At 32.5% G+C, this 112,639-nt stretch overlaps 7 protein-coding genes across 9 annotated transcripts; 3 read left to right on the top strand and 4 right to left on the bottom strand.

Moving 5' to 3' along the window:
• Positions 1-6,872: 6,872 nt before the first annotated feature.
• Positions 6,873-7,310, bottom strand: LOC138338061 (uncharacterized). Its single transcript, XM_069288529.1, has one exon. It carries the CDS (start codon positions 7,308-7,310, stop codon positions 6,873-6,875), a length of 438 nt encoding a protein of 145 aa, XP_069144630.1.
• Positions 7,311-16,829: 9,519 nt separating this feature from the next.
• On the top strand, positions 16,830-18,947 carry LOC101259178 (aquaporin TIP4-1). Its single transcript, NM_001302912.2, has 3 exons — positions 16,830-17,076; positions 18,001-18,242; positions 18,354-18,947. The coding sequence occupies exons 1-3, from the start codon at positions 16,950-16,952 to the stop codon at positions 18,726-18,728; spliced, it is 744 nt and encodes a 247-aa protein (NP_001289841.2). The 5' UTR covers positions 16,830-16,949; the 3' UTR covers positions 18,729-18,947.
• Positions 18,948-30,053: 11,106 nt separating this feature from the next.
• LOC101258882 (protein JINGUBANG-like) lies at positions 30,054-31,808 on the bottom strand. The gene has a single exon (XM_010326800.4). It carries the CDS (start codon positions 31,772-31,774, stop codon positions 30,332-30,334), a length of 1,443 nt encoding a protein of 480 aa, XP_010325102.1. The 5' UTR covers positions 31,775-31,808; the 3' UTR covers positions 30,054-30,331.
• Positions 31,809-47,289: 15,481 nt separating this feature from the next.
• Positions 47,290-59,583, top strand: LOC101258577 (probable ethanolamine kinase). Its single transcript, XM_004245131.5, has 11 exons — positions 47,290-47,556; positions 48,881-48,972; positions 49,184-49,290; positions 50,407-50,512; positions 56,003-56,125; positions 56,427-56,518; positions 57,444-57,528; positions 58,179-58,284; positions 58,407-58,473; positions 58,965-59,057; positions 59,148-59,583. The coding sequence occupies exons 1-11, from the start codon at positions 47,450-47,452 to the stop codon at positions 59,286-59,288; spliced, it is 1,119 nt and encodes a 372-aa protein (XP_004245179.1). The 5' UTR covers positions 47,290-47,449; the 3' UTR covers positions 59,289-59,583.
• A 2,906-nt stretch (positions 59,584-62,489) lies between these two features.
• LOC101258288 (glycosyl hydrolase 5 family protein) lies at positions 62,490-66,168 on the top strand. The gene is made up of 4 exons (XM_004245130.5): positions 62,490-63,073; positions 64,463-64,710; positions 64,871-65,391; positions 65,535-66,168. Exons 1-4 carry the CDS (start codon positions 62,627-62,629, stop codon positions 66,029-66,031), a joined length of 1,713 nt encoding a protein of 570 aa, XP_004245178.2. The 5' UTR covers positions 62,490-62,626; the 3' UTR covers positions 66,032-66,168.
• Positions 66,073-72,110, bottom strand: TPLD (phospholipase D alpha). Of its 2 annotated transcripts, none has more exons than XM_010326798.4 (4): positions 71,901-72,110; positions 71,610-71,725; positions 67,076-68,972; positions 66,073-67,007 (listed from the first exon to the last, which is right to left on the bottom strand). In XM_010326798.4, exons 2-4 carry the CDS (start codon positions 71,700-71,702, stop codon positions 66,574-66,576), a joined length of 2,424 nt encoding a protein of 807 aa, XP_010325100.1. In that variant the 5' UTR covers positions 71,703-71,725; positions 71,901-72,110; the 3' UTR covers positions 66,073-66,573. The 2 variants fall into 2 exon arrangements, with proteins under 2 accessions (XP_010325100.1, NP_001289824.2); NM_001302895.2 differs by having other exon boundaries at positions 66,295-67,007; positions 71,610-71,730; positions 71,901-72,017.
• Positions 72,111-85,288: 13,178 nt separating this feature from the next.
• PLDa2 (phospholipase PLDa2) lies at positions 85,289-88,949 on the bottom strand. 2 transcript variants are annotated; one of them, XM_026032279.2, is made up of 4 exons: positions 88,864-88,949; positions 88,003-88,747; positions 85,943-87,839; positions 85,289-85,850 (listed from the first exon to the last, which is right to left on the bottom strand). In XM_026032279.2, exons 3-4 carry the CDS (start codon positions 87,678-87,680, stop codon positions 85,417-85,419), a joined length of 2,172 nt encoding a protein of 723 aa, XP_025888064.1. In that variant the 5' UTR covers positions 87,681-87,839; positions 88,003-88,747; positions 88,864-88,949; the 3' UTR covers positions 85,289-85,416. The 2 variants fall into 2 exon arrangements, with proteins under 2 accessions (XP_025888064.1, NP_001234863.2); NM_001247934.2 differs by having other exon boundaries at positions 85,361-85,850; positions 88,653-88,747; positions 88,864-88,947.
• Between the last annotated feature and the right edge of the window lie 23,690 nt (positions 88,950-112,639).

The following is a 112,639-nucleotide window of genomic DNA, read 5'->3' as shown; positions in this document are numbered from 1 at the left end:
TCTCCAGGGCTTGTACAACTGAGGAACCAGGTCCCTCACTCTGTGCAGTAAGCAGCTCTGCTTTGAGTACAGCAATTTCAGCCTCTTTACTACTCAACCGCACAGTGAGTCTTCAATCTCGTGTTTAAGTTGATCCAGGTCCTCAAGAAGTTGAGCCATCTTGCTTTTTGGTAAACCTCTGCCTTCAATACACTCACATTCAAACAAGGTGTGCTCAGAGATGGTTTGTTTAACTGTCCCCACCTTTCCAATATCAAGAGGAATCTGAAAGTGCTTGAATACTTTAGTGAGAAAGTATCCATACCCCATTCCATGTACTCCTTTCCTCTCGATAACTGTTTTGTGAATGTGTTCAATCATAAGACCAGGAAGGCTCAGAGCCGCAAAGCTGCACAACATCTCCATGACGTACAAGTCAGCAGCAGTAACAAGTGTTCTCTTTTCAGTGCAAGGGAGAACCACTTTGTTGACGAACTCGAAGACCAGCTGATACTCACTCTTCATAATTTTCTTATAGATCCCAGCAACCTTGGTTGTGGGAGTCTTTGAAATCAGAGATGCAAATTCTGAAGAGCAAGTTTTTCCCTGCACGGACCGGGTCCACCTATGTAGGTACTCTGAGGATTTTGCCCAACACCTCCTCATTCAAAGAAATGGCAACATTGTTCACGCGTGTGAGGAGACTCCCATCTTCCAGAAATTGAACATTGTAATAGAATTCACGAACCTCTTCTTCATGGAGGATGGGGGATTTCTTGTTGAACAGGTGTAGCCAAGACTGGATCTCCACCATGTCATGCAGAGAGTCCATGCCCGGAAGAGTAATAATCCCCATATCAAACACTCTTCCAGCGAGAACTGCTTGGTTCCTCAGACTGTCAACTACTTCCTGCAAGTTGACATTCTCAACTTTCCTGGCTTGAGGACCAGGTTCCTGTGTCCGCTTCCTCTTCCTTTCAGATTTCTTCCCTTTTGACTGTGACTTTTCAACCTTCTTTGTAACCCTTTCCCTTTTCTTTTCTGACTTCTTCTTGTTATTTTTCTTTTCAACCTCTTCTCCAGACAACTCAACCAATTTTTCTTTAGGTATCTTAAAATTTTATACCTTGAAAGTTCGTGCACTTCTGACTGCAGCAGCAGATCGTGCACTTGCCTTCAAGGCATCCACCATCAATTTTTGTGCAGCAGACCTTGTATTAGGTCTTCTCTTAGGAGCCTCCTCCACAACCTTTTCCTTCCCCTTTCTACTCTCCACCTTCCATTTTAATGGTTCTTCCTCACTTGCAGATTCAGATGACGAGGAAGAAGAGTACCGCCCTAAATCTGGGGTTTTATCAAAAATGGGTTGAGAAGGCCTTACCTCTTCTCTTTCCAGGGCATCAGTGTGTTCTGTTGTGGCCTCTTCTCTCATCATTGCCAGGCTCTCAATCACGAGTTCCTCACTCGCTGCTAGGATATTTGACTCTGAAGCCCTGTGTTTTGGTAGATCTCCCTCAAACATGTTGTCAGGCAACATGTCTTCACATGTACCAGGTACTGTAGAAGTGTTTAGATCGATGGAGAAGAAAGGGTTATCTGGAGTATTTTGTGGAGGACTGGGTGGGGAAGGAATGCTGGCTTGAGCAGGGGTTGGAGAATAGAATGCAAGGGGTGCAATTTCACTAAGTACGTCCAGCATTTGCTTAGAAGAAGATGAAGAAGAAGACATATTTGTGATACTGGAAGGGGTCGTTGAAGAACAAAAAGAAGATGAAGACAAATTTGCCTTTGAATGTGAGAGGCCTTTGTGATAAATGAGAGAGATAAAGTTAAGAGACGGATGAGAGTTTCAAGAAGAAAAGACCCTTTTTAAAAGACGTGAAAAGGTGCCAGGTCCTTGATTAGATGCGTCGTTTGAGAGAGAAACGATTAGACTGATCGGTCAGAGTAACCGATGACTGACACGTGGCATTTTCAACGGTCAAATTTTTTAGTTTAAATTTAATGTAAAAATGCTAACCTGGACAGGTACCAGGTATCATGATAGAGCTTAACTTCATTCCTTAATTGTTCTAGCCTCTTCTTTTTCTGAGCACGTCCCTATTGAGAGTATACCTACGAAAGGTACAAAAAGTGATCTTGTACAAATATTTAAAATTCACACAAAGGATACCTGCACAGCAATTCTAACCATCAAGGGAGTTCTACTGTTGGAGGCTAAAAACATCACTTGGAGATCAACATCCCCAACTTTAGTCGATTTCTCTCAAATTGATCCTTGCTGAGAGCCTTGGTGAAGATGTCTGCAATCTGTTCCTCCGTTGGACAGTATGTGAGCACATATTTCCCTTCTCAACATGATCTCTCAAAAAATGATGTTTAACATCAATGTGCTTTGTTCTCTTATGATGAACTGGGTTTTTTTTCCATACTCACAGCACTAGTGTTGTCACACATTAGAGGAATTGCTTTGATGAGGATCCCAAAATCTTCTAAGTGTTGCCTGATCCACAACTATTGAGAACAACAAGCTGCAGCAGCTACGTATTCAGCTTCAACAGTTGAGAGAGCCACAAAGTTCTGCTTCCTAGTGCCCCAAGAGACAAGTGATGATCCAAGGAAATGAGCCATTCCAGAGGTGCTCTTCCTGTCAACTTGATAACCTACAAAATCAGCATCTGCAAAACCAACCAGATCAAAAGTATCACCTGCAGGATAAAAGAGAACCAGGTCCCCTATTTTCTTCAGGTATCTGAGAATGTGTTTTGCAGCCTTCAGATGTGAATCACGAGGACATGCTTGAAACCTGGCACACATTCCAACACTGTAAACAATATCAGGCCTGCTAGCAGTCAGATATAGCAAGGAGCCAATGATTCCTCTGTACATTGTCTGATTCACAAGGGGATCAGATTCTTCTACTATCATCTTGGAATTTGTTCCCACAGGAGTGTCAATAGGTTTGGAATCAAACATATTGAATTTCTTCAGCAGCTCTTTGATGTACTTCTCCTGGCATATTGAAATTCCATTTGATGATTGCTTGATTTGCAGCCCCAGGAAGAAAGTCAACTCACCCATCATGCTCATTTCAAACTCCCTTCCCATCAGTGATGAGAATTCTTCACAGAGGTGTTCTGAAGTAGCTCCAAAAATTATGTCATCCACATAAACTTGAATGATAAGCAATTCTTGTTCTCTTTTTAATAAGAACAAGCTATTGTCTATCTTGCCTCTTTTGAAACCGTTCTTCAGCAGAAACTTTGACAACCTTTCATACCATGCTCTTGGAGCTTGTTTCAGACCATATAGTGCCTTATTCAATCTGAACACATGATTTGGTAGCTCTGCATCTTCAAAACTAGGAGGTTGCTTGACATATACCTCCTCTTTGAGATCTCCGTTCATAAATGCACTCTTCACATCCATTTGATACAGCTTGAATCCCATAAAGGCAGCAAAAGCTATTAAGTTTCTAATAGCTTCCATTCTGGCAACAGGTGCAAAAGTCTCATCATAGTCAATTCCTTCTTCTTAATTGTATCCTTGCACCACCAGCCTGGATTTATTTCTAGTAATAGCTCCATTTTCATCAAGTTTGTTTCTGAATACCCACCTGGTTCCTATTATTGTTCTGCCTTCAGGTCGAGGAACCAGGTACCATACCTTACTTCTTTCAAACTGATGAAGTTCTTCTTGCATAGAATTGATCCAGTCCGCATCACCTAATGCTTCTTTAACATTCTTAGGCTCAATGGATGATATGAATGCTGAGAATGCAACTAGATTTCTTGTTTTTGATCTAGTTTGAATTCCAGAATTCAAGGGAGAAATGAGATTATCAAGAGGGTGTGATGAACTATGCTTCCATCTGACCTTGCAGCAGACTGATTTGGCAGATTATCATGATCTTCTTCATCAGGAGTGACGTCATAATTTGGGGAGTCTGATGTACTCTGGCTGGAGTTTTGAGTAGTACCAGGTACCCTATCATCCTGTTCAACCTCAGCATCCTCTTCAGGTAGACTGTGATTCTGATCATCACAATCATTTTTGAGTTGTTGATCTGCATCAGTTTCAGCACCTTCAATCTTCTTGGATTTTAGCATTTTGAGCACATCATCATCATTATTTGATCCATCATTCTTCAAGCTTCCATTTTCATCAAAAACAACATGAATGCTTTCTTCAATGCATTATGTTCGTTTGTTGAATATTCTGTAGGCTTTGCTGGATGAAGAATATCCAACAAATACTCCTTCATCACTTCTAGGATCAAATTTTCCCAGATCATCCTTCCCATTATTCAGCACAAAACATCTGCATCCAAAAGCTCTAAGATAGTTCAGCATTGGCTTCCTGTTGTTGAGAAGTTCGTATGGAGTCTTGTTCAACACAGCTCTTATTAGACACCTGTTGGTAACATGACATGTTGTGTTAACAGCTTCAGCCCAGAAACTTTGGGGAAGATTTGATTCAATAATCATAGTTCTGGCAATGTTCACCAAGGTTCTGTTCTTTCTCTCCACCACTCCATTTTGTTGAGGAGTTCTTGGAGCAGAGAAGTTGTGGCTTGTACCATTTTCCATACAGAATCTATCCAATGTTGAGTTTTCAAATTCTGTCCCATGATCAGATCTAATGCTGCAAACAACTTGATTCAATTTGGTTTGAATCATTTTGAAGAACACCACCAGTTCATCAGCTGTCTCTGCCTTTGATCTCAAAAATCTCGTCCAGGTGTATCTTGAATAGTCATCAACAATCACCAAGATGTACTTCTTTTCATTTCTGCTTTGAACCTTCAAGGGTCCACAAAGGTCCATGTGAAGCAGCTCTAAGGTTCTTGATGATGTAACCTGATTCTTGGGCTTGTATGATGATCTGATTTGCTTTCCTTTAACACAAGCTTCACATATTTTATTTTCAACAAACTTCATTTTGAGCAACCCTCGGACCAGGTCCTTTGAAATCAACTTATTCAATAAAGATAAACTCACATGTCCCAGCCTACAATGTCAGAGATCAGCATTTTCATTTTGAGCACTGAGACATGTTAAGTCATCTCCATGAGAGATTTCCAAGTTTGCCACATACATATTTTTACTTCTGTGTGCAGTGAGAATTACCTTGTTTGTAGTTAAACTCACCACAGTGCATTTTTCAGAAGTAAATTTGACCTCATTTCCTTTGTCACAGATTTGTGACACACTTAGCAAGTTGTACTTCAACCCATCCACATGGTAAACACTGTCAATTGAATCTTCAAGAGATCTTCCTACTTTGCCAACTCCCAAAATGTACCCCTTCTTGCCATCACCAAATGAGACACCTCCACCTTGGAGGGTCTTGAGTGAGAGAAAGTTCTTTACATCACCAGTCATATGTTTAGAACAGCCACTATCCATATACCAACATTGACTGCTGCCCCTCTCACTCACCTGCACCAAAAATCACTTGTTAAGCTTGGGAACCCATTTCAGCTTGAGTTCCCAGTAGGCAGACAAAGGAGTGATCAGATTGTACTTGGCCCAATATGGTAGACTTTGAATCTTTCTAACAAAGGACCTAGGAGCAGGAACAGATTTTTTCTTTGAAAATCTGTGAGTTGAGACAGGTTCTTTAGGACCAGGTTTCTCATTTGGTACATTCTGTCTTTCAGCATAATTAGAGTATCTTTCACATGAGTTTTTCCAGCTAACACACTCATTCTTCAAATGTCCATTCTTACCACAATGCAGACACAACAGATTGTCAGACACAAACACATACTTACTGTGAGGATTATAAGGAGGACTTATGTTTAGACTTCCTAGTCCTTTCTTATTGAAATTACTCTGATTTGTCACATTTGACAGCAGTTTTGAGGATTTGGTCCACTTAAGAGATTTTTCAAGTTCCTCCTTAAGTTTCACAACATCCTGTTCTAATTTGTTATTCTTTTCAAGTGACAATCTGAGATTTGTCTCGGGGTTTTTCAATTTTTCTTGAATTTCAGCTTGCAAACTGTTTGGCTTTCCATTCAGCTTTTCAGCTTCTTCAGTAAACTGACACAACTGATGCTTAAGTTCAGAATTATTTAACTCTAGAGACACCATTCTTGCCATTGTCTCTTCAAATTGAACTTTGTTTTCAGTTAAAATTTCAAGTTCAGCATTCATGGCATCTCTTTCAGATGTTAAATCTATCACATAATCTAGCATGACTTTTGCCAAGGTTCTTAATTTCTTAAGAGAATATTTATCCAAGTCAATTTTCATGTCAAGAAGAGTTACCTGATTGTCCTATTCTTCATTTTCTGTGTGTGCCATGAGAGCAAATATTTCATTGAAGACAATTTCCTCCTCATGCAGAGCAACCATAGACACATCTTTTGGCTCATCAGGATCTTCTGAATCACTTGAAGAATCCCCCCATGCAGCAAGAGCCCTTTTGACAACCATATCAGCAGCAGCTTTACGATCTCTGTTTCCAAGTACCAGGTCCCTTCTGTTTTCTTTGTCACCCCTGTGTTTTTGATGTTCCTTGTTTTCAGTCTTGAGCAAAGGACACTCTCTGATGAAGTGTCCAGATTTTCCACACTTGTAGCAAGTTTCTCCTTAAGCAGCATTTCGAGTCCCATTTATTCCTCTTTTATACATTTTGTTTTTTCTCACAATCTTTTGAAATTTACTGATGAGATATGCCATATCATCATCATCACTTGAATCTTCATCTGATTTATACTTCAACATCAATGATTTGTCCTTCTTGATTTCCTTTTTTGACAAATCATAGTTTCGATTCATCTCATGTGTTTTAAGATTGCCAATCAAGGCATCCATGGTCAGCACCTTCAAGTCTTTAGCTTCAGTAATGGCATCAACTTTGCTCTCCCAAGACTTTGGAAGAATTCAAAGCACTTTCCTGACTTGTTTGGTCATGCTTATAGGTTCACCCAAACTTCGCAGCTCATTTGTAATAGAAGACAACTTGGTGAACATGTCATGTATAGTTTCTCCTTCCTTCATTTTGAAGTTCTCATATCGTGAGGTGAGCATGTCAATCTTGGATTCTTTGACTTGTTCAGTTCCTTCATGTGCAGTCAACAAGCAATCCCAAATTTCTTTAGCAGACTCACAGGCTGACACTCTGTTGTACTCATCAGGTCCTATCCGACAGACCAGAAGAGTTTTAGCTTTGAAACCCTTTTCAATCTTTTTCTTGTCAGCGTTATCATATTTCTGCCTGGGCTTTGGAACAGTAATGGTCTTTTCTCCATCCTTTACTTCCATCATTGGAACAAAAGGTCCATCTAGTATAATATCCCATAACTCACTATCTTCAGCCATGAGATAGTCGTGCATTCTAACTTTCCACCAACTGTAGAAATGTCCATTGAAACGAGGAGGTCTGTGTGATGACTGACCTTCTTCGAGGTTAAGTGGAGCTGCCATTCTTAGAACAAAATTACTTCCTTGGTGTTAACCAAATAGGTAGTGCCTGCTCTGATACCACTTGATAGAATGTATGCCTTCACTTAACAAGTAATGGACCAGGTCTCTTACTTTACTTCAGAAAATTACCAGAAAGTTAAATGCAGTAAAATCAACATAATGATTTTACGTGGAAACCTCCTTGCTTAAGGGAGTAAAACCACGACCTGTCTCACAGGATTTTCAATCGTTTTCACTAATCTTCAAAAGCAAAAGCGAAACACGATTACACCAAACGTAAGAAAGAGTTATCAATCTTACCGTTAAGCAATAGACCTCTATTGCTCAACAAGTCAAAGTAGAAAAACAATCTACCCACTAAGCTATCCCACCTGGACAACCTAGACTTTTAACACAACACACCAATTCCTTTATAGATTTAGGAGTGGTTTACAATTTAAGAACAAGAGAATAAATTCCTAAACAACTAGACGAAAAGCTCCAGATGTTGTTGTTGTCCTAGGAATGATTCTGCCTTTGCTTTGTATTAGCCTTTGCAAGAGTTCTTGAAAAGTGTTTATCAAGTTGCAAAAACTAGAGAAAAGTGTTTAGGAAAGTGCCTTTTATATGGACAAGTCACTTTCCTAAACTTCTTTGCCATTGGCTGGAAGGGTCACACTTTCTGACGCCATCGGGAAGTGTGCACCTACTTTCTGCACCATCTCCAGCTGGCAGTTGACTGGCTCGTCATCATGAGAGCCTGGTACTTCTACTAGGTCCCTGAGTTTTGTTTCATCTGCAATACTTTGAACAATACACCTGCAATACTCAAGTAGAAAACCCGGTACCTTTATGAGGTCCCTAAGTTTGTCAAATCATCAAAACTACAAATAACAAGTATATTCTCACTTCATTTAAACAACCAAAAGTACTAATTTTGATATTTATTTAGGAAAAAAATAAAGCGTTTGATTTAGTGGCGGAGTGACGAGACTGTTTAACATTTAATTAGAGACCTCATATTCGTATTTAGAATGCTAAAAATAAAATCTTTGTGGAGGCTTCCCCTTCAATATGGACCCTGCAACATTCTCTATTAAACTCATTTCCATCTCTTTTTTTTCCTCAAATTTGAATGGCTCTAGGTTATTAATTATTTTATGTATTTATTTAATTAATAATATATATATATAAAGCTCGGGCTTTATTAATTTAGTTATTTTTTTAAAAGATAATGTATAAGTATCTCCTTAACTTATATTCGAAATTTCAAAGACACACTTATACTATATCATATTACCCCTGAATTTATTTTATTAATAATTTTCTATCCCGTTTCGGCCTACGTGGCACTATCTTATGGATCCAATGTCGGTTGACTTTTTTTTCAACCTAGTGCCACATATACCGAAAAGGATAAAAAAAATCATTATAAAATAAGTTCAGAGTTAATAGAAACTTAGTATAGTATAAGAGCATGTTTGGATGGGCTTAAGAGCCTGTTTGGCTCAGCTTAAAAGCTGGTCAAACTGACTTAAAAGCTGGTTTTTGACTTATTTAGCTGTTTGGCAATACTCAAAATAATTTATTTTAAGTTAAAAAAAACTTATTTTAAGCCAAAAGTTAAAAGTTGGGGTATGAGTGCTTTTTTTTTTCAGCTTATAAGCTGTTTTAAGTTGACCACATTTTTACCTTTTTGCCCCTAACATCTCTTTCTTCTATTTTTCCCTTTTCACGTGTGGATGATAGACAATTACTATTATTAATGAATGAAAATAAAATAAATCTTAAATCTTTCAAGTGATCTATTCAAATTATATATTATTAAAATGTAAAATAAGTTGCACATATAACTTAAATAAAAATTTGTATTCCTCTTATAAATAATTTGTGATAATAAAGAAATATGTGAATGATAGACAATTATTATTACCTATGGATAAAACTAAAATAAAATCTTAAATCGTTCTTTCTATTCAAATTATATATCTTTAAAATCTATAATAAGTTTATATTCCTCTTATAAATAATTTGTGATGAGAAAGAAATATGTGAATGATAGCAAAATATAATTATTTATGGCTGTAAAATATAAATTAATTAACTTTTATCATGTTAACAACTTTTAAGGGTATTTCAGACATGTTGATTTAAAAAGTTGTTTATCAGCACTTATTTGCCAAACACATCAACATTTTTTTTTAACTTCAGCACTTTTATCAAACGCATAACTGCTTATTTTAAAAATAAGTTTCAGCACTTTCAAAAGTACTTTTTAAAAGCTGCTTTTATTAAGCTCATCCAAACGGGCCCTAAAAGCTGGTCAAACTGACTTAAAAGTTAATTTTTGACTTATTATAGTGTTTGACAAATATCAAAATGACTTATTTTAAGCCAAAAACTAAAAGCTAGGTGAGGGGTGTTTTTTTTTTAAACTTAAAAGTCATTTTATGTTTGATCATATATATTACCTTTTTACCCTTAAATTTTTTTTCTTTTTTTTTATTATTATCATTAATATTTTATTATTCTTTTATTATTTATTTTATCATTCTTTATTATTATTATATATTATTATTATTGTTAATATTTATTTTTTATTATACTTTATTATTATTAATATTTTATTTATTATTATTATTATCATTTATTTAATTATTCTTTATTATTATTATATAATATTATTATTATAATTACTGTTATTATTATTATTATTTAGATATTTTTATTATTAATATTTTATTTACTAATTTTATTATTATTATTATTATAATTGTTATTATATTATTATTATTATTTTCATATTATTATATTATTATATTATTATTGTTATTTATTATTATATATTATATTATACCTATTATTATTATTATTTATAAACAATTTATGATGATAAAGAAATATGTGAATGATAGCAAAATATAATTACTTATGGATGTAAAATATAAATTAATTTTGTTTTATTTTTTAAGTAAAAAAATCTTAAATTAATCAACTTTTATTATGTTAACAATTTTTACGGGTATTTCAGACCTTTTGATAAAAAAAAAAGTTTTTACCAACAATTATTTGCGAAACACAAACAATTTTTTTTTTAATTTCATCACTTTTTAAAAGCTACTTTTTTTAAGCCCATCCAAACGGGCTCTAAGTGTGTCTCTGGAGTTTCGGGCATAGGTTGAGGGGGTATTTGTACATTTTCCCTTTCTTTTATTTGATACAAATAAAATTAGAAGAGCCAGTTAAATTTTTAAATATTTATTATCTATTATTTTTATTATATTTTAACGTACTTTTCAAATAATATCTTTGTCATATGTGATATTTTGAGAGTGTATTAATTTTTAAATATTTTTAAAAATATTTTAAATTATTAATTATTATGATTTAAGTGGCACATGTGAAATTTTTGAGAATTAATTATTTTTCTAATATATTTTAATAAAAGTATTTCATTACGTAGTTTTTAAATAATATATGTTATTTCTCTTGTCCTATTTAATATGGCACATGTTAAATTTTGAGATTTAATCAAATTTTTAATATGTTCATATTTTAAGTTGTGATTAATAATACTCTTAACGTAATTTTCAAATAATATATATTACCACCTTCGTGCCAATTTATGTGGCTATGTGAAATTTTGAAAATTAATTACATTTTAATATGATTTTCACTATATTAAGTTGTTAATTATTGTGATTTATAGAATTTTTAATGTGATTTTCAAATATTATATAATACTCTCCCAGTCCTAATTATGTAGTACACATATGAAATTTAAAGAGATAATCAAATTTATAATATTTTAATTAATTGTTAATACAAATTTTTTAAATACATAGTATATAAAAAAGAAAATATTAAAATAAAAATAAATTAAAACATAAAATACGAAATATAAATAGAAGTTGAGGAGAAGGGCAAACCGATCAATTGACCGCTGACCCTAAGCTCCTCCAATTCACTTCTATAATATGTTTAAGTGTGTATATATATAATGGTAAACAAATTCTAATAAAATAGAAAATATTTTTTTTCTGGACAAAAGTAGGATAAATAATAAAATCGCATTATTAGGAATATAATGTGTTTACCTCTATTTAATTTAGTTGTTACCATTTAGGTTTTACGCCTCTTTAGAAGCTAGTTATGTTTATCATTGTATACTTATTTAGTATATTTTTGAAATTAAGTTTTTAATAAATGAACATTAATTATTTTATTTTGATTAATAATTTAACTAATGAATATGACTTATTACTTAATTTTTCTATGTTGGTCAAATAGATATTTTCAAGGCACTAATATTCTCATAAGGGTAAAATAAGAAGAATATTATCATTTATGTATTAATTTTGTGAAATGACAAATATTAAAAAACATCTAAAGACGACATGTAAATAGTCGTCATTTATCCATTCATTTTGTGATATGACAAATATTAAGGAACTTCGTAAAGACTACATGTAAATACATTTATTTGTAAAATGATATTCTTGATCCTCTAAATTTACAAAATGATAAATATCAAAAAACGTAATAAAAATGACATAAATAAAAATCAAGAAAATAATATATTTATTTAAAAACTGATAAGATATTTTTAGGATCAAATAGATCAATCTGTTAACTGAAGGTATCTTTAACCCTTTGCAAAGGACTACAAAATCAAATTCCTGATTACTGCTTCTTTCTAAATAACATAATAATAACTAAACATTTGAAAAAAATATGCAAAACTTATTTATATTGAGTGTTTATAACAAATTAATATATATATATATTATATTTTAAATATTTTAAATATTTTATTTAATCATAATTAATTAATTTATATTTTACTTTATTAAATTTCATGATAATTAAAATTATATCTCTAGACTCTAACCGCTGAAGATAAGTTTTTTTCCATACCACTACCCTCTAGGCCTCTAATGGTACTAATTTTATATTAATGCTGACTCAGCCATGTCTTGTTAGAGTACAACATTTCTTAGCCTATATATATAAAAATGGAAAAAATGAATTAACATCCATGTGGGAAGTAGTTGGGCACTATTGGCATATTTTTGATAAAATTTATCCGTATCATGTGTTTATATAAATTTAATATATGTATATTGTGTTTGAATTAATAATTTATTTTATTTTTATGTTAATTAATAACATAATTTTATTTTATTAAATTATATAATAATAAAAAATAAATTAATTTAGTGTAAACATCTGATACTAATAAATTTTCCCCCCATATTTTTTTATTTCTCTCCGAGAGGCTTGGCATTATTAATTTAGTAAGTTCACTTGAGGATAGTTTTATTCACATATTTATAACATTCAATAAACTTCTATACATAAATTATTTACTTTCAAAAAAATAGTTTTTTCTTCGATTAGTTCTTATTATTTTTATATTTAGTTGAAACTAATTATCTTTTACCATTAATTATCTTTTACCATCAACCAAATTAAACGACCCCACAACTAAAGTACCGTAGAATTGGAATTATATGAATTTTGATAAATTTAATAGCTTTTTTATAGATTTTTTATTTAAAAAATAACTAAATATATATTAAATATATTATTTGTGAATTTTTAAAAAATTAATTAACAGTTATAAAAGAAATATAGAACCCCCAAATTTAATCTTGACTTCGCTATCTCGTCACATAGTTCTTGACTTTTTTCATGTTGGTTCAAAAATAATCAGGGTGTAACTATAAGAAGCTACAATATATCATATTGGCGGATAGATGAACAGAATTTCTACATCTTCAATCTAAAATTTTATGTTTGAGTTTTTAATATGAAAAAAAAAATTATTAGGAAATATTTTTTCCTTAAATGGACCTTTATGTGATGTGTATTTGAATTAGCCTCGAAGCATCAAAATCAATATTAAATATTGAGTGAAAAAAAAAGAAACTATTTAGTATACCAATCTTTTCTTCTGTCATTATTTACTCAAGAAGAAGCAAAGAAAGATACCAGGAAAGTATAATAAGTGTCATATAATAGTCCAATTCCATGATATTTTTTTTTCTTACTAGCATCTAACTTATATACGCGTATGTTAATTATGTTCGCTTTATTCGTAAATCAAATTAAATCTTTAAAAGAAATCAATACTTTTTTTTTTATAGACTGGCAAAGGTTTTTTTTTTTGCTTGAACTTCTTAGTAAATAAAAATATAAATTCTTGTTCTCATCATGTGTCTAACATCAAATCATTAAAACGTATCATGGTTTGATTTAATAAAGTAAAAATATATATTACTGTAGTTAATTATGATTAGTTGATCATAATTGTGTATGTTCAAATACATATCATGCATTCATTAATTTGTCATTAACATCTAATAGAATTAAGTTGTTATCGAAAATTAAAGAACTTTATTTTTCTAAATTAAACCCTGTGATCGAGAGATAGTTGATCATATCTTATTTGTGATAGAGAGATATATAATGTATGAATTCTCGAGAATAGTCACGTCAGTAATTTCCCCGATTGCCCGATAAATTTATCAAACAAATTAAAGAAGTCGCAATTATAATAACATCAACCCAAACTTGACCTCCCAATTATCGCGTGGAAACTTAAAAAAATAAACTTGGCATTATAAATTTTATCGAATTAGATTGTGATGTAGTGTTGAAATTGTTTCAACCTAAACTATACCTCCTAATTATCAGGTGGAAAATTAAAAAAAAAAAATCAAACTTGGCCTTCTAATTTTTATCACCATGGGTTGGATGCAGTTTTGAAATTGTTTCACGCTTATACAGATGTCTCAAGTTCAAGTCCTATGTATGTAAAATATCTTGTTGGAAGCGTCATCCTCAAAATGAGTCCTACAATGCACATCTCGGAGTAGCTCCCCTGAACTGCCGATATATTTATCAAACAAATTAAAGAAGTTGCAAATATAATAACATCAAACCAAACTTGACCTCCTAATTATCGGGTGGGAAATAAAAAAAAAAATCAAACTTGACCTTCTAATTTTCAATATGGATTGTGATGCAGAGCTGAAACTGATTTCTCTCTTAATCATAGGTCTCAAGTTCAAGTTTTGGGTATGAAAAAAAACTTGTTTGGAGCATCATTCTCAAAATGAGTCTTGTAATTGCCCCTTTCCAAAATTTAATTGGAGCTCCAATGCTTTAAAAAATAAAAAATTGGCCTCCTAATTTTTAATTATTTTTTGCAGGAAAAAAGGTAACTAAGTGGAGATGATTTATAGTTTGGACAAAACCATACAATTATTGTATTCTAGTAATAATTTATATGTCCCTCCCTAATAGATTCATGGAATCAACTTTTTTTAAAAAGGAGAGGTAGCTATTGGCATTGCAAAGTCAATGGAAGCATATGGTTTCAATTGATAACTAAGGTAGGCCTATTTAAATGTCATAATGAATAGTAACAAGAAAGTAGTGATAAAGAATAGAAAATAATTAAATGAAGAAGACAACACCAAATGACAAATTCACCAAACATACTCATTATCATTATGGTGTATGCCAATTTTGTTGAACAACTTTTGCTATGGTGGGATAAAAAGAGCATAGGGCATCTATGATTGAACTAAAGTTTCATCACGCATGCTTCATAAAATTCTCTTGTTGTTTAATTTTGATTTGTTGGTTGAGTCAAACTCACATGTGAGCGATCTGTAAATCAATTAGCTTTATATATAATCTTTTACATATTTGTTTTACAGCTTTAAACTTTTCTCTCACAGTGATATTAATTTATAATTTTAGGATTGAAGATAGAAGATACTTACCATCCAAATAAATTAGTAACCTTTTTTATATGAGATTTAAAATTAGCATACAAATGATCAATCTAAGGTTTATTCAGAATTGTAAATGGACAAAGGAAACGTACCATTTCCTCTTTGATATTATTGAAAACCAAAATGGAAATTACTCATATAAATAGCCAAATGATTAACTTGCACTAATATTTTGATATTTGAGAGAAAATATATTTTTAATTTACCAAATTATTTTTAACACGCTCGAAGTTCATGTAGCTCAGTATTAAATGAATGTAATAAAATTGAATAAATTTTCATTATTATGTTTTACTGTCACGTGTCTAATTGATGAAATTCTCATATGAGCCTAATTTTTTATTTTTTTTTTAACAATCTAACACTTTAATTATTTAAATAATGAGTGATAACAAGATTCAACAAAGTCAATATTTCTTAATTCTTACCCGTTCTGATGTTATACATTGAATTGTATATCAATCTATTTAAAACGTTAAACTATATATATTCAAAATAATATATATATATATATATAATTTATGTACTTAATTATTCTTGAAAATTATAATGTCACCCATTTGCCCCAAGAATAATTGAGACTATTTTGTCTCTTGTTAGCATATAAAATGTTTTTTTAAAATGAAGTGGTGCCCCAAGTGGACCTCACATTTTCCCAATCAAATAATGTAGCACGTCGGTAGAACGTTTTGACTTATGCCTTCTTTTTTTAAAAATTTTTTATTTAGAAGTGAGTTTAAAGAAATTATAGTATCAGAAGTTCATTATGTTAGCAGGCTGACCTTGCTAAATTTAAATATAATATATAAAAAAAGAAATTATTTTTTTAAATGTCTAAATTATGTGTAGTAAAATATTTTACATCCAGTTTCCAAAACGGGTTTGAGACAAATCAGTATGAAAAATATGGGTAATTTTAGGGTGTATTTGGTACAAAAAGAAAATATTTTTTTATTTTTTTATGAGAAAAAATTGAAAAAAAATATTCTTTTTTTAAGAAAAAAATTCTTAAAACGAAGGACAATGACTCCCTCCCTCCCCAATACCTACCCTTTTATACATAAATTTTTTAAAGATAATTAATAGTATTATTTTATTTATTTATCAAATGTCATAAATTAAAATAAATTTAAAAATCAACTTATTTTTTGAAAAATATTCTCCTTTCATGCCAAATGTACTCTTGGATCATGGTGTGTAAACCTTTATTATTGAAGGAATAAAAAGAGTAGCTTCAAATTATATTTTTCTCCTTTTCATTTAACATAAATTAAGATAAATATGTTTATTACGTACCGTGTTCATGTATGTTGATCTTCTAGTCGTCGTAATCATTCAACAATTTATTAAGAAGAAATCACACACTATATACAAAATAATAGAACAATATATATTTCTAGTTAATACAAAAAAAATAAATTAAATCAACTCTCCTTTTTAAATTTGTCAATTATTATTAGAATATCGTTTTCACCATTACTACTTTGCCACCGATATTCTTGTCTTACGAGCAACACTTGACGTGACTTTTTTTTCTCTCTAAACATATCAACTATTTATTATCGATCTAAATTTTTTTATTCAAATATGTAATTATTTATTCGTAAAATCAGTTTCATCACTGTCTGCCACCCTAGCTAAATTAAATATTATTCTACGAGTGTGTATAAATATATAGCTGTACATGGTCCTCCTCCGTTTTAAAAGCAAAAATAAAACCATTTCATTAATTTGACGAGAAATTAAAATGGCGAAAATTGCTGTTGGAAGTAGCCGTGAGGCTATTCAGCCTGATTGCATCCAAGCCCTCATTGTTGAATTTATTTGCACTTTTCTCTTTGTTTTTGCTGGTGTTGGATCTGCCATGGCTGCAAGTAAGTTACGTTTGCACCCATCAATTATGCCTCTTTTGCTTTTTATGGTTCGGTTCTTCTCTGAATCCCGCGCATATATAGCGTGCACTTAATGCATAAGATTGTCGTCTTTTTGTTCGTTTTTGAGTTGTCTTGATATAGAGTGTTGTTTGATCAATAGTATATACACTTAAATTAATTCTTTAATTTTTATCTATATATGTGTCTTTTAATTTTAGAATAATTAATGTTAAGGGCAAAGTTGAAAAAAGATAATTAATTCTCTATTGATTAATACACGACAATTGACTAATTTTTCATTACAATTTGTTTGACCTATTTTCTTTGTAAGTCTGTTTAAAATAAGAATGAATTTCTCCAAACCTTTCAACAAAACCACAAAATTAAAGTGTATTTGATATATTAAAAAGTTTTTTACTCTCTTAAATTGTATCAAAATCAAATAAATTGAGAGGGTATAACTTGTGTACATTTGGCTATATAATTAAAAGGGATGCATAATCAAATTAGAGTATTTTTGAATGAAAACAGATAAGCTAAATGGAGATCCTCTTTCGCTTTTTATGGTCTGGTTATTTTCTGAATCCCGCACATATATAGCGGACACTTAATGTATAAGACTGTCTTTTTATTTATTTTTTAGTTGTCTTGATAAAGAGAGTTGTTTGATCAATAGTATATACACTTATATTAATTCTTATAATTAATGTTAAGGGCAAAGTTGAAAAAAGATAATTAATTCTCTCTTGATTATTATTATACATGACAATTCACTAATTTTTTGCATTTTAATTTGTTTGACTTATTTTCTTTTGAAGTCTGTTTAAAACACGGATGAATTTCTCGAAACCTTTCAACTTTCCACTTACATATTTAAAATCACAAAATTAAAGAGTGTTCGAACATATTTTTGATTGAAAACAGATAAGCTAAATGGAGATCCACTAGTGAGTTTATTTTTTGTGGCAATGGCACATGCATTGGTGGTGGCTGTGACAATCTCTGCTGGTTTTCGTATTTCTGGTGGGCACCTTAACCCTGCTGTCACACTTGGCCTTTGTATGGGTGGTCATATCACTGTCTTTAGATCAATCCTTTACTGGATTGACCAATTACTTGCTTCTGTTGCTGCTTGTGCTTTGCTCAATTACCTCACCGATGGAATGGTAAGTACTCATTTCACACCGTTTTAATCAACGATGAAATTTAAGATCTAATGACACAGTTAATGATAAAAGTTTTGAAATTCTTTGTTAATATGTACATTTTTTTTTTAGATAACACCAGTTCACACCTTAGCAAATGGAATGAGCTATGGGCAGGGGTTAATTATGGAGGTGATTTTGACCTTTTCTTTGTTGTTCACTGTGTATACAACACTTGTGGACCCCAAGAAAGGAATTCTTGAAGGAATGGGCCCACTTCTAACTGGGCTTGTTGTTGGGGCCAATATTATGGCTGGTGGGCCTTTTTCAGGAGCTTCAATGAACCCAGCAAGGTCATTTGGGCCAGCTTTTGTAAGTGGAATCTGGACTGACCATTGGGTCTACTGGATTGGGCCTTTCATTGGTGGTGGGCTTGCTGGTTTTATTTGTGAAAACTTTTTCATTGTTAGGTCTCATGTTCCTCTTCCAAATGAAGAGACTTTCTAGGGTTTTGTAACAAAAGGCTCTTTATCTATTCTTGTAGTTTTGGAAGTCTACCTTATCTATGCATGTATTTTTTATGTTATCCTTTTTGTAACTTTATATTTTAATAATACTTTCGCTAGACTTGCTACGATTATTTCATTACGAAACTAAAGTACTAAACTACCCCGTTTGGTCATGTGATATTGGTATCATGATATGAAATCAGAAGATGAAATTGAAGTTTTGTCTGGACATGAGATGTGGATTTTTTCTGTTGTATATTTTCTCATAAACATAAAAATCTCATGAGTTGTAAAATTATTAAAATAACCCCAATTGTTTATTCAATCTTATCAAATTAAAAAATTATAAAATCGTATAATAAATTATTACAAATATATTTGTTCTCCATTTAAGTAATTGTTTCATTTAGCTTTAATTTAATAAAAAAAAATTGAACATAAATTGTAGTGTACTAGTTTTTAATATAATCCTCTTACATAGTACGGACAATTTCCTCAAGTTAAATTTGCATCCGATCATATGACTGAGAAGACGAACCAAGTAACATAATTTGAGCCATTTGTTGGTCAATACCATTCGCAACTATATTTTCATGTTTATAGACCATAAATATGTCATCACTTTAACAATCGGTTGGTGTGAGTTAAAATGACTATATGTTGATGAGAATAATAAATTTTAAAAAGTAATGATGTGATTAAAATTTTTATTTACATATGTAATAAATGGCCAGTAAATAAAAATGTGGGGTTGTTTTAATAAAATACAAACTTGTGGATCAATTTTGGTATTAAAATAACTCAAACCATGATATGAAATCACCATGTAATTCTATATCATGCTTTTTGGAGAATATGGAATCATGAGATAAAATCAGCATGAAATTGCATATCGAGACGTTGATTCTATCTCACGATACCATATCGTGATATGATATCGCATGATCAAACGCTAAGATGTAAAATATAGTGCTACATTTTGTTATGGTGAAGAGAGAGAAGCAAAAGGACATGTAACATATCCTATTTAAAGTACTCCACATCCATATTTGTCTTTGAGCGTATGAATGATCTAAATTCACCCTTTAAATAATCACATAACAAATAAAAAAAAAATTGAGCTAATCTAATAGTAATGAGTAAAAGGTGAGATTTTTTTTAAGGGAAAGTAAATTTGTTCTGAATCATATAGTATATTTAGGAGCAAATTTGAACATTTCATATTGTTTAATTATCTATGCTCTGTGATCCTTTATGGATTTTAGATTTTAAAGAAAATGATAGAGGGCGATGAGGGAAATAATATTTGGGCTATAGCATGTAATTCATGTGCTATATGGGTCTAGGCGTTAGTCAAATCTCATACAGATTTTTAAGTTCATGTACTAAAGCTAGTAATTGTTTATTATACATTAGTTTGGAAAGAGGACTCTAAACCTAAAATTAATAATGTAATTTAAAAGAAAATGGTGAAATTGATCAATTTTTTTCGTTTTTTCTTCATAAACACAAAATCCAGTTAATGACTCATAATTTAGTGAGAATCCTAGCTAACAACGCTTAGGTGGACGAATTTATCCACATAGCTTGCCAATTGTCACATCATTAAAAATAAGGATTGTTAACTCTTAAGAATATTTGTGATCTCTTGATAACAATGGAACATTTTTTATCTCAAAACTACGACGGGGTATATTTCACATAATTTAGAAGCAATTTTGATCTGTTTTGTATAATTGTTGTTGTATCTACTCGGAAAGAAAGCAAGCGGAAGTCAATCCCAAATAAAGCATTTGCAACTCTACCAACATGAATTGTGTTGTAATAGTGAGATTGCTTCACTCTGAATCAGAAATCTCAAGTTCAAGCTCTGAATATGAAATTTTTTTATTGGAAGCACAACCGTCGAATAAGCATTTGTAATGTGTAATTCAAATTAAGTTAGGATTTCTATGCAGGCTATGGACACCAAATTTTAAAAAAAAGACAAATTACAGAAATACACATATTTTGTTTCACTTATTTCTATTATCTCCTATTACTTTTAAAAATCTCCAAAATTCCTTATTTTTTTAATATATTCGAGTCAATATTTAATGCATTCGAGCTAACTTTTAATGTATCTAAGTTTTAATTATTATATATATTTTTTAATTTTTAATAAATTAATATAATCAAAAACTTATTGTAAATAAATTATAATTTTATATTAAAACTATAAGATTGATGTAATTTTTTTAAAAAAAAAACATTTGAAAGTTAGAAACTCCAATAAATAAACGATTGATATTCTACAGTAGTGAGTATTTGTTATGAAGTCCTCAAGGCTCAACATTATGTCAACCGGACAAAATCATAAAGATCCACTTTAAATTACTACAATAAATACTTCGGACAGATATTAATTGCTAAATAATTATATACTATGTATACATAATTCAAAACTACCTACATTATAAATTTTCACTTCATTTGTTACTGACATATTGTCACGACCCAAATCCGGGCCATGACTGGCACCCACACTTACCCCCCTATGTGAGCGAACCAACCAATCTAAACCTTAACATTTCAATATAATATCAACAGAAAGTAATGCGGAAGACTTAAACTCATTAATAAAATCAATAACTATTATTATCCCCAAAATCTGGAAGTCATCACCACAAGAACATCTATGATCGAATTACTAAACTAAGAGTATTCTAAAAGCTAAAACAAGTAAAAGCTAGTCCATGCCGGAACTTCAAGGCATCAAGACATGAAGAGGAAGATCCAGTCCAAGCTAGAAGCATTAGCTCACCCTGATATCCGGAGTAATGAAGACTGGCTAGAGTTACTGTTGAGTCGAAGATGACGGCACGTTTGCTGCACTCCACAAATAAACAAGAAGAAAACATAAACGTAGGAGTCAGTACAAAACACGGGTACTGAGTAGATATCATCGGCCAACTCAAAATAGAAAACAATATATACCAAGTAATATCATAAAATCAACTATGATACTCAACATGTAGCAACAGCAAGTACTATATCATTAACAATTACCGTCAAGTTCACACATGAGGACTCAAGCCTCAATACCATACTCATTTGGGAATTATGTTCATTCGATTGAGTATATTAACATCTTTCAAGATTCATTATCTTTATTTCTCTTGTGTTGGTACGTGACACTCCGCTCCCTCATATTCGTTAATCCTCTTGTGTTGGTACGTGACACTCTGATCCCCTAAATCTACGTGTCGGTTTGTGACACCCGATCCCCTAAATCTACGTGTCGGTTCGTGACACCCGATCCCCTAAATCTACGTGTCGGTTTGTGACACCCGATTCCCTAAATCTACGTGTCGGTTCATGACACCCGATCCCCTAAATTTACGTGTCGATTCGTGACACCCGATCCCCTAAATCTACATGTCGGTTCGTGACACCCGATCCCCTAAATCTACGTGTCGGTTCGTGACACCCGATCCCCTAAATCTACGTTTCGGTTCGTGACACCCGATCCCCTAAATCTACATTTCGGTTCGTGACACCCGATCCCCTAATCTCATTCTATCAACTCATCAAGCCTTCTCCCTTACCAAGGCATCATCAATCTCATTACTTTAGTTCATCAAGCCTTCTCCCTTACCAAGGCATCATTATTAAAAAGAGATTAGATTTTTATCAAGATTTGGGATTCAATAACTTCATCATGCTTAATATAATCACAATTATATAATCACGTTCATGCATGCATACAATTAAGCACATAGCAGGGTTTACAATACTATCAATACATATCATTCTCCATTAAGAGTTTACTATGAAAGCATGAAAACCATAACCTACCTCACCGAAGACTAGTGATCAAGCAAGCAAATTCCCAAAGTTTTGTTCTTCTTTCTTCCTCGTTCGATTCTCCCTCTCTCTCTTGTTCTTTCTATTTTCTTTATTCAAACCCTCTTTCTTTTACCCTAAATGGTATATAATTAAGAATAAAAGATGACAATAATAACCCACTAATTAACTTAAGGTTACCTCTTTTAACCCCCAAGTAATTAGACTTATTAACATTAACCCTCTAACTTTATAATTAAAGTAGGAATAGTCCAAAACGTCCCTTAAAACGTGTAAAAAAATCCGACCCAGACTGGGATTTCGCAGTCTGTGACGGCCCGTCGCACGACGGGCCGTCCTGCTGCCCGTCACAGAGTTCAGAGACTCAATTTCTCTGAAGAGTCTGTGACGGTCCGTCACACCTGTGACGGTTCGTCCTGCCATTCCGTCACGAAGTTCAGAGAGTCGATTTTCAGTACCCAATTTCAGATTTTCTAAGTGTTTTAAAATGAGACCCTGCGACGGTCCGTCGTGGGGTCCGTCGCTTCAGCCTGTTTTCCAGAAATAAAATCTGCTGCTCAAAACGACTAAACAGGTCGTTACAATAGATACCAATTTACCCATCGTTCGTCCCCGAACGATCACAAGAAGGAAAATAAGGGTGAAAAGGAGTACCTGAATCTGTAAACAGATATGGGTATCTTTCTCGCATATCTGCCTCCTTCTCCCAAGTGGCTTCTTCAACGGTCGATTCTTCCATTGAACTTTGATGGATGCAATCTCCCTTGATCTCAACTTGCGAATTACTCTATCTAGAATGGCAACAAGCTCCTCCTCATAAGTCAAATTTTCATCAAGCAAGACTGAATCCCAACGAATAATATAGTTTCCATCCCCATGGTATCTTTTCAACATCGACACATGAAATACCGGATGTACTCCGGACAGCCCTGGAGGCAAGGCTAACTCATAAGCCACCTCCCCTACTCGCTTAAGTACTTCAAAGGGACCAATGTACCTTGGGCTTAGCTTGCCTCTTTTACCAAACCGCATCACCCCTTTCATTGGCGAAACTTTCAACAAGACTTGTTCACCCTCCATGAACTCTAAGTCTCTAACCTTCCGATCTGCATACTCTTTTTGCCTACTTTGCGCCGCTAGAAGCTTTTCTTGAATAGATTTCACTTTCTCTATCGAATCCCGCAAAAGATCAGTACCCCAAGGTCTAACCTCGAATGCATCAAACCAACCAATGGGGGACTTACATATCCTACCATACAATGCTTCAAATGGAGCCATATCAATGCTTGAGTGATAGCTATTATTGTATGAAAACTCCGCTAAGGGTAAGAAGCTATCCCAATGGCCACCAAACTCTATCACACATGCGCGAAGCATATCCTCCAACACTTGAATCGTTCTTTCAGACTGACCATCGGTCTGAGGATGGAACGCAGTACTAAGGTCCAACCTAGTACCTAATTCCTCATGCAATGTTTTCCAAAATTTAGAAGTAAACTGCGTACCTCTATCTGATATGATGGATAGTGGAACCCCATGCAACCGAACGATTTCTGAGATATAGATCTTGGCTAACTTCTCGGCATTGTAAGTCACCTTAACCGGAATAAAATGAGCAGACTTAGTTAACCTATCAACAATCACCCAAATAGAGTCGTACTTACCCATCGTCTTTGGAAGACCAACCACGAAGTCCATTGCGATTCTCTCCCATTTCCATTTCGAAATGGGCATCCTCTGAAGTGTTCCTCCGGGCCTTTGGTGTTCATACTTTACTTGTTGACAGTTTGGACATTTGGCAATAAAATCCACAATATCACGCTTCATTCTACTCCACCAAAAGTGTTGCTTTAGGTCACGGTACATCTTGGTTGCACCAGGATGTATAGAATATCCGAAACTATGAGTCTCTGTAAGAATGGTGTTGATCAAATCATCGACACGGGGTACACACACCCTTCCCTTGATCCTCAAAACACCTTCCTCATCGATTTGTGCTTCCTTAGCCTCTCCTCGCAATACCTTATCTTTGATTCTGCGCAGTTTCTCATCATCAAACTGTCTCCCCTTAATCTTGTCAAGAAAGGAAGATCTTGCCTCCACACAAGCCAACAATCCTCCCTTCTCATTTACTTCTAATCTCATCAAGTCGTTAGCCAGAGTCTGAACCTCTCTAACCAATGGACGTCTAGAAGCTTGCAAGTGAGCTAGACTTCCCATGCTTCCCGCCTTTCTACTTAAAGCATCCGCTACAACATTCGCCTTCCCCGGATGATACAAAATAGTGATGTCGTAGTCCTTCAGTAGTTCCATCCATCTCCTCTGTCTCAAGTTCAAATCTTTCTGAGTAAAGACATACTGTGGGCTACGATGATCCGTATAGACCTCACACTTAACCCCATATATATAGTGTCTCCATTGTTTTAATGCAAACACTACCGCAACGAATTCCAAATCATGAGTTGGATAGTTACGTTCATGCACCTTTAATTGCCTTGAAGCATAAGCAATCACACTCTTCTCTTGCATTAGTACTGCACCCAAACCAGAATAGGATACATCACAATAAACAATAAAGTTCTTACCCTCTACTGGCAAGGTAAGGATAGGTGCGGTAGTCAACAAAGTCTTGAGCTTCTGAAAGCTTTCTTCATTAATAAAATCAATAACTATTATTATCCCCAAAATCTGGAAGTCATCACCACAAGAACATCTATGATCGAATTACTAAACTAAGAGTATTCTAAAAGCTAAAACAAGTAAAAGCTAGTCCATGCCGGAACTTCAAGGCATCAAGACATGAAGAGGAAGATCCAGTCCAAGCTAGAAGCATTAGCTCACCCTGATATCCGGAGCAATGAAGACTGGCTAGAGTTACTGTTGAGTCGAAGATGACGGCACGTTTGCTGCACTCCACAAATAAACAAGAAGAAAACATAAACGTAGGAGTCAGTACAAAATACGGGTACTGAGTAGATATCATTGGCCAACTCAAAATACAAAACAATATATACCAAGTAATATCATAAAATCAACTATGATACTCAACATGTAGCAACAGCAAGTACTATATCATTAACAATTACCGTCAAGTTCACACATGAGGACTCAAGCCTCAATACCATACTCATTTGGGAATTATGTTCATTCGATTGAGTATATTAACATCTTTCAAGATTCATTATCTTTATTTCTCTTGTGTCGGTACGTGACACTCCGCTTCCTCATATTCGTTAATCCTCTTGTGTCGGTACGTGACACTCCGATCCCCTAAATCTACGTGTCGGTTCGTGACACCCGATCCCCTAAATCTACGTGTCGGTTCGTGACACCCGATCCCCTAAATCTATGTATCGGTTCGTGACACCCGATCTCCTAAATCTACGTGTCGGTTTGTGACACCCGATCCCCTAAATCTACGTGTCGGTTCGTGACACCCGATCCCCTAAATCTACGTGTCGGTTCGTGACACCCGATCCCCTAAATCTACGTGTCGGTTCGTGACACCTGATCCCCTAAATCTACGTGTCAGTTCGTGACATCCGATCCCCTAAATCTACGTGTCGGTTCGTGACACCCGATCCCCTAAATCTACGTTTTGGTTCGTGACACCCGATCCCCTAATCTCATTCTATCAACTCATCAAGCCTTCTCCCTTACCAAGGCATCATCAATCTCATTACTTTAGTTCATCAAGTCTTCTCCCTTACCAAGGCATCATTATTAAAAAGAGATTAGGTTTTTATCAAGATTTGGGATTCAATAACTTCATCATGCTTAATATAATCACAATTATATAATCACGTTCATTCATGCATACAATTAAGCACATAGCAGGGTTTACAATACTATCAATACATATTATTCTCCATTAAGAGTTTACTATGAAAGCATGAAAATCATAACCTACCTCCACCGAAGACTAGTGATCAAGCAAGCAAATTCCCAAAGCTTTGTTCTTCTTTCTTCCTCATTCGATTCTCCCTCTCTCTCTTGTTCTTTCTATTTTCTTTATTCAAACCCTCTTTCTTTTACCCTAAATGGTATATAATTAAGAATAAAAGATGACAATAATAACCCACTAATTAACTTAAGGTTATCTCTTTTAACCCCCAAGTAATTAGACTTATTAACATTAACCCTCTAACTTTATAATTAAAGTAGGAATAGTCCAAAACGTCCCTTAAAACGTGTGAAGAAATTCGACCCAGACTGGGATTTCGCAGTCTGTGACGGCCCGTCGCGCCTGCGACGGTCCGTCCTGCTGCCTGTCACAGAGTTCAGACTCAATTTCTCTGAAGAGTCTGTGACGGTCCGTCACACCTGTGACGGTCCGTCCTGCCATTCCGTCACGAAGTTCAGAGAGTCGATTTTCAGTACCCAATTTCAGATTTTCTAAGTGTTTTGAAACGAGACCCTGCGACGGTCCGTCGTGCCCATGACGGTCCGTCGTGGGGTCTGTCGCCTCAGCCTGTTTTTCCAGAAATAAAATCTGCTGCTCAAAACGACTAAACAAGTCGTTACACATATAAAGAAAATACAATAATTTATTTTTTTCCATATTTTTTCCTTATTATTAAATATTTATTTTTCAAGACATTATTGACTAAGAGTTAATTTGATAAAATATTCCTAACAATAATTATTTTATTCAAGTACCGTTTAAAGTAACTTTTTTTCTAAACAATACAGTAGTTTATTGGTGTTAGTATCCATAGAATATTTTTTGTCCTATAAATAAATGCTTGCATGAGAGAAGAAAAAAAATCTCATTTTTCTCACTTGTAAGTACATAGTTTCACGATTAAGTGCTAATAATTTTAGCCCTTATTATTTCTTGTTCTAATTCTTACCTTTCAAACCTTATTTCTTACTTAATTAAGTTTGATATTCAATTCATTTGCTCGTATCTCTTGGCATATAGTCCAAAAAGAAAGGAGATTAAATCTAATTCATTTATCCTTAATTACTCCCTCCGTTTAAAATGATGACCTAGTTTGATTTGAAATAAAGTTTAAAAAAATAAAGAGAATTTTTAATCTTGTGGTTTTAAATTAAAGTTAAGTGAAATGTACCAAAATACTCTTTTATCTTGTGGTCTTAAATATGATACGTGGAAAGTTAAACTTAAAGTGTTAGCAAAATAATAAAAGAGGTCATTCTTTTTTGAAACATACTTAAAAAGAAAATAGAGTCATTTTTTTTTCAAAACGAAAAAATACTATTTTCTCAAATTTAACTTATTTTTATTTCTATAATTTTCCCGCTAAAAAACGTTCAATTAATTTTTAACATAATATCAAAAAATTCAAAATTAGATTTAGTTCAACGAAACTTATACCACTAGATTTTTCCTAACAGTGTAATGACATTGAATTCGCCACCCAAAATCATGCAGAAAAATTAAAATAAAATTAAATAATTGCAAATCTTTATAAGTTTATCTACTCCACCAAACCACCTTCAATGTTCTAATTTAATCTAAAAGCAGCCTAACGTATTAGTCAAGAAGTGTTCATTATTTGGATAAAAATTATTTTGAATTGAGAGATTAAACTAAATTAATTTTAATCAGATTTAGTTTGGTTTGATTTTGAACTTTGTTCAAGTATTTTCTAACTAAGTTTGTCTTTTTATTTTTATACTTAATCTTTTGATTTTATTTTCATGTATGACTAATAATCAAATTAAAACGAACTAAGTTTAATAGTAATTATATTTAATTTAATTAAAATAATTTATATTTAAATTTAATTAATAATCGATTCAAATCGACCTCACAAATATTTTATACAATAAGGGCAGCTCAGAGTGTAATGCCGTGACACTGTAGCCAACAGTAATCATATTTAATTATATTGCCTAATATTGAATGAAAGAAGGTGCAATCATTTTTTTTTTCGGTTATAATATTTAATCACTTTCTCTACCAAAATGTACACAGAGTTGCTTTGCAATTATTAACATGGCTTTTAATACACTTGTATTTTCTTTTTTCATAAATGTAAACGCATGTGGATGAATAATTTATATTTCATTCTTTTCTATTCTAACATTCTCATATTATTTTGATGCAAAAACTATTTAATGAGATAAACATTCCTATTATATTACTAATTCTTTTTATAATTTAAAATAATTATATATATTAGATTTTAAGTCGAATACACTGATATATATATATATATATATATTTGTTGAGTTAATAACTTTGATAGTCACTCAACTAACAATATTTTTCACAGAAAGTCACTTAATTTTCATTTTCAACTCAATAGTTACTTAACTAACAATTGTTTTCGTAGAAAAGTCACTCAACTTTTATTTTCAACTCAAAAATTAATTAATTATCACTTTATTGCACAAAAAGTCACTCAATCTGTTTACTTATTTTTTTCAATAAAATTTAGTGACATGAGATTTTAGTAATTAATTAAAATCTTAAGAACCAAATATATATTCCATTTAAAACATTTAATAATTCGTCCCATTTAACGCCACCCACTAAAAATATAATATTTAATATTTTACAATTAATTTTTATTTTTTTCCTTATCTTGAGTAGTTGTTTGCTTTACATTTTGGTGCCAAGAGTTTAGTAGAAACCATCAAATTGAAAAATAAAATAAAAATTCTAAATTTCTTAATGTATGATACAGATGATAATTTTAACAATCTGATTTGTAATAGAAGTTGCAATAGAGGAAAAGAATGGGGAGACGAGGGAGAAAAATTTAGGAAATTAATGGTAAAATAAAATGTTAACTAGTATATTTTTAGCGGGACAGGTTAAGTGGGGTGGGTCATTAAATGATTTTAATAGATGTATATTTGGTTCTTAAAATTTTGGTTAATAATTAAAATTTTGTATTTCGAGTTAAGTGACTTTTGAGTTAAAAATGAAAGTTGAGTGACTTTTTGTGAAAACAATTGATAGTTGAGTGACTTTTGAGTTGAAAATAAAAGTTGAGTGACTTTCTGTGAAAATAATTGATAGTTGAGTGACCATCAAAGTTATTAACTCTATTTTTGCTCCCTATAGGGAGAGAGACGTGCGCAATAGGAAGAAGGCGAGCGAGATCTCTAGATACATGCGAATCACACTAGATACATATATTTGGAATACAAGTTATACAGAGAGACAAGTGATAGAGGAGAGAGGCAAACGAGAGAGTCAGATACATGTGAATTTACTTAGATAGAGTATATCTAAAACAAATTACACCTAATTTTGATCACATATATTCGAGATACATGAATCTAAACATACATGTATATATGAAAGTTCAATATCTAGTAAGATTATTTTTAATTTTATAAACGGACACATGTATCTATGTTATTAGCTCTTAGACTAATGATATTTGTGTAAGTTATATGTACGAAGAGTAGTACAAGTTCTTCTAAAGACTAACATAAGATTAAAATGACATTTTTGGCATAATAAACATATTTAAGTAATTCGTTATGAAAAATATTTCTCATAAGACACAACTAAATGTCATTTATAAAATTAGAGAGAGGAAGAGTATGAAAATTGTCCTACTAGCAGCAAAGATTTCTTTGGACATATCATTACATAGATTTTGAATTTTAAATATGAAAAATCAATACTACTCTTATAAATACTTCAAGTATACTATACCTTATAATGAAATCTTTTGAGACATCGTTGAATTCATGAATACAAAATAATATACACATCAATCAACTTGAAAGTATTACTATAAACTCATGTATATTTAACGAAACCCCTTAATGAAAATGATGACTTCCTTGTAGTTTTTTCTCGACCCACGAAGGAGATAAAACAGGATTTAACTCATATTCCGTAGTCATCTTCATTCTATTAATTTCACTTAGGTGCTCAATATTTTCCTCTGATGATGAAATAATATTAACCACTTTCTCATCATGATGATCAGGCAAAACCTTAATCCTCCAAACCTTAAAAGTTTGGTCCAAACTAGCACTATAAACCAAAAATCCCATTACAACTTTGTCAATCTCCAATGTTGCAGCCAAACACTTAACTGGCCCTCTATGAGCATCTAACACAGCTAAACATTCATGAAAACAACTCCCTTCTTCTCTCCTCCAAACCCTAATCGTCGTATCCTCTGAGCCACTGAATATTAATTTCTCAATTGCTACCAAACATAGTACTGAAAACCTATGACCTTGCAAGAACCCTCCGTGATTAAACCTCCCCGAACTCTTCTCCTTTTCCCAAAAGTTTATGAATCCATCTGAGGATCCGGAGTAGAGAAAACAAGTTGCATTTGATGTGTTACTACTTAGGGCTAACGCGTTGATTGGCGATGGCTGGAATTTTAATGTCATTGTTAGAGTATGAGAGTTTTGTCCATATACTCTCCTCCATATTTTGATTGAACCATCAGATGAACATGTGAAAACACAACCATCTTCTTGATTTACAACTATTGAGTTCACATTATCTTCATGAGCTATGAACGTATCAACACATCGATTATCGGAGATTCTCCATGCTTTAACACTTTTATCCCATGATCCAGTATACAATAGCCCTTCTGCATGGTAATAAGCCATGCAAGAAATACAATCCTTGTGCTGATTATTATTATTTTTATTATTATTACTTGACCTAGAAAATTTGAGAAATGAATAATAATAACTAGACTTAGGTAAAGTTGTGATTTTCTTGCCTCGAAAATTATCAGTCACTGTCACATTCCATATCCTAACTTTATGATCTTTATGTGACGTAAATAACATGTTACCATACACTAAAATGGACCTAACATCACCACAACTTGCTTTAAGGTATCCTCTTTCTATACAATCCGGTTGTCTCCATGCACGAATTCGACTACTCTCTGAGCCAGTGAAGACAATGCCTTTTGCAACCGCGATGGAGTAGATGGTCCCTTCATGGCGATGAAGGGACGCGATGCAATGGTAGAGGAGAGAAGGAGAGGGTGTTTGTAAAGGGGAAAGTGTCCATGGAGAATCAGGGCTAGGAGGTGGCATTAAGGAATACATAGTGGCTGCACTAGCATTTGAAGATCTTGAAGGACTATAAAGATGATGATCAACTTCATGATGATTTTCGGATAATTTTAGATGAGAATTGAAGGAGAGACGAGGAGGAGATTGTATTGATCTTCTTTCTTTATCAAAGTAGCTATGGAGGCTTCTCTTCCCATAGTACTCCATGGTAGTCTAGACAAGTGTAGTGCAACAAAAGGATTGAACTTGTTAATGTATATATAAAGGGAGGGAGTTGTACTTTAATTATTTTGGAGGTGAGGGTGGGGGTGGGAAAGGGTTCCGGAGTGGCTCAAGCACATCAGTGACCTAAAGTCAAAATAAATTAAAATTTTAACATGATATTCTTCTAGTTTTTAAAGATGCATAGTTGTTAATATATTTGAAATTAGTTTTGAGATGCAAAGTTTTTTTTTTTTTAAAAAAAAAACATTTAATTTTTCTAATTATCTAGTCTTAAACTAAAGAAACGGATAGTACACCAAGATGTCATTCAATCTTGCAGTATTAAAATGTCACGTGAAAAGTTAAAATTAAAAAATTAACAAAATATACCTTCTTTTCCGAAACAAACTAAAACAAATAAAATAAAACGATGCAGTACAAATTTTTTAATTTTTAAAAAACGATAATAATTTTATTATAACTAAAAAATAGGTTGGGGTCCATCTTATGCATAGAGGCGGCTTAGAGGGGATTATAAGGAAATCAAACTCTCATCAAAAAATTGAAAATTGTGAAAGTTCAATTAGTCAATCAATAATGAAGCTACTAAAATTCTTCGGTTATACTTTAATTTAATTTGGCGTTTGGTTGAGTATTGATATAGGCATTAAGACATAGGCCTGCCTACAATTGTGGTTAGTTGGGGACGTAGAAGTAGGCACCATTAAGCGAATACTAAATTATTCACCTAAAAATGTACCTATGAGAGACAATAAATTAAATATCTATAGAGAAGATGCATAGATTATATTATATATTATATTATAAATATAATGTTGATTATAAATACTAATTCAAGCTTGCAACAGGGTGTCATTAGGAACACTTCTTTTTCTCCTATTTTGGTGAATGTAACCTTTACCAGAGGTGTTGTGCTGAAATAGGCAAATCTCCTCCCCTCCTCATTTTCACTTATTAATTTTTTGTTGTCAAAGTTAATTTTGGCATACCTCCACAATTTTATTGGGCATTTGTTAAAAGTTACTTTAGTTATTGTAGTAATTTGTAGCTAAATAAGGAATTTAGGTTTAGAATGAATTTAAAATGTAAACTTTTATTAATAAGTTGTTTTTGTTGTTTGGGATATTTTAGCTATTTTGAATTGCAGATTTTCTGCATATTATATGCTCATTTTGGTTATTCAAAAGTCTCTTATACTTTAATAAAAATATTAAGAGAACTTTTCGGCCTACGTGGGACTAGCTTGGAAAAAAAATGTCAACACACATTGGCCCATAAGATAGTGTCATGTAGGCCGGAAAGGGATAGAAAATTATATATAAAATAAGTTCAGGGGTAATAAGACCTTAATATAATATAAGTACCGTGTCTTTGAGATTTTGGGCAGAAATTGAGAGTATTTATGCATTTTCCCTATATTTAAAGCATAATTTTGGATTTTATATGAATACTCGACACTCTTTTAACTTCAGTCATATATATATGAATACTAAATTTTGAATTCTAATCTCTCGTGATTTTTACAATACCTATTTTCATAGTCTAATGTCAATTACCCAACGAGTTCTTGCTGGCTTTAACTAGACAATGTATACTATAAAGAGATTGGTTGTTACACTGAACCATTGCTAATAAATTAAATGTAGTCGATCGCATTTATTCAAGTTTATTATTTACCAACCAAATACTACTCCATTAGTGAACTTCAATTTCCATAAATTAAACTGTCCATGTGCACGTGAAATGAAACATAACCCTAGAATTAAATGTGTATAGCTAGCTAGAGTATGCTTCTTATTAATAATTTTGAACCATATTATGGTGGGAATTAAAAAAATTTAATTAGAAATAAAGAGCTAGAGCTAGATCCTAGTAGTACATGTATTTTTTATACAAATATGGTTCAGGACAATGACCATGTCTGAGATTTTTTCAATCAAAATTCAAATAGGAGTTTCCATATGTTATCATACATAATTATTTTCTGTGAGGACTTTGGATGGAGAAATTTCAATATTCTTTTTTTCTAGATTACTCTTAATTGGTACCTCAGTTTGTTCTTGGTATAATGGATAGATAGTCCATTGCGTTGTTGCTTGTATATACACAAGAACAAGTAGTTGAAAACGATTGAATTACATTAAAGGTGCTACAGTTGTCATTGACAATTATTGATGACACTGACAATCTTGATATATACTTCGATTCATATGGGGTACGATAGGATATTCAAATATATCAAATTTAGATTTTTTTTTAATTAAAGATATAACTAATCTCATGATAAGTTTATACCTCAAACTTACTGAAATTTTATCTCATTTAGAAACTGGAATAAATTAATTCAAAAATTATAATCCACACCGAACAATGTCCTTAGGAGGCTAATTATCAGAATGTACATCGCTAATGTTTGTAAAATTATTTTAAATGAAGTGGATACTCAATCGCTTTATTATAGGGGTGGACATTCGATATTTCGATTCGGTTTCGGTTTTTTTTCAGTTCTTGTAAATTGTGTACCGAATATCAAACTGAAATATTTCGCTTCGGTTCAGTTTTTGTTAATTCGGTTCGATTTTTATTAATTCGGTTCGGTTTTTTATGTCGGCTTTTTAATGGGCCTGCTTAGTGGGCTTTTTAAAATTTTAAACTTTACAATTTTTTGTTTGATTTTTCAACTTAATGGGCTAAAAAGTAAAAATAGACAATACATCAAAGAAGTGCATTACTAATTTACTACGAAATATCAATATGTCAATATGCCATTAGGCATTAACACCACAAATTTTAAATTCACAATGTCACTAAAACACATAATTTTTAATTAACAATGACACTAAAACAAAAGTTGCATTGTAGATTTGTAGTTAATGTCTTCACAAATTCATCATAATAACAATCTAACAAGTAACAATAAAGTCTTTCATGAGCTCATAATAAACAATAATAAACAGCAAACAATGTATTTTAAACTTCTTGTCTTCTTCCATGAGATTACTTTCAATTCAAATGTTAACAATAACAAACAACAATAATGAGTTTCTTGATTTTCTTCCATGAGATCGCTTTCAACTTTCAAGTGTCACGTGCGAACAAAATTATTTCTTCATTGTCTTGATCCTTGGACCTTTTAAGATAAAATCAAATATTAGAAATTAGAATACTACTTTTAAGATTAAAAAATGATATGATTAAATAAATGATGTATTAAATTCACCGCTTGCGAGTCAATCATAGATCAACAATGGAAGAGTTTCTTCCACTATTTGTCATCTCTATAATTAAGAAAAAGAAACATGTCATACAAGATACAACACAATAAGTATTTTATTTTTTCCAAAAATAAATAAAAAATAAAAAGTCTTACCAAGTTCAATTTTTTTCAAGAAACTCCAAACTTTCTTCAAAACAAATAGGCTTGGTTTCTTGTCTAAGCCAATCTTGGACACAAATAAGACATTGCACACATTTGGGAGTCAATGAACTTCTAAATGGATCTAGAATTCGACCACCAGTGCTAAATGCACATTCCGATGCCACACTCGACATAGGAATAACCAATACATCTCGAGTCAACTGTGAAAGTACAGAAAATCTAGGAGAATTAACTTTCCACCAACTCAAAATATCAAAATCTCCAAATTTAGGTTCTTGGTCTTTAAGAAGATATTTATATAACTCAGATTTAACACCTAAACTTCCTGAATCACTATTTTGTTTCTTCATGTGCAACTTAGTTCTCAAAGAATTTTTGGACGCATTTTGAGACATACCACAAGCAGAAGAATCAGATGAGTCAGATGAAGATGGTTGACTTTTGGAACCTTTTCCATACTTACTTACATATATCGCAAACAAATCCCTCAAGTAAGCCTCTACTTTCGTATTTACTACATTTCCCATTTCCCCCCCCCCCCCCAAGTAATTCTTCAAGAGCAAAACTAACATACACAAATTTATTGCGAGGATCCTAAATAGAAGCAATAAAAATCATTTTGTTCATTTTTTCAGGAGTATCCCAATATTTCTTGAATTTTTCTTTCATTCCCGAAGCCATTTTACTCAAATCAAGGTCATCACTTGCTATACATAATTTCAAATAAGCATCAAGTTCACATATATCTTCAAAATGAACATTACAAGTAACATACCGTGAACCTGAAACTTTCAAAGTGAGCTCATAAAATTTTTCAAGAAACTTTGTGACATTCCTCACATTAGCCCAATCTTCATATTGAATTGAACCTGCGGTACTTCTATCTTCACAAACATTAGTAGCAAGAAAAGAATTAAAATTACCATCATAAAGATCAAACCTCTCAAAAGCCTTCTCAAACTTTTCTGCTATGTCTAACATCAAATAGGTGGAATTCCACCTAGTAGGCACATTTAAAGACAACATCTTATCACATTCTATCTTTTGCATTTCAACACATTTCAAGAAGTTTCTTGTCCTTGAAGAAAATGATCTAACATATTTCACCATTTGTTTCACCCTTTTGAAAGAAGGACCAATTTCTTTCAAACCATCTTGCACAATTAGATTAAGTATATGAGTCATGCATCTCACATGGAGATGCTTACCTTCCATGAAATTAGTTCCCCACATATCTAATTTTTTGGACAACTCTAAAACTACCACATTATTTGAAGAGGCATTATCAACTGTAACAGTAAAAACGTTATCCAACTTCCAATCAAGTAAACAATTACTGATAGACTCAGTCGAATGCTCACCTTTATGACTAGTGATAGGACAAAAATTCAATATTCTTTTATGAAGCACCTAATCCCTATCAATAAAGTGAGCAGTCAAACACATATAATTGATTCTTTGCACTGAAGTCCATGTGTCTGTTGTGAGACAAATTCTTGGTTGTATTTCTCTTTAAGATTGTTTCAAATTTATTCTTAATTCACCATAAACTTCATAACAATCCCTTGTTATGGTTCTACGAGAAGGAATATGAAACAAAGGCGGGACTTTACTCATAAACTTCTTGAAGCCTTCTTTTTCAACAAAACTAAAAGGTAGTTCATCCAAAATACTCATCTCAACTAAAGCTCTCATATTTACCTCTTGCTCAAATTTCCAAGTCTCTAAATTGTTACCTTGAATATTTAATAATTTTTGAATACCGGGTGCAACAGTCGAAGGTTTATACACATTACACTGATAAGTCAAATGTTGTTTTAGTCCACTTGTTCCATTTCTTGTTGTATTGGCAGCATAATATTGTTTACAATGTAAGAACTTTGTTTTAACTAATACACCATTTTCAAAAATCTTTTCAAAGTGTTGCCAAACAGGAGATATAGGATTTATTTTTTTTGTTATTTCTGTACCAATTGACGGATCATTGCTATTATTAGGTGTATTATCCGTAGAATCAGCCATACTTATTTGACTTTGATCAGCTACACTCATATTTAATTGTTTTTGTTCAGCCATCTATATATAAAAAAATTCACAATAACTAGTAAAAAAACAAAATCAGAAAGAAAAAAAATGAAAGAAGTCAAGAACAAAAAAGAAAATAACAAAAACAAACCTGACTGGCTGACTAGGCAGTGGGCTGGAGCCTTGCGGCGGCTGCTGGCGCCTGGCTGGCGGACGACGTGGCTGCTGCTGGCTTACGAGGCGGTTGTTGTTGCTGCCGCTGGCGGACGGCACGGCTGCAGCTGCTTGCTGGCGGACGGCGCAGCTGTTGCTGATTGCTGGCGAACGGCGCGGCTGCTGTTGCTGCTGGCGGACGGCGCGGTTGCTGCTGCTGTCGCTGGCGGACGGCGCGGTTGCAACTGCTGCTGGCGGGTCGCCTGAAAGAGGAAGAGGAGTAGAGGAAGAGGAAGATGAAAGAGCCAAGAGAAAGTCAGGAGGAAGGTGAAAGAGAGAGGAATAGGGCAATAGGCGATACAGTTTCTTTTTTTAAAAAATTATTTAATATTAATAATTATTAAATAATCAATATAATATAAATTATAGTATAATATTTCAGTTTAAACCGAAATACCGAAGATCAAAATAACACGTACCGAAAATCGAACTAAAATACCAAAAAATACAAAAAAGTAAACCGAATATCGAACCGAAAACCGAAATACCGAAATCCAAAATCATGATAACACCTATTCTAACTTAATTTCCAGTGTCAACCATACAAGAGATCATATAGGAGATCAGTACAGCTCTTCACTAATACTAGTCGTCTAGAACGTCCAAAAATAAAAAAACAAACAAATGAAATTTGGAGATATACCTTTTTTTTTGTAGTACTTACGCCCTTTAGCTTTACTCCAGGCCAAAGAAATCCTAGCTCGCAATGTGTCAAGCGACATTCCTTCATCAAAAAATTTATATAGACAAGTGAAATATTAATTTTATAGTATGCAGTCCTCACACCTCTTGCAAGGTTAAGCTTTAGTTGATTGTCGCTCTTTACATATGTCGCTTAAGCCTTTAGTGACATTAGTTCTAATGACACTTAAATAATGCCGGTAAAGACGTTAGTACTCTTTATTAGTGTAATATTTAATGCTCGCTAAAAGTTATTTTTATTGTAGTGATTGATTAGTTGGGGTATTGTGCTAGTCTTTTCTGATGTGGAAGTTCAGACTGTGCTGCAACCATAGAGCAAACTCAGATAAAACCTTGGCTCTGATACCAGTTTGTTGGGAAAAAACAATGGAAGCCAACACAAGCAGAATGATTACTATGAATGGTGTTAATTATGTCATTTGGAAGGGGAAAATGGAAGATCTACTTTATGTCAAGAACTTTTACAAACCAGTATTTATCACTACAAAACCTAATAATAAAACAGATGAAGAGTGGAATCTGTTGCATAGGCAGGTTTGTGGATTCATTAGGCAATTGGTCGATGATAATGTGTTGAACCATATTTTTGGGAGACACATGCTTGAACCCTATGGGAGCATCTTGAAAGTTTGTATGCTCAGAAGACTGGCAATAATAAAATGTTCTTAATAAAGCAGATGTTGAGTTTAAAGTATCATGATGGTTCTCCGATGACAGTCCATCTGAATAATTTTCAAGGGATCATGAACCAATTATTAGCTATGGACATCAAATTTGATGAAGAAATTCAAGACTTGCTTATACTTAGTTCCCTATCAGATCTCAGAAAACATTTAGAACTTTATTGTCAAATTCTGCTCTGAATGGTGCGATCTCTATGGATTCCGCCAAGAGTAGTGTCTTGAACGAAGAGATAGAAGAAAATATATAGGTTTTTCTTTGTCGGATGTCCTGATAATTGGCCCTAGGGGAAGAAACAAAACTCGTGGTTCTCAGTATAGAGAACAAACCAGGAGCAAATCCAGAAGCAGACTTAAGGATATTGAGTGCTATCATTATGGTATGAAAAGGCACACAAAGAAGTTCTGCATGAAGTTGAAGAGGGAAAACAAAAATAAAGAGGAAACTAAGGAAGATGGCAATGAAAATTGCATAGCAACCGTTACCACCGATAATCTTGTTACTGTCCTCGAAGCGGATATGATAAATATTGCTTGTGATGAGTCAAGCTGGGCTGTGAACACTGGTGCCGCATATCATGTGACATCAAAGAAGGGTTTTTTTCTCTTCCTATACTCCTGGTGATTTTGGAACCTTGAGTATGGGTAATGAGACTGTTTCTAGGGTGGTTGATATTGGTACAATTTGTTTGGAAACTAGTGTTGAAACTAAACTAGTTTTGAAAAGTGTAAAACATGCTCCTGATATTCTTCTGCACCTAATTTCTGTTGGTGTTTTAGATGATGAAGGATATGTTACTACCAATAGTTATGGAAAATGGAAGCTCATTAAGGATTCCTTGGTTGTGACTCGTGGTAACAAACGTCGTGATCTATACTGGACTACGGCCCTTTGCTTGTGTTGATATGGTGAATGTGGTTGAGAGTGATAGCTCTTCAACGTTATGACGCAAGAGACTTAGCCACATCAGCGAGAAAGGACTTAATGTTCTAGCCAAGAAGAAGTTTTTTGTCAATTTTCAAAAGTGTTAAATTATAAAAGTGTGAGCACTGCTTGGCTGGTAAGCAAAATAGAGTTTCCTTTAAGTCCTACCCTTTTTCGAGAAAGACAGAGTTGATTGACTTGGTGCACTATGATTTATGTGGTCCAATGAAGACAAAGACATTGGGTGGTGCACTCTACTTTGTCACCTTCATTGATGATTGCTCAAGAAAACTTTGGGTCTATGTCTTGAAGACTAAAGACCAAGTGTTAGGTGTCTTTAAGTAGTTTCAGGCTTCAGTTGAAAAAGAAACTGAAATGTATTTGTACTGATAATGGTGGTGAATATTGTGGACCATTTGATGAATACTGCAAGCATCAAGGTATTAGACACCAGAGGACACCTTAATTTAATGGTTTGGCTGAGAGAATGAACAGGACCTTGATGGAAAGAGTTAGATGTTTGCTTTCTGAAGCAAAGTTGCCGAACTCATTTTGGGGTGAGGCTTTATTGATCGCTGCACATGTTATTAATCTACCTCTGGCTGTTGCTTTGCAAAGTGATACCAAATAATGTTTGGTACGGAAAGGATGTTTTCTATGACCATTTGAGAGTATTTGGTTGCAAAGCTTTTGTACATTTGCCAAAAGATGAGAGGTCAAAGTTAGATGCCAGGACAAGGCAGTGCATCTTCATTGGGTATGACCTTGATGAATTTGGTTATAGGCTATATGATCCAATTGAAAAGAAACTTGTGAGTAGCTGTGGTATTATTTTCTTGGAGAATAAAACAATTGAAGATATTGACAAAGCGGAGAAGCTAAAATATTCAAGTTTTGATGGTATAGTTCATCATGATGAAGTTTCTCACACAAGTGTGCATGATGTTGTTGGGATTGATAATCATGGTGGCGCCCAAAATCATGTATCGAATCAACATGTTGATGTTTATAATAACAATGACATTGTTATTGATGATCCTGTAGCTCATGAAGTTGTGGACGAATCAAATATTCCACTTTAGAGGTCCACAAGACAGCGGTTTCCTTCCTCCCATTATTCACCTATGAGTATGTGCTACTCACTGACGGGGGAGAACCTAAACGTTATGAGGAGGCCATGAAAGATGAGCACAAGGATAAATGGATTGAAGCCATGCAAGATAAGATGAAGTATCTCCATGAGAACCACACTTATGAGTTGGTAAAATTGCCCAAGGGAATGAGATCTTTGAAGAACAAGTGGGTTTTCAAAGTTAAAGTTGAAAAACACAACTTAAAGTCCAAATACAAAGCTAGATTGGTTGTTACGGGATTTGGTCAAAGAAAGGGTATTGACTTTGATGAAATATTTTCTCCTGTTGTGAAAATGTCCTCGATTTGCATAGTATTAGGTTTGGCTGCTAGTCTTAATTTAGAGATTGAGCAGATGGATGTGAAGACGACTTTCCTTCACGGTGACCTAGATGAAGAGATTTATATGGAACAACCTGAGGGCTTCAAAGTAGAAGGTAAATAAAATTTTGTGTGCAAACTTAAAAAGAGTCTTTATGGCCTAAAACAAGCTCCCAGACAGTGTTACAAGAAGTTTGAATCTATTATGGAGGAGCAAGGCTATAAGAAGACTTCTTCAGATCATTGCATACTTGTATAAAAAAATTCGACAATGATTTTATCATCCTTTTGTTGTATGTGGATGATATGTTGATTGTGGGCAAGAATACTTCCAAGATTGACGAGCTGAAGAAAAAATTGTGTAAGCCTTTTTCTGTGAAAGATTTGGGTCATGCCAAGAAAATTTTGGGCATGAGAATCACTCGTCTCAGAGATAATGTCCCAGAAGATGTACACTGAACGTGTACTAGAGCTTTTCAATATGAAGAATGTTAAGCCTGTTAGTACACCTCTTGCTGGTCATATGAAGTTGAGAAGAAAATGTGTCCTACAACTAGGGAGGAAAAAGAGAACATGACCAAAGTTCCCCTCCATCGTCGGAAGTCTAATGTATGCAATGGTATGCATTAGTCCTGATATTGCTCACGTAGTTGGTGTTGTCAGTAGATTTCTCAAAAATTTGGGAAAAGAGCATTGGGAAGCTGTGAAGTGGATACTCAGATATCTTAGAGGAAGCTGAGATGAATGTTTATGTTTTGCAACATCAAATCCAATCTTGAAAGGCTATACAGATTCTGATATCACAGGTGACCTTGATAACAGAAAATCCACTACTGATATTTGCTTACTTTTTTAGGGAGAGCTGTATCATGGCAGTCAAAGTTGAAAAGTGTGTTGCACTATCTACAATTGAAGTTGAGTATATTGCGGCTACTGAATCCGACAAGGAGATGATATGGCTAAAGCAATTTCTTCAAGAGCTTGGTTTGAATCAGATGTAGTATATTGTCTATTGTGACAGCCAGAGTGCAATGGACTTGAGAAAGAACTCCATATACCATGCAAGAACAAAACATATCGACATCAGATATCATTGGATTCGTGAGGAAGTGGAGAATGAATCATTTCACATCAAAAAAATTCACACAAGTGAAGATCCTGCAAATATGCTGACCAAGACGATACCAAAATACAAGTTCGAGTTATGTAAAAAACTTGTGGGAATGAGCTCTCTTTAAAGAAGATGAAGATACCTTCTTCCATTAAATAGGACAGGAGGGGGAGATTTGTTGAATCCATCCCATTTTTTGGTCAACTTTAGCTATTCAATTGCTACAAGCAATTGTTAAAAAGAAATAGTAATTGGAGGTTAAAATAAAAGATTTGGAGGTTGGCAAATTGGTCAGATTTGCAACCTTTTTTGACTTTGCTATATTTACCTATGTCATTAGTGACATAAACATGGTTTTCTCTTTCTATAAATAGAGTATTCTTGCTCAATTGTAAAACACACCAAATTAGAGAGAAAAATCATTTTGAGAGCAAAGTGAGGTATTCCGTAGACTATACAAGAAAAATAGTTTGTGAAGAAAAATAGAGTGTGAGCGATTTTTTAGTAAGCTGGAAACCAAAAGAGTGTTTTTCCTTTTGAGTGTGTGATAGTCACTTTGAGTATTGTATTCGTGACTACATTGTGTAAAATTCCTTACTATAGTGATATCAGTTGCTTCTCTTAGCCCGTGGTTTTTTCCCTTATTGAGAAGGGTTTCCACGTAAAATTCTTGGTGTCGCTATTTTTCCATTTATTTCCATTACTTTTACCATATCTATTTTTTTGTTTATCCGCGTTTTCCAACAATATTGTGCTAGTATACTAACAATTTATGTGCGGGTTCTATGAGAGGATCGAATATATGCACTTCTGATTCCACGAGAGGACTGAATATATGTAATTATGATCATGTGGGACATGTTTTATGCATTGATTGTTCATTGGGACTGGAGTCCATGTGGTCGTATTTTTGGTTATAAGTGTTGGATTGTATCACTAGTTACTTGTTTACATTTGTGTGTAATGGTGCATTTCAATTCAGTGTAAGGATTGAGAGTTTGGACTATGTTGTACCACTAGACCAAAAATATTTTTTAGCGATAATTAATGACAATAACTTAATTGTTGCTAAAATATGTATTTTTAATGACAATTAACACTTTTTGTAAATGTCCTAAGGTCTATAGCAACATTAGATCGATAATAGTTAACTAATGTCAATAAAAAATTTAACACTCTTCATTAATATGTGTATTTATTGTCGCTAAAATCTAGTTTTATCATTATGTAGTTGTGATGTTAATTGTATGTTATATGATTTGCCAAGTTGGAGGTAACTAAGTCAAATTGATATATAATGAGGTCTGGTGATTGTTTAAAGGTTGAGACCTGTTATGGTGGTTACATATTTAGAATATATCTGATAAGGGTGATTTGAGTCAAGATAGTTTACTAAAAGTCTTGCATGTGATATACTTGAATGGGTCAAGGGTCAAGGGTCAAGGTGGTTGTGTGAGATTTTGAGGGAAAGTAGTAGGTTGGTTAATAGAGTTCGTAGCGATCTTGTATTAGATAAATCTCTACGTGATAAAAGTGTTAGGTTATGATATGATATGAGAGTGACATAAACAGTAAGCTTGGGAACTCTTCTTAGTAGGTGGATTCGGCACCAAAAGTAGGTGGGGTAACTGGAGCTAGAATATATGAGTTTCAAGAAGTATGATTATGTTAAGCATGGTGAATGACGATTCAAAGCCCTAGTTTATGTTCACATTTATGAGCAATTGCATGATATTATATGATCGGTTCAGATCGATCGATAATGCTTATCAATACATGTTGTTTGTACTGATACTATTTTTACTATATGCTACCTGACACAGTCTATCAGTGATACTTCATAAGTGAAGACAATGATGTTCTCCAACAACTTCTACTCATATTTCCTTATGGTGAGAAATGTGTCATAAATTTCTTTTACCCGTTGTATTTTCTTAGTCACTCTTGTACCTTGATCTTAGGGGTATTTAGACGCCTATGTTGTCAATATTTGCCCATGAATTGATTGAATCTCTCTCTCTCTCTCTCTCTCTCTCTCTCTATATATATATATATATATATATATATATATATATATATATATATATAAGGATCATAGAGGAGGTGATGTGGCACCTCTCTATGACCTCGATTCATTTTTCTTATTTTTCTTCTTTTACTTGACATTTTTCTTCTCTTTTTTTAATATTCTTTCTTATAAACTTATACCTCTTCAATTATATAAATTCTATTCTTAAATTATTATTAATAATATCCATAACTCTCAAACCTTTCATATTCATAACTCTTAAGTCTTTCATATTCATAACTTCTAATTATTTAATGTGAAATGTTACATTAACACTAATAAATCAAATTAAAATTGTGTGTAATTTTGTAGTCATTTTTGGTTAGAGAATTAGTGAAAGATATGTTACAATATTTGTAAGCTCATGAGGTGCATTATCTTTTTCAAATATTATTTCATATATTACTTTTAATTAGCAAGTAAGGCTAATATGTCAACATATTTTTATTTTTTTAGATAAATTATTTTGTCTTATTATCTTTGAGATTCATTTTTTGACTAATAAATATATATAAATGAGGATCATAGAGGAGGCGATGCGACATCTTTCTATGACCTCCATTCATTTTTTCTTATTTTTTTTCTTTTACTTGACATTTTTTCCTTTTTTTTTTCAATTATTTTTTTATAAACTTATACCTCTTCAATTATATAAATTCTATTCTTAAATTAGTATAATAATATTCATAACTCTTAAACCTTTAATATTCATAACCTCTTAAGTCTTTCATATTCATAACTTCTGATTATTTAATGTGAAAGGTTACATTAACACTATAAAATCACACTAAAATTGTGTGTTATTTTGTAGTCATCTTTGGTTAGAGAATTAGTGGAAGACATGTTACAATATTTATAAGCTTTGAGGTGCATTATCCTTTTCAAATATTATTTCATATATTACTTTTAATTAGCAAGCAAGACTAACATGTCAACATATTTTTATTTCTTCTAGATAAATTATTTTGCTTTGTTATCTTTGAGATTTATTTTATGATTAATAATGTATATTTGTTATTATTTTTCTTGACTCTTGCATATAGGATGAAATGATAACGTGAAGGGATGAAAATAATGGATTTTGAGCTATATATATTGAATATTCTTTATTTTTTTAAGTGCTTAAGAAATAATGTTTCTATTATATATTTTTCTTTTGAATTAGTTATGTTTTATCAAAAATGATTATGTAGGAGAATTTTATGATTAAATATAATTTTTCCTTATTCTTTCTGAGATATAATATTTTATTTTGTTAATTTTGATTTTGCTCTCTGTTTTTCAAACTACAAATGGCCAAAGCTTACAATATCCCGTAATATCAAGTATTATTAAAAGTCCTATTACCATTGCATACTTATAAGTGTTCTTCATTGTGATTTTTAAGATAATAAGTTTATTATTATTCAAAATTAAAGATCACGCAAAGACATTTATTTACATAAAATTGAGATTATTTAGACACCTGTGACATCATCACCCATTGGTGATGAAAATTGTCATTCATAAATTGAAGTTGACTAACCTTGTATAGTGCCAACAAATTTTATGAAAATCGAAATCTATGAAATAATAAGACTAATATACCCTCAAATGTAAATTTATCTCAAGAAGCTGACATGTTTATAATATCAAGCTCCTTACACACACTTTTAGTATAGTAGAATATCAAGAATGAGCTTCCCAAAATGTTATTTTCCCCCAACTCTTTTTTATACACCTCATTTACATAAAGTAAATCCAAAATTAGACGTGATAATAGCTTCGTTAAACAATTATAAGTATTTATCAGTTTTGATCTTAAGATCATGTATTCGTAATTGAATCAAAAAGTTACAGAAGCAAGAAGCTATTCATTGTCACGTGTGTTGTACTAAATTTCTTTAGATTGGATTTATTAGTCAATATTTCGAGCTATTAATTGTTACCTCTATTTGATAGTCTGAAATCACTTTGAATATTACCTTTTTTTTCTGCTTTTATTGTATAACGATTGCTATTCTTTTTTTTTTATGTATAAAAAAATTCATAGATTATTTAGTTAAGAACTGCGAATTTTGTTTTTGCTAAAAATATATTCTTATCGATAAAAAATGATAATAATACAATAAGTGTTAATCTAATTACCTAACCTAAAGAAGTTAAATGACATTCATGATTTACGTATATCAATCGAAATAATGATGTGAAAAATTATAATAAAATTATTTAAGTAAAACAAAAATTATAATATAAGGGTAACTTTGTCCATTTTAAGCTGAATAATAGTTTTGTTGTCAAAAAAGGAAGGTTAATGTAATATTTATAACCGAAAGTATGTGTTATATGTTTGCGAAATGACCAATTAAGTCATTACAACTATAATTGTGTGGCATATATAAGTAAACCCCCCACTCCCCCACCTTTCCTCGATTTATAATATGTCATTCAATTGCTTAATCATGTTTTGTATTGTAGTTTTTAGAGGTAACCTCCAATTGTTTTGTACTATATTTAGATCCTCTAGACAGGCCTTTAGCAATTTGCCTCTTAATGCATTTTTATAACTAATTTTTATGCTTTTACTTTGTTTTTAATTTTAAATATAAAATATTTTTAAATAACAAAATATCGAGTTACAAATTAATTTTTTTTTTCTTGTTGATATATCATATTTGTCTCTTCATTGTGTTGAAACTATCCATAGCTAACTGCCTTTTTAGAAGAAAATAAAAAAAAATCCTATAATAAATATCTACATATAATATATAATCATTTTCTTAATAGTGTGTCAAGTCAATATTTTAAAATAATATAATTATTATTTTTATTGAATACATCAATATAAAATATAAAAAATCAAACCGAACATGTTAGAAAATGGAAAAGAACCTTTTCCGAATACGATGCTTTATTACTTTTATCGCAAAAGTATGAAAGAGGATTAGGATTAGAGCAAGGGCATTATTGTCTTAACGTAAAAAAGACGATCTTCCCGGTCATGTAAATCTAACATCTAAAAGTGTGAGACCCAAAAAAAAGCATTTGAATAATGTGCAGGAAATATATAAATAGTAAGAGCACCAAATACATGGGGCAGCAGCAGCAAAGATCTGGAACGCCATGGAAGTAACAGAAGGAGCTCGCCACAGCCTTACCGCCAATATTCCCTATTCCTCCCTCACCGTTGATCATTCTCTCTCTATTACTCATCTTAAGCCTAAAATCGTGTATGTTTTCGATTTCCGCTTTATCTGAATTGAGCAGTTTTCAATTTTGGATGCTGGCTTTATGTTTTGATTTGATATGTTGTGGTTTTGCTATTTAGGTATGGACTACCGTTTTGTCTAGTATTAATTCAATAGTAATACTCCATTTTTCTGGATTTGTTTCCTACTTTTTCAATTTTTGTTACTTTCTATATTTAGAACTAGAGTAACAATTGACATGACTTTTTATAAGTTTATTTATGTCAACTCATGTGCTAAAAGCCTTATTTTGTCTCTTTACTTTGTGCTTCAAATAAATTAAGACAAACAAATAGAAAAGTAGGATTGATGGATGTCTTGTCAATCTCTTTTATGCTGTGATTTATGATTTGAATTGAGTTGATATATTGGTTAATAATAATATGTTGGATTAACATTGACTCGGTGTGATTCCAGTGTAAAATGGTTGACTTTACCTCAGCTCTATGATTATTGTTCTCTTCAGCTTGTTAGTGAGACATGATATAAAAGCTTCATTTTCCTACTGGTTGAAATGATTCAGTTTTAGATTTTTCGAGTATCAATCCTTGTTTATGTTATGAAAACCAAAATTCTAATGTTGGATGTATAGAATTAGTATTTTCTCATCTCAAAGTATTTTACTTGCTCTAAGACCATAGTGCACCATTTTGGCGTTCAAGAATGAATGGAATGTTAACTGACACTACTATGAGATGTAGTGAGTCCATGAATTTATCTGTAAATATAGCATGATGACAACATTGTATCATTTGACGGATGAACTTTTAGTTTTAAGGATAATCAAAATACAAGATTATGTTCTTTTATAAAGCTTCTACTTATTCCTCGAAGGGAGTGGCCTAGTGGACGTAGAGTTGGAATGACAACCTTGGAAATCAAGGTTGAACACTAGCAAAAGCGATACTAGGTGAATTATGCCATATGTCTTAGCCTTGGTAGGTCTAGTAGGTGGCAACATGTATCCAGTGAACTAGTCGAGGTGGTTATGGTTGTCAAGACACTGTCGTCGTAAAGAAAAAGGTCTTAGGTGTTCCTCTGGCTATTGCGTAATAAGTATATGTGAGATTAAATGTGATATGATTTAGCAGGCAAGTATAATGGGACATGATTTAGCAGGGAAGTATATGTGAGACTAAATGGGACATGATTTAGCAGGCTGATTAAATTTGTATGTAAAATAGATGTATTGTAAATGTTTTCTTCACACACTCAGAAGTATATTTAGCGTATGCACGCACCTGTATATTGAGGCTAATTTTTATTCTTCCTCTTCTATTTCTGAGCTTGGCTTGAAACTGTGCAGAGAACTGTGCAAGGACTTGTTCAACCAATGGTCAAATCTAGATGGTTCTCACTTCTCTGTAGAGACTGTGTCTGGTGGCATCACAAATCTATGTGCGTATTTATGTTGTTTGAATTTGCAATTTTTAAGCACTCATTTGCATTCCAAACTTATCATTCTGAAATTTTGTGTGCCATATGTACTATCCTATGACAAAAAGAATGATTCTTACTGTTAATATCTTTATTGCTCAGTAAATTTTAGTACTGACCCTATCAGCTAAGATTGTAGTATGTCCTAATAATATTCTATTTATTTCTGCAGTGCTAAAAGTATCTGTAAGAGAAGATGACGGAAAGCATGAAAATATGACAGTTAGGTTATATGGTCCAAATACTGAATATGTCATTAACCGTGAACGAGAAATGCAGGTGAGTTTCAGAGGCTTTGATTGATAAATTTTTTCCCGTGCATTATTCCTATTATATGGAGTGGTAACAGTTGACTTTTGAGTAATTTAAGTCAACTACTCTTGGGTTATCTGTTTTTCATTTTAACTATAAGGTTATTTGATCTGTAAAACTAGTGTTTGTATCTTCTCTTCTCCCCACAAAGGATGTTATATGGATGTCAACTTGCCGTATAGCTTCATTAGGTGTTATTTCTGCTTATCTCGTCTCTTTGTCAGTCGGACTGTTATTAAGAAGAGTATGCATAGACTGCACATGTGAGTCTTGTACTCTTACCCACTGAGGCAAATAAGCCAGTCAACCTCCAAAACATTTTGGAATCTACTCCTCTATCTTAAGAAGAAGAACAGTGTTCAGACTACGAAATTTACATACGGTCTAGACATTGATTCCTCAGTATTACAAAAATCAAAGTTTCCATATCTAAAAGTTATATAGAAGTACATAAAGAATAAGTTATAGAATATGTATGTAATGTTCAAAAAATTGTTACTGAAGAAAAAAAGTTACTCTCTCCAAATAGGGGTAATGTATTTTGCCAAGTTAATGGGGGACTTCACCTTTGTTCTACAATTTACTTTAAAATCATGTTTTGTTCAAAGTGAGGGGAAGAAGAGGGGGAGGGACTAGTTGAATTATTTTCTCTGGAGAAAGTATTTTGGAGTCCTATTATCTGCACATTTATATCACAAATCCGTGGCCATGCTTAATTATAAATATCTTTCTCAATAATTATTGTTAGGAGTTGTACATCTATTATTCTTCAAAATTTAGGCATAAAGTCAGCTGTTTGATTCTGGATGTTATGATTGATGTTCTGCAAGTTTACTTTTGTTCTTAATATATATTTACTGTCAGGATTTGACTACATAGGTCTAAGCATTTTGTGATCAGTTAATATGTTATTTCTTGCATAAGTTTAGCCCATAATTCCACGCCTTCTTTGCTGAAGTCTGTATTTTCAATGGATGTCTTCACTCTCCTCTAAACTTTGAAGTTTTATTTATTTAGTTCTTATAACTATGGCCATGTTCATGAATCATGCACACGTCATGATTGTTAAGTACCTGTGTTTAGGCGATTCAACACCTCTCAGCGGCTGGGTTTGGTGCCAAGTTGCTTGCAGTATTTGGGAATGGCATGGTTCAGTCATTTATTGATGCACGTACTTTAACGCCCCCAGGTAGGCATTTAATCAGACTTCCACTTGTAGCTTATATGTAGTAGATACTATTCGTGGTTTAGCGTAAATAACTTTTGGCTACCTTCCCGACTTCATTTTTCCTTTGTGATTTAGAAACTTTTATGTGTTCCCATTCCTATTTAGAATTATTCAGGACTAGGCATCAGAAAATCCGGGAACAACAAAATTATGAAGTAGACTGTATTCTTATCAAAAAAGTAAACACACTCTCTCTCTCTCTCTCTCTATATATATATATATATTTTTTTTTTTTGTTGAGATTAAGCATTAATTGATGTCAACAGCAGCACTTAAGAATGCACTACAATTACACCAAAAAATAGAAACTAAAGCAACATCAGGAAAAGCTAAAAAACCCTGATGCCGTTTCTAAATTACACCAGAGAGCTTTCAATGTGATGCAATCAGATCTAACTTAGAAATAGGGTTTTCTTGTCCTATGAAACATCTTTTATTCCTTCATTTTGACTGCACCTCCAAATGCAAGCAGGTATGGTTCCAAGTTTTCATATAAGTGCTTAGTCAGTCCTAACCTGTTAATTGTTATTACAGCTCAAAAGAAACTTTTAAACTGTTCTTGGTGTAACCTGTTTCAGTCCCAAAAGATTGACATCTTCCAAACATGCAAAGTAATAGTCCAGAGGATCATCATATTGACTGGTGCATATGTTTTGCAACCCTTAATCATTATCTCTGCAATCACTCTAATTTCCCATTCATTAGGATTTCTTCTGAATGCTCCAAAGTCTGCCTCCCTGCTTTGTACTAGTGTAAAGTTGGTCTCCTGTGATAGGTTAAAAAGAGTAAGAAACACATTTCTAAAAGGAGAGTGTCCTAGTCCATTATTTTGCCAGAAAGAGTCTTTCCTTCCATTCCCTATCTTGATTTCTGTATCCTGCGAAAAATGGGGCATGGTGCTCCAATATTTCTCCCCACCTATTCCTTGTGGTGGACTATGTTGCTTGAACTCTCCAAAATTGTTGTCGTACCCGTGTCGGATTCTTCAAAATGCACTACTTTTGTAGTATCTGACATGCATAGGTGGTGGAGCACCCGTCTTTGCACACCACATGTTCTCTTGACAAAACTACACTGTGATAGCCCTTTTTTTGAGACAAGTAACGATTCTATTCGATAAAAACTTAGCCATCCCGTGAAAAGGTGCTACATTGAAACTTTACAAGCATCGGAAAGGTGCTTAAACCCCTGCCCAAAACCCTATACAAATCATATATTGCCTATTTGATATACTAACTCTCCTACTTCCCCCCACATATTCTGTTTACACCAAAAAGAGAACAAGCTAAGACAATTCATCCTAAGTTTCTCGATAGAACTGCTAGTGCCTTCAAAATGTCTACCATTTCTTTCCTTCCATACTTTCCACCAAATGCAAGCAAGAATGATCTTCCACCAGTCGTCCTCCCCACCTCTATTCCCAATACTCAAACCAATTGTTCATCAATGCCAAAGTAGAACTAGGTATTACCCAAGTTGTTCCCAAAATACAAAAGAACATGTGCCACATATTTATAGGTGTTCTGCAGTGTAGGAATAAGTGTTCATTGTTTTCACCTTCTTGTTCACACAAAAGACATCTTGAACAAATCTGAAGACCTCTTCTTTGTAGCTTATCTTAGTTAGGCAAGCTTTCCTAATCACCGACCAGACAAACAATGACACTTTCATAGGGATATTCACTTTCCACACCTGTTTCCAGGCCAATTCTTCTTTACAGGACCTCTTTGATTCAACTGCCAGTACACTGATTTTACTAAGAAGGCCCCTTCACTGTTAAGTTTCCACTTGAACCTGTCGGTAGAATCTGTGCAACCACCAAAAGTTCCCAATATCTGAATCATTGTGACGAAACTCTCTACTTCCCAGTCATTGAGAGCTCTTCTAAAGATTAGATTCTACCCATGTTGACTCCACATTTCGTTGATCGTGTCATGTTGTTGTAAACTTATAGAATAAAGAATTGGACAGACTTCAAATTACTTTGCCCAATCCAGTGATCAGTCCAAAAATCAGTTTTCCCTCCATCTCCCAGAATAATCTCCACATTTTCCCAAAAGGCTTGCCATTGGTTTCTGATAGTTCTCCACACACTGCTACTGTAGGACTATTAACTTCATTTGTGGTCCACTGGTTTAGCATCCCATATCTTAGGAATTAGAGCTAGGCGATTATGAATATAATACTTAGTGCTCCTTTCCTTTAAAAAAACTCTTGTACAAAATTTGCAATGTCAGTTTTGATAATATCCCAACAAGTCTGATAGAAACATCCATTGAAGCCATCAGGACCGACAAAACTATCCTTGGTCATACTTCGACCTCTTTTTCATTTGGAATCTTGGTCAAAAACTCGTTATCATCATTGGTGATAATCTTTTGTATACAGTTAGTAGTACATCTGTTGCTATTGGTTTGATGGAGGTTGAAGAGACACTTGAAATGTTTAATGGCAACTCTTGCAATTTTTCTCATCACTTGCACCCATCTATCTCTTTATTTCTGATTCTATGTAAATGTAACCTTTTTCTCTATCCCTCAAAATGTTATGGAAGTACTTAGTGTTACAATCACCATCTTTAAACCATTTACTCCGAGTCTTCTGTTTAGAAGTGAATCTTGAATACGAATCTATCTAGTGTATTTGGCATAGCCCTTATTCGGATCACTTCTAGCCTGTTCAGTATTGTCATACAAGTCATCATCTTTTAAGATAAGAAGTTTGGCTTCCCAGTAATGAACTTGCTCATTAATGTCTCCCATAGTATTCTTGGACCATATGCTGAGCTTTTGCTGAGAAGATTCAACTTTGATTGTAGCCTCTACATAGCATTGCCATAGGATTTAGTCTCCCAAACTCGTTTAACAACCTTATGATATCTGGCTGCTTGGTCCAAAAATTAAGAAACCGTAAGTATTAAATGTGGTGATTCTGATCATTGTGAGATTTAATGATTAAAGGTTTGTGATCAGAGCAAGTTCCGGCCAAATGTTTGACGTGGTTATGGTTGAAAAGTTGTTCCCAATCTTCATTGACAAATATTCTGTCTAGTCTCTTCCAGATTCTTTTGCTTGGTTTTCTATTGTTGCACCAAAGTGTATCTAGAGCCACTGAAACCACTTTCTACCTGACCACAAATATCAATTGTGCTAGTAAAATCCAAACGTTTGTAAGCTCTATGAGGCTTGCCCCCAACTTCTTCAATAGAATCCATAATCACATTAAAATCACCACCAATACACCAAGGGCTTTAACAATATTGTTCATATCCTGGACTCTCCCATAAGGCTTTCCTTTCAATAGTAGAGCATTTGGCATATACAACAGTGAGAAAGTACCTCTGTCTGTATTGTGATCCTTTTTCCTCCTTACAGATTGATTTCAACATCATTTCTTCATAGCCATTTCATCAAAAGGCTTCTAATTTGTACTCTTAAGTTCTTGATGCCCAACCCTGGGGAGGATATAATATGTATTCAAACCCAATAGATTAGCTCGGACCCTGTATATGTGTTAAAAATATTCAGTAAATAATATAATAGATTTAAAATTCAATAAATCGAATGAGCTGCGGTAGGTTTACGCATTCAAACCAATAAAGCATAAATCTGGATCCACCTCTGCCTGAACCTTCTTTATAGAGACAATGCTGTACTTCACTAGGTTGAAATTACTTTCTATTGCCTTTCCATGAGAAATTTCTCCATAGCTAGTCAATTCTCTTTTTTACCTTAACGGTCATTGGGAACAAATACATAATATATGTTGGCATTGAATCCAACTCACTGTTATTATGATTTCAAGTGTCCTGTGCCCCCCTAGAAAAATGTATTTTTCTTCTAGCTGGATAAACTCATTTCCCATCTTTTCACACCTCCTGCAATAGTTGTGCTTTATGTTTTGTCCCTAAAGACAGATCCAACAAAACCATTGGAAGACTTCCCTTAACAGCTAAGTGTAGTTGTCATGCCTTGTAAATCTCACGGAGTTGACTGAAATTAACCTGTTTTCACCAATTGACACGAAGTCTTGAGACTGCCTCAAAACACTCGATAAAGACCAAGTACTTTAGTTGACATGCTGTGGGTTCAGAAAATATGAGAGTATCATCCGCATATAGATGATGTGAAATGGATAGTACATTTTGTTTGCCCTCTGTTCACCTTGAAGCCCTTGAACCACCTTTCATTTACAGAGAAACACAAAATTCTACTAGAACACTATAACCTACTAGGTCAAACTCTCCATGTCAATTTATCTTAAGGTTCCTGAAAAATAGAATACCTACTAGTTATAGACTTCTAGGGAACCCTAATCTGAAGTAAGATACATTCTTGGAAGTCCCTTTGTAGTTAAATTCGTCTTAGAGTGAAATGAACTTTGAGTTCGTAATCTGCAGTCCTCCTTCATCCTATGCTGTGATGTTCCCCATTGGTTTTCATTTGGTGCTGAGAACTTCCTGTATTTAGTCAAACCATCAAAAGAAAATTTATTCCCTTAGGTCTAAGGTTTGACTTCCAGACTCTGTAGCTGCTTTTATATGACCAATCATCTAAGCCAAATAAAAAGTTCCCTTTATGATAAATAAATAATTTGCTGATGTGGTGGGGAGAACCCCATAAACTAGTTGTTGACAAAAAGTAAAAACCTACACAATTTTTTTTTCTATGAATGGGACCTAATCATGTCATCTATACTAACAGAATTATGTGATTTCACAAAATATTGGCCAAAAATAAAAGGCATGCCCTATATTGTACTATCTCAGTTCGTCCCCTTCAATGTTCTCTTGTTCATTTTCAAAGGATAATGGCCGGAAGGGGCTAATCTGGTAATAAATAGTTCATATCATATGCTTGGCATGATTTGTCCATGGTTTAAGCTGTTGTTGTCGTTAGATCTCTTATAGATGTAATATTGATTGGTCCATTTTGAAGAAATAAAAAGATGCTGATCATTACATAGGTTGGAATTGTTTTTATAATTAGCAACCAAAATGTGCATAAAAGATACGTGAGCTTCCATGATAGTTAATTATCCCGCGCCTTTCATTTTTCACTGGCCTTGTTGATCTTTGTATAAAACCGTATTGTTCAAGATTGATCTTCTTTGCCTAATTAGCATAGTCATTTTATCATCATTTTGCGTGTCTGCCTCTCCTCCTGAAAAAGAAGTCGGTGGTTTGAATCTTATAGAACTTGTCCACTAACTAGGTTGAGAAGAGCGTGTTTAAATAGTAAGGAGAGCTTTGTAAACCCTGTAACAGGACTAGAGTTTAGCACGACAGTTGTCTTTAAGTCCTTCCATCAACAGATCTTGTTTGACTTGTTGCACTTGAAATTATTCTCTGGCACCCTGTTTTTCAGGGATACCTACATTTTTCACTTCTCTCCATCCTCATGGTGTTATTAATGCAAATTAGTTCTCATTTTCTTGTAACTTTTTCAACAGACATGAGCAACCCAAAGCTTGCTGCTGAAATTGCAAAGCAACTCCGAAAGTTCCATCAGGTAGAAATTCCGGGCTCCAAAGAACCTCAAGTGTGGAATGATGTGCTCAAGTTCTACAAAAATGGTCCATCCTTTACTGAACATTCTCCAGTGATATTATATCATGATACGTCATTTTCCCTGAATTGGTTGATATGTATGGATCCCTCCTATGTTGCTCGGACTCTCCAAGTATGTTGCCCCACCCGTGTCAGATCCTTCAAAAGCACACTGCTTTCGGAGGACCTGACAAACACCCCTCGACTTTTTTGAAGAGTCCGAGCAACATAGGATCCCTCTAGTCTCATAGACTGGAACACTTGTACTGGATTAACTGCAAGGACGAAAGATCCATCTCAAGCCCGATCATTTTTCTATTTTTACAGCATCAACTCTCCAATTTGATGATGGTGAGAAGAAGATAAAGTATGAGACAATTTTGTTCCCGGAAGTTCATAATGAAATCATAGAGCTCAAGGTAGTCCCACCTCCCATGACATGTAGTTGATTATTATTCTATTTATAATTTGCTGTCCACCCAAGGGGAGGGGATTCTCCCAATATCTTCTCCATAACAGAGCAAATTTCAGCCCTACAAGCATTTACTTTTTTCTTAATCTGTATTATGTTAGTTTGCTCTCACAGATAAGCTAATTTGAAACCCCTCGCCAGCGAAAGCAAGGGGTTTACCTTCTGCGTCGAGCTCGTCATACCATACTTGCCTAGTGCGGGTTACCTCTCCTATGTGGTTTGTGAGCTATTGCATAGCAGCAGGGATTTTACCCTGTGCGCACCCAAAGGATAGCGGCTGTGGGTAGAAAAGAAAAAGCTAATTTGAAACCATATGTTAGCAATTTTCCTTAACCCCTTTTGGCGAAATCAATAGCTATAAGATGTTCAGCATGTCATTTTCCTAATTTAACTGTTTCTTTTTTTTCTTGTTATCTTGCTGAAGAGATCTAGGAATCTCCTACAGCAGCTACGAAAACCTTCAAAGAACTTTTTAGGTGTTGATTCATCTTCCATCATGCTATATGGTTTAGACTGCTTCAAATTGGATGAGTTTGTATACGTATTTCAATTTGACATCTTGCTTGTAGTTAAGCACACCCAAAAGTTGGCACAAATGAAATGTTGTAGGTTTCAAAGTTAATGGTTCTTATTTTCCACATAAAATGCATCTTGGCTTTATTGTAAAAAAATTTGCTTAATAAACCTGAAATATATAAAAGATTAAGTCGAGTTTTCTTTAGGATAAATTATCAGCTTAATTACTACTACCTCTGTAAAGCGGATGATATTGAAAGTTATTTGATATTGGGCCAGAATGACATTGTATTATGTGGCTTCATGTATTAAATGGATATATCTCTTTATTTCAAAGACGTGCAATTTTGGAACAGGAATTGACTGACCGTCTTAACGCCCCAGTGGTGTTTGCTCACAATGACTTACTCTCTGGAAATCTGATGCTTAATGAGGAGAAAGGTACTTGTGATCTAGCCTTCCGTGTATTTATATCTTGATCGAGGTACTTTCTTCTGTCATGACATTTAAAATTAGAAGTTCTCCAGCGTCTCCCTGGTCATGATAAAATTCAGTAATCTCAAGATGCCTTTTCATCTGTTGGAGAAGAAAACCCTACCATTTAGATCACTTAATTGTTTCTGCACATCGCAGACATCTTATTTGGTATTACTTATGCAAATTTTTATGCTTGTGATCATATAGTGTCACTATTGCTTATTCGTCTTTCTCAAGGTTTTATTATAGTTAGTAAGGGAGCGAATTTTCTCTGAAGTGACTCGTATTCTCTTGTGATAAAGACTCAACATAAGTCTTTGGATGAACTTTATCAGGCGAATCCTGCTTTCATTTATGTTCTTTGTTTGAAAAACTTCCCACATGATTAATATCGTCAAATAAAATAGTCTATCCCATAAAAAAAATATATCTGAATGATTTTAAAAAAATTTCAATCTGGTTTTTACATTGCATCAAATGGTTGACATTTCTAAATTTGATCTTGGTGTCTTTTGTTCATATTGGAGAACTGCTTGATGAGTTTGTTCTTAGTTACAATTAAATGCTGAACTTAACTGTCTGTACTAACCTCATTTCCGTTTATCAAAATCCAGAAAAGCTGTATTTCATTGATTTTGAGTATGGATCCTACAATTACAGGGGATTTGACATAGGGAATCACTTCAATGAATATGCTGGCTACGATTGTGATTACAGCTTGTATGTTGCATCTCCCTCTCTGCATCTCTTTCTCCATGTCCTCAGTCCTCTTCTTCCCCTCTATCTTATGGTGATATTTTGTTGAAAATGATCACTAATATTAGAGGTGGTTCTATATGTAGATATCCAAATAAGGATCAGCAGTTTCATTTCTTCAGGCACTATTTGGATTCTGACCAACCGAATAAGGTAAATGAGGAAATATGTGGACTTCTTATACTTAAGTTTGCATGTCGTATAGCTAGGATGGAACTTGTGTAGCGCTATAGTTTCTGAAACAATTATTTAGCCCCCCAAAAAATAATCAGAAACACTCCCAACATTACAGATGAGATTATACAGCAAACTCGATGGAGAAGTTTTATGGGTGGATAGCTTGTGCAAAACAATCTGTGAGAAGGCATAGTCAAATTGACCAAAAATAAAGGTTTTATGATAGTATCATGATTTAGTGCCCGAGAGGAGTTGAAAGACTTTGTTCCCATCAATATGCTACAATATTGATGGGAGAAATGATGTTTGTTGTGAGTTTGTTGGGAGAAATCAGACCAAAAAGTCTTGTTTTCTGGAACATAACGACATTGCTACAATATGCACGTTCTTGTGGATTTGTTGGGAGAAAACAGTTGAAGTTAAACATCAGTTATTGCTAGGTATATCTAAGTTAATTTTGATGACAGGTATCTGACAAGGACCTTGAAGCCTTATATGTCGAGACCAGTAGTTACATGCTAGCTTCACACCTATACTGGGCTCTCTGGGCCTTGATCCAGGTACTGATATTACGCTATATTTTAGATGCAGTCCAAAGAATGCCAAAAGATAATCTCATATTTCAATCTTTTTGTTATGGTTATTCCTAGGCGAAAATGTCACCCATCGATTTTGATTACATCAGTTACTTCTTCCTGCGCTATAATGAATACAAGAAGCAGAAGGAGAAAGTCCTCTCTTTAGCCAAGTCATATCTCTCGAAACCCGAGCTGGGTAAAAGATTGATGTAACACAGTTCCCAACTCTTGAAAGCAGAAGGAGAAAGTCATGTCTCTCAAAACGTGGGCGAACGGTTCATGTAACACAGTTCCAAACTCTTTAAAGCTGTCGATTGACACGAACATTTTGATCTCATTTGTTGCAAAGTAGAAATAGCTGCTGATAATAGTCAAGTTGGACTCTGCAAAAATAATTTTTTCTTTCTTCCAGAAAGCATATTAAAGTGTTGTGCAATACATCATAATTCATCTCTTGAAGTTTGAACACGAAATATATTTTTGAAATCAAGGATCTGATCTTTTTTCATTTTGGTTATTACTTTTTCTATACAAAACTGTTGAATATAGTTCAACGACGTAGCAACCCATTTTGAAAAAGTAGTTGAAAACTTTTACTCCAAAAAGTTAAATATTTACCCTTGAATGTCTCATTACTTTCGTTGGCCTTTTACATTTTAAAATGTCATGTATCTATTTTTATTCCTTATTGACATCAAGTTGATGTCCGTGTCCACCCTTCTCTTCCTATATGAGTATACTCTAAAGATATCAGAGTAATTGAGCAGTGTCTTTATTGAAAGACTGCTTGATCTTTCTTAATATCATTAAAGTATAATATATTTTGATGGTATCAATGAGTTAAGTGAGTAGCGTTTTTAGTGAGGTTTGCTTCGGTCCTTCAATGAGATTACTCGACCATTCATGATAGTATATCTACAAATTGTCATAATATCATTGAGGTACAATTTTAATTCTTTAATATTTTAATTTAAATTTATTTTCAAAAGAATCATAATTTAGATACAGTTTTTTTTTTAAAAAAAAATTGCAAAATATAAAAATGTTTTTTTGTACAATTTAGAGTTTAATAAATAAGATATTGACTTTAATAATTTTCTCTTTATTATTATTATTATTATTATCATTATTAATATTTTTTTTTTTAAAAAAAGAGTTTAATCCTATACGATACCGATAGAATATCAATATGCTGACGGGCTATCACAAAGGATTAAGCTCAGTCCTATATGAATGGTTTTAATATACCTGACAGAATATCACAAAATATTATTTTCTACTAATTTAGAATTTGACAAATAAGTTTGTGACTTTAATAATTTTCTCAACATTGTTTCTTATTTATTTCTTAAGAATAGAGCCCAATCCTAACAGAGGATTAAGTTCATTTCTATATGACACCAATATGATATGAATATACAATCATAAAGGATTAATTCTTAGCAATGCTTACACCATGCATTAAGGTGGTAACTAAATAATTTGAGCTATGAATCCATTAAAAGTAAATAATTTGAATTGAATCCTAATTTGGATAAATAGTTTGACAACTGAATGTATTTGGTACTATGTTGATGCCAAAACAAGTCAATATGGCTTTTAAGCGTGCCAAGATAACATTATCCCTTGCCCCAAAAGTAAAAAAAGAGAAGAAAACGTCTAATTTCACTATTGCTTAGCGTGTTTCCAACATCATGCTAGTAGTTTAGTAGTTACATAATATATAAGAACAGAAACATGGATATTCTTTTATTTTAATTTTATTTTGGACTTGTAAAACAATGTTCAAAAGATGCGTTTGAGTTTCAAGATATACTAGTGAAACTATGTACAAGATATACTAGTTTGAATAGTTTTGTCATTTTACTAGAGTGTAAACTATATCTAGTTATGAAAAATTTAAATAACTTAGTTGGTTGGTTATCTGAATTGTCGCCTTATTGGTGAGGGCTTGATTCCTCATATTCCGGTCTCCTTTTCATGGAGGCTATTTGTATTTCTTAAATTTATACTCCGTAATACTTTATTATATATAAGTTTCTTACTTATCATTTCTTTTTCTAAAAAATAAATAAATTTACTTAGTTAAATGAACATGATTTTGTATAGTATTTCCATTACAGAAGGGGTTTAATATATTTGTGTAGGTTTTTCATAGAAAGAGGAAGGTGGGGGGGGGGGGGGGGGTGTTTGAAATACGAAGAATATATTTATAGTCGAGAAAAATATTACAAGATTAAATATGTTTATATTATTATGTGACTATACAAATTTCTAACGATATAATGATAAATTAAAATTAAAATATTCAATATAAGAAAGTTATCATTTTTACGAAAGAAACTTAAAAAAGGTGTTGTCACAGAGGGAGTGGTATTTTTAATGTTGCTTATAAGTATCAAGTATCGACTAATTATATAGCTTGATAGTGTATGATTAAACATGAAATTCAGAAAAGAAAGATTACATAATTTATAAATTAAAATAAGTTATAAATATTTGTATGATTACAATGTCTTTAACAAGGAAAAATAAAAAATAATAACTAAAAGTTAAATTTATTTTTGAATAAGCAAATGTGTACTACATATTTTTTTTTCATATATAATAAAAAGAAAATATTACCTAAATTGAAACATAAAAGATAATGATTTAGGTTCATTAACATTCTAAAAAACTTTATTTATGAAACGTAGCAAGTAATAATCAAAACTTTATCCACAAAATTAAGCATGACATTAATAACACAAGAAAACCAAATTTTTTTTCTCTGGCCCAGACTACCTTCAATTTTTATTTTATTTTTTAAAAACACATAAAAGTAAATATACATCATACCTCCCTTTCTAATCTGTTTAGTAAAAAAATGACATACATTTTTATTTCATTTAATTGCAAATTTCGTATTTTATGTTAATGAGATGATTTTAAATCACATAAATGATACTATAATTCATTTTAGATAACAAGTAGAGGTTCCCGGACATGAATATATATTTATAGCTTGTTTTAGATTTAAAAAGATCATCAAAATCATTTTCTTTCTTAAATTTCGTGTCAGGTCAAATATAATTGCACATGTGTACGTTTGTAACAAATTTTTAATGGTCACAAATAAAATATGAAGAAATATAATTTTATTGATATAACAGTGTAGGTATAAATGTTTCCTTAATTCTTCTCTTTGAATTTTCCTATTATTCGAGTATTGTTAATAACTAGCATACGATTTATTTGATTTCTATGAAAAGATTTTGAGAATCCTTTTGAAGTATTTGGTTTTCAAGAAAAGTTCAACATCTTTCGAGATGCCTCTTCAAGAATATATGTTACTCTTAATAGATATATAGGGTTTAGTATAGAATAGTCTCTAAAAATCCTAATTGAAATTGACCTAGTCTCGTAGACTCAAAATATTTCAATGTCCTCATAATTTTGATACAAACAACTATTTAATTTTGATAATTTATCGCTAATCCGTTATTAATGAATTAATTAATTATTCCTCCTTGAACAAACTCTATAAATAGGAGTCATCTCTCCATACACAAATGCCATCAAAGCCACTAGAAAAAAAAATGGGGCAATCACCACCAACATCATTTTATAATAACATATTATTGTTGAGCATTATTGTTACTATTTTGATGTTAATGCCTCAATATTCACATGCAACACTTTCCACAAATTCAAGATGGATAGTGAATGAAGGAGGACAAAGAGTGAAATTATCTTGTGTTAATTGGGTGAGTCATTTGGAAGTCATGGTAGCAGAAGGACTAAGTAAACAACCAATTGACACTATCTCAAAATCCATTACTAATATGGGTTTTAATTGTGTTAGGCTTACTTGGCCTCTTTTTTTGTTTACAAATGATTCTTTGTCTTCATTAAGTGTACGTCAATCCTTCAATAATCTTGGCCTTGTTGAATCTATTGCTGGACTTCAAGTTAATAATCCCTCTATTCTTGATTTATCTCTTCTCCAGGCTTATCAGGTACGTAAACTATTGATTTATTATACATGCTGACAATGTAAATGAATTTTCATTATTATACGACAATCAGTATGTTTATTAAAGAGAATGTGAAATCGTTATGTTTTTATTGTTAGTTAGATGATTGATGGTTTGTTGCGACCAACTTGCCCCTATGACTTGTTCTTATATGCTTAATTTGTTTTATTTAAGACCGAGAGAAATTTTAATTTTTTTTTTTAATTTTATAATGGAAGGGATTATCGAAACCCTCATCAATAAATAGTCAACCAATTGAATCACAAAGATGTCTTGTTTATTGTTTAGCTATAGAATTTATCGGTTGTTAATTCCTATATTTTATTGTGGATAAATAACTAAAAAAGTTGGTTAGAGGTCATATTCCAATAAACGAAAATGTATTACGTATATTTAACTCATGTATATTATATGGTCATCATTCTGTTACATATCTTAGCACATAGAAGTTTCGAGGAAATAGCTTACTCGTATTTGGTAATAAAATCTTATATGACCTATCTAAGTTTATAAATGACCAGTGATAATTAATAGTATATCATAAAAACATATTAATTGGACGTTACGTTGATGTAAATATTTAAGTTTTTACTTGAAGTATGTGATTTTTCTTGGTTGATCCTTGCTTGTGAATTTGAGGGTTACGCAAGTTATGTTACAAAAATTGTTTTAATTTGTGCTCTCCTTTTTTTTTTTAAAAAAAAATATAACATAGTTTTGAGAAGTTAATCAAAATAATAACTTAATTGATAATATAATACAATTAGTGAAGTGAATCGAAGTATCTAAGAATTTTCACTAATTGTAATGACTTCGCTGAAAGGGTTCAACGTTGACCACGATTGCTTATGAATGCACGTTTTTATTAAGTTTGTTATATGGTTAGTCATATTGTTATGAGTATACATTTTTTATTCAGTTTACTAATTTTGTTATATGATTATTTATATTGTATATATAAACTTAAAAATCAATTTTATTTTGAAGGGTTCAACATTGACCTCATGATTGTTTGTGAGTGTAGTTTTTTAATTCAGTTTACTAATTTTGTTATATGATTAGGTATATAAACTTAAAATAGAAAAGGTTGTTACTTTGAAAGGTTCAACATTGACATCAATTTATGAGCGTACGTTTTTATTGTCTATGCTTAGTTATATTTTTTTCGATTTCAATTTTTAACTCAACAAAAGATATATTATTTTATACTTATTTACGTTTAGTATGAAATTTGTGAGAGGAGAGAGATATTATACCCTTGATGCGATTCCCCATGCAAGAAGACATTCTTCACGTCTAATTGACATTCCATTTGGCTAACAATAAGTGCATTTTTTTGTAACTAAAATGTAGTGAGATTGATGTTGACAGGCAGTGGTGTCTGGCCTGGGAAATAACAATGTGATGGTCATATTAGACAATCACATCAGCAAGCCTGGTTGGTGCTGCAGTAACTTTGACGGTAATGGCTTCTTCGGCGACCAATACTTTAACCCTGACCTTTGGGTACAGGGTCTTACCAAGGTCGCAACCACATTCATCAACGTCACCAATGTCGTTGGTATGAGCTTAAGAAACGAACTTCGTGGACCTAAACAAAATGTGAACGATTGGTACAGGTATACACATTTTACATTAATTATCAAGTACTGAATTACAAAAAAGCGTTCAGTGAACCATATGTAGTAGTAGTAGTACTACTGAACTGCAGTTCAGTACTTGATAATTTTAACCATAGGGAGTTGTGTACTAATTAAAGTTGTGTTTCGATTGAGCTAGATATATGCAAAAAGGAGCTGAAGCGGTACATGCAGCTAACCCTGACGTTCTAGTCATTCTCTCCGGCCTAAATTTTGATAAGGATCTCTCTTTCCTGCGCCAGAGGCCAATTAACTTGACTTTCTCTGGGAAGCTAGTGTTTGAGATTCATCGATATAGTTTCACAGATGGAAAATCGTGGGAAACAGGCAACGCGAATCAAGTTTGTGGACAAGTTTTGAATGATATGATGAGCAGAGGTGGTTTTCTGTTAGATCAAGGGTATCCGTTGTTTGTGAGTGAGTTTGGGGCGGACCAAAGGGGCACCAATGTAAATGACAATAGGTATTTCAACTGTTTTCTGGGATTAGCAGCTGAACTTGACTTTGATTGGGCATTGTGGACACTTGTTGGAAGCTATTATTTAAGAGAAGGGGTTGTTGGACTCAATGAAGTCTATGGGGTTATGGACTGGAATTGGTGTGACATTAGAAACTCTAGCTTCCTCAATAGGATCTCCGCCGTCCAATCTCCTTTCCAAGGTATGTACTTAGATTAGAATCTTTAACGTATTGGAAATGATTACCTACAGGACCCTAAAATCATTTTTTTACCCTTTTCAGTAAACAGAATATCAATTTTCTAAGCGAAGACGTGAGAGTTTATGTTTTGGTTATGCTTGCAGGGCCAGGATATAACGAGTCTCGCTCCCATAAGCTAATCTTCCATCCAATGACAGGGCTTTGTGTTCGACGAATTTCATTTCTCCAGCCATTGGAGCTTGGTCCATGCTCTGAATCCGACGCGTGGGACTATACTACAACCAAATCACTGACACTAACAGGAACTTACTTTTGCCTACAAGCAGATAAATCTGGTCAGCCAGCAAAACTTGGCATAATGTGCACCAATTCCAACTCGAAATGGCAAGCTATCTCAGACTCCAAGATGCATCTGTCTTCTAAGCTACAAGATGGCACTAGTCTTTGCTTAGATGTTGATTCCAAAAATGCTATTTTCACCAACCCTTGCAAATGCTTGAGCAAAGATAAAACATGTGAGCCTGAAAGCCAATGGTTCAAAATCATCGATAGCACCAGACAACAAAATAGTACGAAATCCTTTTTCCAGAGCGAGCATATTGTTCAATTTCTAGGAAATACTTTTAGCTACATCTTGTAAGTGATGACAGTTCAGATTGATAGTTCATTTAGACACAGAAATGAAAATTAATAGTCACACATTTCATCAAATCTTATTTATGGAAATTGTACGTTCGACAAAGAAATAAAATTAGATTAATCATTGCAATGGTTCAATCCGTGTGAAACTAATATCCCCTCAAACGTGCAAAGGCAGTAACTTTTTGGATAAACTACTCTAACCTGAGTGACTTTGGTAGACAATTTGCTATTGGCAACTGGTAACATAACACACACTGATATAAATGGCAAATATAGTAGTACCCTGCTGTTTATTTTTTGTACAAGCTTCTGGTGCTCAAAGTCACTGACTACTCTGGGGTTTCATACCAAAGGATAGGGGTTCCATTCCGAAATATCGAACCTGAGACCTCTTCTTGAGAGTAGAGAAGCCTTAACCATTCCACCACGTCGTGTGGTGATAGTAACCTTTCTTTCGTTAAATAAGTAACCTTATTTACATACACTCCACACTCATAATATATGTCTAGAGAATGAATGAACAAATCAGAAGTTTGAGGTTTAGGTTGTGAGAATAGGAGGAAGAAAATTGGATTTGGTACCAAGAATAGGTGCTTTGGTGTCAGGAAAGCATTCTACTCCAGGTATTTCAGTGACCTCTCCATTTTCAGTAATACCAATAGGGTAAGTAAGAAGGTGTCCAGGCAAATCATGAACAAGGCTCTCACTTGAATACATATCCCAATATTTATCACCAATTTTGTTCACCTTTCGGATGCATTCTACGCTCTCTGGTTGAAGGAAACTGTTGTCTAACATGCCTAAGTGCTCGTACCACAGTGCCATTCGGAACCCATGAACCTGACCCCTCGCTGGCTCCTTTGCATATAGATGAAATGGTTGGTAGGCTCCCATTGCTATTTCTGAATCTCTTGCACCATCCATTGACCTTTGATTGATGTTAGCTGATCCAATGATAATGTATTCATCATCCACTGCAAAACATGCACACAAATTGAGAAGTAGTTAATTTTGATAATGTATAATAGCTCATTGAACTTGCCTATCATCATTTTTGCATGAACGTAAATCATGAAACGTCTGGCTTCTTGAGCTTTTTGATAGTCTGAATCCGGTTCTGGTGATTCAGAAGGCTCATATTCTCCTGTCTTCTTTGTTTCTCTATTGCCAAGGCAAAAGAAACTCAAGTAGTCTTTAGGATTTGCCACAATTCCTTTCGCTTTAAGAGCTTGAATTATATCGGTGTACATCATTTTCATGGTTCTCCTTTGCCAATCCAGTATTGCTTGTACAGATGCACTCTCAGGAAGACCTTCTGGCCACATTGGAACCACAACATAGACCGTAAACCTTTCCCCTGCTTCAATCTTGCTAACTATCTTCAGAGACAACTCCTTTGGGATCAAATGTAGAGCATTAATTTCTTCATCCTTGATATCATCTGAGTACCATGAAAAGGAGCTTCCTAAGAAGTATTGGTTTTCAATATAAATGAAATGATTTGCTCGACGAATGGCATTAATATATCCATCTTGTATGCTTCGATCAATGATGTTGTCCTTGCCACTTATAAGACCAGACTTGGCTGCCTCCTCAGGAGCATCGGGGAAGCCAAAAGCTGCTCCCCCATCAATGGATCGAAAAACTTGAACATTCCATGTGTCATGATCATCAGGGTACATAGCAGGTGAAGGTGGTATAATTATACTCTCGATATCCCTTAGGTTCATAAGCAAGTCCTTTCCACCTTGCTTCCTCCACCTCTGTTCAAAATTGAAGAGCACATCCCAAGCTGCTGGCCCTTCTATTCGGCAATGGATATCGTGCCAAGGCTCTCTTGGTCCACCTTTTTGAATTGAAGCACCAGTGAAATTTGGTTGGTGAAAATCATCATGATGTGCTGTGTCCAAAGTCCTGAAAAGGGAGTGAAATTGTGTATCATATCTACCATCACAAAGATCAATCCCACCAATATAACTCACAATTCTCCGCCTCTCCGTGTCTCCATTAGGCAATTCTCCATCAACAACTACAATCTTTTGATGATGAGTAAACATTGTTCCAATCTCTATATTTTGAATAATGCTTCTTCCATCATCAGGATTTCGAGGACACAACACACAATGTACTTCCGAGTTTTCAAAATAAGCAGCAGTTTCTTGATCATGAGTAGCCATTAGCCCATCTTCTTTCAACACAGGAACTGATGTTCTGTCATCCCAGACTAGCATTAGAACTCTCACACCTTCATTAGCTTTCTTCTTAAGCAACTCCCCGAGCGTTATGTCTCCACCAGGCTTAGGCCTCCTCATGTCCCTTATCAAAGTAATCTCCGTATAAACAGACCATCCAGTTATGTAAATCAAATGCTTTGCATTAGTGATTGCATCGAAAATATCTTCCCAACATCTTTGTGGCTCATAAAAGTTGCCACCAGCAAGAGGAATTTTTGGGACAAAGTTATCAGGAACATGAGAATCTTGGTAAAGGGTGATCTTGCAACCTTGTCTTTGACTAAAGAATGTGTAAGGAACTCCAGGAAATCTTGTAACTCTTATCCCTCTATTCCAATTATACTCCCTTGTGACATCAAAATACTGCAACTTCACATGAATTTTAGAGTGTCCATGCACTGGTTTTCGTTCTGTATCGAGGATTTCAAGCCATTCATCAACAACTTCTCCAACTATCAATTGTTCAACTGGTAAGTAAGCTCTTCCAATGAGTTCTGCTCCAATTGGATTATCAGCTTTGACAGTGAATACGACATCAGAAGCCATATGAGCACAGTAAATGTGGAATGACTCATACCATCGCGGATTTTTGTGTTCATCGAGCAATCTGGTTCTGCCAACTCTGGCTTTTCCAAGATCAATGGTTGCATACAGTGTTGATGCTGTCTTGTTGAAGCCAATAGCTCCTTCAATGCCTTGAACCACCTACAACAAAATGGAACTGCATGCTAATAAGTAAACAATGTTGTTACTGTATGTCTACTTTGATCACTATAGTATATTAGCATACTCGAATTGTAAGTGTCACTTTTCCAAAACAAACTAAAATGGAGCGTGTAATATATCAAAATGTTTGCCATCATTAATCTATTAAGTATTCTCTCTCCCTCTGTCTCTATTTATTTGTTCATATTTTTTTTATATTTGTGCCTATTTACTTGTTTATTTTAACAATTAAGAAAGAATAATAATTTTTTTCTAATATGTCCTTATTTAATTTTAGAAAATTTCTTGTACTACTAAGTTATAATGCATGTTTTTTGGAACCAGAAAATACATTTATATATTTGGGGAATTACATAATCTTTCAAATTATAACTAACCTATGATAATAATTAATATTTTGATATGTGTGTCACTTCTAAAGTGGACAACTAAATAGGGAAGAAGGAGTATTATTAAAAGGGCAACTTTCACATATAGCAAACAAAAAATTCATATTTGTATGCTATAGCAAACTTTGCATAATTGCGCTCCATAGCAAACATAAAACTGTATAATTTGCTATACATATACGATTGTATAATTCGCTGACCTAAATTGTATAATTCGCTGGTCTATTTCGCTGCAATTGTATAATTTGTTTTGCATACTATTGAATCGAATTAAAATGTATGTATGTTGCATAATTATAAGTGAATAGCAAGAAGATATATATTTTTCTCGCTTTATACAAAAACAAAAACACAATATATACACTTCTGTGTATAAAGCGAGAGAGGCGAGTAAGAATAGAGAGTGGCGAGCGAGATTTTTGGGAGAGAGACGCTGGTAAATTTTAGCTAATGTTTGCTATGGAGTACAATTAAATCAAACTCTACCTATTCAATTTAATTTAGGTTATTAGTTTGTTATTATATATGATTTTCCTTTAAAATAATAAAGAAAAAAAGGTGAGGTGGGTGGAAAAAGGGCCATGGAAATAATTACACTTGTCAAATCAAAGCTTAAAGTGGCTTTAATTAATAATTTAATAATTTTTTGGGCCGTTTATATAAAAAAAGTTGTGGTACATTATTTTGTTTTGTTTTTCTTGTGTTCTTTATAATGATTGTTCCAAATTTGAATTATTTTATTAATTTAAAATATGTGCTATATATTACAATATTTTTTAAATTTACAATTTAAAACAAGTCATGTAAAATATTAGAATTACAAAAAAATGGGTCAATCACTTCCATTTTTCTCTCATTAGTTTCTTTTGAATACTCCTTGTATTTTAAACTACTCCCATGTATTCTTTTTATATACATTAATTAAAATGCTTGGAGCAACCCTATGTTTAAATACTTTCTATATTCAAAAGTAGTTAAATGCTAAATATTTTATTTTACATTAATGGTATGCTTATACTACATATATCATGACATGTTTAAAATTAAATCACAAGGTTCAAAATTTATCTTCTTATTTTTTTAGATTGTGGTCCAATATATTTTAAGTGGTTTAAAAAAAATTAAAACAAAACAAACAACAAATAAGATATTCAATATATTTTTATAAGTGAAATTTGAAAAAAAATAAAATATACATGAATCTTATTTTTTTTATAACACACATAAATCTTATTATTTTGGCATACATGACCCTACAATTTGGGGGGGGGGGGGGGGGGAAGAAAGATAGCAATAGTGTAACAAACATGACCATACAAAAGAAAAATATGATAAAGATAGAAAATATTTTTTTTAAAAAGTATTAATACTATTATAATTTCTCAATATAGATTAATTGTGGATCAAAATTATAAAGCTTATAATTTACGTCTTTCGTTCATATTTATTTATCCTTAATAAACTATGTACTTTCTTTTTTTAGAAATAATAAATGAAATAAATATTTTATTTTATAACCTTCATAATTATTAGCATTTCAAAAAATCATTAAAATAATTTATGAAAGTAATAGTAAATGTTAAAGATATAACAAAATAGTGTAGATTCAAAAGTTTCAACATAACTAAATTCTTGCTATCCACAAATTCCACATCGCTAACTCACCTACTTGCCGTCCACAAATAAATCACTCTAGTTCAGATAAAACACACTTCCCTTCTTTCTCTTCAGTTTTGTTTTCCTATATCACATTGGATATTTACAATAAAATTTAATTAATTTAAATTCGTATCACGTGGGATAATTATGTTTCCTGTCAAGGATTTTCTTGATATTAATTCAAAATCTCTAATTAAGAAGTAGCTTTTTTCAATTGTAAATACCGTGAAAACAGAAAAGTTTCATATCGAATAATTAATGAAAATAAAATATGATAGTCTTTGTATAAATTTGGATATTTCCAATAAAGTTAGCACGTTTCAAAGACTGAGTCAGATCCAAAACTCAAATTTATAAGAAGAACTCAATGCATATTTCATTTAAATCAAACCAATTAACAAAAAATTTAATAAGGTTGCATTCCTCGAATATATATATATATATATATATATATATATATATATATATATATATATATATATAATATTTGTATTCTATCTACACAAATATACTTTCATGGATACAAAATTGAAGTGTGGAAAATAAGGATTAAGATTAAAATTTTCACCTTATTGAAAATTTCTCTTCCAAAATTAGTACGAAGCTTATCAACCTCAAATATAGTAACATGAAGTGTGCCATGTAGCAAAATTTGTGCCATCTTCCTTCCCTCCAATTAATCCACTTCACTAGCAAATTGTCAATCAAACCAACGTATCATATTACGACAAAAATTCAGAATTTATAAACTAAAAATCTTCGATCTGCCTTTGTCTTAGAGGAGCCCAAGATTTACTTATTACATCTTAAGAAAGATATACAAATCATATGAAGAAGAAGAGCTCATCAAAGTAATTACCTTAGTTTATAACTTGAGCTGATAAAGAAAATCTTTAGATAAGAATAAGATGAGAGGAGATCAATAGAAGCCTCACGTATATTTTTACATATATGTAGTGAGAGGGATATCTTTTAGAATGAACTAACTAAATGCAAAGGCGAAATAAAAAATTTAACATAAAGTGTGGTTTTTTTTCTTCTCAATTGTGTTACGTATAAGATTGAATATGTACTTATAATTGCTAATATTTATTTTATGTACATCACATAATTGAAATTCAATGAGGGGTAAGCATCAAACCACCTTTCACGCTCCGTCCCACTTCAATGCTTAGATGTTGACATCCACCTTCCCCTAAATGATCTAAAATAAATAGCTATATGATCTAAAATAAATCGAGATAAGTGTTGAAAACACATTTAAATTATTTTTTGTTTTTTAAGTTTCACATTTAAATTATAGAGAGTGTGAGTTTCATGCCTAAACTGTCATTTTTTTTAGTTTGAGAAAGAGAAAAGACATAAAATAACCATTAAAGTTATCCCGAATTTTTAAAAAAAAAATTAATTTTGTAAATGTCTTATTACCCAACTAAACAATTATTAATTGATATTATTATATTATTTTTCTATCAGCCCAAATTTTAAGAAGCAAGAGTATTCACACACCAATCAATACATGACACGTGTTACTTTAATTAAAGATATATTTTTTTTTTCATTTTAAGTTTTTCCTTTTATCTTTTCTTTTATTTCTTTCTATCTTACTTTTTGGATTTTAATTTTGAATTTCATTTCATCTTCCATCTTTCTTCATTTTTTTTTCTTCACCTCCCAACCCTCATGTCAAATTGAATCTCAGTCTCAATTCTTTTCTTTTCTTTTCTTTTTCTTCTTCTCTGGTCAAATTCTATTCATACTATTATTTATACTTTACTAAATTATTGATAACAAAATTAATTATTTTTCTAAATAATTTGAAATTTTGAAGTATCATTAACTACTCATTTTCATATAAATCCAAAATTAGAATCATAATTTTAAAATAATAAATTGATTTTTGAAAATTGAAAGAATTTGATTGAAATCGGATATTAAAAACTAGATGATACTCCCTAATCATCTCATTAATTTAGCTCATATTCATATAATTCAAAACTAGAAATGATAATTTTGAAAGAATCATGATTTTCAAAATTTGAAAAAGTTTAATTGAAATTTGAATTAAAAAACTAAATAATACCTACTAATCATCTTGAAATATCTAATGTGCTTATCAAATTGGCATGTAATATAATGTTTAGATATAGTTTTAAATTAAAGAGATAGTTAAACTAATAGTAGTAAAAAGGGGAGATGAAATTGTGATAAAAAAGTGACATTTAAGGTGAGGAGTTTCAATTAAGATGAAAATGATTTTTGGAAGAAGACGGAAGAAAGAAAAAGAAAAAAATAATAAGGAGAAAAAGTTAAAATAATAAGAAAAATAAGAAAATGTATTTTATAGCAAAATACTTGCAAAAATAAAATTATATCCATTTTTTTTGTTTTTTCATGCTCTTTAAGAGAGTGCATACACTCTACATGTCAAGTGGACAATAAATGATGTAATAATATCAGTTCAGAATTGTTTCGGGGGTAATAGGATGCTTGCATAGTTTAGGTGTATTTTTTAAAATTCGGGACAACTTCAGGTGTCACTTTATGATTTTTCTCTTTGAGAAACACATCTCTCTTTTATACCACTCTTATCATGACGTGTGTGTTACACTATATGTATGTAAATATCTAACAAAAAATGAGAAAATCATAAATAAAAAATAAGAGTGGAGGGTTAAATAAGATGAGGTAAAATTTTTATTTTTTTTAAAATAAAATAATATCAATTTTTTAAGGGGGTGGGGATGAGGGTGGGTGTGGAGGGGGACGAGTTGGTGGGTTCTTTTTCGGGAGGCGAGGGTGAAGTAAGAATCTTTTTAAAGTATTTTTTAAAAAAAATTAAAAATTTTTCTTTTTATATATATAGTAATACTTCAATTTTTAATTTTTAATTAATATTGATAGTTTATTATTTAACAATGTTTATTTTTTCTGGAGGAGGAGAATGAAGTATGAATTTTTTAAAAGTATTTTATAAAAGATTTTTTTAAAAAGAAAATTATAATCATTAGTTTTTAATTAATATTAATAGTTTATATTTAATAATAGTTTTTTTTCGGAAGGGGGAGGGTAAAATATGAATTTTTTTAAAAATATTCTTTTTACGGATTGTAATTGTCACATCCAAATCGAGTCGTGCGTGACATCACACTTAACCTCCTAGGTAGGCGAACCAAGGAATCCAAACCTCAACATATACAATAATTCAACTACGAATAACAAAAATAACGTGGAAGCTCCAAAACTTATAAAAGTATCATTTAGGACATCTAATCTCCAAATAATAAGTCTAAGAATATCAAATACACCAAAATAAAAGAATAGAATGGTATGTGTCTGAAAACATAGGAAATCATGTCATGATCGAGAGAATCCAACATGAGCTTGAATGAATAGTTTACCCTAGAATCTGATATGCTGGAGACTGTCTAGAGATGAGGGCAATTTGAAGTCATTGATGCACTCGATGTACTCCATAAAAGGAAAACAAAAAAAAACACAAGTAGGGCTCAGTACGGGGCAACATATGTTGAGTAGGTATCATCGGTCAACCCAAAATAGAAACTAATATACAATGAATAATAGTATAAACTCAACTATAGAACTTAACAAGTGATAAGCTACTAACAACATGAACCGGTCAATAACACTAAAGTTAGTATGTAATAAGTCAAAAATATCAAGATCATCCATGAGGACTATCGCGCCCCATTTTCGCAGAAAACGGGTTTTATGCACGACCTAACAACTCTTTTGGGATTTTGAGTTTGGAGTCGCCACCTAACAAATTAAGGCGCGTTAGAGCACCTATCTAACCTAACTAAGTCTAACTAAGGTCAACGAGCCAGAGATTAGGGTAAGGATTCGATTTAGGATTTATTTATTTAAATGGACGAATGAGATTAAAAGATGACATTTAAAAAATCAGATTTGGGTTGGATATGAAATGGCTAAAATTGCAATAACATTTGGCTAGAATTGGAATGAAAGAGTGACTGTGATTGAAATAAACTCTAATTCAGGTGGCTAGAATTGAAAGAAATTATGATAAAATAGGCTAGAATTTAAAATTTAAAGAAAGTGTAGGAACTACTATTTAATTAAAATACTACATATATTAAAATATTTTTTATATAATTGAAAATCATTTAAATTTTAAAACATTTGGAATTCATTAATAATTTTAAAATATATATATACAATAATTTTATATAGTAAATGATACTAAAATATATAATTTTGAGAAAAATCGACTAAAACTTCAAAACTTTAAGTAAATTTTAAAATGCGTATTTAATCGATATAATCCTAAAAATGGTTAAAGGTCAGTCAAAATTGGGTGTCAACAGTTGCCCCTTGGTTGATTGAGAATGAAGAATGAATTGTCAGGCAACCAACGTTGACTTAGTAGCCGATTTTGTCCGACCGATGAGAGATGTCAGTTGGATCAATTGAAACAATATAGAGTTGAAAAGGGGTACGACCGAGACTTTGGTATTAAGCCGCCTACATATCTCTGGTTATACGAGAATCAGGTCGTGTGTAGTTCTAGATTCAAGAGCAAATGAAACTCTTAAAAATTGAAGAGCGCTAAGGTATTTGAAAGGCACGATATCGGCTTGAATGGATAAGAATAGAGTAGCGAGAAAAGAGAGATTGAGAGGCTAGAAGAGCGTGACAGATTAGCAGGAAGAGCATGATAGAGTGAGGTTATCAAACATTTGAGCAAGGGTTCGGAGTATGAAAAGCGAAGAATTGATAGGGTCTTCGTTGTGATAGATGATAGCATGAAAAACGTAATCAGGGGCGATCGATCATATCTGCAAATTCTAGATAAAACGTTAGCTTATAAATAGATAAAGTATGACCAATAGTAATAAAATATGAGTTCCAGATAAATGACAAGAGGTGATAAGGAGTGTATCTGTTTGAGACATAGTGCAAGCCTTGATAGTCTTTAACTTCTTGAAGAATTGAAACCCATCTCTGAAGAATAACGTCAAACTCCAAAATATTTGATAGTATAAACATATAATAATATAAGCAAAATGTGTGGTCGTAAGGAGAGTCTAAACATCATTTAAAGGTGGACGAGCCTAAACATCATATTTTAAGGCGGAAAAGCCTAAACATCCTATCGTAAGGCGGAAGAGCTTAAATATCGTATTGTAAGGCAGACGAGCCTAAGCATCGTATTGTAAGGCAGAAGAGCTTAAATATCCTATTGTAAGACGGAAGAGCCTAAATGTCGTATTGTAAGGCAGACGAGCCTAAACATCCTATTGTAAGGCAGAAGGGCCTAAATGTCGTATTGTAAGGCAGACGAGCCTAAACATCGTATTGTAAGACAGAAGAGCCTAAATATCCTATTGTAAGGCTGTTTGTCATATTGTAAGGCAGACAAGCCTAAATGTCGTATTGTAAGGCAGACGAGCCTAAATGTCGTATTTTAAGGCAGACGAGCCTAAATGTTGTATTGTAAGGCAGACGAGCCTAAATGTCCTATTGTAAGGCGGAAGAGCCTAAACATCCTATTGTAAGACAGAAAAACCTGACTGTCGTATTGTAAGGCAGACGAGCCTAAACATCATATTTTAAGGAGGAAAAGCCTAAACATCCTATTGTAAGGCGGAAGAGCCTAAACATCATATTTTAAAGAGGAAAAGCCTAAACATCCTATTGTAAGGCGGAAGAGCCTAAATGTCATATTATAATAAGGCGGGAGAGCTTAAATATATATTCAGTCAATCGTAGAAGAAAGTTGATAATAGTCTCTTCAAAAAAAATAATAATAATAATCTGAGGATAGTATGACTTACATAGTAACTCCTAAATATGACAGTACGCTCATATATAATTTATTCCTGCATCCAGAGAAAAATCGTAAATTCAAAAGGCGAGAGATGGTCATACCTGTGCTTGTTTTGCCTTTAGAGTTACATTCCGTTGTGATCAAATTTTTGAGGATTTCTCAAAAATTTCTGCCCCGGTTTAGAGTATAAGATATATACTCATTTTTTCAAATATCTTTATGAAAATTTTTGAGGTTTCCTCAAAAATTCTGCCCCAATTTATTAGTAGGGAATTTTTGATCCTGCTTCACTCAAAGAAAAATTGTAAGTTCCAAAGAAAGTGATTGTCTTGTATTTGGACATTAAGGCTCGACTTCGAATTCAAGTGTCAATTATGTTCATGGATTGTCAATTAGCCTAGATTTGCATTTGTAAAGGAGTGTTTTGAATGACCATGGGAAAGAAAGAAAATTTATTTGATAGAGACCGAACCGATCAAGGGTTGCCTACGTATCCAAAAAGGAAATCAGGTCAAACGTAGTTCAGAATTACAAGGAATGGGGAAGGCTTTGGGCATAAAATCTGAGAACAATAAAGCCAACTTTATTCATAAGAGTCTTGTCTTTATCATTTTCTCTGATGTGATTTACGCTTCCTTGTCAAGTGTCTAACGTACATCTTTGTAGGATCTCCTTGAACGATGAATGTATTCGCCATAGAAGGATTACAATTGTTGTTTTGTGGTCCTTGTTGCACTATAATTTTTTCTTTTTCAATCATATTCTGAATCTTATTTCTCAATGCTGCACATTCTTCAGTGTCATGACCTTGAATGTTTGAATGATAGGCACAATTTTTGGATAGATCAAAGTTTGAAGTAGAGTGCTTGGGAATCCATCCATTTATTGGTCTTAGAAGTCCTTTAGCCCATAATCTCTGAAAAATATCGGCCAAAGTTTCCTTTAAGGGAGTGAAGACACGAGGTTTCCTCACCTTATGTTGAGATACCTGAGGGTTGGAAGGCTCAAGAGTAGCATGAATTTGCTCAATATTCTGATTTCTTTGTTTCGGAAGTATATAGATAGATGCATCTTCATCCCTTTCATCTAATGAGTCTTTCAGGATTTGAAAAGGAATTTATGTATCAGCAATTCTTCCAGACTGAATGCCATATTCTAACTCTTTTCCAATTCGAATTAGGCTGTCGAAACTTTGAATACCAGCGAAGAATAGGGTTTTGTAGTATATACCCTCAAGTGATCTGATGAGATTTTGTACCAACTCCTCTTCATGCGGTAAGTGACGTATCTTGGAGGCTTCCATTCTCCATCATATGACATATTCCTCAAAAGTTTCATGACTTAATTTCTTCAATTTGAGCAAATTTAACATTGTAGGGTCAACCTTGTTATTAAACTTGTATTGTTCCACAAAGTCTCGAGCCATGTCTTCCCATGTGAGCCATTTGTCAAAGTCTTGTTTGACGTACCAAGTGAAGGATATTCCTGATAAGCTTTGAATAAATAACCTCGTTAGGAGAGGTTCATTGTTTTCTAAGCCAACTAGCCTACTGCAAAAATCTTTGAGATGTGCCATTGGATCCCCACGTCCGTCGAACATGTTGAATTTTGGAATTTTAAATCCTGACGGCAATTCAACTCCTGGGTGTAGACATAAATTTTTATACCTTAGGTCATGATTAGGTATTGAATTTAATCCTCCATTCACCTTTTTCTCCAAGTCATGCATTTTTCGTTGCAGTGCATCTAGCTTAGACTTCTCTATTTTGTCATCTATTCCCTCATATCCTGAAGCATTAAAGTTGAGGCGTATTGGAGACCTTTGTTGAGAGAGGGTGTGAGTAGGAATAGGATGAGGAGAGATAGTCCAAAAGGTACTTTGCTGTGGACGAGAAGAGGGATGATTTTTTCGAAGGTTGAACATATTTGTCATATTGCAGGTTCTTAGTCGAGTCAATTATCCAAATACTAGACAACCTTTGGTCAAAGAAGTAAATCAAACACAAAAGCCAGTTATTATATAGTGAGCCAAAATTATAATTTCAAATGAATGACGCAATACCCTCAAAGTGGGACAATTATAACAGTTAATAGAATAAGGCACATAATTGATTCAAGTTATACTTGCCAGTTTGAAGTTTAGAGTCAAAGAAAGTCTTTAACTCCATTTTGACATAATGACTTGATTTAAAATATGATGATCAAATTGACACATAAATATGCAATTTGTCTAAAGAGTGTTGGGGCCCTTTAGACAATAGGGTGGCTACTAATTATATGGATTGACGCCAAGGGTCAAAGCATCTAGGGTTTATGCAGCATGTATGACCTAACAAGGATTTCTAAGAGTTGTCTTGACGCGGACTTGAAAGGGATTCTCTGTGAGAGGCTTGTGGTTTCGCGGTAGTAAAACTATCTGTTACGTCCACGCATATGCCGACTCTCTATAATGGGTATTTGAATAGAATTGGAGTAGTTGTGAGAGGTGCAAAGGCACAACATCACGAGAACAAAATAAAAGAAGAAAGAGGGTCCCAATTGGGGAAATATGAGCGGAATGCCAGTTATCAAAGCAATAAATACTTAGCATTTAAATTTGAAAGTGGTACATATAAGCATTTTATAAAACAATAAATAAATAAATAAGCATAAATAAACAAAGGTGTTAAAAAAAATCACGCAAATAAGAAAAGAGGGTATGAGATTAAATGTAGTAAACAAATAAGGGAAACGGGGGATTGTGAAACATGGTAATAAACAAATAAGAAGGGGGAAAATAGGTGGAGCATGAAAAGAATACAATAAATAAGGCAACAAAATGATAACTAAATATGATAAACACCTAGCAAATAATGAAATAAACAATATAAAGTAAACCCCACATAAATAAGCATGAAACACGTAATAGTAAGAACCTATTATCCCCAGCGGAGTCGCCATTCTGTCGCACCCCATTTTCGCAGAAAATGGGTTTTGTGCACGACCTAACAACTCTTTTGGGATTTCGAGTTTGAAGTCGCCACCTAATGAATTAAGGCGCGTTAGGGCACCTATCAAACCTAACTAAGTCTAACTAAGGTCAACGAGCCAGAGATTAGGATAAGGGTTCAAATTACCTCGAGGGGAAGGTGTTAGGCACCCCTCGAGGTCCACAAGTGTGGGTCCCGGCCGTATCTCATGTAATCTATGTGGGGTTACAATTAGCAATCAAAGTCACTTCATTTATTAATTTATTTGATCTTGCTAAGTGATATAAAACAATTAATACTATTTTATTTTTTGTCACTAATTTGAGCATGCAAGGCTAGGTGATAGCAATAAATAAACAATCAAGTTTTTTTTTTTAAACATATGAGACTAAGTTATAAACAAAATTTATAAATATTAAGCAATTAATATGTGAAAAATAAAGTTTTGAAAATTGAGCAAGTTTTGAAATATGAATTTTTTATTTTTTTAAAAAAACGCTTGTTTCTTTATAGGGATGATGCAACGATATTGTTGATCGCGCTCCTCCACCATAGAAACAATTTTGATTTGAGATCGGTCTAAAAATAGTTTATGTTTTTGAAAAATGATTTAAAAGATTTAGTTTTACATGTAGGCACATAAATATTTACACATAATTCATGGGTAGGTGGTACTTCCGGGGACGCGTCGGGTTTAAAAATTGGAACTAGACCTCGTAGTTCCTTTGACTTTCCCACTAACGATAGGTTAGGAGATAGTGCTTATAATTTATTTTAAAAAATAAACAATGTCATAATCAATCCAAAGTTTTAAAGGATGATTGAATAATGACTCTTAAGAAAATTATGTTGCAAAACTTTGTAAGTAAGAAAAAAAAACTAGTAGAACATTAAGGTAGTAAATTTATTAAATGCAAAGGTTTTGATATGAAATATTCAAAAGCCAAGTAGTTTGTTAAAGCATGAAATGATTTTAATTTATTATCACTATTATTTTAAGGAAACAACATATTGCATCATAAATGCGGAAATTTTCAAGAAGACAAATGAGATTACTAATTAAATAATATCAACTAATTTAGGGGGGGGGAGGGCACAAATATGCACAACAAATTTTATTTTTTATTATAGATATGCTAAAAGTTTAAGCCTATAGACATGATTTCTACGTGACAAGACAATGCTAAAAAAGTTATAACATTTTTAAAACACCTAATCAGCCTACTAAATTATTACGATTTGATTTTAACATTCAAAAATTACGATTTGATTTCTCCTCTTATCTTTTTTTTTCTCTTTAGATTATTTTTACCCTAATTATTATATGACTATTATAAGAGTATTGAAAGTGACCCATTATTAATTCTAATGTTATCTCCGTTTACTATTAAGTATATTAAATATTAAAATTATCCCCTTACTTATATAATTATAGTTACGAAGTCTAAAATAGCCATTTAGAATCTACCGAAAGAGTCTTTTATAAAATAAGAAGTTCTAGTATCCAAAACAACTAAAATGGTCATTACAGTAATACTTTAATTTTTAATTTTTAATTTTTAATTAATATTAGTAGTTTATTATTTAATTTTTATCAAGTTGATATATTTTATCCATGTAGAATGTCATGTGTTAACACACACCACTTGGATGCATTTCTCAAACTAAAAAGTTATAGTTTAAGAGTGTTTGGATGAACTTAAAAGTTGGTCAAATAGCTCTAAAATTTTATTTTTGACTTATTAGATTGTTTGACAATTAGCAGAGTGACTTATTTTAAGTCAAAATAGCTTATTTTAAGCCAAAAGTTAAAAGCTAGTGATGGGGTGCTTTTTTTTTCAGTTTAAAAGTCATTTTATGTTGACCAAGTAAATTACATTTTTGTCCTTAATTCTTTTATTATTATTATTATTATTGCTGTTGTTGTTGTTATTATTATTAGTTTAGTATTTGTATTAGTAGTAGTATTTAATAATAATAATAAAATTTGTGATGATAAAGAAATATGTGAATGATAAGAAATATTATTACTTATAGATGGAAAATATAAATTAATTTTATTTTAATTTTTTTAATACATTGATAAATTTTTTTATTATGTTAACAACTTTAAGGGTATTTCAAACATTTCGATAAAAAAAAGTTTTTATCAGCACTTATATGTCAAACACATTAATAACTTTTTTTTAACTGTAGTACTTTTATTCAAAGATATAACTACTTATTTTAAAAATAAGTTTCAACACTTTTTAAGGTACTTTTTAAAAGTTACTTTTCTAATTCAATCCAAACGAGCTCTTAGTATAAAACTCATACTCTTTATAATTTAGATATGAAATTCAATCAAAAAAATTAAATATATTTTTGACATTTATCTAAAATAAATATTAAAAAAAAAAAGCTCCCATAGATTGTTATGTTATTATATGATGACTAAAAAATTAAAAAGTAAAGAAAATCTAAGTAGTAGTAATGTGGTATCTTTCTCCCCCCAAAAAAGTTAAGCATAAAATTTTGTTTGGCTTGTTCTAACAGGAAAAAAATCACAGCATAATTTAACACAATGATTAAAATAATTTTGATAGTTCAATTGCTTGGCAATTTAAATTTTCATTTTATCCGAGAGAAATTGATTCCCTTTTGAAATTCCTTTTTCCTATCCTTAGTTTTGAAGAAAAAAAGACAATGCTTAATTTGCTTGCGTTATTAAACTTCGTATTGCTAATATTTATATTTTCTCATCTCATATTATTTATTCACACTATAAAAATATTTATTAAACTAATTAATTTTTTTTATAATGTCCTTAAAATTAAATATTTTTTATTTTTAACATAACGTAATACTGTCCACTTTGAATTGGTACAACTATTAAAAAAATAAATAATTGACATAATGAGATTTATCATTTTATTCCTATTAATTACGTAGATATGGATTAAAAATGTGAGATTTTCAAAAAGTTATACATTATTCAATGTAATTAATTGAGAATATAATAGGTAAAAGTTTATTATCCTTTCTTAATTTATCAAAATAAATAAGTAATTAGGATTAATTATTAAAAAAAAGTGAACAAACAATAACATACGTGAGAATATTTAAAAGAATTCTTTCACTTTTGATCTTTCCATATCCATATTTAGTCGAAAGAAATGCATTAATTGTCTGCATAAGGCCCATAAATTGAGAGTAAAAAACCAGTTAAAAGATTAAATTTTACTGTTTCATTTATAATTTTTTTAATAGAGATATCAAAGAAGAAGTGGATATGTAAGGTAATGTAAATCGGAGAAAATATATGTTACGCATTGAAATTTTGATACTAGTATTTGGTGCTGAGATACAATGTGTGTATATATATTAGTATTAGTAATGCATGAGTTACAAGAACTAAAGGTTACAGAAAATACATCAAAGCAAGCAATCCCAAATAATATTTTTGAAAAAAATATACTGAAAAATTCTTTTATAAAGTATTGCCACTCAAAGAGACGCAAGAAAATAAAATTGATGTAAACAAATGAAAAAAAAAAAAGGAACAAGAAAGGAAATAAATAATATTATCGAAATATTAAAGTAAGAAAATAAACCTAATCAGAAATTTTGGGAGAGGTTAGTGTAATAGCACAATATCTAAGGAGAAGTCTTTGAAATTAGAGAAAATTATATGAAGTAATTAATAAATTATTAATTCAAATTAAATGTTATAATCATAATTTTTTTTTATTTGTAATTTTCAGCAAATATTTCATATTTTTTGTCATTCCATTTATAATACTGAAATATATAAATACAGGACTCATTTATATATCGAAATATAAAAATTGACCCAAATACAAATTTATATATATAATATATATTTACGGAAATATACATATTAAGTTTTCTACGCAGCCTAATTATATAAACTATAGATATGACATAAAGAATATAATTTTTACGTGTATTATATGTAAAAGTTGTTCAAGAATTATTCCTAAATTATATCAATCAAACGCAAATTGTTTTTATTTTTCAAAATAGACCGCTAAGTACTGCTTATTTCTAGACGAAGAGGAAATATCCAGGAACATTCATATTTTAATAATACGGAACTTATTAATTTAAGTAGTATTATCTTTTTGGTACCAATGAAAGAGCTCCACTTTGAGTTTAGGTAAATTACATTTTTCAATCACTAGTTTTTTGAACAACCACAACATTAAATTCCTATGTCTTCCTCTTATTTACAAATTTGTGTCTTTCATTTCTTTTCCTAAATAATAAAATAAAGGTCTTATCACTTGTGGGGATACAACAAAATTTCTAGTTGTTTATAAATATATTTTTGTATATTATATTGTCTGTTTATTTTATCTACTTTTTGAAAAGAGCAATTTAGTTTTTCTCCATAAACAGAGAAGCTCTTATAAATTTAAAAAAAATCTCTCTTCCTACTTTTTATGTTACTAGTTTTTTGAACATGTGTTTTGTATATGTAATCGGTATTAATGAGTATATTATTTCTTACAAAAATAAATATTATTAAAAGTAGGGTGATTTTAGTTCTTTTTTATAAAATATGTGTAATTGAAGTTTCTTATTTTGTCTTACTACTAATTGTGAACTTTTATGATGGTACGAGGAAATTTCACAACTTTCATCACAAATTGTAATATTGTTTCACTTGTTTAGAGCTCCTACACATAAAAATTGTAGTAGTAAATAAATTTTTTCTTAAAAAAGTTAAATTTATAGGACAAAAATCACGGAAACATAAAGGAAAATTGAAAGGTCAAATACTATTAAAATAAATATAAAAAAGATAGAGTTATTGTATGACTTAAAACAAAAGAATAATATAAAGATGAAGAAAAGAAAAATATGACACATGAGGAACAATATCAGATAACTTTCTAATTGTTATGAATATATTTTTGTATATTATAGTGTATTGATTTTATCTACTTTTTGAAAAGAGTTTAAGTTAAGCCAATCCATCAATAGAGAAGCTCTTATTTATAGTATATATTTTCACTTTTAAAGAGAGATGATTTTTTTTCCCTCTCTTCATAGTATAACGTTATCAACACAAAGTCTTTGCCTTGAACACTCACGTTGTTGAAAAGAAAATTAAAGCTAACTTTCTTTTTGAAAGATGCATTACTTGCCTAGAGAAATGTCATTCCTTTGGCGATTTTGTTTTCTTTCAATATTAGCAAAATAAGAATGAAGTAAATATGATTCCATGACGATAAAAGATAAGACGTAAGATTTTCACTAAGAGAATTCGAAATATGAAAAGTATCCAATAATAAGCGGGACAGGAAGTGAAGGGTAAAATTAACCTTAATCCGCTGATGTTGTCATATCTCATTTAACATTTCTTCTTAATTTTGTCATTACGCCAATGGAAAATTTGTGTCATAAAACATGATTCCCCCGCTCCATTTCCATTGAAATATTGAGAATAGCTGCTGCACATTTAGTAGTGAATGTCCTATGGTGATATTAACCTTTCATTCCTTAATAAGAAACCTTATTAGCATGTAGAAATTAATGATAAATATATATGTCTAGAGAATGAATGGAACAAATTAAAAGTTGGAGGTTTAGGTTGTGAGGATGGGAGGAAGAAAATTAGATATGGTACCAAGAACAGGTGCCATGGTGTCAGGAAAACATCCTACTCCAGGTAGTTCAGTGATTTCTCCATTTTCAGTAATACCAATAGGGTAAGTAAGAAGGTGTCCAGGCAAATCATGAATGAGTCTTTCACTTGAATACATATCCCAATATTTGTCACCAATTTTGTTCACCTTTCGGATGCATTCTACGCTCTCTGGTTGAAGGAACCTGTCGTCTAACATGCCTAAGTGCTCGTACCACAATGCCATACGGAACCCATGAACTTGACCCCTAGCTGGCTCCTTCACACATAGATGAAATGGTTGGTAGGCTCCCATTGCTATTTCTGAGTCTCTTGCACCATCCATTGACCTTTGATTGATGTTAGCTGATCCAATGATAATGTATTCATCATCCACTGCAGATTAAAAACAGAAACATAAATTAACAACTTGATTTTGGAAATGTATGGATCCACACACAGACATATATATTTGTAATTGAACTTGCCTATCATCATTTTGGAATGCACGTAAATCATGAAACGTCTGGCTTCTTGAGCTTTATGATAGCCGGAATTAGGTTCTGGCGTTTCACAAGGCTCGTATTCTCCTCTCTTCTTTGTTTCCCTATTGCCAAGGCAAAAGAAACTCAAATACTCCTTGGGATTTGCCACAATTCCCTTTACTTTTAGAGCTTGAATTATATCGGTATACATCATTTGCATGGTCCTCCTTTGCCAATCCAGTATTGCTTGTACAGATGCACTCTCAGGAAGGCCTTCTGGCCACATTGGAACCACAACATAAACTGTAAACCTTTCCCCTGCTTCAATTTTGCTGACTATCTTCAAAGACAGCTCCTTTGGGATCAACTGCAGAGAATTAATGGCTTCGTCCTTGATATCATTGGAGTACCATGAAAAGCAGCTGCCTAAAAAGTACTGATTTTCTATGTAAATGAAATGCTTTGCTCGACGAATGGCATTAATATATGCATCCTGTATGCTTCGATCAATGATGTTCTCCTTACCACTTATAAGACCAGACTTGGCTGCCTCTTCGGGAGCACTGGGGAAGCCAAAAGCTGCTCCTCCATCAATGGATCGAAAAACTTGAACATTCCATGTGTCGTGATCATCAGGATACATAACAGGTGAAGGTGGTATGATGATATTATCGATATCCCTTAGGTCTATAAGCAAGTCCCTTACCCCTTGCTTCCTCCATCTCTGTTCAAAATTGTAGAGCACATCCCAAGCTGCTGGCCCTTCTATTCGGCAATGGATATCGTGCCAAGGCTCTCTTGGTCCGCCTTTATGAATTGAGGTACCGGTGAAATTTGGTTGGTGAAAATCATCATGATGTGCTGTGTCCAAAGTCCTGAAAAGGGAGTGAAATTGTGTATCATATCTACCATCACAAAGATCAAGCCCACCAATATAACTCACAATTCTCCTCCTCTCCCTGTCTCCATTAGGCATTTCTCCATCAACAATTACAATCTTTTGATGATGAGTAAACATTGTCCCAATCTCTATATTCTGAATAATGCTCCGTCCATCATCAGGATTTCGAGGACACAACACACAACTTACTTGAGTGCCTCGAAAATAATTAGCAGTTTCTTCATCATGAGTAGCCATTAGTCCATCTTGTTGTAACACAGGAATCGATGTCCTGTCATCCCAGACCAACATTAGAACTCGCACACCTTCATTAGCTTTTCTCTTAAGCAACTCTCCGAGCGATATGTCTCCACCAGGCTTAGGCCTCCTCCTGTCCCTTATCAAAGTGACCTCGGTATAAATAGACCATCCAGTTATATAAATTAAATGCTTTGCATTAGTGACTGCATCAAAAATGTCTTCCCAACATCGTTGTGGCTTATAAAACTTTCCATCAGAAAGTGGAATTTTCGGGATGAAGTTATCAGGAACATGACAATCTTGGTAAAGGGTGACCCTGCATCCTTGTCTTTGACGAAAGAATGTGTAAGGAACTCCAGGAAATCTTGTGACTTTTATCCCTCTATTCCAATTATATTCCCTTGTGACATCAAAATATTGCAACTTCACATGGATTTTAGAGTGTCCATGCAAGGGTTTTCGTTCTGTATTGAGGATTTCAAGCCATTCATCAACTTCTTCTCCATCTAGCAGTTGTTGTACTGGAAAGTAAGCTCTTCCAATGACTTCTGCTCCAATTGGATTATCAAATTTGACGGTGATTATGACATTGGCAGCCATATGGGCACAGTAAATGTGGAATGATTCGTACCACCGTGGATTTTTGTGATCATCCAGTAATCTGGTTCTGCCAACTCTGGCTTTTCCAAGATCAATGGTTGCATACAATCTTGACGCTGCCTTGTTGAAACCAATAGCTCCCTCAATGCCTTGAACCACCTACAGCAAAACAAGTACATTAATCTACAAGTAAATACTTTTGTTACTGTCATGTAACATGTCAAACTGCACAATTGTAATAGTATGCTAGAGAAGTGTTGGTAAAAACATTGAAACTTCACTCGTTATTCTAGATAATGTGGTATGAGATCGATGGAAGTACCTCAAGACAGCCAAGGCTGCTTCGTACACTATAACTTGAACACCGTCACAATGATCCTTGGCCTTAAGCCCAACGTCACACATGCTATGCTACTAAAGTAGCCGTTTCAGTGCTAAGCGAGTAGTCATTTCAAACTGAAGCGGCACCTTAACTTCTTTTGTCCAATAAAAGAGTCTGAGAATGCACATAGTAAATCCTAAAAGTCACCCCAAATGCCTTTTGTTAGAATTTCGACAGGAGAAGGCTCTTAGCCTTCTTCCTGCTTGTCTTTTGAGCAATCTTAACACTTGTATTCGTTTACTCATCCTTGAGGACATGATATGATAAATTGTATGGTAAACCAAAATGACCATATTTCCAGTAAACAATGGTAAACTTAAACTCAGATTGAATCGCCCCTATACACAGGTACAAAAATCGGGTGGAAAATTAAAAAAAAAAGACACAAAAAAGTTCCCTTTGTTTCTCTCCTAACTGGTGTTTCCATTTCCCAAAATACCCAAATTCATCAGTTGCATAATTCATTAAAATCAAACGGCATTCGTATTTTGATACACATACTTCCATTCGATTTATCGAAATTTCCCATCTTTATTAGATCTAAAATCAAATAAGGAAGTGGTGAAAAGGAAGAGGAAAGCAATTTTCACCTTATTGAAAAAGTCTCTGCCAAAATTAGTATGAAGCCTATCAACCTCGAATATAGTTACATGAAGAGTACCATGTAGCAGAAACTGTGCCATCCCTGAAAAAATATACGAGTAATAAGACTCATAAACTTTAAATTCCGAATCAGTCAGTCTCGAAGCTTTATTTGCATCATATCATGTGATGTTAAACAAAAGAGTTAGAGTTGATTACCTTAGTTTGAGCTGACGAACAGAATCTTGAGATAAAGAGTTAATTGGGAGGAGATCACAATAGTAGCCAATAGTAAGTTGACTTACATTTCTCTTCCCAATAAGTGTCAACTTAAATAAATATTCCCCCGCACCCATACCCATCTGCCAAAAAATAATAATTATATTTTGTAAATAAAATAAAATTTATTATTTTAAATTTGCCTACACAAAAAACACAATACATCTTACAAAATTATATATATTATGTATTAATCTCAAATATTTACTTAATAAAATATTAAGACTCCTAGACCAAGCACCTTTAGAAGTCCTTATAAAAACACAGTACCACTCCAATTTAAATGGGAGTGTTAAGCATGGTTATTTTTTAAAATTATACCATTCTAATTTTTGGATATTTTATGATATATAATTAAAATTAGATTTTTTTGAATCACTTCAATTATATTTGTTTGGTATGTCGGTTTGGTACGATTCGATCAATTTTTAATTTTTTTTACAGTATCACTTCAAAATACATTATTACTAAAATATTTCTTTTTCAAATATGTTTTTAAAAAAATAGTTTAGTTTTTCACTAAAAAGCCAAGAAAGTAAAACCTTATTATTTAAAGGCTAACAGAGAAAAATTGTATTCCATCTGTCTGAATTTATGTGACTTATTTTTTTATGGCCAGTCTAAAAAAGAATAATATATTTTTGTATGAAATAATACATAAACATCACCCTTAACTTGGCTTCAACGGGCAACTGTACACTCCAACTTTGAGTTGCAAAGTTAAACACTTAAACTTGTATAAATTTGAACAAGTAGACACGCATATCCTACATGACATAATACATGTAAGACGACTCATAGGACATAAAATAGTCATGTAGGGTGTCATGTAGGATGATTGTGTTTATTTGTTCAATTTTATACAAACTTAAGTGTCTACTTATGCACACCCAAAGTTAAAGGGAGTCCGGAGTCTAAAGGGTATAAAATACTAACAAAAATTTCAAAATGGTATATAAGATTTTATATTAACCAAAACGACAAAATCGCTGGAACAACAGCAATTTACTCCACCGAAAAAACCAAAATCATTGCCACTGCAGCGATTTTGCAAAATGTGAATATTTTTTTTAAAAAAAAATTGAAATCACTACCTAGGCAGCGATTTTCAATTTTTTGTAAAATAAAAATTATCCTATTCGATCCCTAATCAAAAGAAAGTTGACTTTTTATTTTTATTATTTTGCAAATTAAAAATTTAAGCAAAGATTTTTATTGATCAAAGAAGAGGTATTAAAGCACCCTCAAGTCTCATAATTCTAGCATGATTACTTGATTGATCTATATCTGAATTGAAATCATTTTAGAATATATTAAGTTTATAAGCCTAAAATTGCTTTTGTTCCACAAAATTTGTTTGAACTTGTTTTAAAACTTTGCCTTATTTTATTAGTACGTGGGGTAATACAGACAACAATACTTCTCAGCCTTGTCACATATGACTGATTTGTTTGTGTGTCGCTCATAAAATTCACATTATACACTTCAATTGGTATTTTTACTCTTATCAACCTAATTATGCTCCTAGCGATTTCATTTAAGTACTCTTTTTTTCTTTTTTTCTTTAAGAAAAGGCCAAAAAGTCCCATTTTATTTATTAAAAAAAAATACACCTCCCTTATATGGTCTTAATTAAGTCCTAACAATTTTAAATAATATTAATATTAATTATCAAATGATGTAAAAGACCATTAAAAATAAACAACATTAAATCTATTTGAAATAAATTTAAATAAAATACTTTTGGATGTTCCCATGGAACCATATAAAGTTGATATAAGTAGATATACTAGAAACTAAAATCAGTATAAATGTCTTTTTTTTTGGGACAAATTACTATATATAGTAGTGATTCACCCATTAAAACTATGAAGTTTTCAAAGCTCACTTTTTATATTAACCTATACATTACTATTTGTTTGCTAAACGTTAATCGTTTGCAATTAACTGAAGTTGGTTGAACAATCAAAGTTAATTACAGAGATTTATAATATAAATTTATTAATTTAATATAGATTCATCACTCAAAAAATATCCAAAGAAAGTTACCGATTTTATTTTATTTTTTATATATTAAAAGAAGAGCACATATTATTAATCATACAAAAGAGAAAGTAACTTAATTCAATAGAACTCATTCAAATATTGTTTAATTATATAGCTAGAATATTGAGTTTCTTGTTTTAATTAAAAACAAAAGCAAGAGTTGGACTTTTAAGCATGCAAAAAAAAATAAAAAAATAATCACAATATTATATCCTAACAACCAAACAAGACACCAAAGTTTTATTTCTAAACTATTCTTTTATCTTAAAATTATTTATTTTTATTCTTCACACCAAATCATCCATAAAAATAAATCTCCAATTCCACTTTATTTATTATTTATCTGCGTTTTTAGCTCTCTTTTTCCTTTTTCTCTCATTCCAACTTTTCCAAGATCAAAGTTTACGAACTTTCTAACATTTCTCCACTCTGATTTCTTTTCATGTTTTATTCTTAATTTATTTTTAATTTTTTAATTTTCAAAATACAATATTAAATATTAATTAATAGCTAGGCAGTATAATAAAATAATAATTATTTTATATGTCAAATCCAACTTCTCGTCGCGAATAAAAGATAACCTGAGGACATGAAGTCTAAAATTCAACTATAATAGCAATAAAATATCAATCCAACTATTTTAATTTGTGACTTTTCAAAGATATTTGCTTTTGGTGACTTTTTTAATTTGTGTTATAAAATAGGATAGATGTGTGAATGGAAGTTGGGGTGTAGGTAGGAGTAAGAATAGGAACGAGTAAGACGAGTTATATGACAACTGCCTTCTCGAAGAAAATAAGTGTTTCCATAAGAAAAATATTGTGTAAATTAGTTATATAGCATTTTCTACGATAATATTTTTAAGATATAGCTTTAGAGTTTGTATTTCAATATATAACATTTAATATCTCAAGCTATAGCATATTATTATAAACTATAATGTTAATTTAAAATAATTAAAGAATTGTTTTTTAAAAAAATAAATAAAACGGACAAAAAGTATAAATGAAAATGACATCCTTTATTACTTATATTAAATACAATTATTAATTGGTGTTAATTGATTGACACTTTTTAAGAAAATTTAGAAGATATTCAGATTAGTTAGTTGTCTTAAATCTCTCAAATTAGTTTAAATAAGAATAAATTTTGATTTAATTCCTTAAAAAGCTTTAACAAATTTACATCAATTACAATCTGTTTTTCTTTTTTTTTTCAATTTCCACTATTCTTTCAGATTTGCAGCAGATATCACTCACTTTTGTTTTTATTTAGTAATTGAAGAAATTTTGACGTTGAAAAAAAATTGATTTGTTGTGATGGAGAACATTGTGTCGATATTAATTAAACATGGGGAAGATGAAATTCATCGGGTTGATTTTAATTACGATTTGTTAGTTTTAGTTATGATTTGTTGGTTTTGATTATGATTTGTTGGGTTTTAAAATGGAGAACATTGTGTAGATTTTTTTGGTTATTTTAAGATCTGAAATATAGATTATAGCTTGTTTTTTTTTTTGGATGAAACGGTGTTTTGGTATATATATCGTATCTGAAAACAACATGTAAATGTATATGTGTTTGAGTTTTAATAAAATTGAAGATTTTGCGTAATACTTGATTGAAGAACAAAATACAAAAAATGAATTTGATGGTACAGTGTATTTAGTCACTATTCAAAAAATAAGTATTTATAATTATATGGATCGTTGAAGTATGAAAGTTGTATTAATCGTGTATTAATTATGTTTCTGTTTGGCATATGAAGGTAAATGTTGATATAATTATGTATGAATTTTGCATGAAAACTGTATTTTTTTTTGTTTAGTTAATTCTTTTTGTGATGATGAAAGTTATATTTGTTTTTTAGTTTAGTAAATTTTTTTTGTTATCTATGGATATGTGTAATATTAATGAAATTGTTGGTGAAAAAATAGTATAAAATTGATTGAAATATGAAATGTTAGTTTGTTTGTCTGTATGAAATGTGTATTATTTTGGATACGTCTTTTTGTTATGTCCAACTTGACAACATCTACTACAAGTAACCTTTGACCTTTTGAATTTCACATCAGCAAACTCCTTCTAGCGTTCAACATGCGATTTTCTAACTGACCTACTTGGACCGGGTGCCATCAATTTTGGCTTTGAAATATAACTGGGAATATCTCATGTACTCTCGCAGGAGATAGGTTCAACAGAGATGACACATGCACATATGAATTTCTTCAGGCTATAAAAGACAGAACAGAAATATGCTTCATGCAAGTATCTTGTATCTAAGAATTGCAGTTACATGAATGGTGAAATCTCTCGTAACTACACACCTTGTGTTTAAATTTACTATGTACTTCTTTGGTCCTTCAACAACAACATACATATCAACCGTCGTGGTATCACCTAACATGGAAAATCAATGCTTATTAAAAATAGTTTCAAAAAATATGTCATTAAAAAATAAAATAAAAATCTTTAATATCAAAATAATTCACATTTCATATTATAAATGTCAAAAAAAAAATACAAATATTGCTTTACAAATCAGAAACAGACAAACAAACTATCAAATCATATTTCATACCATATTATTATGCAATCAGACAACTAACATCATGTTGACCAATTTTATACGATTTTTTCACCAACTATTTCATTAATACTACACATATCCACAAATAACAAAAAAAATTACTAAACAAAAAAACAAATATCATAAAATTTTATAACACTCTTAATACAATGAATTAACAGAGATTACTAAAAATAAATCAGAAAATTATAACAAATACCAACATGACGGATCCCATCTGCCACCATATTTGATTAATATTGATAAGTTATTGTCCATCAAAATAAATCACAATATTTCCATATAAAAAAAAACCCAGTAAAGAAAAAAAAGGGAGAAAAAATTCTGCAAACAGGAGAGTAAGAAACGTGATAAAGAGAATAAAAAAATTATATTTTAATTTGATTTAAATTAATTTGAGCATTTTAAGGAAACTGAATAATTTGATTTTTTTTTGAATTCCTTAATATGTGCTTATTTGTTAGTTATCCATTATTAATTTAAATTAATTCAAATCTCACAATTGGTGTTACTTACCAATTGATACATAAACATGTTTTACCTTTTTATTTTATTTAAAAATAAAATAAAATATAACTGTAAAAATAAAAATAAATATTTAAACATATTAATTAGTATTTAAATAATTACTTATAGTTTATTTTTAATTAAATATATTTTTAATTGATATGCTATAACTCAATAATGATATGCTACAAGTAATTTATTTTTAAAAAGTATGTTTATAACTTGATATATATAGCCTTAAATGTGTATGAGGTGTTATTTATATATATTAAAATAGTATTGATTAGTTATTGTGTTAAAGAAAACACCCTAAAAATAAATTTGTTCTTTTAAAAGCATGCAACAATAGATTTTATATAATGTAGAAGGTTTGACCGTTTGAAAAACTTTCATGATGAGAGATTAGAAATAGCGCAAAGAATAATTTTTTTAAAAAAAAAGTGAATACAAGAATAATAATAATGTTGGCTCATGATAATTACAGAGTATAAAATGAGGCGACAAAGAAATAGCCACATTAATAATTATGATACTATATAGGAAAAATTACGCGGATAAGTAAACCTATACTATTTAATTACTCATCATAGCTATAGTTTTCTATAATTACCACTCGAGACTAACATTATACATTAATTAAGTGGGCTGACTTCGAGTTTGTATAATTAGTCATGTTTGTATATGTATAATTCGCCAGGATATACAAATAAATATGTATAAAGTACAACTTTTTAGCCTATATACATATATAATTCCTCTCTCTCCCACTCTTTGCCCTCTCTCACTCGCTTCTCTCCTCCATCTTTCAATCTCGCTCGCCTCTCTCCTCCCTCTCCCAATCTCGCTTGTCATTTATACAAATATATATGTATAATATACAGTTATATACAATTATATACATATACAATTCACCTCTCTCCTCTCTCTCCCAGTATCGCTCGCCTCTCTCCTATCTCTCCCAGTCTCACTCGCCTCTCTCCACCCTCTCCCAATATCTCTTGCCATATATACAAATATATATATATATATATATATATATATATATATATAATATACAATTATCTAACCAATATACATATACAATTCATCTTTCTCTCACTCCTTTCCCCCTCTCTCTCCCCTCTCTCCTCTCTCTCACCTCTCTCCTCTAAATAATATGTAGCTACAAATTGTAATTATCAAACTATAGCTATAGAGAGTAATTAATTATATTTAAGTGACTATATGTGAAAGTTTCCCATATAATAAGCTAAACATTATTCTATTTTTCGATTATTAAGATGATTCTTATATTTAAATAAGGCAAAAACTATCTTTTTAAATCTTTCTATGTATGATATTTTTTTGTATTCATAATTTAACTCAAAAAGTGATGGATTCAAATCCTAATTCACACCATGGAATCTGCTTGTCTTAATAGTTCGAAACATAACTACTTAATTAATTTTGGAAATTTAACACTTGATTTTTATAAAATATATATAAACTACAAAATCCCTAAATAATATACTTAATTTTGACTAAAAGGTCCTTTTCATCCTTCCAAAACAATACATCTCCATTCCATATTAGTTGAATTTTTGAGGTATTTTTCATTTTTCAAATTAACTTAATTGTTCAATTTTAAAGACTACTTTTAAAATATTCTTTTAATTTTACCCTACATTTGAATTTTCAGTGTAATAATTTCAATAAATTTAACAATAATTAATAAGAATAAAAACAGAAAATTGTGTTCAATTTATATCTTAATCTATTTTTATTAACAATGGTTAACAAAAATTTATGGAATATTGGAGGGAGTAGTTAACTATGTGATTAAGTGTTGTAAAATAAGTGATACAGACAATCACAAATGCGTGATTGTCAACTCTTTTTAGAAGCATATGTTTTAATTTAATTACGTGCGTTGCTATAATTATCATTAATTTTTTTTATTTGATCGTTGACTCATGACCTGATGTCACGACCCAAATCCGGGCCGCGACTGGCACCCACACTTACCCTCCTATGTGAGCGAACCAACCAATCTAAACCTTAACATTTCAATGTAACATCAACAGAAAATAATGCGGAAGACTTAAACTCATTAATAAAAACCAATTCAATAACTATCAATATTCAACATCTATTATTCCCAAAACCTGGAAGTCATTATCACAAGAACATCTACTTTAAACTACTAATTCTAAGAGTTTCTAAAAGCTAAAAATACATAAGAAGCTAGTCCATGCCGGAGGTTCAAGGCATCAAGACATGAAGGAGAAGATCCAGTCCAAGCTAGACGCGTTAGCTCACCCTGAAGATCCGGTGTGACGAAGACTGGCTTGAGTTACTGTTGAGTCGAAGATGACGGCACGTTTGCTGCACTCCACAAATAACAAGAAGAAAAACATAAAAGTAGGGGTCAGTACAAACCACGGGTACTGAGTAGATATCATCAGCCAACTCAAAATAGGGAACAGTATGTATTAAGCAATATCATAAAATCAACTAATATCCTTAACATGCAGCATTTATAGTTACCATAACCCTTGGTTACAACACCAAGCACATCAATGAGGACTCACACCTCCTCATCATACTCATTTGGGAATTTAGTTCATTAGATTGGATATATTATCATATTTCAAGATTCATTATCTTTATTCCCCTCGTGTCGGTACGTGACACTCCGCTCCTCAATATACTATCCTGGTACCGGAACGAGGCACCCGATCCATATTCTATCCTGGTGTCGGAACGTGACACTCCGATCCTCATATACTATCCTGGTACCGGAACGTGGCACCCGATCCATATATATTCTATCCTGGAGTCGGAACGTGACACCCGATCCATATTCTATCCTGGTACCGGAATGTGGCACCCGATACATATTCTATCCTGGTGTCGGAACGTGACACCCGATTCATATTCTATCCTGGTACCGGAACGTGGCACCCGATCCCCTAATCTCACTACTTTCATTCATCAAGCCTTCTTTCATACCAAGGCATCATCATTATCAAAGTAGATTAGGGTTTCTTTTCAAGATTTGGGATTCAATAGCTTCATCATGCTTATTTATTCATAATTACATAATCACATCATTCATGCAAGCATACAATTAAGCATATAGAAGGGTTTACAATACTACTAACACATATCATTCACTATTAAGAGTTTACTACGAATAGCATGAAATAACCATAACCTACCTCCACCGAAGAATTGAAATCAACAAGCTATCTTCTCAGAATCCTTGCTATCCTCTTCGTTTCTCTCTCTTTCTACTCGTTCTCTTTCTTTTTTTGTCTCTTTTTGTTCTTTCTTATTTTTCTTATTCAAACCCTCTTTCTTTTACCCTAATTAGTATATAATTAAGAATAAAAGATGGCGATAATACCCCACTAATTAACTTAGGGTTACCTCTTTTAACCCCCAAGAATTTGAGTTATTAATATAAACCCACGAAATCTATAATTAAGGAAAGAATAGTCCAAAAACGTCCCTTAAAACGTGTAAGGAAATCCGATTCTGCCTGGGATTTGCGCAACCTGTGACGGGCCGTCGTGCCTGCGACGGTCCGTCCTGCCATTCCGTCACGAAGTTCAGAGAGTCGATTTTCAGTACCCAATTTCAGATTTTCTAAGTGTTTTGAAACGAGACCCTGCGACGGTCCGTCGTGCCCTTGACGGTCCGTCGTGGGGTCCGTCGCTTCTGCCAGTTTTTCCAGAATTGAAGTCTGTTGCTCAAGACGACTAAACGGGTCGTTACATTAGATACCAATTTACCCATCGTTCGTCCCCGAACGATCAAAAGAAGGAAAACAAGGGCGAAAAGGAGTACCTGAATCTGTAAACAGATGTGGGTATTTTTCTTGCATATCCGCCTCCTTCTCCCAAGTGGCTTCTTCAACCAGTCGATTCTTCCATTGCACCTTGATGGACGCAATCTCTCTTGACCTCAACTTGCGAACTTCTCTATCTAAAATAGCAACAGGCTCCTCCTCATAAGACAAGTTCTCATCAAGCAAAACTGAATCCCATCGGATAATGTAATTCCCATCCCCATGGTATCTTTTCAACATCGACACATGGAATACCGGGTGTACTCCGGACAGCCCTGGAGGCAAGGCTAACTCATAAGCCACCTCTTCTACTCGCTTAAGTACTTCAAATGGTCCAATGTACCTTGGACTTAGTTTACCCCTTTTTCCGAACCGCATCACCCCTTTCATGGGCGAAACCTTCAACAAGACTTGTTCACCTTCCATGAACTCTAAGTCCCTAACCTTTCGATCTGCATATTCTTTTTGTCTACTTTGCGCCGCTAGAAGCTTTTCTTGAATAGACTTCATTTTCTCTATCGAATCTCTCAAAAGGTTAGTACCCCAAGGCCTAACCTCAAATGCATCAAACCAACCAATGGTAGACCTAAATCTCCTACCATACAAGGCTTCGAATGGAGCCATGTCAATGCTTGAGTGATAGCTATTATTGTATGAAAACTCCGCTAAGGGTAGGAAGCTATCCCAATGACCACCAAACTCTATCACACACGCACGAAGCATATCCTCCAACACTTGAATCGTCCTTTCAGACTGACCATCGGTCTGAGGATGGAACGCAGTACTAAGGTCCAACCTAGTACCCAATTCCGCATGCAATGTTTTCCAAAACTTAGAAGTAAACTGAGTACCTCTATCTGATATGATGGAGAGTGGAACCCCATGCAACCGAACAATTTCTGAGACATAGATTTTGGCTAACTTCTCTGCATTGTAAGTCACCTTGACCGGAATGAAATGAGCAGACTTAGTTAACCTATCAACAATCACCCAAATAGAGTCATACTTACCCATTGTCTTTGGAAGACCAACCACAAAATCCATTGCAATCCTTTCCCACTTCCATTCCGGAATGGGCATTCTCTGAAGTGTTTCTCCGGGCCTTTGGTGTTCATACTTTACTTGTTGACAGTTTGGACATTTGGCAATAAAATCCACAATGTCACGCTTCATTCTACTCCACCAAAAGTGTTGTTTTAGGTCACGATACATCTTGGTTGCACCCGGATGTATAGAATACCTTGAACTATGGGCCTCTGTCAGAATAGTGTTGATCAAATCATCGACGCGGGGTACACATACCCTTCCCTTGATTCTCAAAACACCCTCCTCATCGATTTGTGCTTCCTTAGCCTCTCCCCGCAATACCTTATCTTGGATTCTTCTTAGTTTCTCATCATCAAACTGTTTTCCCTTAATTTTGTCAAGAAAAGAAGATCTTGACTCCACAGAAGCCAACAATCCTCCCTTCTCATTTACTTCTAATCTCATCAAGTCATTAGCTAGAGTCTGAACCTCTTTAGCCAAAGGGCGTTTAGAAGCTTGCAAGTGAGCTAGACTTCCCATGCTTCCCGCCTTTCTACTTAAAGCATCCGCTACAACATTCGCCTTTCCCGGATGATACAAGATAGTGATATCGTAGTCCTTTAGTAACTCCATTCATCTCCTCTGTCTTAAGTTCAAATCTTTCTGAGTAAAGACATACTGTAGGCTACGATGATCCGTATAGATCTCACACTTAACCCCATACAAATAGTGTCTCCATTGCTTTAATGCAAACACCACCGCAGCCAATTCCAAATCGTGGGTCGGATAGTTACGTTCATGCACCTTTTGTTGCCTTGAGGCATAAGCAATCACACTCTTCTCTTGCATTAGTACTGCACCCAAACCAGAATAGGATGCATCACAATAAACAATGAAGTTCTTACCCTCTACTGGCAAGGTAAGGATAGGTGCGGTAGTCAACAAAGTCTTGAGCTTCTGAAAGCTTTCCTCACACTCATCCGACCATACAAATGGAACATTCTGCTTAGTCAAGTTCGTCAATTGGGAAGCAATAGAAGAGAATCCCTTGACAAATCGGCGGTAGTAGCTAGCTAACCCAACAAAGCTCCTTATTTCTGACACATTAGTGGGTCTTACCCAATTCTTCACTGTTTCAATCTTAGAAGGATCCACCATCACTCCTTCCTTAGAAACCACGTGCCCCAAGAAGGACACTGCATCTAGCCAAAACTCACACTTAGAGAACTTGGCATAAAGCTTTTTCTCCTTTAACATTTCCAATACCAATCTCAAATGCTCTTCATGCTCCTTCTTGCTCTTTGAGTATACCAATATATCATCAATAAATACGATCACGAAGAGGTCCAAATATGGCTTAAAAATCCCGTTCATCAAGCTCATGAACGCAGCAGGGGCATTCGTTAGACCAAAAGACATCAATACAAATTCGTAATGCCCATACCTCGTTCGAAAAGCAGTCTTTGGCACATCCGTTGCCCGTATTTTCAATTGATGATAACCGGATCTCAAATCAATCTTAGAGAAGACACAAGCACCTTGTAACTGATCGAACAAGTCATCAATGCGGGGAAGAGGATACTTGTTCTTTATGGTTACCTTGTTTAGTTGTCTGTAGTCTATACACATTCGAAAACTCCCATCCTTCTTCTTTACAAACAAAACCGGAGCACCCCAAGGAGATGCACTTGGTCTAATAAAGCCTTTGTTCAATAACTCTTGAAGTTGTGCTTTTAACTCTCTTAACTCCGCGGGATCCATTCTATAAGGGGGTATAGAAATAGGGCGTGTGCCCGGTTCGAGATCAATACAGAAGTCAATATCCCTATCCGGTGGCATACCAGGAAGATCTGCAGGGAACACATCAAGAAACTCACGAACTACTGAAACCAACTCAATCGAAGGTACTTGGGTAGTGTTATCCTTGAGATGTGCCAAGAAAGCTAAACACCCTTTACTAATCATTTTCTTAGCACGAAGAAAGGAGACGATGCGGACCGGATTGGAAGTGTAGTCACCCTCCCACACTAACGGGTCTGTCCCAGGCTTGGCTAACGTCACCGTTTTAGCATTACAATCCAAGATTGCAAATTGCGGAGAAAGCCAAGTCATACCCAGAATTACATCAAAATCATCCATTTCTAAGATAACCAAATCTACATAAGTGTTGCTCCCCACAAAGTTTACCAAACAAGACCTATATACCTTTTCAACTACCACAGACTCACCCACCGGAGTAGAGACACGAATAGGCATATCAAGTAATTCACAATATAAATTTAGACCATTAGCAAATAAGGAAGATACATAAGAAAACGTGGATCCAGGATCAAACAATACAGAAGCCATGCAATCACAAACCAGAAGATTACCTGTGATGACAGCATCATATGCCTCCGCTTCAGACCGCCCAGGGAAAGCGTAACAATGGGCCATATCGTTTGTCTGTCCGTTGCCCCTACCATGTTGTGATGTAGTGGCTCCAGGTTGCCCATCACCTCGGCCGTTCTGGTGACCACCATTACCTCGACCACCACGTCCTCCAGAATAACGGCCTCTGCCATGACCACCTCTACCTCTAACATTTGGAGGTCTGTAACTCTGTTTTGGACAATATCTCTTAATATGTCCAATCTCCCCACATCCATAGCACTCTCAGGGTTCATGCATAGGTCTCTCAGAGAAGTGTTGACCGGTCAGAGGTGGACCCCCAACTACAGTCTGTAGTGAAGACTGAATTGGTCGGACTGAGTAACTTCCCAAACCCTGTCCTCTAGTGTAAGTACCGTTAAACTCACCTCCCTTTCGAAACCTTTTTGATGTTGATGTCGTAGTGAAGTCGTCTGGCTTCACTCCTTCCACTTCTATCACAAAGTCTACCACCTCTTGGAAGGATTTTACCGTTGCCGCTATCTGTAAGGCCGAAATCCGCAATTCTGACCTCAACCCCTTCACAAACCGGCGAATTCGCTCTTGGGGACTGAAACATAATTGGGTGGCATATCTGGATAGTGCGCGAAACCTAGACTCGTAAGCATTTACCGACATCCTACCTTGCTCTAGGCTCAAGAACTCATCCCTTTTCCTATCCCTCAAAGTTCGGGGGATATACTTCTCCATAAACAAGCTAGAGAATGAGGCCCAAGTCATAGGTGATGCCTCTGTTGGTTGACACTCAATATGTGACCGCCACCACATTTTGGCGTTCCCTTGAAACTGATAACTCACGAACTCAACACCAAACCGTTCTACTATACCCATCTTGTGTAGTAGCTCATGACAGTCAACCAGAAAATCGTAAGCATCCTCAGATTCCGCACCCTTGAAGACTGGAGGTTTCAATTTCAAGAACTTACTGAAAAGTTCATACTGATCATTTGTCATTATAGGCCCAGTAGTCAAACGTGGAAACGTGCCTATTTCCAATGGAACATCCATGCGGGGAGCCATAGTAGCCGCATGTTGTACCTCCGGAGCCTGAGGTACTGGTGCAGAAAACACTGGGGGTGTCTGGCCCTGATCAGACAACCCGCTAAGATAAGCCAGAACCTGATTGATCATCTCTAGGGTAGGTTGGGGTGGCATTTCCTCATTTTGCACTTGTTCATTCACCCCATCCTCCCCCTCTCTTATCACTTCCTCAGTCGGTGGGGGAGTCACTGCCCTAGTATCAGATGGGCTAGGTGCTCGTCCTCTTCCTCTAGAGGACGTCCTCCCACGACCTCTACCACGGCCTCTTGCCGCTGCTCTTCCTCGAGCTACAGCCCCAGTGGCTGGCTCAGACGCACCTTGTCTCGCCGGTGCTGGTGTTGGTGTTGGCATAGTCGTTGCTCTAGTTCTAACCATCTGCGAAAGAGAGTGAATATGGTCAGATACCAATTCGTATCGCCTAGATACCAATTGGACTCAAGTAGTAGCACGAAAGAAAGAATGAAAGAGTGAAATTTTCCTAAAGTCTTATAGCCTCTCAAGGAAAAGTAAAGTCGTCCCCCTACCGTTCCTTAAGACTCTACTAGACCTGTTCTTGTGTGATGAGACCAACGAACCTAATGCTCTGATACCAAGTTTGTCACGACCCAAATCCAGGCCGCGACTGGCACCCACACTTACCCTCCTATGTGATCGAATCAACCAATCTAAACCTTAACATTTCAATGTAACATCAACAGAAAATAATGCGGAAGACTTAAACTCATTAATAAAAACCAATTCAATAACTATCAATATTCAACATCTATTATTCCCAAAACCTGGAAGTCATCATCACAAGAACATCTACTTTAAACTACTAATTCTAAGAGTTTCTAAAAGCTAAAAATACATAAAAAGCTAGTCCATGCCGGAGGTTCAAGGCATCAAGACATGAAGGAGAAGATCCAGTCCAATCTAGACGCGTTAGCTCACCCTGAAGATCCGGTGTGACGAAGACTGGCTTGAGTTACTGTTGAGTCGAAGATGACGGCACGTTTGCTGCACTCCACAAATAACAAGAAGAAAAACATAAAAGTAGAGGTCAGTACAAACCACGGGTACTGAGTAGATATCATCGGCCAACTCAAAATAGGGAACAGTATGTATTAAGCAACATCATAAAATCAACTAATATCCTTAACATGCAGCATTTATAGTTACCATAACCCTTGGTTACAACACCAAGCACATCAATGAGGACTCACACCTCCTCATCATACTCATTTGGGAATTTAGTTCATTAGATTGGATATATTATCATATTTCAAGATTCATTATCTTTATTCCCCTTGTGTCGGTACGTGACACTTCGCTCCTCAATATACTATCCTGGTACCGGAACGAGGCACCCGATCCATATTCTATCCTGGTGTCGGAACGTGACACTCCGATCCACATATACTATCTTGGTACCGGAACGTGGCACCCGATCCATATATATTCTATCCTGGTGTCGGAACGTGACACCCGATCCATATTCTATCCTGGTACCGGAACGTGGCACCCGATACATATTCTATCCTGGTGTCGGAACGTGACACCCGATCCATATTCTATCCTGGTACCGGAACGTGGCACCCGATCCCCTAATCTCACTACTTTCATTCATCAAGCCTTCTTTCATACCAAGGCATCATCATTATCAAAGTAGATTAGGGTTTCTTTTCAAGATTTGGGATTCAATAGCTTCATCATACTTATTTATTCATAATTACATAATCACATCATTCATGCAAGCATACAATTAAGCATATAAAAGGGTTTACAATACTACTAACACATATCATTCACTATTAAGAGTTTACTACGAATAGCATGAAATAACCATAACCTACCTCCACCGAAGAATTGAAATCAACAAGCTATCTTCTCAGAATCCTTGCTATCCTCTTCGTTTCTCTCTCTTTCTACTCGTTCTCTTTCTTTTTCTGTCTCTTTTTGTTCTTTCTTATTTTTCTTATTCAAACCCTCTTTCTTTTACCCTAATTAGTATATAATTAAGAATAAAAGATGGCGATAATACCCCACTAATTAACTTAGGGTTACCTCTTTTAACCCCCAAGAATTTGAGTTATTAATATAAACCCACGAAATCTATAATTAAGGAAAGAATAGTCCAAAAACGTCCCTTAAAACGTGTAAGGAAATCCGATTCTGCCTGGGATTTGCGCAACCTGTGACGGGCCGTCGTGCCTGCGACGGTCCATCCTGCCATTCCGTCACGAAGTTCAGAGAGTCGATTTTCAGTACCCAATTTCAGATTTTCTAAGTGTTTTGAAACGAGACCCTGCGACGGTCCGTCGTGCCCTTGACGGTCCGTCGTGGGGTCCGTCGCTTCTGCCAGTTTTTCCAGAATTGAAGTCTGTTGCTCAAGACGACTAAACGGGTCGTTACACCTGAGTGCTCAACTAATAACGTTATTATAATTATTATTACTACTACATATTAAAGAGTATGTAACTTAATCATTCAATTATCAATACAATCATTGATTCTTCCCATATTCTTGAGAATTCTACACATATGTCATTGAATTGAAGAAATCAAAAATACCACAAATAAAATTCTCCGTGTCACATAAATTGGGATAAAGATAATAACATATTATTTAAAAATTGTGTGAATTTTATAAGTCACAATAATTAATGACTTAATTTTTTTAGAAATTAAAATAAACATTAAATTTTGAGAAACTCTCTAAATTTCATCTATGTCATACTTCATCTGTCCATATTTATTTCGAAAGTCAATTTGACTAATTTTTAAAGTTCAATTAGATTAAATTAATTTAATATTTTTTTAAAAAAAATATTATATATTCAAAAACTATACGAAAATTATTATAAATTACAATTTTTTGCATATTAATATGATGAAAGATACAACGTAAAATATTGATCAACATTTATATAGTTTGATTCTAAAAAAGAAAACCATAACAGTTAAAAGTAGATAAAGTGAGTAAGTATAAATTATGATAAAATAAGTAAGATACATGGGATCCGTACGAATACAGACTCACGTATTAGGGCCCGTTTGGATGGGCTTATTAAATGCAGCTTTAAAAAAATGCTTTTGAAAGTGCTGAAACTTATTTTTAAAATAAGCAGTTATGCGTTTGGATAAAAAGTGTTGAAGTTAAAAAAAAGTTGTTGATGTGTTTGGCAAATAAGTGCTGATAAATAGCTTTTTAAATCAAAATGTCTGAAATACCGTTAAAAGCTGTAACATAATAAAAGTTAATTAATTTATATTTTACAGTCATAAATAATTATATATTTCTATCATTCACATATTTCTTTCTCATCACAAATTATTTATAAGAGGAATATAAACTTATTATAGATTTTAAAGATATATAATTTGAATAGATTAAAGAACGATTTAAGATTTTATTTTAGTTTCGTCCATAGGTAATAATAATTGTCTATCATTCACATATTTCTTTATTATCACAAATTATTTATAAAAGGAATATAAATTTTTATTTAAGTTATATGTGCAACTTATTTTACATTTTAATAATATATAATTTGAATAGATCATTTGAAAGATTTAAGATTTATTTTATTTTTATTCATTAGCAATAGTAATTGTCTATCATCAACACGTGAAAAGGGAAAAATAGAAGAAAGAGATGTTAGGGTTATGTGGGTAATTTGGAGATAGTATAAAAATATTAAGGGCAAAAAGGTAAAAATGTGGTCAACTTAAAACAGCTTATAAGCTGGAAAAAAAAGCACCCCTACCCCAGCTTTTAACTTTTGGTTTAAAATATTTTTTTTTAACTTAAAATAAGCTGTTTTGAGTATTGTCAAACAGCTAAATAAGTCAAAAACCAGCTTTTAAGTCAGTTTGACCAGCTTTTAAGCTGAGCCAAACAGGCTCTTAGTGTTTTGTAAAACATTCAATGGTGTACTTTTTTTTATTGGTTATCATCAAGGGTGTTAATACATGAAAATGTGAAGTGGCTATTAATGTTTATAATACTCTATTTTATTGCAAGAGAATAGAAATTTGTAACAATTAGTCATCTTATTAAAAAAATGTCCTGTATAACATTAAGGGCATTTTAATTTTAATTTTAATTTTTGTTTCATAAAAATGATAAAAAGTGGAAAAGCTGACATTAGCATTTGAGAATATTCTCTTCCACTTTAAGAACATAAAAATATACTTTAAAAATGAGATCAATTACTATGGATAAGAAAATCATCGTCAAACTCAACTCATTTTTAGAAATATTATTTTTCTTAATGTAATTATTATATATTCATATTTAATGATTAATGTTATATTTATAATAGTACTTTATTCCTCTCCAAGTACGTAAATTTATAACAATTAAGCATGTTATCAAAGTATATCTTGTAAAACATATATCATTCTTTTTATCATGATCAAATTTTTTAATTAAAATAAATTAAATTAAAATAGAAAATGATATTAACGTTTATAATACTTTTTTTTTTAACTTTATAGTCCACCTACTTCCACCCTAAGAACAAATTTTTATAGCAACTAGCCATGCAATAAAAAATGAGTCTTCTAGAACATCTTCATCAAGTAATAATGGAATTAATTAACCATTTTAAGTATCTAAATATCACAACAAATTCATATAGCGAATTTCAATTAATTGGAAATTGAGATTGTCACGCTTTTTTTTTACCCCACTTTTAAAAGAATTGGAGTTTAACAAAGAAGTTTTTTCAATTAAAATGACTATTTTAGAAAAAAAAATATTTATTATTCAGAGCCTTGTCACTTATAATTAAGTTTTGATATTTTAAAATTATCCTATTCAATCCATAATCAAAAGAAAGTAGACTTTTTATTTTTATTATTTTGCAAATTAAAAATTTAAACAAAGAATTTTATTGATCAAAGAAAAGGTATTAAAGCACCCTCAAGTCTCATAATTCTAGCATGATCGCTTGATTGATCTATATCTGAATTGAAATCATTTTAGAATATATTAAGCTTAGAAGCCTAAAATTGCTTGTGTTCCACAAAATTTGTTTAAACTTGTTTTAAAACTTTACCTTATTTTATTAGTACGTGGGGTAATACAGACAACAATACTTCTCAGCCTCGTCATATATGACTGATTTGTTTGTGTGTCGCTCATAAAATTCACATAATGCACTTCAAATGGTATTTTTACTATTATCAACCTAATTATGCTCCTAATGATTTAATTAAAGTGCTCTTTTTTTTCTTTATTTCTTTAAGAAAAAGCCAAAAAGGCCCATTTTATTTATTTAAAAAAATACACCTCCCTTATATGGTCTTAATTAAGTCCTAACAATTTTTAATAATATTAAAATTAATTATCAAATGATGTAAAAGACCATTAAAAATAAACAACATTAAATCTATTTGAAATAAATTTAAATAAAATACTTTTGGATGTTCCCATGGAACCATATAAAGTTGATATAAGTAGATATACTAGAAACTAAAATCAGTATAAATGTCTTTTTTTTATTTGGACAAAATACTATATATAGTAGTGATTCACCCATTAAAACTATGAAGTTTCCAAAGTGTAGCTCACTTTTTATATTAACCTATACATTACTATTTGTTTGCTAAACGTTAATCGTTTGCAATTAACTGAAGTTGATTCAACAATCAAAGTTAATTACAGAGATTTATAACATAAATTTATTAATTTAATATAGATTCATCACTCAAAAAATATCCAAAGAAAATTATTGATTTTATTTTATTTTATATATATTGAAAGAAGAGCACATATTATTAATCATACAAAAGAGAAAGCAACTTAATTTAATAGAACTCATTCAAATATTGTTTAATTATATAGCGTAGAATATTGAGTTTCATGTTTTAATAAAAAACAAAGCAAGAGTTGGACTTTTAAGCATGCAAAAATAAAATTAAAAAAATCACAATATTATATCCTAACAATCAAACAAGACACCAAAGTTTTATTTCTAAACTATTTTTTTATCCTAAAATTAGTTATTTTTATTCTTCACACCAAATCATCCATAAAAATAAATCTCCAACTCCACTTTATTTATTATTTATCTGCGTTTTTAGCTCTCTTTTTCCTTTTTCTCTCATTCCAACTTTTCCAAGATCAAAGTTTACGAACTTTCTAACATTTCTCCACTCTGATTTCTTTTCATGTTTTATTTTTACTTTAATTTTCAAAATACAATATTAAATATTAATTAATAGCTAGGCAGTATAATAAAATAATAATTATTTTATATGTCAAATCCAACTTTTCGTAGCAAATAAAAGATAACCCGAGGACGTGAAGTCTAAAATTCAAATGAGTCCTACAATTTTCAAAAAGCAACCGTGGATTGAATTTTTGTCGTGTGAGTTTGGTGAGGAATTCAGGTTAAGAAAGAAGAAAAAGTATTATCGATTCATTGTTTTCTCCCCAGATTTGTATATAATAAATACCAATAAATATCAATCCAACTATTTCTACTAAGCTTAAAAAAAAAAAAAAAGGTACATTCAGTCAGACTTGAAAGTGACTTTAATATATGGGGGGTGTCTTCTCTTTTTTCCAATAAACTTGTGGTTTAAAATTACATGAAGAATTAATCGTTACGACAAATAATTAATTGTAAACTGTCATGATAAAATGAGGGGAAATAATTAAATCCTATTTTAAATTTGTTAATTTGACTTAAATAACTATTTGTATTAATCGTAAAAATAGTACAATTCAAATTTTTATGAAATAACATTAATCTATTTAATTTTTGATCAATAGACATTAATAAGGACGAGAATTTTCAAAGATATTTGCTTTTAATTTGTGTTATAAAAAATAGGATAGATGTGTGAATGGGAGGTGGGGTGCAGGTAGGACTAAGACGAGTTCTAATGAGAAAATAATGTCACTATATTCTTGCATGAGACTTAAGTTCGCTAGGTCAAAATTGATATCCCTATTGTGATGTGACATTTTTATAATAATATAATAAATAACTATCCATTCTACTACTATAGTCCATGGGCTGAGCTTGTGCTCATGTCATCGTCATATCTATTTTTTCACAATACATATACTATGAGATAGAGGGTTTAATTAATTTTTCACATCACAATAATCTTAGACAAAAAAAGAAAATGGGTGCTAAGCTTACAGTTATAGAAAATAGGTGCACCGATGCTATTGAAATTAGAGTTTGGGTTCCTACTACTCGACCCGACAAATTTCAAAGCATTATCAGAATTGAAGGTAAAGGTGGCTGGAAGGAAGTGAATCCAAAGAATTTCATCCATGCAGATGCAACGATTCTTGATGATGAAGATGAATTTGTATCGTCTACTATGTTCATGATTTATATTGATGGTGTTTACACAGGATATTACTTTCTTATCACAGACTTGGTTAAATATGCCAAGCTCATCATATGTAACAGAAAAAATGAACATGGGACTGTTGTTATACAAGGAATCAAACCAACCTTCAACTTCTGCAGATTCAAGTAATCTTTTTAAAAAACTTTCAAATGTTACTAGCTACTTTTGGTTTTTTATTTTCTCAATTAATATGCTTATATAGTGTTTGAAGTGTTCCATGCCAGTGGATAACTGAACTTCACAAAATCCCCTCTATGATGACATCGTTAATTATATTTTCAATATGCCTTCTTGTGTGTGATTTTGACTCTTTTTCATGGTTAAAGCACGTGGATTTTCTTTTAATTTTGGAATCCGCAATCTTTATCTGTTCCGATATTCTATTGAAGTTTAAAAGTGTTATTAGAAAGAATACACTTTTATTAGCTATTATATTTTCAATCTTATAGCATAAATAATTTTGTAATGACACGACCATTTAACTTATTTCTCAGGGGCAGTGCCTTTTTTCCATATCTCAGAGCAAACAAAAAGGAGATGATATAAAGCTGGTATATTCTCAATTATATATTTAATATTTAATTCCTTCATCTTCATAATTTTGTTATTATGTACGCTTATTTGGTGTAAAAAAGCACTAATTATCTCCAATTCTTGATTGCTTGTCTCCAGATTCTGATAATCATCAAGATCCAGACAGTAGAAACTCAAATATTATAATTGATGATGTATTTGTGCTACCATTTTAATTTTTCAACACACGTACGTACTTGCTTCAAGTTAATTATCTTATTATGTATTTTTGTGGGGTCATGTTTATGTTGTAATGTTATCTTTATTTCAACTTAATTAAAATAATGTATGGTCTGGATCGTGGATTGATATCTCATTTCTAGATCTCATTGTTAAATTCTCATAACTTTTGTCCCTTCCATTTAATTACAACGTACTAAAATGAACTAATTATATTTATTACCTAGTTAGATGAATATTTACGTAAAAGTACATGAAATTTTTATAACTTAATTATGAAATTTTATTCATCACTAAATTCTCTTTGTTATAACTTTGATCCAAGACCAGAAGTGTCGCTCATTAGTCAATACTACTTTATTCCATTTCAAATTAAAAATTCATAATCTTCCATTATATATTTCAAATACATGCTTATATAATTAAAAAAAACATAGATAACCTAGCACTTAATTATAACATATATTAAGAGGCTTTGGATTAAAAAATGAATTTAGTAGGGGAAAACTGATGTGGATAACATGTGACACATTACTAGGAAAAATACAGATTTTGTCACACACACAATATATATATATATATATATATATATATATATATATATATATATTCAACCGATCGTTAAAGGTTTAAAATATAGATTTTAATCAACTAAAAATTTATTTAAATGAAATTTAAAACGTTTTATACAAAATTAGGTATGTTTGACCGATCAAGTTAAACATATAATTTAATGGGAAAATGGTATGAATTTTGGAGTTTGTTTAAGAACAAAACTTTTTAATTAAAGCATGAGTAAATTTGTTGGTCCATATATGTAGCATTTTAAATTTAAATTAAAATAATTTGTTATTTTTTTAAATAGTGAGTTGCCCAATGAGGCCCGCAACCTTTGTAGTGATAGATTGAATCAATTCATTTTAACAGTTGTATATAAATTAGAATAAGTATAGAAGTTTCCAAACTATTTAGTGATAGTTTGGTAGGGATTATAATAAATAGTGTTGAATATGTTTATATTAAAAATGTTTATATTAGTTATACTTGATTTGTTACTTGATATTCTTTCTTATGTAATATTTGTCTTAGTGTATCATATATATAACATGCATTACATAATTTTAAAAAAGAAAATTATTTATAAATATATCCTCCACATAATGATGAAAATAATGTGATAAAAATATTGAGAGACAATTGTCTTTGATTATGCTAATGTGTGCATTAAAACTCTTTACATCATGAATATGAATATATTTCAAACCATTAACAATACACAGTAGAATTTACATGTAAATTTAAAATTGTATTAAATAAAATATTAAGCTAGCGTTTGGCCATAGATTTCCAAATATTCTTGGCAAATATTATTTGAGTGAAAATTTGGGTGAAATTTCACCATGTGTTTGGCCATAAAATTTGGGAAATATATTTCACCTTTTTAGAAAAATATGATTTATACACACAAGTTTTAAAAACTACCAAAACTAACTAAAAGTTTGTATTACAAGTCAATTGAATTTTAGTTACAATAATAACAAATAATGTCCATGACACTGAAGCAATATGGTAATTTGGAGTGAGTGCAACAAGAATTATTCCATACATCGTGAAGTAGATAAAGTACATGACTTTGTTACCTAAAGCCAATTTTTAATAATTTTCATCAACAATCATATCATTATTTAATATCCACTAAATATTTCATCACTATTTTGGTGTTCACGTAAAAAATGATGTAATACAAACGCAAGCAACTACTAGAAAGGGTGTTTTTGTAAAAGATAAAAGATTGGGGTAAAGTTTTAATTTTTAAAATATCCCAAATATTGATATTTGGCCCAAATACTAGAAAAAACTAGTATTTGAAAATTTGGGATATTTACCAAAAATATTTGCCAATTAATGACAAATTGTATGGACAAACATTATTTGCAAATTTTTCCCAAATATTATTTGGAAAATTTATGGCCAAACGGGCCCTAGTAATACACAAATCTAATACATACATTATTTTTATTATTACAATATATGAAAGGACCTCATAATTTTTTATACAAAAAAAAGATATTGTGGATTTCAAGTCCTCTTTTGTGACGAATTTTGATGCCTTTTTTGTAGTTTTCATG

This window comes from Solanum lycopersicum, chromosome 8 (genome assembly GCF_036512215.1).
Source record: "Solanum lycopersicum chromosome 8, SLM_r2.1".
Lineage (NCBI taxonomy): Eukaryota > Viridiplantae > Streptophyta > Magnoliopsida > Solanales > Solanaceae > Solanum > Solanum lycopersicum.
Note: the sequence above shows the minus strand (reverse complement) of the source record. Positions and strands in the feature narration are given on the sequence as shown.

Coding starts and splice junctions, on each gene's coding strand:
- LOC138338061 (XM_069288529.1), bottom strand. CDS start 7,310: ATGGCTGAAGATAGTGAGTTATGGGATATTATACTAGATGGACCTTTT.
- LOC101259178 (NM_001302912.2), top strand. CDS start 16,950: ATGGCGAAAATTGCTGTTGGAAGTAGCCGTGAGGCTATTCAGCCTGAT. Junction 17,077..18,000: donor TGGATCTGCCATGGCTGCAA/GTAAGTTACGTT, acceptor GATTGAAAACAG/ATAAGCTAAATGGAGATCCA. Junction 18,243..18,353: donor ATTACCTCACCGATGGAATG/GTAAGTACTCAT, acceptor TTTTTTTTTTAG/ATAACACCAGTTCACACCTT.
- LOC101258882 (XM_010326800.4), bottom strand. CDS start 31,774: ATGGAGTACTATGGGAAGAGAAGCCTCCATAGCTACTTTGATAAAGAA.
- LOC101258577 (XM_004245131.5), top strand. CDS start 47,450: ATGGAAGTAACAGAAGGAGCTCGCCACAGCCTTACCGCCAATATTCCC. Junction 56,126..56,426: donor GCTCAAGTTCTACAAAAATG/GTCCATCCTTTA, acceptor CTATTTTTACAG/CATCAACTCTCCAATTTGAT. Junction 58,474..58,964: donor ATTCTGACCAACCGAATAAG/GTAAATGAGGAA, acceptor TTTTGATGACAG/GTATCTGACAAGGACCTTGA.
- LOC101258288 (XM_004245130.5), top strand. CDS start 62,627: ATGCCATCAAAGCCACTAGAAAAAAAAATGGGGCAATCACCACCAACA. Junction 64,711..64,870: donor AATGTGAACGATTGGTACAG/GTATACACATTT, acceptor CGATTGAGCTAG/ATATATGCAAAAAGGAGCTG. Junction 65,392..65,534: donor CGTCCAATCTCCTTTCCAAG/GTATGTACTTAG, acceptor TTATGCTTGCAG/GGCCAGGATATAACGAGTCT.
- TPLD (XM_010326798.4), bottom strand. CDS start 71,702: ATGGCACAAATTTTGCTACATGGCACACTTCATGTTACTATATTTGAG. Junction 68,973..71,609: donor GAAGAGAAATTTTCAATAAG/GTGAAAATTTTA, acceptor ATTTTGTTGTAG/GTGGTTCAAGGCATTGAAGG. Junction 67,008..67,075: donor TCATGCAAAAATGATGATAG/GCAAGTTCAATG, acceptor CATGTTTTGCAG/TGGATGATGAATACATTATC.
- PLDa2 (NM_001247934.2), bottom strand. CDS start 88,745: ATGGCACAGTTTCTGCTACATGGTACTCTTCATGTAACTATATTCGAG. Junction 87,840..88,652: donor GCAGAGACTTTTTCAATAAG/GTGAAAATTGCT, acceptor GTTTTGCTGTAG/GTGGTTCAAGGCATTGAGGG. Junction 85,851..85,942: donor GCATTCCAAAATGATGATAG/GCAAGTTCAATT, acceptor TTTAATCTGCAG/TGGATGATGAATACATTATC.